This window comes from Mugil cephalus, chromosome 9, assembly GCF_022458985.1.
Source record: "Mugil cephalus isolate CIBA_MC_2020 chromosome 9, CIBA_Mcephalus_1.1, whole genome shotgun sequence".
Lineage (NCBI taxonomy): Eukaryota > Metazoa > Chordata > Actinopteri > Mugiliformes > Mugilidae > Mugil > Mugil cephalus.
Window position 1 is genome coordinate 23,259,165 of NC_061778.1, and position 111,303 is coordinate 23,370,467.

General features: G+C 42.3%; 1 protein-coding gene across 1 annotated transcript; it reads left to right on the top strand.

Moving 5' to 3' along the window:
* Positions 1 to 44,869: 44,869 nt before the first annotated feature.
* On the top strand, positions 44,870 to 110,950 carry clmpb (CXADR like membrane protein b). The gene is made up of 7 exons (XM_047593376.1): positions 44,870 to 45,474; positions 90,409 to 90,560; positions 97,077 to 97,281; positions 100,396 to 100,563; positions 101,966 to 102,088; positions 102,557 to 102,698; positions 105,106 to 110,950. Exons 1-7 carry the CDS (start codon positions 45,426 to 45,428, stop codon positions 105,440 to 105,442), a joined length of 1,176 nt encoding a protein of 391 aa, XP_047449332.1. The 5' UTR covers positions 44,870 to 45,425; the 3' UTR covers positions 105,443 to 110,950.
* The last annotated feature ends 353 nt before the right edge of the window (positions 110,951 to 111,303 follow it).

Sequence of the window (111,303 nt, forward strand, 5' to 3'; positions counted from 1 at the left end):
TTAGCTAGGGGAAAGAAAATGTTCTTTGAAAGCCGGTCAAATGCACTGTAGAGAAAGCAGTGCAGGGACAGGAGGCCTGGTGGGATATGCCAGAGAAGGAGAGAGACAGTGAGAGTTTGATAAAAAACAGAGTGAAAGAAAGAGGATGTTGGAGGGTGAAATAAAAAACGTGGAGGAGGGAGTCTGTTTTAAGTATACTGTATACTTAACTTGTGTCTTTCATAGTTGTAGTAGTGTAGTTGACTTAACTCTACCCCTCCCCCACAGATAATTTTCCTGACACGATTTCGCTTTACAATGTGTGCCTGACTCATCAGAACAATGAAACAATTTCAACATTCACCTTGTCAAATAATATTGGAAGTATGGAAACTTATTTAATAAGCAAATGTTTAAATTAGAAATGGTAGCATAGCACAGAACTGATTTAATGGTAGCAGAGTACCAACTTTCTTTTTTGTCAAATGAAGTGTTTACCTTGTCAGTGTTTCCCCCCATGACAGTACCAAGGCATCAACACTGCAGGTCAGTGGGATGGAGAGACTTCGAACACATGCTTCAGGCTGATGTCTGTCAAATCAATAACACCTCTGTGTGCGCTTCTGCCAAAAATGCTCCAATGACAGCATGAATGGCCTGTTGCAGACTGCGCAAGGAACTTTTCTAGGTGCAGTTTTGTCAACAGAGTGAATCTTAACCTTCAGGCCAGTGGGGTAAAATGTGGTACTCACTTATTATGTGTCCATCATCTTATGTGGCCTGCCTCAGCTGGCAGTGGTGAGGACAGGTCAGCAGTCTATCACAGGGCTGTAATATAATGTAATAACAACCACTAAATACAAGCAACCACCAGAAGAAAGACAGTGGTCGATTGCTTAAAGGGGTTAAAACAACTGATGTATAGGTTGGCGAGTTGCTGCTGCAGATGAATTCTCACCCGTGAAGAGACATGTCACAAGGACAAAAGTAGCACATGCTTGTTGCAGATGGGAGTTTATGTTACAAGTGCACCTTGTAATGTAATTCAAACAAACCCAGAAAATATATATGACTGACTAAATGTAACAAAACAACAATTGAGTATTCATTAATGTTCTGTAACCACTTGTCCTCCTGAGGGGTTGCAGGGCTGCTGGAGTCTATCCCAGCTGTCATCGGACAAGAGGCGGGGTACACCCCGGACAGGTCACCAGTCTATCACAGGGCTAACACAGAGAGACAGACAAGCATTCACACTCACACTCATACCTACGGCCAATTTAGAATCAGCAATAAACCTAACGAGCATACCTTTGGACGGTCAGAGGAAGCAGGAGTACCCAACATCAAACTCCACACAGAAAGGCCCCATTGGGCTGACCCAGAACCACTACACAACTGTGCCCTCTACAATTGATAATTAAAGTAGTAAAATATGGAATAGATCAACTATCGCCACCACAGCTCTGTCCACCTTCTGATGCAGAATATGTCAGCTGTTCTGCTTCCAAATGAAACTTGTGTTTATAGATATTTTTTTTATTTTGAAAATTGTTTCCACAGTCTGTAGCAGCCACGAGAATACAGCACATCACTCACAAAACAAACACATGTAACATATGCCATGCCATGCCATAACATCAAGACAACAACTCTATCACCATATGAATGCCACATACACACATATACAACTAACTTTACAGTCTCTTTAGTGATTTGTTCAGTTGTGTTACTTCATTCAGAATAAAACTTTTGCTGGATTTAACTTTTTTTGCCCCCAGTCTATTGGCCTGTAGCGGTGACCAGAAGGAAGCAGTACGAAATATGGGATATGGGATCTAGTGCAATGGTGTCGGCTCCGTGTGCAGTGGCTGTGCTATTGAGGTCTGAGAGGTTGGGGGTGGGGAGTGCAATGATTTTTAGCAGCTTTGTGAGTGATCTGAACGAGTCTGTTCTTGTTGGGGGCTGACAGCATGGTGATGAAGCAGGGAGGGCAGTAAAGGTGGTAAATGGTTTGCACCGCCTCATCTGCCAGCGTACGTCCTCCACAGAGAAGGGAGAGAAGGGTGTGCTGGATCAGGGAGGGGTGATATGATCTCCAGGAGTGACCTATGGGAGTTTACAGATAATATATATTTTTTGTAGTGTTCGCCTTCAATTTGGGAGGACCAGCAGAGAACCAAGGGTTGTAGTATTTCTTCCTACTATGAATAGAATAAGCTATTTTTTGTTTTTTTGTGTGTGTGTGCAAATTCAATGAAAACTGATTCAACCTTCACCCCATCAGAATTTCGCATAAGCTCAATTGAGATTCCTCAGCCAGTCGTAGATGTTGTGTAGACAAAGTGAGTAGAGTAATAAGAGGGAAGTTCATAAATGCCTAGTTTTTGGATTCACGTGTAAGCCTTGTTTCACTAAGAGCAATTAATGAAATCTTACTAGCTGAACAATAAATAAAATCAGGGTCACAATCTGAATGAGTAACATTTAAATTTCTGATAAGGTTAAAAATGTAATACCAGACTATTATCAACTGTAAACCTAGGATTTGTAATGAGACTGTTAGACAGGGATATAAGAAATTCTTCATCATTAAGTTGATTAAAAAGAAATATTGAGGCACAATTTTCACAGATCCATGATGTTCAAATACAAGTTAACATTTTAGGGAGAGGTGTACATTTTAAATTAAATTGTTACAATGACAGCAATAAAAACCTGAACCCACAAACTTTTGACTGTTTGGACATTTGTTTTCCTGATCCATGTAAGATTTAATGTCACAAATAAGAACCAGGTAAAATAGTCCCATTATTTGTACTCACTCTAGATTGAAGGGGAAATATTTTGTCATTCCTCGGATGTTTTAAAGGGGCGATAAATGATCAGCTTATCACATCCCAGATAAGCAATGTCTCCTTTTTTACTGGCTTCTTTCGTTGTTGGTAGCAGAGCCTTGCGTTTCTGTCTAACAGATTCTAAGAAGTCTTCAGCTGCTGCATTTCCAAATGCACAAAACCCAACCCACCAAACACTAGACGTCATTTGGACGTTAGTTTTTGGGCTAAATTTGGTCGGTCCGTCACAGTCTTGATTTAGTCCAGAAATAGTTGTTAAAAAACTGGGCTGCGTTCGGTCCGTGCAATTTTGTCCAAATTTAGTCCAAAAATAGTTGTTGAAAATTGGGTTGTGTTTAGCCCATCCAAAGTGGTACAAATTTGGTCCAAAAATTGTTGAAAATTCAGGTATGTGTAGTCCATCTGATTTGGAGAAGAAGAGGAAGAAGAAGAATGGGAATGGCCGGGAGTGAGAGTGATGGGTACAGGATTGCTGGTGGGCTGTTTCTCCCTTATGGAGTTCGTATACAATTTTCCAATTATGTGAAAGAAATTACCATAGTATTTGATGCCGTTCCATCACTGTAATGCTTTTTAGTGGGACCTGTGTCTCTCCTCAACCTAGTCGACTCACAAGTTGGAAAATTTGTTTCTCCGACATCCTCAAAATAATAATAGAAACAAACGTGTCCTACTTCCGAAAGGTATTGTCTCTATTCCACTTGTTATGAGCATATTGAAATTAATTTGTGAATGACATCAACTAGAGGAAAGTCAGGTTGATTCCCTATAAACACCTGTGAATAAGGTGAAGGAAGAGTCATTTAGAATTATTCACAAATATTACCCTACTAATACATAGGGAAATTTAAAAGAGACACAAACACAAACTGCACCTTTTGCACCTTTTTTTTGACATTGTTCACACACCAAAGAATTCTGGCAAGACTTCAAAGAAGACAAAGAAAAGAAGATAAACATTTTCTAAGAAATGTATGAATTATATTGGCTAAATTATGCATTTATAAATATCAATGAATATTACTGCGAATATTAAAATTCATTGAATCATGTGTCCGGTATCAAGCCTACATGTATGACGTTTGCAGGAAAAAATCCTGTGAAAATCATTTCTGTATTCAGAGTTATGATTGATTAAATGCGCTGACGCATCATTTCTCCTGTCAGACAGATTTGTGACCGGTCCAAGATGGCGGCCGTATTTCTTGCGCCTCAGCAGTCAATGCACTGTATACTCTTTATATGTCTATGTGCTTAAGTGTTGCCTATTCAGGTGCTAACATTTAGCAACTTCCTGCCTGTTCAGACCAAGTGCTCATAATTTGAATGCTAACTGACTACTTGAACTCCTTTTTTTTATGGTAGTTGCTGATCTTACCAGGCTATATGGTTGCACATCTAAAAGTTTTTACCATCTTTAATTTAACTTTAACTTAACTTAACTTTTATATATATTCAATTTGTGGGCCTTCAGACTTGAAGGAATATTTTTCATTTTGGTAGTTTTGTATGAGTTAGGGGTGTAGAGGGAAATGCACCGTAAATGCAAACATGGTATTTAATTAAAAATAGTAAATTGACTGAAATCAGTTTTTATCAAATTGCTGTTAACACTCGCTTTTAGTAAGTTACTTGTAATTTGTGGTTGAAAAATCTCACCAGCTCAGTCTACTTGAGCTGGATTCATTTAAAAAAAGTATAATTGTGCTTTTTTTCTGTGTTGGAATGTAGCTAAGTACATATACTTTTACTCTACTATTTCAGAGGGAAATATTGTACTTTTTACATCCCTACATATGTAATAATACATAGGCCTATGTGATATTATAATAATAATCAGTTGTATGCTACTTTTACTTTTAATATTTTAAGTATTTCCTTTTGTGCGTATATGTTTTTACTAGGACCTGTACTTGTATTGTAACAGAGTAGTTTCACGGATGTATTGTTTTACTCTTAAGTCATATTAATTGTTGCTACAGTGTTTAAAGCTCTATCTATCTTTGTTTTAGATATTCTAAGAAGAGAAGTGCACTGTACCATTACAAAGAGTCGGATTTTCCCTTTAAGGACGATGTTACTCTTGAGTTGCTGATGTTGTGCATGTTGCAATAAAGATTTTGGCAATCTACTAGTCGAGCGCGATGTACACGATGTATTGGGCACCCAGAGTGTCACAGGGGACTGGAGCCTGTCCAAGCAGTCATTGGGCTGCAGGGGTACACCATGGAAAGATCGCCAGTCTATCATGGGGCTAACACAAAAAGACAGCAGTGAAAATCTTCACAAAAAGGCAACCAGACCACTACTTCTACATACCAGTAATAATAGCTGGATATGAACTTCATTTTTGACTTTGTTCCCGACAGTTAATGATCACCTTAACATCCCACTCATAGTCATTATAGTAGTATCCAAAAATGACTACATTACAGTAGCACTATAACACTAATTACAGCAGGTGTGGTCTATTCGTGGGCTGCCTGGAAGCTGTAAATGCATCATACTGACAACACTGACAACAAAAGTAGTGTTGTTAGCGCTCATTCCGCCATTGGTCATTACTTTTGATAGATCTAAACTGGCAGTTGGGGAGTGGTCGCAGTCATTTGTATAAAATCTAAACAGAAAGCAATGCTGGTTCTTTACTGAAAGGATAAATTTCCATGTCCTTGCTGAGACGTAGATGTCTGTCTGCCAATGTATAATGATACAAACAAGAGCCACTTAGCTTATATTATTGTAAATACATCTGTAAAACCACTACCTGTCATGTTTACACTTTGGCTTTATTGCAGAAATTATTGTTAATTACTAAGCTGAAGAAGTGAAGGTGTTTTTTGTTTGTTTGACTGTTATGCTAAGCTAGCCATTTACAGTCTCCTCTTCTAAGTTTCATCAAAAACACAAATAAGTGCACATCTATATCACCATTCCACCAACCAAGAGGTGTATGTGTATATTATGTCATTTCTGCGTTTTAGCTTAGCGATAGCAACTGTAGGAAAGTTTGCTAACCTGCTACCTGCTAGGTAGCATTAGATATGTTGCCTTCAAGTGGTTTGCTGGTTTGGCCAAAAATGGCAAAAGTGAATGGTGAATCGGGATTTCGCCATATTCCTAAAGGTTTCATCCTTTTGACATTGGCATTTCCTTCATTAAGCTCATTTGCTCGCTAAACTGTATCAGTGCCTTCTGTAAACACCAACTGCCTAGCAAAAAACTCAAGACCCACGGTTCATGTCATCTTGAACTCCTCTCGTATTTTGTGAACACGACTTCACATGTCAAAACCACAAAGTTTGACCTTAAGGCATCATTAGTCACATTACACGCCATGTTGTCATTGGCTAGACGATGGGCTTACATGAACAGCTGAGCTTCTGCAGGGAGTGGTGTGTTTATTCGGCCAATACCAACAGTCTTTCTCAATTAGTGACACCACCTTTAAATATTACTCTACCACAGCCATTCAATGAACTAAATGCTAAAATGAAAAAACGTTTCATTCATCTCGCCTCTGGCAGAGGCCGTCTCCAAACCATCTGGCTTTTGAATCACTTCTGCTTCCGACAGTCGGGCTGCGCCGTGCTGCTGAGCGCTTCATCTGAGCTCTCACACCACGACTGATGGAAGTTATTCCACCAACTCCAGTAACAGATTTGCCTCTGTGGCTATACGAATTCCGTGTTTTTGTCCCCTCTTAAACACTAAACAGGCTGACATATTAATACTGTGGTGCCCCGGGATTCAGTGAACTGTGACTTTATAAGTACATGTAACATGTGCATGTGGCATCCTGTGTGTGCCTTTACCTGTACCATGTGTCATCTTCTGTCCTTACCAATTATTAATAACAAAGCAAAACCGATAGCGGATATGTAGAACCGATATTCAGTCTCGCAAGATAAGACCTTACAGGAGTTACAGCTCATTCGCAAAACACCTTTCAGTGTAAACGTGTACAAAGCAAAACTGTTCTTCTCAAATTTCAGAAATATCACTGCAAAAATCTGCAATGGAAACCCAGCTATTGACAAAAAAGTTTGTACCCTTAAGGCATTCCACTCTCTCCAGTACATCGAGCCTGTCCTTATGTCTGATAAACTTAACAACAATTGCCCATGATTTTCTTCCTTGGCCAGGTGGTTTGCCAGAGCGGTTAACTCACTCCAGCTCAGTGTGCTTGTGGTCAAGTTTCAAATTTTCTGATAAGATTTTTCTGAGCTCTTCTTTAGTGTCAGACCACTTCTCAAGGTCAGTCTCTTGGATTCCTTCAAAAATCAAGTTGTTACAGCAAGATTGATTCTCCAAGTAATCAACTTTACCAATTGTGTTGCTAAGGCTTAAACTGGCTGATTTGATGTCATCACTAAGCTCTTCTTATTGGATTGGCTGGTTGTCAGTGATTTTAGCTCATCCATATCAGTTTGGATCTATAGCAGACTTGATTTAATGTCACAAATCTCCTTTAAGATGCCATCTAGCCTTTTTCTGAAAGAGTCCATAAGCATTTGAACAAAATCTTTGTAGTTACCTTCCTGTCGTTGGAATAATTCCTTGTAGAAGAATTTCTGTTTTTCTAGAAGGTAACGAACCTGTACAGCAGTGATTAAGTTCTCATTACTTTTTCCAGGCAGGGTTAGGCCTCAGTATTTAGATTGTTCCAGTAGGTGAGAATCCAATGATTTATTGTCTAGGGGAGATATCACAGAGGATTGATTGCTGATTTTATTTGGATTATCCTAAATCCAAGCACTCAGAAAGCAATGGTGGCAGCCATTGACTGCCCCCTCAAGAAAAGATGTAGATGGATGGGTTCTCGCAGTCTCTTATGTTCTAACATTACAAAGAAAATAACATGAACTTTTCTCGTATTGTATGAATCACACCACCCTGCAAATTTACCGTCACACATGGTATGCTACATGTATCATAATCTGTCTGTGCTGGGCCATCAGACAGAAAAAAAGTAATCTGACCACATCCTGACTTCTATACTAGGAGTCCTTGTCATTTACCGTTAGCCAGGTTATCTGGTCAAATGGACTCGCTTAAATATATATTTATAATATTTAATATATAATATTTAAAAGCTTGCTAGGATTAAAATTGGGAGTATTTAGAAAGTAATAAATCCTAAAGAATTCTAGGAATCTCTAGTGTACAAAATTTGATTCATTTGAACCAATACATTTAACATGATGGATAAAATTTTACGTGACAACAAGTTGACACAAGCCCAGGATACTCTGTCAACCAAGTAGGTCTGCTGGTTCAGATGAATACTTTAGAAATAAAGTCATGCAAAGCAGCGCTTTAAAAGTTGTCGTTGTGAATAACTGCTAGGATGTGGTGAACCACTGAACCGTTGCCAGTGTTGTGTCCTCCCATACTGATATTCATTTTTGCTGACAGTCCCTTCCCAAAACCCCTTTATCTCCCATTCTCCTAGATATATTTTCGTAGCATGTCAAAGGAAGGTCTCTCTCGCCCTCCGTCAAGGGGGATTCAGTCTTCTAGACGCGGACACGCAAAGTTTTTAAGGTGTCACAAAAGTGCACTTCAATCGGCTGCCCCATTCAGAGTGACGATAAAGGAAGAGTTGAGCAGGAGGGAAGAAGGAAAACAATAACGCAGCATCATTCGACTCGAGTGAGCGACTGCCTCAACATGTTATTGAACTGCGCAAAGCTGACAAATAAAAAAGGAGACGAAAACACAGTATGTCAGTTCTTCAATTTCACGCAAGAGTGGCTTGCATCATTGCAGTGTATCCCTATAATAAAGAGCGTTTGCATTCTGAATAGTGATTACCACTCTTCCTTTAGCGCGCCGCACAGCTGCTCGTCAAGCTACGCCAAGGATTCTTCAAGAACAACGCCTGACCTCACTCCAGCCAAGTGAGGACACCCCGGTGTTGTGCTAAACATAAGTGTGAACGTTACTTTGCCCACGGCTCACTGGCAACATTTTACAGAGGCGTCAGCAGAAGCAGGTGTCTTTCTGTTTCACCTTTCTCTTTGTGCTTTCCGTATCGACTGGGACACCTGTCACATGAACAGCCCTCTGGGGTACTGCACCCCGGCGAGGAGAATAGAGGAAGGAGAAACGAGGAATTAGGCCGACAAGGACACCTGTCAAACTAGCGAGCAGGTTGCCTAACATGGCCCTGCGACTGTGAATGTGATCGATATCGGGCTGTAGCGTAGACAGACGTGCACGCACAAGCGCGCGTACATTCCCCGAGCCTCCGCCGCCCCCACTGCCTGATTACCCTAACTCACTTATTTACGTGTCCACTTATGCCAGCAAGAAAAATGTCCTGCATCAGCACAGTGCCACTGGGCCGTGTTTGCCATTAAGCTTTTGATTGCATTATGGGACATACGCATGATTGATGCAAGTGGGGAAAATGGTGATGCTGCGGAGAGAGGACAGTGCACCTCCGCAGATAAATCAATCCATTTGCAGACTGATCATTTTGATCATTACACAAATGACTTGCTCAAGGACTGTTGATAAAAAAAAAAATCTAGAGTGAAAACTAGATTAATAAACAGAGAAGGCGGAAAAAGCATAGACTGAAATTTAAACCACATCACATATCAGATCTTTTTTTTTTTAAATCTACTTTTGGTAGCTTCAGCATATCTCTAGTTAACGCAAATTAAAAAGATACTTTAATGTAGTTTTCATCTGTCTTCACACTTAGAGAAACATTTAGACCATTCATTCTGCACTCATTCCTGCTATATGCCTATAAAAACAAAAAGAATAGTCAATAAAACATAGATTAAGCATTAACTACTGCATATCTATTGCATTTGTTATGTTAATGTTAAAACACCTTTACAGTATATGGACTTTACAGACCTGTGTGCAGGTACATGGTTTGTTTCTGCTGATTTCAGCTAATATTTAGCTAAATGTTATATGCATGAAGCATGTTCACAGGGATGCCAACTTTTAGCTTGAGCTAGGAGTGAGATTTATAAAAGGTGGCCTGGATGGAGTTAGGTTAGATTAGATCACCTTCGACCTAATTTAATTTAAATTAATTCTTAATTTAATTTTAAAAAGCAGAGAAAGAAAGTTCACCTCTTGTCATACCGTGTAGGTTGATACTTCTGATAAATCTATGTGGATAAATCTAAATAGGTATTTGGATCACCCATGCGCACGATAACGATCACTTCTGCAAACATCCTGGTGGGAGACTGCGAGACTGAAAAATGTCCAAAATAAAAATACTTAAGTGACATAACATGAAAAATATGTTTGACTTTAGTAAACAGATCTGACTTTTTCTAATAGTAAAATAAAAATCTCCTGACAGCCGTGATGGAGCTCAGGACTCGATCTTGTGGCCGCACTGTAACAAATGACAAGCCCTTAAGCTTATAAACTCTGAATCTGTCTGTGACAGCTCAGGGGTCTGATGTGAAGAAAGTTTCACTATTTCCAACATTTGGTTGTCATATGCTGCTAGGTTCATTTATAATTAGAACTGTCAAAGTCCAGATTCATTTTACTGCAGGTGGGTCTCGTTAGTCTGTAGTTTTACAGACCGTTTTCATCGATTAAGTTCAGTTCCATTCACTTTTATTTATGTGTCAATAACAATACAAATTGTCTCAGAGCACTTTACAAAGTCCCAGATAAGCCCCAGGTAATGCATGAAGGCAATGGTGGCAAGGAAAATCCCCTTGGGACACACAGTAGTTACAGTAATAGCACAGATGTATGAGTAGTAATAGAAAAGAAATTAAAAAAGAAATTATAGGATGGTAGCTTGGTATGAGAGAGTAGTACAGCAATAAGGCATGTGAATTTTTTATTTATTTATTTATTTATTTTTTTAACTCTGGTGTCAGACGTGTGTCAGATAGGTTTTGTCTTACGACCAAAGTGCAGGACCAAACAAGATGAAGCCGGGTGCAAACAAAAGGTTTTAATCAACTGTGGATGGCAGGTCATCCAAAACTCAAAAATCATAGCAAGGAGATAAAAACATTAAAACTAGAACATGGAGACAAAAAAAAATTAAAAAAAAAAGCGTTGCATGGGTGATGGTAACATGGGGACAAAAACAACACGTCAGGGAACAAGGGAAAGGCAGGGCTATATATACATAAGATGGCCGAGGGATGGATGATGATACACAGGTGAAACAAATCAGAACAATCTCACAGGGAGAAACCAATGAGCAATCAAGAGGGCGACAGCATGAGGATGCAAAAAGTGGATGGCTTTGCATGTGTACCGTAACTGAAAGCAAGATGCTGCCTATTAGTACATCTAAAGAGCTAAATTAACATCTGAAGAGGAGATGCTTGCAGTCGCTTAGTTTGTGAACTGCAGCGTGAAGATGCATGTAATATTTCATTGCGTAAGTATGTCTTGGCATGCCTGTGGCCTGTTTGAGTGGTCTACACATGTTGTGTATAGTTTGTTATTATGTACTGTGGAATTTACCAAAAGAAGACAGGAAATGTTATGTTCAGGATCGTTTTGAGGGTGTTTAAGGTAAGAGGGAGATGCTTTCAATTAGAGCAGTGACCTATGCTGGAATGAAAGATGACAGTCTTCATCTAAAAATTATACAATGGTGCTTCAGGAAAGTGTTGTTATAAATCTAATCCATCTCCAAATAATCTCCTTGTAAATTCATTAATTCGTAGCCTAATCAACTCAGCCTGGATGCTGAGTCAGATCATTGTTCTATATTGTTATTGCCCAAGCTTGAACCTTTGGGCTGTGGGTCTGTGGATGATGACCATGACATATGACTAGTGGTATTGTCTCTCTCTGCATTTCTGTTTTTTAGACCTAACGTAGGGATTACTTCCATGTTACTTCTGATTAAGATCAGATATATGCCTGATGCTACGTTGTTCTTTCTTTCCTTTTCTTTTCTTGATAGCTCTGTCACATCCACTCATCGTTGCCATTTAACTCTCAGAGCTCCAGCTCTCTCTTGTGTAGAGCCCTGCTTCATTCTTACAGCTACAGCTAAATATTAGTCACAGTAGTCACTGCGTTTGGAGGGATTTGGTCACATCTAGAGTCAAGTTCAAAATACCATCCCTCGATCTCCCCCCTCTGCCACCCATTCTCCTTGTTCCTTTCCTGTCTTTCTAGTCTCTTTCTCCAGCTGGAGAGAAATGACAAGCTGATGTTCTGGAGGAAGGCAGACACGCTCCAGTGCACAGAGTTCGGTGTAATGAGTGACAACTGCATGCTAATCAGTCTGAGAAAATCAACAGTGAAAACTGAGAGCTGATCCGCGGGCCTAATGGAAACCACTGGTTCTAAAAGTGTCCATATAATGGGCCAGACACACAAACCTAGACACAGACCGACACAGCACAGTCCATAGTAAGTCAGAGGGGATAAAATTCAATGCTGCTGTCCGTTCCTGTGCCTCTCGTGTTGTAAAATTCTACAGATTTCTGTCACTGATACAACATGACTGTGTGTGACTCAGAGGAAAAGATGGACCTTTAAAATAGTAGAATATGTCTGTGCCAAGGCTCAAGGGAACTAGTGTGTCCATTAATAATTCATGGTCAGAAAATCTGCGAAAGGCAGGTTGTCAGTTTGCATTTATTTTTTTATTTTTTTTTATTCAGCGTGTGAAAATTCAAGATACCAAGATTGCTGCTGGGGAGGACAACTGCACACTTCTTTTGACTTGTACTCTTTTTCGCAACTTCCTCCATTATATATATATATATATATATTTTATTTATTTATTTTTTTTCCTGATGGACCATCTCACCAAGCAAACCTTCAGTTCCCCTAAGCGGAGCTGGTGGCAGACAAGGGTCATTAGTAACCGTCTGGACACTCTCCCCAAACAGCACGCACTGCGGGAAAACCACGCAATATGAGGCCACGCGCCCATCATATTGTATTTCCCGCTAGCTGATGATGGCTGGCACCTCTGTTGACAAGTGTAGACTCTGTGTCTCATAAGCCCCAGTCCTGACAAGATCCTAAAGATCCTGGACACGTTGTCTCCAAACCACCCCTTTGGTCATCCCTCAGAGGCTGGCAGTGGTAGAGGTGGAGAGATGAGGGGAGGGTACGCCTGTAAAGGGCGCCTTCTCTGTGCATTTTGATACATGCAGGACCAGTGTCTGCCGTAAATAACACAGAGAGCTTAGACAGAAGAATCTGGAAGGTCACAGTACTGGAATAAGGTATGGTTATATTTGGTCTCGGTCAGGTATTCGGCTGAAGGTCAGTGGTTTGAGGCAAATGTGGAATCCAATCCATTTTTGAACTCCTGGCTCTTAAACTGTAAACCGGCATGTGTTTATTTGTGGGACCATTCGATTTCAGACGACCATTTAATAAACCATGATCTGTAATGGTAGTAGTTCTCAAGTACATTTAACCTGTGACCACCGCTTTCAAGTTCCCACTTGTGTGGGTGCTAAAAGGCTAGAGTCTCCATTTTCCCTGAATGAGCAGTGTAAATGGGTAGCACAGTGGTTGAAGTGTGTTGTGTGAGTGGCTTTTCCCTGAGCTAAATTGAGACTGTAGGGGGAAACCACTGATCTTGTACTTATCCCCGCTGATGCCTCTAACTAAATGTAAAGGGGCAGAAATCCTATCAGAGAGAGGGATGTAGCGTAACAGTGTGCGATCTGTGTGCCCACCAGCCCCACATGAGTGTCTACTCCAATTATGATGTTCGCTGCAACTTGCTGTCCGGAGCGCGTTGCCCTGCTTGGGCTTTCGCTTGTTTGGTGCCATGAGGTAACTGGCTCAATTACAGCCCTCGCTGAGAAAGAAGGGTCTGGATGTAAACACGATTGCTGCACGGAAAGAAAGGAACGAATAGAAAGAACAGTTGGAAAAGTACAGCTATACTGGTGGTTGTTTTATCTGAAACTCGGCGTTCCCACATACAGGCACCATTTTAAATAGGACTCGTATTGACGATTTCACAGGGCATTTTTCAGAAAAACAACGATACAGTCAGTACCCGTCCAGGCAAAGCGGGCTAAGCTGTATGAAGCGAGCCTCTTCTGTGGGCACTTTGCATTTATTTATGTCGGAGCTCACTCACTCAACTTCCCACTTAATATCTTGCAAGTATCAGCAGTCTCATCTGCAGTCTCGCAACTTGGTGTGCACGTCCATTCTCACCTTACGCCCCCTCAGTTAGACATGAGTTGAATTATGCATGATCGGTCCACTTTGTTTTTTTAACAGGAAGGTCTCACATTTCATATGTTGCAAGGTTTTCACATAGACTCACCGCCAGCATTTAATGTGTACCAAGGCAAGTAAAAGGGCTTCTAAATCAAGGACATGTATTACAATGCATTACCATAATGTGCTCTGCAGCAGCCGTGAATCCCATTAATTTCTGTGATGGAATATAATGGAATGCAATAGCTACAAGTAAACCTGAACATCTGGACTCTGCCTGATACATGCATCAGTTTTATTTATGTACTTAATTATGTACTTAATGGTAATTTTTCTAAAATCAAAGGAACAGCAAAGGCTGAAATTATATCATTAAATTATAATAAAAGAATGAAGAAGAGTAAGAATTCACTGAGTCAGGCTAAGCAATGGAAAAATAAAAAAAAATTCATTCAAACAATATACAGTGAGACAGTGATGTAATTATTGATTGCACCATGCAGTATGTGAGATTTATGTCAGAAAGTGAAATACAGACGTGTTGTTTCCATCATTTCTTACTTGGGAGCATTTATAATCCACTACTTACTTGACCTACTATGTGATGCCTTCAAAGGAAAAGTCTTGTCATACGTCCAGAGCACACTACTGCATCCAGAGGCAACCGTCATGTAGGAAATCCACATGAAACAAGTAAATTACAGTACATTCGGCTGCCGTCCCACTTCACTTCTTCACATCTTTTGAATATTGTGATCACTACCCTCTTGAAGGCAGCATGCATAGGGCTGACTGGCTGGACTAGGTCATGGTTTCATGGCTTTAGTAAAGAAGCAAGAAAGCAAAAGAGAAATGTAGAGTAGACAGGGTTAACAATGTCACAAAGCTCAATGTAAAATTGTAATATCTGACTATCGTCACCCACTGAAATCCATTGATTTTCACTCAATAATTGTCATTCTGCTACTTACATTCTAAAAACTGAAGAGAGTATAACTTGCTTTTCAAACATATTCCACCAAAACCAACCGTCCTATTATTATCTTGTTTATATCTGTTTCCTGCAACTGAAGAAGTACAGAAAGTCACCTGGCTCGCTCAGACTCAACTGTCCATGTGATACAATGTAACATGCAGTACAATCAGAGCTAAACATTTACACAGAGTGGAACCCTCACTTTAGTGTAAACAGAAGATTTCCTGGCCTCCGGTCTGTACTAGTTCTGGATGAGTTTTTGGTTTCTGTCACATCACTTGCCTTGTAAAAGGATCCGAGTGGAAGAAAAGCGCAGGTCTTTAACCTGTCTGCCTTTCAGTTTCTATGTGTGTGTATTTATCTTATGAGTGTGAAGGAGAAAAATCACACTGAGTTGCTTGGAAAACACTCTCTTTCCTTATATAACTCAAAGGAAATGCTTCAGCCTTACAACAGATTCTTGACAGTTTCCATGCCTATAGGGCTTCCTTGTTCTCTGTCACTGCTTTCCCTGCCATTGGCCCAAACCAGCCCCTACTGTTCTGGACAGGACATTGCTCATCATCGTCACAAGCAAAGCAGTGACCAAAATAAATGGCCATACTTTCTTCTCCACAGGCCCATCTCTCAGGACGCCTCGCCAACAGATGTCCAGGGATTACCCCATCCCATTGGAAAGGCACGGGCTCAGTTTGTTTGCAAGTTTGCTTTACTTGAAAATGTCAAGTATTTTTAGACTAGACACTGAATGAGCTGGCGGCACACGACAAGATTCAAAGCGCCAGAGGTCTTTCATTCTGACTGCAGGTGATGCTTCATAACCATCCACCTTCTGTAGTATGGGACTGCTTGATCTTCTCTTCGGTCCTGTATAATGTTTGAATGGAGCTGTGTAATTTAGCAGTTAAGGCCATTTACTCACGCTGATTGTATAATATAGGACTTCACGCAGTTATTGCATGTGATACCGTATCATATCTAAAGTCTAAAGCTTTTTTGATGCAATAAAAAATGTGGCTCATTGTTCCATAAATGTAGCTCCTTGGTAACACATGGCTGCTGCATGTTTTGTAGCTACAGGCACAGACAGTAAACACTAAATATACAATTGCTGTATATGCTTTCTTTTTCTTTTTTTTCTTCACACATACAGTAGCTGAGTCAAAACACATGTGGATGCAGGAGGATCCGACAAGTGTAAACACCCGATAGGGACTGACAGTCTATACGACTAACGCATGAACCTGCAACACAGATTGAGAAATGTGCTGGAACAAGTCTGACACGGGGCAGCTCCAACTCTGCTGCCCACACCTTAGTGCCAGATACCACAGGACACCTTCAGAGCTCTCGGAGAGTTCATGCCTCGCTGGTCAGATCTGTTTTGGCGTCAAACGAAGGACAAACAGCATAACAGGAATGTTTTAGCTAACCAACCTGTGCAACTAATTCTTGTTGTGTTCAGCACCTTTATCATGTTCTACATGGTCAATGAAAAACCACTTAATTATCGACAACAATCTAAAATCAGCAAATTGTTGTCATAAAGGGTCAGTAATCATTTTCAGATTTTCAGGCTGGGGCATTCAAACCATGGTTGATTTGTATTAAATGTGCCGAGACAAGCTTCCCTCACAAGTACATCGCCCACCCACTACCTGGACTGGTCTCAAGAGACAGGCGTGGTCCACAGAGTCTAGTTGTTAAGATTTAGCAGAGATTTTTTTCCAGCCTTTTTGAAGAGCATGTTTCCACTGCTATCTGAGAGTTTTGTTCTTTTCATTTTTGATGACAGGTGTGGCACCTACCTTTTCTCTGAGCTCCTACCAGCTTGGACATTCTCATTTTATCACTTTCATCTTCACTGGGTTTCCATTGTCACAACTGTATGCCCGGACTGTATATTAATAGCTGAGTTAGTTATTTGATGTATAGAAACATCATGATGGCTACCAATTACCATGCCTGGTTGAGTAGGACAGTAAGAGTAGGAATAAATAAATAAATAAATATGTCTTTGAAACTGGGGGAGGTAGAGCAAAGCGCAGTATCAATTAAATGAAAATGCAAGTGAATCTGGCCAAAGTGTGTGCGGGTCACCGATAACACACCGATAACACATCTCCTCTTTCAGATCATATTGGGCAGACCATGAACTCACAAGATGGTGCTGCCCATATCCCTGGAATCATAGCGTCAGACCAATGTAAAGACTCATTGTCCATATTTATTTACAGCTTATGGTAAAAACTCAGATCCTGCTTTGGTCCTGGCACCCACTGGTGACGTTAACCCTTACATTTTACCTGCATCAGGTATCCATCTGATCCATATGTAACTGATCTGTTGATATGAAACATGTCAACAGCGAGTTGTTCGAACAATCATTGGAAGGAATGAACAAAGCCGGAAACTATTTTGTCAGTACTGTTGAAAAGTGACTCCATATTTCCTGGTCTACTCAGAATGACTTTGACCAAATATCACCTATCATCTAAGCACCCCTTGCAGCACATTTTCTTATTTATTTAATGACATTATTAACTAACGCTCCTGACCTGTACCTGCATCATTTTATGCACTGCTATGCTTTGACTGATTAGATCATTTCAAGAATGAGCAAGTTTCCCTTGTGTTCCTAATAAAGTGCTCGGTCAGTGCAGCTATTTTGTGTAGGTCATGATGTCTTTAATTATTTACATGGTGAAATTGTATTAGGTGTTGCCTCCGCTTCAGCCCCCTTCTCTCTCTGTATCTGTCTTAAAAGCTCTTCCGCCTGTCAATTATTGTATTCCCACAATGACTCCCTGCCATCTGGCTATCTGATGTATCGATGGAGATTAGCGCTGGAGACGCACGCATTAAGTCGTGGAGGAAAATTTAGTTAACCCTTTCCCGCAAGAGAATCCGTTTCCGTCAAGTTCCTCTGCAAACTATTTACGCTGTCTGCCTCCCACACATCTATTAACCTTTTGTTTCACTCAATTGAATTTGCAAATGATCCTCTTGTGAAGGAGAAACCCAGAGATAAATCCTCCACTGGCCTCAAGTAATTGTCTAATTGTCTATCAATGGAGATCTGGCGGTTTGAAGTGAGGCTTTGAAAGAGGTTGTATGAGTATTGTGATAATAAATGCTGCGCGCGCACACACACACACACACACACACACACACACACACTCGCACGTAATCACTCGTACTCTAAGGACTGCTGCTTCAGTAGAAAGAGAGACAAGCAGGCCAGCAGAGGGGTGACAGCATCCGATCCAAGGTGACCCTCTTAAATCTATCAGCTGCCTGCATGTGTGTGCAAGGCTGGGAAATACAACGGGCTGCAGAAGCTCAAGCATGCCCACTAAACGTGGTTCCATGAAGACGTAGCTCAGCGCCCAGTTGAATGAAAGCTGCCATAAAATGGTGATGTTTCAGTGCTTCAAGGCTCAAACTGCTGCTGCTACAATATACAGTAAACATTCAGTGTGACAATGCTCCTCAAGAGAGGAAACACCCGTTGTGATACAGGATATGGTGATAGGGATAGCTGTGCTTTATGTGTTGAAATTACAGTAAATCATTATTTATTTATTTTTGTTACATGAGACTTGTGTTGGAATATTTCCACATCTTACCATTCTTGCAGAGAGTACAATTAAAAGATTTGTGTATCTACAGTACAGCCTGCAGTTAGCTCGCCTGTCCCCTGTTAAGAAATAGTCTGGCACACAGCCCCTCCTAAAATTGCAATGTGTCTTATCCACTTTGTTTACTCCGCACCGATTAAACTAATGATAACGTACGATGGCGACTGAGCTTAAGAGGTGCTGATGAGCACATTTTCTGATTTTCTGATGAGCACAATCAATCAGGACGTGCTGGCTTTGCTGCAAGTGTGTTTTTTTTTTTTCCCACCGCAGAGTAAAGTTGTTTACCTGAAATGCTAATGAGGCTTCTGTTAGCTTTGTGATAAACACACTGAATTGCCTGTAACATTTTCACAATAAAAGCATCACACTATACATGTATACGGTATATTAACGCGACTGAAAAGTGAAACATCCAGTATTTAAGAGATAGGAGAAAAGCAAAACTTATTATCTGTAACGTTTTTCCCTCCTATCTTTCAAACTACAATCTAAATTAGAGGACTAGCTCTGGTCCTCTTAAGGTTTGTAAAAAGAAATAAGCATGTCCTTAAAAACAACAACAATTGACTGTAATGCTAATCTTGTAGCTGCATGTGAGGATTAAAAGCGCTCCAGTAATAATGTGCAGCCGGGGCTTTCCAGCCAGCCTCCCTTAATACAGTCGCAAAGACATATATTTACCTTCTTTACATGTAATTAAGGTGCTCGTCCACTGGGACTGTGAGACGAGCCTGCTCCCCCTCTGGTATGTAGCTAATTGAGATCACTTCTTGTACTTGAAAGGTCACAGGGTTCTCCTCCCCCATTACTACATCAGCACAGCTAAGAATCATCCCTCAAGTATCTGTGGTAACGTGCTGACAGAGGGACGGAGAATATATTCGGCGAACCGTAACACCGCTGGGTCACTTTCGCTCCTTCGTTGTCCTTGGATTGTTTTTGAGAGAGGGCTTCTGTAAACGGCTGCACTTCTTCTTTGTCGGCGCTTATCCATTTTTCCACACTTTAAAGCCAACTCCTCTCTCTGTTCCTCTCGCTCACTCTTACCCCCCTCTGGTAAGAGTGCTGGCTCTTTCCCCCAGTTGCTCTGAGCAAACTAATTACAATAACTACACCTGCGGGTTGGTTTGACACATTGGGTAATAGAGAGCAGCGATTAACTGCTGTGATTTGTTGCTCATTCCTCTGCTGTCATGTGATGCAATGGCATCATTGCTTCCCATGCTAGAAGTTAAAAGCTTCTATTGTGAGTTTATTTCTTTCTTTTTTCCCCAACATTATGAATACACAGTAACTGATTCTGTATTTGTTTTGTTTGTTGCCCCAGTTCTTAATGGAAATGTGCGATGTGCAAGACAAAATCAAATACAGAATAATGTTTCTAAATGTATGTCATTTATTATCATCAATAGACAGGCAGTTTATAAACCCTAAATCTTATGTAATGTGTGTCCCTAATGACACTGGCCAGTGGGCCCACTAATGTGCTCACTAATTGTATGCACTAAGTAAACAATACAGCTGAGGAATTAGCCCGAGGAGCGCATAAACAAAATGGATCTCTAAGCTTGTTAGCCCACCTCGGATCCTGAACTAATTACAAAAAGTTGCGCCTATTTTTATAAAATAGTCTCACCCGAACGCAATAGATCCCTGTGAGTGACACCTGCCTGCGAACAATGCATCACTCTGCATTTCCATTAAGGCAGAGAGTCTTCTGGGCAATTAAGTCTCTTTCATTTGTCCTTTAAAGTCAACGGAGAGAGGGGGAGGGGAAAGGAATCAATGTTGCTTTAATGTGGTTCCGCATCCGCACACAGGACAGTGAGTCTTAGGGGAGTGCAGCGTCGCTAGGGTTAGGACCAGTGAGGACATCTGGAAGAAATCAATATATAGTCAGTAATAATACTAGTATAAATTTATACAGTATTTCTACTCTACTGCAGTCTCTTGTTGAAAGTGTGCCCTTTTGGTTTATTGATTTTTAAAAAATAACATGCTCATCTTTCTATGTGAATTTCAGCTTTGGGATAAAGGAACAAAATGTTAAACCACCAAAAGGGAACACTGCAAGCACTGTTTTCCTCTGTCATGTTTCATTTTACTGCTCCAGTGATGGCAAAGAGATTTGATTTGGCTGTTCTATAGGCACTCAGGGGCCCTATTATATCTGCCAAGCTGGATGTGGAAAAGCTTTGTGGTAAAAGGTGCAGAAGAAAACTTCGCCTTGTAGGAAATGATGAAGGTGACTAACCCGTGAGTGAAGAGAGATAAGATGAGGAGAACCGGGAAGGTATGCTCTTACAGTTCAGCACACTTGACCTCGTGGCTTGTTAAGATCTAACAGCTAAAGTGAAAGCTCACTGTTAACCCTGTAGGTTCTCACCGGTTAGGAAGACCTCTGAGGATGTGGGCTACACGTTTGAAGGAACCAAATGGGCATTACATCAGCACACTTATTTAAATAGCCTCTGATGGCCAGTTTTAATAGAGGAAGAGACCCAGGGCATCGGAAAAGGTGAATACTGAATGTTTGGGGATCTTGTTTATGTTAGAGAGAAAATGTTTACTGCACACGTCTTTAGTTCCTGGAACAAACCCCACTAAGAGTGAGTCACTGGCAATGCGGGATGTTGAAGTGTCCTGAAATCAAGACTTAAATGTTTAGCTATGTAAGTCTATGGCCACACGCGTATTGAAGGGTTAAATTTTACTACATAAAAGAACAATGGAAAGAAATCCTCTCTATTCTTTGGACCAGAAAACATACTGACATGTTGTTCGAGGAGTACAGCGGGAGGGCACTTAACTAAATTGAAAAGATTTCCATCATCTCAGATTGAGCTTGACAGACTGAGCTTTGTTCAGCTTTTATTAGGTTCAGCTGAGAGTTAGCATGTTGCTATGTCAACAGGAATACTGCTGTGAAGATTTCCATGTAAATGTTGTAGATATTTTGCCGTACAATCGATAAACTAATATCGATTTGACATTATTTCACATGTGAACAATGCGCTAATATTAATTCATTTCCAATATTTATTTATACAGACAAGAGTCAACACTCTTCTGCAAATGTCCCAGTTTGAGCTAACTGGTTTATTTTTGAGCTTGGGCTTTTTTGTTATTATTTAATTCAGTTTTGGTCTTTAAGGCAATTTTTTTTTGCGGGTTTCCTGTTTCCCAATTTTACATTGAAAACATTCTTTCCCTGTGTCTTTGCACTGATTTTACTTTCTTTATCATTAGTGATTGTGTTCTCCACCCTCATTCCACTTGTGTCTTCTTAACACATCAGCGCATGTATACAGAGACCAGGTTCTGTGTACCTCAGTTAAACACTAATGATGATGATATTACAATTATTAGTGTATTTTGTATATTAATTTGTGATATCAATTTTTTCATAAGTGAGGACTTGAGGCTTTATGGAGGAATAATTTACAGCGGGCGGCTGGAGGAGCAGGAAGGAATTAGCCTGGTGTTGCTGTAGTCAGAATATGAGTCTGTTGACACAGCATTTAAATTGCATTATGGGTGTGTTTTCGCCAGGCTTTAATTCAATTTCAATTCAGATGAAAACATAAAAACATTTGCATGCAGTTGGATAGTCCTCCAACCAATCAGAGTCATTATGTTATGAAGAAATTCAACTTCACAGCGCTCATGGTGCGTTCGTAGCATTAGCTACAACTTGACACGTGACACCAAGTGTCAGATGTCAGCTTGTTGCTTCATATTCCATTAAAAATGTTGTATTGCTTGTAGCACTCTCACTGCCAGTGTGCACACACCTTCAGATTAAGTGTGTGACTAAGTCCATCTGTCCATCTGTCCATCACTGCATTAATGCCAGACAAATGATTTGATTAGCCCGGAAGATCTTAGATTAGATTAGATAGACTTGATTTATCCTGAGAGAAATGCAGTGTCCAGTAGCTTCATCACATAGAATAGAATAGAATAATAATGTATAATAATAATCATCATCATCATCATCATCATCATCATCATCATAATGAAACTCCGGTTGGTTCTTCACAGGAGGGAGGTGTTGTAGAGTTCCCGTTTATGGTCAAAGGCTGCAGTTGGGGCCTGGACCTCTGGAAATCCACTACCATCTATTTAGTTTTAGCTATATTGAGCTGAAGGTGGTTTACTTCGCACCATGAGACAAAGTTGTTCACCAGACTCTTGTACTGCAGTTCCTGCCCATCCCTGATACACCCCACAATTACAGTGTCATCTGAGAACGTCTACATATGACATGACTCTGTGTTGTAGTTGAAGTCTAAGGTGTACAGGGTTAATAGGACAGGGGGAGAACACAGTCCCCTGTGGAGCTCCAGTGCTGCCGATGATAGTTCCTGACGTGCAGTTCCCCAACCTGACATACTGAGGTCTCCCAGTGAGATAGTCCACTATCCAGGAAAAGCGATGTGAGTCCACTCCCATCTCTATTAGCTTGTCTCTCAGTAACACAGGTACGCAAACTACAGTGAGTTAAGAGGATGGCGATCTGGGGCCTGATGTGATGAACAGTAGTCCCTCCATGTTTCCCAACGGAGTGGTTCCAGACCAGCTTCCCACCATGAAATATTTGTGGGCAGGGAAGTCTTATGCAGATCTTGTATCTGTTGTTAAAGTTTGTCCTGAGTGTCAGAGGAGATTCGCCACAAAAGAGATACACAGGGTTGGTGTCAGTGTATTTCTGGATATTTGCAGTAATGGGAATTATTATGAGGTTTTCCAGCTGACACTTTCATTTGCAGACTAGTTTGTGAACCAGTTCAGGATTTCCATTCAAACTACAATTTTGGGTAAGCATGTGCTGTACGTAGATTGGTTAGTTATGGCACCGTGAGGAGCTTGCCACTCACATCAAACACAGAAAACCTGACACTCCCTTGGATGTTTCTGAAAGGCTGGCTGGGGACCTTGTGCTTTTTAGCTCCAGGATCTTTGAAGTGAAGTACAACAGCTAGTTACAGATTGGGCTAAGGCATCATGTCAGTGATTATTTCTGATTTGTGCCAAGTGCTATGGAATAGCCTACAGCCACAGTTTGTTGCCTTCCCATCCCAAGCACAGTGGGCGGACAAAGCATGAGATTCCTGGAGAATCTTTAACGGGTTTCTTGCCAGGACTTTAATACCATCTGTGTGTCCTTGTTCTCTTTTAATTTTGAATTACAATATTAGGAGTCTCCACAACAAGCAGTTTTCCTGATGTTTATCGGGAAGCTTGCAGTGCGTGCAGTTGATGCCACATGAAGTGGATCTAAGATATGTGCATTTTTAAACTGTTTTCCTGTGTGTTGCAACCAGTGCTGGAAGTGATTAGTCACTGACCTAATGTTGGGCAGTTACCTACTTTTCATCCAGAAAGCTTAACTTGACCAGTGCCCAAGGACATTAACTGCCCTGTTAAAATCTCCATCTGTCCTGTCCCATCTGTGTAGAAACAGAGATTTGCTCTCTGCTTGCTCACAGGTGAACTTGTCCACTGATCAAGGTGAGCAACCACTTGCACTAATGTATGATAATTTTTTCCTGCAGACTTTAAAGTGTAGTATTTCAAAGGAATTAAGTATCCTGTTTACATATTACTTGTGGATTGAGGGGCACAACATATGGCATTGCAATAAATAAATACATTCCGGAGTAGTCGACCAACACATGAGTCATTTTCACATTAGTTTTAAAATTATCAAAGAATCATATTTCCTTTGTCTTGTCATGTGAGCCATTACTTACTTACTTAGAAAACACAAAGCGCCATCAGCATTTTATTTTATGTTTTTAATATATGTCAGCAGCATGCCAAAGGGGAGACAATTCATCAAATATTCACCCTAAAGTCATACTTCCTCTGACTAAGCATTCTGACCTTTTTTAATTCAACTGACTAATCCAGGCATGCAGCTTTATTATTCAGCATTTTGTTTCTTTCAGCAGACCCAGTTAAAAGAAGACAAGGCTGTGCATGGAGAAACCATCTGGCCTTCAACTTAATGCGTCGATACATTATTGAAAGCATCTCAAACCAAGCATTGTCTTCCTCTTAAGCTACTGCCTTTTGTCCCATTACACAATCAACACTGAGCCGGTAAGCAGTCACATTCAAACCTGTCTTGTTTTTCCATGTTCGATGACAATCAGCAGAAGGCCTTGAGATTTAAATTGTAGAGGAAGTCTTGGCATAGCTGCATTTTTAAAATAAGTTATTTTTTTCTTTTTTTTTTAATTGTCTTAAGTGCACTTTGGATTGTGAGATCAAAGCGCAAGATGCATTTATGTCCATGTGAATTATCTTTTAAATTCCAAGTGAAAAATATCCCTGTTTGCCCTCCATTCTCTCTTCCTTTGTTGTCAGTTCTATTCCACTCGGCACACTCTGAGCTGTAATTGTGCCTGTTAGATAGGGAAAGTCTTAAGGAGTTCAACAAAGTTGCTGTCATGGTGTAAAAATGACTGACTCATTTACAGTGCATGCACTGTGGATTAAAGAGGAGCCTGGGACATGGCCTGCAGAGTCTTAACTCATAGCAGTAATCTTGCGTATATTGTGAACTACTTTCCACAAGAGCTAACAAAGACTGGCCCTCAGGGGGAATCATTTAAAACCTGTTATCCCAGATTTCTGTATTGCACTGAAGTCTTGCGTAGATTCTCAAGAGCAGGAGTAGTCAAAGTTGACCCAGATTGCGTAGAGAGATTTGGCCTACAATTTTCAGGAATCCAACCAGACCACCACTATTCCCACCCTTTAGAAAACCTTCCCCATAATCCCTATACCCAAAAGACCTCCACCCACAGAACTCAACCACTACCACCCTGTTGCCCCGACATCAATAATCATGAAAAGCTATGGGAAACTCCTCAGAAACAGATGGCAAAAAGTTTTCACCATTAACACTGGAGCTCTACAGGGATGTGTGCTGAGTTCTTTCCTTTACATTCTATACAACAATGACTGTATAAGCCCCTCACCCACCCCCACTTATCTCAAATATTGAGACGACACGGCCATCCTCGCAGTCCTTTCTGAATGGATTATCATAATACTGTCACACATTTCACCCAGTGATGCTCCGACAACCATCTTCACGTCAACATCATCAAAACCAAAGAACTATTGTCCAGCCCCCCGTCACCACAGCCACCCATCACTATGACAACCAGACAGTTGATTTAGTGGACAATTTCATATATCTCGGAATAACCCTGGACAACAAACTCAGCTTTGATCAGCACAGAAATCCAGAAAAGTAGTCAACAACGGCTGTCTGAAATCAGAAAACTGAAAGCACTCCACATTACCCCCCACCTACACTTACTCCTTTACAAGAGGATCATCCATCCAATCCTCCTACTGCTCCATCTGCATCTACACCATGCTTTCAGTCACCAACTGGACAAAATTAACATGTATCACACACCTTGCCTCCAAAATCATCAGTCTTCCCACACCCAACCTCACAGAACTGAACAAAAGACATTTAAGAAGATTTGCAGGCTCAGTAGAACAGGACAACACTAAGCCAACACCTCATCATAATACCATCAGGTCACAGATACGGGAAAGAGTTTAATACCTGCAGCCGTAGCCACCCTAAATAATAGACCCATGCGTACAGTCAAGCAGAAATAAATCTTCCTTCTGGGAGCAATAAAGTCTAAAATCTACAATTTATAATTATTACTCATACATGCCGAATACAGGCATCAATATAGATAGAGAATGTGCTTGTCAAATTCACCTAATCTTAAGAAAAATACCTTTGCTATGCAGCTGGATTCTCACATAATTCATGAGATCACAGGATCACATGTTGATAATCGATGTTGCCAAGCTGTTCCACAGAGGTGCAGACCAACTATCATTATCTGAAGAATGATGAGCGTCCATGGACGTACCTTTTATGCAAAAAATGTTATGTTCTTACAGCAATGACAAGAATCGTCCATCTACGTTCTAGCTACTGTATACGGCTAGCTGAAGCGGCAAATGGTTGCTCCCTCAGACAGTACATTGTTGGGGTTTCTTGTCCTGTGTCACATTCATTCGCTGAATTAGACTGTGACAAGAGCAAGGCAGATGGCTTGTCCAATCTCCTGTCAAGTATTTATTTATTTTTAAAGCACCTGCCGGAAAAACATGGGTCATTTTAGGTTGTTGCTTTGCAGCATGTTCGGACGTATTCGTCTTCTGCCACTGAAGAAAGCCACTTGCTCGGTTTGGTTCTCTGTCGCTATGTTCTTAGTCGCTGGTCAGCCAGAAGTAACAAATTTGCTCCATTAATGTTTATATAAAAAACTTTTTGAGTATACAGGGTTTCTGGAGCAAATGTAAAGCATTTCTCTGATGTATTACACCTAACGGTCTTAGAGTTTAAGATTTACATACAAGTATGATTTATTGGTTGAACTATTTATTGCACATTTATTAGATAACCAGGTCTGGTGTGGTCCGCCTGTGACTCGTGAAAGTGGAGTCAGCTTGTCAGGAAGTGAAGTTTTAAGCCCTGTGGAGGACCGTCCTGGAGCCTCATGGCACCTCCGCAAAATGGAGCTTTATTTTTAGCAGGTGAACAACAGGAAGAGGAAAAGGAGGCCAATTCTACCTGGCAAGATATGTAGGAATGATGACATCGGCTCAGTGGAGTGTAAACTGAGCACGGAGAGGTTGGGACACTTTGATAGGTTGAACATTGCTGGGGGAGAGAGGGGGTGAATAGGGAGGTGAAGGGAAGAAAACCGACGGCGGAGCAGTGACAGAGGTCCCCTAGCTTAGGGCTGAGGTCAAAAAATTCCGGTGACGGTCAGCCACAGGACTGATGTGTAGGATTCCCAGACTCATCTGGCAATGAGAGAACGAAGTGTTCAATATGTGCAGTTATGCATACAGCTTCTCCAGTCTGACTCATAACCTCAGTCTAAAGACGTATTCTGGAGGAGGCATTTGTTTTCCTTTTAAATACCGAACACAGCCCTCTTTTAAACTGTTGGGAGACATGGTTTAATAAACATAGCAACAGACACTAAAACCTAGAGGAAATGGCAAGAGATTTAGCATATTTCAGGTTTCCCGTCATGTTTGAATTTATAATCAGCGTATGACCTTTTATTGTCTGTGTCCATTTCCATACTGTAACACAAGATACATATCAGAATAACATCAGAATATTACAATCAGAATGCAGAAGGAATAAAAATAAACACATTGCAATTTGAGTATGATCATCCAGCATACTCAGTGAGCCAAGCCTCGGAGTCTGAAATCAGTAGCCTGACTCAATTCTTATCAGATTATGAGTCTTGTAACACACCACAGAGATTTGATTAGGAGTGTGTTTGAACCGATACAGACAAAAAATAGTCGTCCCACCAATCACAGTCACTTTGCTGTAATTAAATTAAACTCACACGATTTGATTGGCATATTTTAGAAAATAAAAAATTCTGTTGTTGAATATTTTAACATTATATGTCACACCTTTTTTAATTTTGTGACAAACGTTTTTTTTTTTTTTTTGCCTTTGACCTCTTCAGGACACAAAGCTGTTGATCTGTCATACACACTGTACTGTACTGTAGTGTACTTCGCTGACAGCTCTCGGAATGGGCTCGTGACCAGTATACTGAAATCTCAAACTTGGCTCAGTGTGTGACTGGCAGTGCTGCACGCTGGAGATACTGCTCATCTCACTGACTGCTGCTTTTCAGCGATTCGTTCAGGTACCAGACACCAGTGAATTCAATGCTCGTCTCACGACAGGCTGCAGATACTGTGCCTGCAGGGCCTGCCGAGGCAGCCTTTTGTTTTGTTGTTTTGAGCATTGGCGTAGTGTGTGTGTGAAAAGACTTGAACTGCCAGCTAGTGGGTTAGTATTCAACTTCACGGAAAATACTGTACATATATGCTCTCAGGAAACTGTACACAGATTTTTATTTGTCATCCGAGATATCATAATATCATAATGCTTTGAACAGTGGAGGAGAATTGTATCCTGGCTTTGAATTGTTTGAAGATTGTCAGAGTGAGAATGAAAAAAATTCCATTAGACATTTTCCATTCCATTAGACACTGCATGCACTGTTGTATATGATAACAGAAGACAGGCATCATCTTAACCTACATCTCAGCTTGTTGTGTTGCCTCTGAACCACCTGTAAACTGAACAAACCTCTGACAGAACCACTCCTACACACCTACCTCTTGAAGCACTGCCAGCACTTTAAATGCAAATAACACATCACACCGAAACTGTGCAGAAGCCTGTTTAGGTGGCATTTTTGTACATAAGATTAGTGAATAATTTAATGGCAAATCCAATCTGCGAGTCACAGAGGTGGCGTGCGTATGTATTAACGTGGCTTACAAGGCAGCGCTGCAGGGGAAGGCCTTCTCTTCTTTTCATTACAGAGGGCAGATTGGGAAATGGATCAGGCTCTGCATTCATTAGAGTGCACGCAGTGGCGTGATTACAGCGCATAGACTTCCAATTCCTCACCTGTCGGGATTTCCTCACAGGGAAGTATTTATCAAGGGGAAAATTAATGTTTCCACTCATAAACACCTTTGACTTCGGGCCTGCTCCACGTATGACAACCATTAGCGGTTAAATGGCATTAGGTGCCATTAAAAGAAATGGAGGGGAGGTAATCAGTGGCCGCCCAGAGCTATCGCCTCCACTGATGTGTCTGAAATATGCATAAGGAGAAAAATAAAAAAGGGTTCAGGCTCTAATTAAGAGAAAATGCCCGCAGTAAGATGTCACGGGAAAAAGGCTAGATGGTAAAACCTAAAGAGATGGTCAAAGGTCAAGGTAGAAACACAACAAATGTGGGTGCTGTGTGGACTAAGACCACTCCAAAGATACGCGAGCCGACTTCAGATGCAACAATATAGGATAAACAGATTGATATATACTTTATTATTTCCAAACTATCTATAACGATAGAAAAAACTGTACACACAATATTCGTAAGAAAAAAATGATTGAATATTCAAAATGAATTCAAATTAATTACACTAACCCACAAAAATAAAAACAAAGATCACTTGTGAGTCAGAGCGCACAATGTAATTATCAACACACGTCTGATATTTCCACAATTCGTCCCATTCACTGTATTTTCCCCATTTCAAAACATTATCAATAACTAATGCTGGTGGTATCCAAGAGTGAGACTGAAATGCTAATGATTTGACTCCCATGCCACCGCTGGTTTCTGGTCTTCCACACAGTTATTTTTTAGGCAAATTTGGGTCACGACTCACTCACAAGGTGTTATTTTTAAACATCAGCCCCTTTAGTCAGTGTCTGAGCCACAATAAATTCCAGCACGCTTAATTTGCATTTTTAAAAAGGACAGCTTGGAGAACCGTTGTACTCTGTTGGTCATGGTCCTGTGTCTGCGCTGCCAGTTGCTTTGAGAGCCTGGACTGAAAGGAGATGCTGTGTCTGGCTTTGGTGGGATCTATTGTGATGTGAAATGAGACAGATCGTGCTTGAAGGAACTGCGTTTCAACATTGTCACTCCGGCGTGCCGAAGTGGAAGTGGCTTCCTCGGATGCTTGCGTAGTGCTGTGCGTCACACAGACGGGCTTTAATTAGTTTCTAGGTTCTGTGTTACAATCCTCAGTGTCTATATTTGGACTTTGAAAGGCTTACTTCTCATATTTGTTCCGGAGTTTAACTTCGCCATTAGTGTTTGGCTCTGGTGACTGACCACATTTTGGCATCGGGGGTAAATTACTTCAAGGCCGTATTATGTGTGGGTGTCGTTGATGGCTTTTCCACTTGACCCCTTTTCCATTACAGAATTTGACAGAGATAGTATTTAATATTCTCCGTCTATTCTGGGCCTTTCAAAAATCCAATTAGACTCCTGAATTTGCTGGATTATGACACGACCATTTGGGATTTAAAAAGCGTCTGTTCAGTCTTTGTAGAGGAATTATCGTTGATATTTCAGGGGGAGAAAAATTTAATTGCCTCTCTATTTGCATGTGAACACGTACAAATATAAGAAAATAAAAAACTTCAGCCGTGATCTGATGTGAACTTTTATTGTACAACTTTTGTGTTTATTTAATAAGGTCTTGGATTTAAGATATGATAATCTTCAGGGTTTTTTATAAGTTTGCTGCAAATAAAGGCCACCGTTCCCCAAAGGAATTTTGTTTATTTATATTAATATGGCCTCAGAATGATCTTACAGTAACTGACTGAGAAAACTCATTATGTAGCACACTTAATTATGCGGTTTGTTTCACACCAGCATGCTCATGGTAACATACACACATTAATGTCATTCTGCTCTGTAAATGTTCCATCTTGCTCCAAGGAAGTGCCTTCAGATATTTTCATGGAGGCACTGGAAGGGAAAAGTGTGACCCACATGTTGTTATTAGCATCCCTGTTGCACCGCGCATCCAATTTACACCTTCCGATGTTTTATTTTGAAAACACTGTCGCTTTTGCATTGCCGAGGCAAATGGTAAATTAGAATATCTCATATCGCAGACGACTGGGTGAGTTTGTTTTCCGATGCCTCTGAATTCAGCTCCTGTACTTGAGTGACCCCCCCCCCCCCCACCCCCACCCCACCCTTCAAGTGGTGAAAGAGCCCGAGCAGCAGCTCCGTGCTTTATGAGCACAGGATGTCTCATTGCTTTCTCTTCCTGTCACATTTTGGGTAATTTGTTTGCTGCGTCACACAAATGCCACTCTGAGTTCGAGGAGCATCCATCAGGTTTGGCCAGGGGGAAAAAAAGTGTGCTCCTTCAAGCACAACTCTCATGTTCTTATATTCCCGCCCCTTGCGTGGTGCGCCAGGGGAAAACACACATTGTGTATTCACCGATCACAAACGGCAAGTGACAGAGGATATTCCGCCACACTGGCCAAAAATGTAAAAATCTGTGGGAATGAGTTATGGCATGCACAGTGCCAAGGTAGTAAATTGGTCCAGGTCCGCCTGGCTTATCTAAACTAATGTGAGCGTTTAATGAATTTAAAAGGCCTATTTAGCGTTGCACTATTGTGGAGGAAAGCATCAATCATTTGTTCTGACTGTTCTTGTCGTCTCTGGTCTACTTGACCACGCTGCTGTTGCTTTAGTGTTACCTTGAATTAGAGCCACTGAATTGGACGTCCACGCGGTTTAATGATGCGAGGATCTGATGCTCTTAGAGCTTTCTCCTAAGTGCGCTCCAGGATGTGCAAGCCCAATGACGGCCGAGGTGAATCCTCATCGTGTAATACGGTATTGTCTGGAAATGATTCTTGTTTTCTGCGGACACGCAAGTGATCTATCACCATGCCATCTTTGTCTTACAATTCGTCTCCGTGTACTCCTTTCTCTCTCTGTTTGAGCTCATTAAACAGGGCTAAGGGACTGCATGGAGTGAGGAGAATGTCCTGAGGAGGAAGCTTGTCTTCCAAAAGCATTACCGTAACTGAGTGCATCTATCCTCCGGGCATACTGATCTGCCTCTCCCCCTTCTGTTTGCAGTGGCCCTGAGCCGTGTGTGTATATTTGCTATTATTAGGAGGAGAACTGCTGCAAGGTATTGAAAAATGTCAGGGAGGGCAGCTATTTTTAACAGCTGGTTCTTGGCCTTGATCCTTCTTTTCCCGCCCTCCCCTATTTCTTTTTTTTTTTTTTTTAAATATATATATATATATATTTTTTTTTTTTTTTTTGACCGTGCAGTGTGGTCTCTCGCACCTCTCTGAATCGTACCATGTGCTCGCTTGGCATCAGCGCACCGCCCCCATGCCAGGTCGACTTCCACACCAACGTGCTGATAAATCACAAGGTGTCATGCTCCTGCACCTCTTTCATTTCCCACATGAAAACGGATGAATAGGCGCGGAGAAAAAAAAAAAAGGAAAGTACAACACTACTGTAAGGGCATCATAGATTTATATAGGTGCTATATTTAGAAAACGTGTCTCTCGTCTTTTAATTTGACTCAGCCAGAAGCAAATTAATGAAGCGCACAGCCGGGCGTTTAAATAGTTTCTCGCTGGAGCCGTGTAAAAAATCCATTCATACAGTCGGCGATACACACTAGTCCTCCCTGACATTGCGGCGCTAATGCAGGCAGGAGAACTCCTCCTCTTCCACAGTGCAAGCACCCCAAGCTGAGGGTAGCAACAACAGAAGCACTCCCCACTCCCTCTCCCTCTTTCTCTCTCATCCTCTCCGCTTGCCTCTTTTCTCCTCCAACATTTGTCGGCTCAGTTCTCTGTATCAGTGCCTTCTCTCCCTCCTAAAACTCCTAAACACTCTTGTTTCACTTCTCTTGTTTTCCTTTGACCCCTAAATGTCCCTTTCCGTCTCGCCAAAAGAGAAGAGCCGATGGAGAAATAAAACAACAATTCCACCCCTTTCCCCGGTTCAGCTGCTTGCCTCAGAATGTTATCAACCAATTTAACAATCATCGGAGAAGATAATGCCTTGATCATATTGTTTCTGGGGGCATGTTTGAAAGGAGACAAAGACGCGAGAGTGACATGACTCTGTGATTATATCACCGTCTAAAAATATCCCATTTATGAGCCGTCATTTGAGACCAAGGTGGAAGCATTCTACCTATTCATCTGTGGAAAGTAACATGATTTAACTGTTCTGCATCCAGGGAGCTATTTTTGGAGCTGAATGGGAGAGGTATAATTATGGAAGCCATATGGTGTTTTGTTATCTGTATTTTGATGCCATTGTAGAGGTCATTCCACCGCCGATAATAATGCTGAAGTTAACGCCGTTGTCAAGGCTACCATACACAGAAACACATTTTCTTATTCCATTTTTAAAAGCCTTATCTGCAGCCTTACATCGGCTTTACTCATGGCCCGATTCATTCCCACTTCACTTTGTCTCATTATCAGCTCAATACCAGCTTTAAACACGCCGTAGCCTGTGCTCCTTTAAGCGGCGGTTGGATAAAAGCAGGCAGCCCGTGGAGTCGTCCTTGGACATCACAACTGCGGTGGATGTCCTCACCCATAGAGGCTGAGCAAGAGAACTGGAGACTTAAGGTTATGGGAAGACTGTAGATGGAAAACGAGTGAAGAAGTGATAGAAGGAGAAGACGAGGAGGCTGCTCAGCTGGCATCCACCCAACAAATTCATTTTGTGGGGCCACAAATCAGTCAACGCTATGTGAGTCAGAATACGCAACTTGTGTTCGCAATGGAGCGGCAGTGAGCGCTCGCAGTGTTGGAGCCTGATCAAAGTGGATTGCGGTGCAAGTTAACACACCCACTGAAGTGGCCCTGGAAAGGATTTTGCCTTTATTAATTTACTTAAGTTCCTTGTTTAACTGATTTAATGAATACTTGTGTAAGAAGCATTAAATACAGTGGTGTTATCCACCTACAGCGTAGCAGCTGACCCCGCATGGTGCCGACCAGCGCAGTCATGCATAAATGGCAACTATCCCCACAGGGCATGTTGTGTACAAAAAAATACCTAGTTTAACCTTATCTTGCTGGTGTACATTCACTTAAACTGACTTTCATCATTTTACATAGCAATAGGAACATTAAGCCTGGCACTTCCCATACACTGCTTAGATTATTAGTGAACATTATTCATTTTAAACAGATTAAGATTTTACATATTCTCATATGCAGGTGAAATCACATTAGTTTATTAGATCACTTTGTGTCTTTATTAGGTATACCTCTACAATAGATTTTTTCCCCATATCTCTATAAGCCATAACTCTCAGTACAGTAATGAGCTAGGTGATATTTAGTGGGTGGCCCTCCTGACTAAGGCAAAGCGACAGCTGCATGCTAGGTTGTAATTTGTTTCTTATAAAACCCCAGTTCGGTGTCCAAGCTCATTACGTGTGAGAACGTGTCACAAGCTGTATTTCACTGGTAACAGGAACAGCAGTTTCAAGCACACGAATACCTCCACTCTCAAGGGCTGATGCAAGATAGCATCATATCTCTGCTAAGCCACATTACACCAAACAGCTTTTTAAGCATCTGACACAGGACGCCTACCATTTTTCCTGTGCAATGAATGTGCGTACGTTTTGTGGAAGACGATTTAATTTAGTTTATGAATTGTTTCTCGCGTAGGAGCTATTTGTCCTTCAGGTTCCATGTGAACGTCTCCCAAAGTGATTTCTTAGTAAAATGTTTAGGCAAATATCAATGAAGAATGTGGACGTGGTGACTGTCAAATGGAACACTTTTTTAAGGAGCGGCTGCACTTTTTGTGATTGGAACAGTAAACATCGGACCACACAAATGTAATTCATGTCTAAAAAACATGTTTATTGTCCACCAAGAACCACTATTAATAGATGCATCAGAAGATGTCAGATGTTAGGTGAATTTTAATTAGTCAGTATTACAAAATGTGACGACTAGTCTTAGCTCCCTCCATGCTGCCATTGACATTTCCGGTGAGTGCACATCTTGCTGGGTTTTCAATGAAATGACACTTCGTTGTCAAAATGTGCTCACTACACAGTGCATAATGCACCACATGGAGGTCTGCTAACCGAATACACAATTTGAGATGCAGTCGTGGTTGAGCCTGCTGTGTCCTTCAGGTATGTGGTCTTGAATTTTTTCTGTGGTATTTTTTTGGTCTCAATTGCATGTTTTTGATTAGTTCTCATATTCAAATTGTGCCAAACCCAGCGGCTGATGCTATTGCTAATCTAATTACTTTCGTTTTTAGCAATACCCCACTTGAAGTCTGTGTTTTGAAAGTTGTCAGGCTTATCTTTCGATGATGATGGAAACTGAAGCTTAAGAATTACAGTTCATTGGGAAAATCAAGGTGATCTCAGAGTCATCCTTAAAACATTTGAGACCCTTCTTATTGTATAATCTATAGCATGATTTGATTTCCAAACAGACTACTACACAAGTTAGCTAAATCCATGACTTATCATGTGTTCAGGTTGACTTCCTAAAGTAATTAGGACAATTTGTATCAATATTTACTACAGAGAGCAATTATAAATTATTATATCATTCAAATATATCTCAAATGTCAAATTTTACCTCGTTATATTGCTATGGCAAAGTAAAATCCATGTTCTAATGTAGGCATGTTTATGAGGAGTGAATTGGAATAAATGAAAATAGCTCACAGCCTGGCTATTCTTGTAACAGGAGGTCACTGCAATCTCTTTAGGTTTAGCTGCAAGGCATCCCAGAGGATTCCTGAACTTGCAGCTGCATTTGATTGTGTTTCTTCTGTCTGAGTCTCCGGAGCGTTGCAACAATCCAAGCGTGATAGTTTCCACAGTATGTGCCACTTTACCTGATTCAAACGTGATTGACATATGAGGCCAGGAGAGCCTCCATTATCATATTCATTACCTGTGTTATTGGAAACCACACGTGCAGCGCTGAACTTGCCACCTCATATGCAAGAAAGCCTTCCCAGGAGGGAAACGGTTACGCCTGCCTCTTTTCTCCAGCTAATGTTAGTCTTATATGGAACCAGTCTCATCATGGCTTGTCCTATCCGAACTGTGACTGCATGCGCACAGGGGGAGACCCCATCACAACAAATAAGAAAGTCCATGAATAAACTTGTCCGTGAGGGAGAAGGCAGAGAATCAAGATTGACGTCAGAGTAACACTTCTAAGGCCTTAAACTGGAGTTATTTGGTTGGCCGGAAAAAAAGCCTGAGTGTTTGAGCTGTGGTTGTGCTTTCATCAGAAAGAAGAAGAAGAAGTGATCTTTTCTTTTCTAACTCTGGTGATAAATGAAACCTGCACCCAGCCTGAAAGGTCAGGATTGAGATGGAGACTTGTGTACGCAGCCAGAAAGGTGATAAATTGAAACAGTGATAACCAGGAACAAACTTTTTGTCGGTATAGTCAGCTGCTCTGTTGTTGATAATCTGTTGCTGTAACACCACCATCCATCTATATAAGTACATTTGATGGGAGTTGGAAGACATTGTTAATTATTCAAACAGTGCAATGGTCATGAAAGGAAGAACTGCAAAAGCAGACCTCTCTTTACCTTCTCTCTTATTTGTCTTCATGTTGTTTTTCACTATTTATTATTTGTGATCATGTGACCTTCCTTCTTATGTGTGTAAAGGGGGAATTAATTTTTCATCTCTTAACTGTAAGAGCTGAAATCATTCCAAACCTAGCACCAGTTTACACAGCCAACGATTGGACAGATCAATGTATTGATTTGTGTGTAAATCTTCACCTGCAGATAGTCCTAAAATCCCCTCACCATGATTAGCTGCTTCATCCTGCGAATGCTAAATAACAAATACAGCACACAAGTCCACATTGCTCAGTAAGGGTATCGGTGCTTTGTTCTGAACTTTTCATTTCTTGTCTTTTGTGCTTGGTAGTACTTGTCAAAGAAATCACCTCGCTTCATTGGTCTCTGCATCAGTCACGCCTTGGACCATAGTTGCTCTGGAAAATTGACTGGGTTCTAGAATAGGCCTCGGCTCGGGGCATGGAATTGTCTGTGACCAATACCTTTTTTTTTCCTTTAAGAAAATCATCTGTGTTTTTTCCTCCCCAATGCTGGCTTTATTCAGGAAGCCCCTAAAGCATGTACAAAATATAATCCTACATCATTTTTTTTTATGTCAACTCCCCCCCAAAAAAAGACAAATCATGCAGCTCATTTTACCCTACGGCTCTATGTGTCTCTGCTTTATTTATTTATTTACACAAGACTGGAATTGCTACAAGAGTTCTGTTACCGTCAAATTGTAGAACTAAGTAGCCAAAAGCACAAAATCATGCCTGTGTATTTGTACAATGTAGCTGTAACAGCAGATCATAGTGAGCCAGTCACTCTATTTCACTGACCACTGTCAAATTAAATAGAAGGAAAACAAATCACCAAATGTAGTTTTACAGTTAATACTTCTGTTAATCTAATTTCTCAGTTACATTTAACATTGATACCTGCACTTAAACATACATTAGCAGTTGCCTAATTAAATATCCATCGGATATAGAGCATCATTATCATTCATTTGGAGTCAAATGAATGATAATGATGCTCTATATCTGATGGATGCTTTTGACAGATGAAAGAATATTCACTCTCTTTTTAGCTCTGTTTTGGTCCCCACCTCTTACAAATGATTGACAAAGGCCACTTTAAGCACTGCTTTTATAAAGGGATTTTTAAGTGTTGTGTTTATTTACATAAATGACTAGTACACCATGGGAATAATATTTTGTGACATTAAGCCTCTTTCCATACAGTATCTGCGCTCATCTATGAATTCATGGCCTTAGCTAAGTGATGAATTGTTCGGCACAAATAATTTTTACAAAAATGCAACCACACATTTTGACCTTGCAGATTGTGCTGGGTGAGACGACATAAGGGGATAGAGAAACAATCTTCTGTCATTCAACAGACAAATGGAAGTGGTTTGTTCCAAGGACCCTTGACATCACAACAGAAGCCTTCACCTTTTAACAGACACAATATGTTTGCCTGGTTGCCCTTCACTGTTACAAGTGCCTTGTATACAACTGTGCTTCAGTTATTGTTGAGTGCAGATTTAGATGGGTCCACTTGCTATGAAAGACCGAAGGTAATTCCTGAATGTTCCCTGTGGCGTTTCTTTCAAATTGTTTATCAGGAGCTTGGTCATTCCCTAGAGTGATGAATAGAGACATGCTGAAGATTGATGGCCTCCAGCTACACCCACTCTCGACATACAGTATGATGCAAAGCGTCTGCTGATTTACGCTGGCTCTTCACCACCGCATGGCTCACATCACTCACTCCCCAATGACCAGGACGGAGACCGCTTCATCAACGAGAGGGCAGCCGCGGTAATGGTTGCGATCGGGACTGGACAAGGGTGGGAAGGCACACAGGATCTTCTAAATCAGGCAAATCAAACAAACATCACTTCACCTGCTCCCCTCCCTCTACCGCTTATGCCTCAATCAAGCCTGGTTTATTTGCTAAAAGAAAATGGGCTTGTGAGTTCTCCGTGCTGTGTCAATAAACCTGAAGAGGCAAAGCGATCGACGGCAAAGAAGGCATTCAATTTCCATTTAAATCCGGGGCTAATCAACCAATTTGCTTCACTGACTGTGGTATCCTAAGCTTTTGACAAAGGCTCCACGAATGTTCTGGTAATGAGAGTAAAGACTGCTTTCATAAGTCAGAGAAGCTGGTTTTGGTCAACTAAAAAATAGAAATTTCAATTTATGTTTAAGTTTCATTTAGTTTTTATGAGTAAATGAAGGCAATAATGCACCGATGAGTAGCTTGTTTAAAATAATTTATTATTTTAACATAAATGTGACTGATTAAGGCACTATGCTCTCAGATGACATGGCATGTTGACTGTTGTGGTGTGATGTGCGTTCGTGCCCTTGCTGTAATGAAAATCCATGTCTAAATAGCAGCAACAACCTCCTCTAATTAAAAATTCAGTTGATTTTTTTCTTTTTGGATGATTTCTAGAGACAGGCAGGGCACAGCCTTTCCCAGCATCTGCTGGTGTGGAAAATGCCAGTGTTGAGGGAAACAACTTGTAATATGGCATGCAATATTGTGGAAATTATAATCAAACATGATTGATCTGTTTATCGTGAACTGGAGCGGGCGACAATTTCCGACATTTCCCAAAGTCAGAGTCATGCCGTTTGAAATCAACAACCATCAGTCTTGTTTCATTCTTCCAAATGACACCATCACGCGTGTTTGGTTCGTTCAGCCATTTACTCTAGTTTGGGTTGATGAATTCATCCATCCACCCGTTCATTCAATCATTCCCATCCAGCTCATTCGTTTACCACACGCTAACAAATGTGTTTTGGTGGATGAGTCCATTCATCCACTCATTCATTCAATCATTCCCATTCAACTCATTCATTTACCGCAGACTAACCGATGTAGAATAGAACTGGGTATGTTGTTGGGCTCCTTGATGCGATTCCGTTGTCTGCCTTGCCTTTAATTAGAGCACGATAACATGTTTTTAAACCCCATCCTTCCCTGCCTCGCGTTCCCTGCGAAAGGCTCATAAATAAATTGAGGCGGAACATCCACTTTTGAACTCGCTGGGCCTTGCAGTACAAGGAGACAAGCATTCGCAGGAAAGTGGAACAGAAAATGACAGGAAGTGGCCTAAAAGGGGAATTTGCTCCTTCCTTTTTCACATTGTATATCCGATCTGCAGTTATGGCAGGGTGAGAGAGGCATGATTAATATAAAAGAGAATAATCATGAAGATTTCTGGTGGAAGAACTTAATTTATTCTCCAGATCATCCAACTTCCTACCATAGAAAAGTTGTACATCATGCATATGAGATCTGTAAATAACATGGTACTGCAGTTACCAATAACTGGCTTGATGTATGTTTAAAGAGAGGCTAACAAGACCTAATTTGTCATTCTGAAATTTGAAAGCTCCTCCCCCAGGTTTGGTTTGATGGGGCTGGTGTGAACACAGCGAGGCCGGTCAGAGACGGTTATCTCATTCAAACAGCAGCAGAACAGCAACAAATACCAGTGTCCACTCTAGGTGCTGAGGCTTCATTTCCATTCGATAATTTAATGTTATCCAGATTTCTTGGAAAATCAAGATCAATTACAAAACTGCTTGCATGCGTGTAGTGTTGAGATTGTGTCAGAACTTTGTCTCGTTGACCAAACCAACGTTAAAAGCGATCATTGCATCATATCCATAGATCGCACAAAATATAGGTGCAGAGGCATCCCAAGACGATTGGCCACGATTGGAGTACATTTATCTTATTAGCTTAATAACACACAGGCATTTTGTTCCTGCGTCGGGGAGGGAGAGAGCTTTGCTGACCCATAAACAAACATTCAATTTGGATCAATAAGCCAAGTGGCCAATGCTGCCTTGAGATGTTCCCCATGAATCTCAGAGAGCTACCCTCTCCCTCATTAAATTATAAAGGATCTGTGAGCCGTGAAACACTAAGGGCAAAGCATCACCGTGGTCGCTAAAAATAGGGCTGCCTAAACAAAGAGTTTTTTTCCTTGTTACTCAAGAATCCTTTTAACTATCCACTTCATTCATTCCCTGAGGTGAAGAGACAGGGAAGGTGGCCGTAGCCTGATATTCCGACGTGGGTGTCGTCCATGCATCAACAAAACACTATCAAGTCCTTGCCATGCCATGCTGAGGGAGATACAGATGTTCTGGCGGAAGGGAACACTCGGTGAAGCACTCCGTCTCCGCCGAAATGCATCTTGTTGCTCCGATTTAAATTGCAAATCCACTTAAAGTACATAAGTCAAGAGTGCTCGCAGCTAAAATGCAAGCCATGTTGGGTCTGGAAGTTTTTTAAAAAATCATGGACGTTGCACTTAGGAGTATTACATTTTTATGTGCTAAAAAAGACAAAGAGGAGGGAGAGCTCCACAACGGGGGCGGCACACTCATGAAAGCATATTTATTCTGAAATAATATCATCTTTTCTGCTAATTATCTGCTTAATTTCACAACTGGTCGTATGTTTCCAAAGCAGTGAAAGATGAGTGTGTGCAGATTGCTGTGCTCTTGGTGATGTGAAACTAATCAGGGAGAAAGAGCAGTTTCCACACTAGTGACTTTTCAAGGCCCTGTGGTATAAATATCAACCATCTGTGAGGCCATCTGCATTGGGGTGCTATATCATACGCCAAGGCCAAGCCACCAAACACAGACAGGTTGCCTTCCATGACACTATCTACTGCATGCAGGACAAGTAAGCTAACGTACAAACACCACTATCAACAGTGGATCTGCCCTCATACCTCATGTAGTATTGTCATCTGATTATACATAAGTGAGGTCATCTTTTAAAGGACCTCACTGCTCTATAATGCACTGGGCAGCTGCATATTGTAGTTGCTTCTAGATGTCATATTTCTTCAGAAAAGTCAGCTTTAGGGGGAAATTTGCTATGAGTATCATTTTTTTTTAAACACAATTTCACTGCATTTAGTGAGACATTAATTGTCCACTTTTCTTCTGTGACATAGAGCATGCCTTCTGTACACAGTACAGCATGTCAGTTATGGTTTGTGCCTGCACGGCATATTCATTTCATCACAAGTTGTGAAATATTCACGGGGTAACTTTTCCTGTTATTTTTGTGACACAGACTTGTGACTTGTACGAAGTTGCTGTGACAGCAGGCGGAAAGAACGACATAAGGCCACATCGGGAGGCTGTGGCTCCAGTCACGTACAGGGCTTTTATCCATACGCAACACTTATTCATTCTTACTCACTGTTTTTTTTTTCGAGTGATGGGTCTAGCATTGTGTAATGCGTAGGCATCAACAACCATTGGTCACATGCAAGGGAGAGGGGTAGGATGGGAATAATTTGCTGTTGCTGATGGTGTTCCCTTAATGGTATATTGCTATTTGATTGTATATTGAGCTTCATTCAATAAACAAATCTTTACAAAAATAAAATAAAATAAAATAAATAAAAATAAAAAGGCTTAGTTTTGGTTCAAAAATCAAGACACATCACTGAGTTTAGGGAACTAAACATAGGCAGGGCTTCGATATTGGAAACACTAGGTTTCAACATTAAAAACAGCTAGTGAAGCAGGGAATAGAAACAAAAGGGTTGTGTTTTTTTTTTAAAGACGAGCCAGACTGATGAACGCACAAATATAAATGGCTCACACCAGTTGAGGCTATGTGCATGGGTTACGGTGTTACTATGTCCCACAGTAACGTAAATGAGACTTTAGGAATCAAAACTGGTTTAGCTCCGGCAACACAACATTAGTCTAAGGCAATAACAGTACTTGGTTAAATATAGGCATCAGAAATGCATGATTAGTTTTTGGAAATGATCATGTTCTGTGGTTCTGTTCTGTGTCATGAAAACAATGGACAATTTGTTTTCATGACACAAATCAAATAAGTTTACTTTTTCCAGAAATCCCATAAGGCCGTGCTGTTTTGCTTAGGTTACACTAAGACTGTTGTCTGTGTGGGACAAATGTGTCTATCAAAGCCATACATCATACTTCCACAGCTGATATTGCGACAGCTTTTAGTATGTTTTTTTTTTTCTTTTGTACTTCTCTGTCCCGTGTTGACGCTGAGGGGAGCTGACCTTTTTATTCTGCTCAAAATGCGAAGAAAAAGAGAACTGCTGTAAACGAAATACCACACAAGACAGAAAACATCACTTAACCATGTCTTATCTGTCTCTCGCAAACATCTGGAATTGTGTTGTTTATTTGTTACACCTAGTGAGTCTCATCCGCCGTTTTCTGTGTGCATGTGCTTCTTCGTGTCTGTGTGGCAAAACAGAGGAAAACAAAGGGAATGTGTGTGCAAGTCTACTTGCGCATGTGAGACATAGTTTCAAGCTATCTAGTTATTGGAACGGAAAGGAATGGAAGGAGGCTGGTGCTGAAGAGCAGGCCACTTGAGGGGGAAAGGGAGAGCGAGGGAGCAGAGGGGGCCACGGGCGAGTGGAAATCCTTTTGTTATTTCTGTTGATTGTTGAGACACAGAAGAGGGGGATTAATTTGACTCAAGGTCTGAGAGTGGATGGCAGCGCTCCTTATTTTAATTTCTGTTTACCTAACATAGACCACGTCATTCTTGTACGATGCCTCACCCGAAGCCAATGGAGGGGTGAATGTGGGGTGGTAGCTTTGAAAAGATTCATAAAATAATCCTGCTAAGGAGCGGGTGGACAAATAAACAAATAAAAAGTGGGAAGCAAACACAAGTATGGCTTGTGGTTCAAAGCGGATGCTTATATGGCATTTGATCATGATCGTGTGTCATCAGAGTGTGGAAAAATGTATGTTTGTCAATTAGCTGGACTCACTGAATCCTTAAATAAAGCAGGCTGCATTTCTAATCTAATTACTAAGAAAAACATGTGGAAATTATGATTATATTACATACTGTGGTCTCTGTGACTGTCACAATTCAGAACAAAGGGCACAGCTTAATTTCATCATCATCATGAATACAGAGCAGTTTCTTGCTCCTGCACAGCCGCATTGTTTGAAAACATGACTGTTTTGCACAAGACGAATTGAAATCCCCATTTAAAGAATGGTCCCATATTATATTGCAGTCCTCATACCTTTTTTTGGTATGCATAGTGTTTATTATGTTGAATTTATTAACAGACACCAATGAGGTGTGCAGGAGAAAACACACGCTAAAAGGGTGTTAATCAGTTTAGATGTTGTGGAATAAATCATGCAGTAGACGGCCACACCCATACTCCACATTCATATGTTCCCTTCCATCGCATTTGTCAGTGATGAGAAACGGCTCATCATGGAGTCAGTCACTGGAGAACAAACTTTTTCCAACTTTAAAACGCTTTGTCATCTGAGGAGAAAAAAAAACTGCGACACAAGAACGCCATGAAATGCCATAGAGATATCTGGAGCAAACATATCTAATATTTAATGTTTAATAAGGAACCTAATTATTATGTTAATTCTGTAGACCACACAGTAAGAATAAGGTATGTGAGCTGTAATATAAAGTGCCCGATCTACTCTTTTAACTCTAATTACACAGTAAGAAAAAAAGGCTTGTAGACACCATTTCCTTAAGTCACGGTTGTGTTTCACAGCCCTGCACCCTCGAGGTACTTGCAAAAATATTCATGCCATAATTTAGCTCTCATTTCCTCCAAAAGGTTCTTTTTCTTTTGCTCCATTTGTCTCTTTAATGGAACCTAACGCTCAGGTAGGGTCAGCCTACTTGAGGCCATGGCCTACCAGAGCTGCCCACTATTATTACTGTTATTAACCCGTAACCTGTATTGTAAAGTGATATATAATGCCTAGTTGTTTGGCTTATAGAATCCTATAATGATCTTAAAATAATAATGAAAATCATCAGAAATGATGAGCCATTAGACTCATATTTATCATATTAGATGACATATGACAAAGAACAGCAACATATTGACATTTGCAACTAATAAATATGTGAATCCATTAATGAGTTGCTCTGCGTTATGAATCGACTAATCCTTGCAGCACTGAATTATAAAAACAATGCAAACAAATCATTTATAATGTACTACAGCAGCACTGATGACATGCAGCACTCCTGAACATTATACATTATACATTCTACTGTATACTTAAATTGACTCACTATTAAATCCATAAGCAGTTAAATCTTTTATAGGACTGTGTTTATTAGCTCATATTTTTTTCTTTAAGGGCAACTTTAAATACATTCATGACAAAGAAATGCTGCCTCTTACGTGTTGCAGCATAGCAAGAGGCAACAAGCCATTTAGTGTGTGTTGCAGGATGTTCGGGCTGTGTAAGAGAACTTCAGACTCTAGAGGTCTCCATCCTTCAGCATCCCCTCATCCTCCACCTATTCGCCCTCCTCCTCCGCCGCCTCCTCCTCCTCCTCCTCCTCTCTGGCATTTTGTGCAGCGGAGGAGGAAAGGAGGAGAGACTGCTGAGGAGGAGACAGAGGGGACCCTGAGACGACACGTCCCACGCCAGAGCCAGACAGCCAGGGAACTTTGATTTGACGCCAAGTATGAAATGATGAAAATTACGATGAAGACAAAGAGCCACGTTTCTTGCCCATCTTCTTCTTCTATTTGGGAGGCTTAGAGATGTCGGGCGTGTGCAACATATGATGCCCTTGGACTCGTGCGTTCAATGAAGATTTATTTATCTCCGATTTCGCTCCTCGATTCGCTGATGATGCCGCTGCGTTGTGCCTGCGCTTAGGTCAGCCGAATGAATTTGAAGGTGGTCTGAGCGCATTGTTTCCAGCTCCGTTGCATATGGGATTTCCAGCCGTGATGTCTGCAATATTCCGCTCTTTGTTTCTGGGTAAGTCACTTTGCATTTCTTTAAAAGACAACGAGTTCATCTAAGGCGCATCGGAGCGTGGTCCCCTGACGGTTCGCAATGTGGATGCGGACACTGCTGTCCGTCTGTATGTTCTCAGTTGTCCGTATTTACACCTTCTTAACTGCACATCTTACAGCCTCTATCTAGAATGATGTCAGCATCTATTTATTTTTTATTTTACCCCCCCCCCCCCCCACCGTATAGTAACCCCTGACACTTTATAATGCGCATATATTACGAGGTGGCTATTTATATTTACGCGCCTATGAAATATGGAATAGTCAACATTTATTTCCGAACCACGCTGACTGCTCGACTTGAGGAAGCTCTCAAAGTGGAGCAGATTAAAGGGGATAAAAGTTCACCTGACCCCTCCCTTTAAATCTGCTATCCAGATGTATCGACACACGTTCGTTTTCTGCAAAGGACCAGATTTCAAATCGTGTGGCACAGTGGTAAGAACATTCCTGGATGTTCGGTTCAGTTTCAGTTGGTCTTACTATCAATTTGAGAATATCTGAATTTGCTCGAATGCTCTTGGTTTGAAATGGAACTTAAAAAGGTTCACTGAAAGCGTCTGTTTTATATGGATAGAATGGGGCCGTTTAGAGTAGAGAATTAAACGCCTCCTTTGTCTTAACAGCATTTTATTTTATTCCTGCTGCTACCTACTGTATATACTCACAGTAACACTGCTCCTATGTTTTTCTTACTGTTGCTATTTTTACAGCAATACAATGTAGAGGGCCTGAAGGGGCTTCCAGGTTCAGAGCTAAATGAGGAATGTTTAATTCCACTGTGACTGCACTGACTGGAAGTTACTGTAGCACTGTGAGACAGTGTGTAAAAATGACTTCCAGTAAGTGGTTTTATTCTCCCCACCGCTGTCTCTTCACCTGCAGTGAAACACATCGTGGGGGAAAAAAACTCCCCTTCCTGCTGGGAGGAACTGGGCTTAAAGCAGTGTTTTTCAAAAAGATTTTTTTTTTTTCACATCTGAAATGTCTTTGAATGAGGGGCTTAGCATGAAACAGTTTGGACCCATCTGCACTAAAGTATGAGTGATTCAGGGTGGCCGTATGAGGAATGTACTCTGGTCTGAGTCCAAAAGTCATGCTCTAGTATATACTGGCGGTACTGCAGTCTGGAGAGGAATGAAAACACCTCTGCATATGTCTTTAATTTTGAACTCTATTAGCTCTGATGTACAACTGATGTTATTTGCTCATGCTTGATGTGGCTCGTGTGGCAGGCTTGTAAATGCCCAAAGAGTTTATTATCTTCAGCTCCAATTATTCAGTTATATTGTGGTGATCTGTCTGTGGGGGTACCCTGCCCCTTTCCCAGTGCATTCTGGGAAGGGCTCTAATCCCCGGTGGCCCTGAATGAGATACACAGAAAACTGGAGGTTGGATATATCATGTGGGGTTTATGCTGGTAGGACTGTGAGTCCACAGTGTGTGCTCAGTGGTGATGGTCACTGATCCTCAGTTTAACTGAAGAAGCTGACTCTGCAATGTGCACTGAATGCAGACAATTTTTGGCTCAGGTCTTCATCCCTGTTGTGACAGATAATGATGTATTTTGAGGTCAACGTGTAAATTATCTCAATACTAGTTCCTTAGCAATGATAATGGCGTTGATGCTGTTGATGATGATGGAAACCTTTTCTCTCAAGGCGTGCTGAAAACACTACACATTCAGTCACACACAGAAATGTGTTCCCAAATAATGCTGGCACGTTTTTCTTAAAATAACCAAATGATTCTGCCCAGAGTATTAAATTACTTGTTGTTGCCATGGTGAAGCTTTTTACCCTTCCCTGTTCCATGTTACAAGATATTACTATGTAAAACAATTCATGCAGCTGAAAATGATGAGACTGGACTGCATGTCCAAAACAGATGCAACCTGGGTCACATGTCTCTCATGCGAGAACAAAATATCCACCAGTCAGAAAAAACAGCGAAAGAGCCTGACCAAGGAGATATATGTAGCTTTTCAAGCTAGGCCGCTCTGCTGTGCCAGGCTGAAGGACATTTCCCCAAAGTTATAGGCTGTATTAATTCAAGATCAACACCGAGGCCAAGTAAAGAGAGGAAGTGGCTGTTTTCTTCTAAAAGGATCAATAGTCATTAATAGAGGCTCATTTTCTTTTTTTATTTCCTCGCAAGTCCTGTTACATTCTTAAATGAATTTCTGTTGGAGATGTAATATCCACTGTTCACATTACAGATAAGTAGCACAATTAATTGCCACAGAGAGCTCGGAAGCTCCCTTTGGTAACTCTGCTGATACGAAGTGAGAAGCAGAACAAGGTCAAATAAAGTAACTCGGCACCAGCATGGTGCAGCTGGAGATTCAGCCAGGTAGAGGAGACCAGTGATTGATTGCCTGTCTGTTCCCTTGCCAGGATTAAATGATTGTGAATGAGGAATTTGAAGATGACTGTCAAAGAAGTAATAACACAATGTAAGTCACTTGACAGAAATGTAATTGGAAAGTATGAGCAGCTTTTATATGAGATCCAAACCTCTGCACCCTCACTTGGCGGAGTCTGATGTTCATTTGAGCATCAGTCTATAGGAAAATTACAGTGTGAGTGATCCTAGCTACTCAGCAGGGTCTTAACATAAGTGCACGTGCTGATGGGTTTGGATATTAACAGTGCGTGTGTTTAACAGCGAGAAGACGGCAGCGGCTATGCACGCCTGCTAGTGTTAGATGTAGATAAAGAGAGCGGTGGCTCCAAACAGAAATTCTGTCCCCATTCTATATTTAGCATGTCTGCCGGGGTAGGCAGAGGATCTCTGAAATGTGAAGATGACAGGAGCCTCCTGAGCCAGAGGTTATGAAGTGACATCTTGATGTGTTTGCGCCTGAATCACACTCCCACACACACCCAGCCAAAGACGTCTGACATTCCTACAATCCCAGAGACATTTCGATATTTGGCGTCTAGTTACCATACATTAGGGCTCGGTTTTGATCTCCTTTTGCCTCACATTATTCTTCGGCGTTATCATTTGGCTCGCCCCAGTGCATGTAGCATGCAGCTGTGAAAATATTTGGTTTTGAACTGTGTGTGATGAATTTGGCAGCTCTCCTTTGGGGGATTTGAAGTTGCATGATATTGTCAGTTAGGTATGTTGGGTATGGAGTGTTAACCTTTATCTCACAATGTAAAAGCATAATGCATGAATGGACTTGAAGTCATGCTTTAATTTTCAAGTGCAATTCATTTTAGCAAGATGCAGACAACACACTACGCTCAACTCTTTGTTAAATACATTGTAGGAGCATTGCAAATCATCACAAGGCTCAATATCCAGCAGATATCGCATTCATGCTGCAGGACACAACACACAGTATGGCTGCAGCTGCTGAGGAAAAAATAACAAACATCAGTGAAATTGTCTCCCATCCATCTACAATGTCAGTTAGTTCAAATGCAAAGTGTAAACACATGCCCATCAAGAAAGGATTGTATTACTTAGTGCAAAAGTGGCCAATCTGAATGGCTCAGCAAGGGCAGAGCCCTCTGGAATGCAAAACCTCCACGGAGGGTGACTGAAGAGCCCTGTAGATGAGTCCAGCCGTCCTCAAAACAATTGACCCATATCATTAACAAACACTGATTTGCCTTCCAAGCACTTTCCGCCTGATGCGTATGGCCTTTGAATGACACGGTGCTTCCCTGAATAACAAGCCGTCCTCTCTTTGTACCTGAGGGATTCTTCATGTTTCATTGATTGTGGTGCTTTTAGTGAGAAGGTCTTTCTATTCTGTTGCAGCAAGCTGAATGCCATGCTTTGAATGAGAGTGTTTGTAGGTGAAGGTGTTCCTGCTTTGTACAGTAAGTGCTCTTATTCCTACAAGTAGACAGTCGAGGCAGTTCGTAATTTCATTGCGGCTAAAGACATGTGAGGGGAAAATAAAGGTTACACTGGTTGAAGCAGCGTGGTAAATCCTGAATCCACTGACTGTTTCCGCACTATTTTGTTTATTTGACCGTTTCTTTGTCCTTCTCCCAGGAATGTTTTTGCCGCACCCACAGTTTTCGGTGTATCAAGACCTTATTCTGTATGGACCTTTTGTCACTTGCGTCTTGTAAAACATAAGACACATGCCCGGACAGAGCTGGGCTTGTGTAGTGTTTCTGACCTGTAAACCCTCCCCCTTTCATCCTTCACTGGGAAAATTGCTGCCAGATTATTTTGAAACGTATGAACAGGAACTGCCTATTTCACTTTACTGCTAATCTTTGACAGATGTTCTGGGGAGGCTCACATTCACATTAACTGGAACCACATGCGCAGTCTACGCATGACATTACACCACCGCACCAGTATGCTGCACTGTACAGATTGGTTATAAAACAAAGATTCAGACATCTTGTGCAGATAAACCATGCTTTATTTTATATAACACATTGTCAGTAGGATCATTTTCATAGTTAGAAACTCCACTCCACCTGATAGGAAGGTCACACTGAGGGGGAAGATGTTTTAAAGGAATCTCTAATGTTTGCAGTCAGTCAAGCCATGTGAAGTAAATGCTTTCTTCCTATATTAAGTTCCAAGAATTTTCCTAATTAAATCGTGGTCTTCAACAATCAGTAGGTTAACTGATTACTTAACTGGCAGAAAAGTAATGCAGGCAATTGAATTGAATAATAATACCAAAGAAGTGCGGATGTAAACACAGAGTTGATGTAGTTTAAAGGAAGCTAACATCCTTTTATTTGTCAACTCCAAGTACTTGGTTAAGGTTTAGGGAAACAATATGGTCTTGGTTAAAATTGAAAAGCACAATTGGCACATAAAGCTAAGCGGCAACTCCTGGGGCTGAAAAACGAAGCCAGCGAGGAAGTGCCAAAAAACTGCAGTTCCTCAAGTGCTAGAGGCTTGCTTCACAAATGAATCAATCCCCAAAGATCTCCATGTTAGAAAGCCAACTTTAGAACAGAAATATCCAGGTTTACTGCTACTATTTCCCCCATTTTATGTTGAGGGTGAATTTTCTGCATCAAAACCACTCTTCAGGAATCCTGATGGACTGTTTGTCCATCTTTCCATGCAGTACGTACTTAATGTATGACATGCACCCTGTCAAATATATTAACCTTCAACCAAAAGCTCAGCCTGCAATCCTCAGTATTACACGGTGTACACCTAAACTCCATCTTAGCTATCTTCCTATGAAATCCATGAAGTAAATAAATGGGCAACTTTCACTCTTAAAAAGATGATCCATTGCAAGGTTCATTTCCACAAAGTGTGTAGCACAATACAAATTCACGTTATATACACAGAATTCATAAGAGACAGAGTTCAAAGCTGGAATTCCAATTGTTCCTGCCTCTAAAATCAATGTGTGAATATGTTTCCATTTCATCTAAGTTCAATGTCTTCAGATGTGACTGTTGGCCAGACAGAACAGACTAGACAAAATGTCACCTAGGGCTTTGGGAAAATGGGAATTGATGAAAAATAATCAATTGTTTGCTCCAGGAGGAAAATAATTGCCTGCAGGGGCCATCGCATCCATTCTGATCATTTTCACTGTACTGAGGGATAATTCTGATCCAGTGCCTTATTAGACGACCATCAGACACCATTGACAACGGCACCGTTCATCTCCCAGCATAACCCTTCACCTCCTCACATGATCCCACGGCCTGCGGCCCTGCAGGCAGCTGACCTAAGCAGATGGATGCAGCTAACAGTGTCATTAAGAAAGTACTTACCATTGCATTGTGGTATTGACAATGTGAATTTTATATGACCATATTCCAGTAGTTCCTCTCCATTATGGATGGTAAACAATAAATGAAACAGCAAGAACCTAGCTCTTCTTGTCCAATGATAAATATGAATGTTTTCCTTTATATTGCTACTGTCTTATAGTCAATGGCTTAGATCTACAGTATGTGCACTACCTCTGATTTAACTACACTTAATTCTGTGGAAAATATATTTGCTTGTATTGCAACTCAACCTGTCACATCACTGCTAACCATGTCTTGCATATTCTGTCATATATATGCAACTATATATATATATTAAAAATTAAATATAAATGAATGAAGACAACATGGGTAAAATCAAGACAGCAGATTTATCATATCAGCTACTGTGAAACAATAATAGGTAGTAGCCCTTTTTAACTTCGGGTAGTCGAAATGTCAGCGTTCACTGAGCCGACCTCTAGCTGTCTGTAATCTATCCCGTCACGGCTGTTTGCTCCAAAGAGAGGATTTCTGCCTTATTTGCCATTGTGAGTAACTGTGAAAGTCAATGGAGCAAGTGCAATTACAGCTTTCTGTTTCCCTAGAAAAATGTGAAGCCATTTTCTGCTTGTGAGCATAAATATTTTAATCGAGGTCTGTGATTGTATAATTCGGGCAGATCAAAGAGCAAACAAAACTGAGATAAACGCTGATGCTGTCTGCGAGGTGGAGCAACAAATCACCTCCCGTTGATACACCCCTCCGAAGGTCTGTCTTGATATCAATTCTTTTCGGCTACTGATGTTGCTCACCAATCGAACCCTCTACAGCCGCAAGTGCTAGATTTGATCAAAATGCATGTGTTTTGCAAAAAAAAATACCATTTAAAATGATTTGTTTATCAGGGGGCGGGGGTTGAGATGCTATCATCGCTGAGCTCCCAGCCCTGTTGTGGTGCTTTCAAGTGCTTTCTGCCTTAGTGAAAAGTGGCAGCGTAGAATAAAGCTGGCATGCTTGTCTTCTCTAAGCAGAACATGCTTTTGATCTGCGCTCTCTGTCTCTGAAAAAAGGTATATCTTGTTTTGCATGCAGCTGTGCGATCCTACCAAGCAGAAAAATAAACAGCTAAAAACGTATAATCTCCTATTGCCCCAGTGTCTTTCACCTTCGAGGAGGTTAGCATAGCTTCAATCAATGACACAAGAAAGGAAAAGTGCAATATTGATACAACATTTACAGCCAATTAGCTGCTCTGGGGTGATATTGTTTGCGTTAGAGTCGAGGTCAAGCATGTGCGTCTCGCCAAATAGTTCCCCTGGAATCCTGTTAACATGACGGAGGTTGACCGAGCCTGCTGATTTCATGTAATCTGTTTACCCCGAAGGCTGGACTCCTATCAGACAGCAAAGTGTTTCCATTGCTGAACGGGTCTTTCGCTTGGCTCACATTTTCAGTGAATGACAGAGTGTCAAAACCCCAGTAAACTGTCTGCCAATAATTGATCATGTCTTACCAGTTGCTTAGCACTTTAAATGCTCTTGGGCTGCACCTGTCAGATTTCGGCCTGTGTGTTGCCTCATCTCACACTGTGATTATTGATTATCATGTCCAGATTTCAGCGTGGACATTTAAACAGCATAGCGCTGCTGAGATGACAATCAGCAAGAGAATACAGCTCACAGCTGGACTATGACACCAGGTGCCTTCCCCATAAATCTATGTTAAAGCAAAGGTTTTTTCTTTGGTGCAGACTGAAAGGATTCTGAAACACACGTGTATTTATTCCAGCATGGTACCACCGCACAAAAGATTGCTATTTCTTCTCCTCTACATGGGATTCAGTTGTAATCCAATCCGAGGAATTGACTGCAGGTGAATGAAAGCAACTTGCACTGCACCAAACAATGGAAGCAAGTTTTTGCCCCCCTCTCTCCTGTCCTGCTTTTCCAATTGAGAGTGGACTGAATGAACAGGAGGAAATGTTCCACGTCGCTCTATTTAGGCGCCTGCTGTTCCTTTCAATTTGAAGCAGTCTATTAGCCCAGCAAGCAGGACACTCCATTAGGTGTTTTGAACCCGCACGCTCCGCTGTCTCACTCCATTTCCTCTTTTGCTTGCCAGTCTTCCCTAAAGCGTTAGTGGCTTTAATCAGCAGAGGCCCTCCTGCCCTTCAGACATTTATCTTCAGCCGCTTTTGGTCGTCACTGAGCAGCCGGGGAAGGCCAAGAGATGAATGGTGTTTGGAAGAGAGGGAATTCGGTGGTCATTGATTAGAATGCTCCAAGACAAAGTGGTTACCTGCACAAGACCTGTGCACCATCTGGAGAATCCCTTCCAGTGTTAGTGCATGGAGTCAGGACTCTGCCATCTGTCCAGTTTAGATCTATACTCAGTTTTATGTTGGTTGGGGAAAAACAGTTGACCGTGCAGTAAGCTTAAATAGTCACCGTAATGTATTTATGGACTGCAACAAAACTTTGGAAACAACCTTTAAAGCCCTGTAAGATATGCAATTCTGCTGATGAATTCTTTATAGGGATAAAATCCTTCGTCATCACAACCCTACCTTGTGTAATTGCCATTCAGGAGGAACTGTAAAATGCACTAATTTAGGTCCAGTATTGGGTTGCCAGGGCTGTTCTCTTGCAGTGGATGTTGCGTGATGGATGGTTTAATTATCCAACCACAATGCCAGCCATTTGGTCCTTCATAGCACAGCGAAAACATTGTAAACCGAATATCATTGATCAATTGCTAAGCTGTCCACAAATTAAGTATGTGCTGCGGCTGATTGCGCTACACCACTCCTCCTCTGTGTTTGACATTAAAGAGCGCGGAGCCGTTTTATCAAGCCGAAAGGTTGAGAGTTTTGCGTTTTTTTTATTTTCCAAAGGAGATGAAGTTGCTTATTCAGGCCTTCAGGATTGTCAGAGTACAGTATATTGTCTGTGCTGAAAAAGCTCTTTCTCCCCCCACCCCACCTCCCTTCCAAGCAGAACAGATGGCACCACCGCCGTTTTTTCCAACTCGTTAGACTTGACTTGTTGATGAAATGGAGCCTTTACACTATACTGCCCATGCAGATGTGCTGTACATTTTTAATGTATCCTCTATTGTAAACTGCCCTGCAGTAAGGAAAGAAAAATCCATACCCTGAAGGATCTACAGTATAATGTTACATCTACAAGGTTCCATATAGTTTTATACTTTTTTTTTTTTTTTTTTCAAAACAAGACTCCTTATGTCCCTGACTAGGAAGGCGATGATGGCTTCTTACACAGACAATATATTGAACATGGAGGGTAATTGTCCTTGTTACTGCCGGATAAATACTGCAGCTGTATACAAGGAGTTTTCATGTGGTTGTATTTTTAGTACAGTAACCTAGAGTCTGTTAATCGATGCCAACAATCTTCCAATCACAACTCGCAGCTCATTCGGTGAAAAAATCTCACATTTGTGCCATTTGCTTGAACACTCCTCAGCAGCTCCAATAGACTGATGACCTGTCCAGGGTGTACCCCGCCTCTCGCCCATTGACAGCTGGGATGGACTCCAGCAACCTCGCGACCCTCCAGAGGACAAGTGGTTACAGAAAACGAATGGCTGAATAAGTTCTGTTTAATGCACGTCTGTTTAGCCTGGCCCATCACCCAGTTTGTCAGGCCCAACTTACTGAGTACCCCATCTCTTGTCAAGAAACAGACAGGGGCTTAGGACTCCACTCACGATGCCTGTCATGGTTTGGCATTGTTGTCCAGATTGTCACAGCTTGTATAAAATTGTCTTTTTGTGGCTGCTGGAATTGCCAAGTTCTCCTGTGTGTGGACATTGCAGCAGCGAGCAACTGCACTCCAAGTTTGACGCCTCCCTCAACATTATTTAGCACACAGCTTTTCTTTTTCTTTTTTTGGACCTCACATTTTCTCCCAGCAGCAGACATAATTTTTATTTTGTGTGTCTTTCTTCAAGAGGGAAATGGAGAGTGTTAGCATTTGGCTTGATTTGCTGTCTGGGGTCCAAAGAAGCTGCGGAGGAGGAAATAGCAGAGTTTGCAAATTCGAGTTCTTAAAATAATTAAAGTTGGCATGATGACTGTGCCTTCTCGACGAGTCCAAGCTTAAAAAAAAGAACGAGGCAGCTTTGGGAGTTACCATACAGCAACAGTGAACTGTGTTGTACTCTGAAAATAGGCATAATGAAGGTCAGCATATGCAGGGTGCACGTAATATAAAATCAGACACATAAGTCTGTGAAGCGAAGCTTTTCATCACTAACCAGTCATAATCCAGAACAAACATTGTTTTTCCATTTAGAAGTGGGAGATGCTGTTTACTCTATTAACCTTTCCTCTCGGTTACACTCTTGACATTGAACAATGTGAAAGAAGCCGACTCTTTGCTGGCCCTTTGCTAATGAGGCAATTAAGTCCATCCTGCCTTGGTTGAGCATGGGGCCGAGAGAGCGAAGCAAGTCATCTGCTGTGTCAGCAAACACCAAGCATCTTAGCCGCTCTGCAGTCAGAATACATAACAAGCCCTCCTTTGTTGTAGTGGTCTCCCGGCCCTTGTGGTTCTCCCTTGTCAGTGTGACCCGTAGCACAGCTGGAGATCACAGGCAGCATCAGGCCATGTTGATCCAAGTGCACTGGATTGCAGCAAATGGAAATGGAAGAAAAACTCTGATGTTTGTGCTCTGCTTGTAAGCGGTTGGGAAGTCATGGTGGGAAGCAACACCACATATTATGTTGGGATAACACGAGGCGTACATAGAGCGTGGAATAGTAGTGGATTATTGATCTGATTCTCTTTCAAATTGAAACTAGGGGCTGATATTAATTTGTTAGCTCTTTGGAATACACATCTTAGAAATGTTACAAAAACGAAGTTATATATCCAACACATTCTGAGCAACTTTTTACAAAAAATGGATGTCGTAAGTTTCTGTTAAAGATTAAAAAAAAGAGCTGTTTGACAGACAGAAGCCCTTGTCAAGAATGGCATACACTGTGGAGGTTTACTTTAGAGTACAGTGGAGAGAAGTTTGGATAGTAGGGTGGGGGTGGGGTCCTCGTCTTGAATACTTATAACTAAAGGAGCCGGTCCATGCTATGCGTGGCTAAAAGAAAGACATAAATGTGAATATACAACCGTGTGAAAGCGCACACAATTAAGAGACTGTCAATGACTGATCCACATCTGATTTTATCCTCAGGACCCTTCTCTGACCCATGTTTGAGGGATACTGCGGAATTTCAATTGCTTCAAGAGCTTTCCACGATAACATTGATGGCTTGAAAATGTGCTGATAGTCAGCATCCACCCTTGTTACCTGTTTAAATGAGTTTGATAGCAATTAGCATGTTTCTTCCCTCTTAGCCCAGTGACTGTCTGCTGTGAGCGGCTGCTGTGTCATACAAAAGGGGCCAGCATTAGGGCCTAAGTTAATGTGTTTAAGGGATGCACAATTCTAACGAGCGATAACCGAAGGCTTACGGCTGCTCAGAAGGGATTAGGAGCCGTAGTTGTCTGTCTTAAAGCTCAGGCTTAACCATCATACAATTTTTTTTTTTTTTTCCCTTCTCCATCTTTCCTCGCCGGTAATGAGTCGGCAGTGTTTCCTGACACAAGGCATGAAAAAGAACATCTTGTTCAGTAGGGAATAAAGATGGCTGCTCATTAGCTCTGGAAAGGTGTGCCGAACCAGAAAGAGGAGATGTCTGGGCAGATTTTCTTGAAATCAATGCTTGTCCTCTGAAGATGCCACAATGTATTGTACATATTTACAGCATGCAGTGTTAACTCCAAAAGCGCTCTGTGAGCACCCTGGCTCCTTCCAGCATCAGATTTCAGCCATCTTGTGCAGGTTCTTCTGTCCACTTTAACATATCTGCCTTTGACCAGATCAATATGGAGAGATTATCTCTGCATGGTGTAAGCTGCCACTGAAGTAGCAGGGCTGGACGATGACAGAGGTGACGGTTTTGGGTTACAGGGCACTAAAAGATGCAGAGCGGCAAGGACGCCGGAAAAACTGCACAGTTAGCAAGGGCCCGCAGTGGCAACTGACCACATGGCTAAAATAACTGCTGGCTAAAATGACTGACACTGGATGGACAAGACAGGTTACGTGGTCGTTCTGCAAAATATGCACTGCACGTGTCGCTTAAGTGTTCCTCAATCAGGCTCCTTCACACACACACTTGCATTATCCTTAAATAGATATCTTCACATGAACATGCAGAATCATGTAATGCAGGTAAACACTTCATAAGGAGGGGGGAGGAAGAGGTGGTACCCTTAAATACCCTGTCAGCAAGCAAGGCTGTGCCAAACAAATACCTTTAACAGGTAAGTGAGTCTTAGCTGTCTGGTTGATGTCACTGTCACTCAACTCCACTCGCATCTTAGGTTGCTCGTCAGACCGTCGACAATTCCCTGAGAACTAAACAGGAAATCCTGGCCTAGATATCTGTCAGCCCGTAACACTGGCCATTCACCCCAGAGGCCAAATCATCAGATGAGAATCAATGATTGACATATCTGGAATATAGCTTTTGTATAGTATTCCCATCCAATATTCAGCTGACAGTGAAACACTCTTATTTTATTTAGCATGCAAAGCAATGCTACAAGATCAGGACAGATGATAGGACTACAGTCAGTCCTTTATCTCCAGCTAACAGCCCTCTCCAGAAAAAAAAAAATTAATAGGCCGTGGTGCAGTTTTTTCTGAAGCGGTGTCAATAGTCTTGTCACCCGTCCCTGTGAAGTCCTTGCGAGGCAGATCCAGAGACCTTTTCATTGACATCTAAGTTAGCGCCAGTTCGTCGTCTGGAAACTGTACTACACCGGGTCTTTGGGGAAATCATAATGCAACTGCGTCAGCTCATTTTTGATTATTAATGAAAGTTATTGCATGGAAGCGCCGAGCCGCTCTCCTCGCGACCTAGTTAGAGCACCGCCCACTCTGGCGTCTCCTTCACTTCCCTCCTTCACGCCTCCTCTCAGCCCGCTGCATATATAATCACAATCCCACAGCCGGTCCCATGGAAGTGAGGGTGGAGGTTGTTCCGTAGGAAGGGGATGAACAGATATTTAACCTGACCCGTCCGGTGGGTGGACATTTTGATGTATACTTGCACACATTAACGTTCGAATGCATTAGCATGACCGGAGAAGCATAGGTTTTGAAAGCCCTCCTTATTTTACTTACTGATTTTTGTTTAACATCACCTGTAATTGAGCTTAAGTAATCCCACCCTCATTGTTTATCATGTTTGTCACAGTGTGTCGCATTACACATCACTGGAAGCAACAAATAGATGTTTCTGCAGACTTTTCTTCACTGCCACTGGTTGCGTACATGGCATTGAAACATAACACAAGTATGAATGATGTTTCACTAGCCTGACCAGCATGGTCATTAATCCTAATATTTAGTCTGTAGCCACCATCCACTCCCAGCCGTGGCTTGACTACAAGTAATCATAGACGTATACCCCTGTGTATTGGGCGGCAGGAAAAACACTACAAGCGCAGAGGCTTAGTCCATCAATCTAAAAGGCCAGACATTTTTTTTCTCCAACTCCACGCTGGACAATTTTTACATGGTGCCCTCCCCCAGCCTGAGGGAGTATGTTTATGAGCCCTTTCTCTTACTGTCCCGTCTCCTCCCAATACTTGCTCCCTCGTATGAGACCAGGGTTCTGAACAAAGTGGGCTTTCCACCGCGGTGGTGATGGATGGCCACTCAGCTATACGCGACTTGCTCACCAGAGGCCGGCCATATTTCACCTTCCCTGCCCGTGCGGACCTGGATCTGCATGAGGGCCGTCAGGGAAGCTGTTTTTCTGTGTGCTCAGCAGGGCCGAGCAGGAGTATTTGATTAGATGTAATGGAATTACAGTAATCTGATTCCAAAAAAGATGACATCTGTAATCTGTTGGAGTTACTGTAAATATGCGGTAATCAGATCACAGATGCTTGTGATGCCTCAGAGTTATTGCATAGCTCAGTACAACAGTGGCATCTAAATTGTGGAATTTCTTCATGTACTGCAGAATTGTAGATTAAAATGAACCCTATTAAGTGAGTGCTCTTGCGGGAGCGTGACATACTGTAAATGAACTATTCTAGCAGCATTAGTGGTTACAATTTTCTGCAGGTAATCAGCACTTTAAGTAATTGCTTGAAAATGTAATCCTCCTAACCCTCATAACCGGTGCTGCAGTGAATGGTGGGCTGGTTGGTGGAATGCGTGGGGGGGGGGAGGGGGTTGGATGAATGGATATGTTGAGGTGCAGGTTGACCCGTGGGCTTTATTGGAGGCTACTGCTCGGTCATAGAGGGAATAAATGCTGCAGGGGAGCCCTGCGTGGCAGCGCACTGCTGCTTTTGGGTCATAGTCACGAAGGGAGAGAGGAGAGAGAGTAGCTGTCATTGATCCTGTGGCATTAGCCTGGGCTGCAGTCATAATGAGGCTGGTTCTGTGTGTGCAAAGTGTGAGAGCGCATGTATTTGTGTAACCAATAACTCCTGTAAGTATCTGCATCTGGAGTGTTTATGTCCTGGTGATTAATTAGAACTCATGTGGACACACATAAATCACCCGGAGCCCGTGTTTGCGTATGTGTGTATCCCCAGATGGCCTTGTGTGAGCGTATTTGTAGTCCCTGCCTGTGTATTTTATTCATGCAGACGTGTGCTTCCGAACACACGCGTGTGCACCCTGAGATGCCTTTGAGTGAACACATTGCAGGGTATGCATTGTCATCAAGTGAGTATACTACGTCTGTGTATTTCCCTGACTTTGAGCCCCTGTTTGTGTTTGTGTGCGAGATTGTGTGTACACAGTGATGAAGCAGGAGAGGCTGCTTGGCGACTCATCCATCATTTTCCCTCCTGGCCCGCGGTGCCCTCAGAGGAACGCTGCGCTGTCACGGTGACATTGGGCTCATTTTGGAATAGAAAAATGGTGCATCCCCCCCAGCGTTGCTGCCGCCGCACGTCGCCACCCCCCCTCCAGCCAGCCGGCTTAGATGGTGCAGTAACCATCGCTCTAAAGGTCTAAGACTCGCTCCCTTGATGTCCAGTTTACACGCCGTATCCACAGGGACAGATTACTAATCAGAGCAAGTGCTCAACTGAAGGGCCCTCATACGTCCACGGCTGCTTAGTGAATGTGCTGTATGTGGCCTTTTACCTCCTCTGGCCCTTCCACATCCACGCCCAGCTGGATAACCTTGGACAGGGTGCAGGAGGGGGAGTTAATGTGGGAGAGAAGGGGAAAGATGAGACCACTTTATGAGCCCCAGTTCTCCCTGGCCTGCGTTTCTCCCTCGTTGCTAATGTACATCGTGAGTCAGCATGAGCAACTGCAGTATAGCCGCCCAATCAATCTGTTTACACTCTGAAGGGGCCTGAGCCGCTGCCTCTGTGTTCATGTGTCCTCCGCCCTCTCTTCACAGAATTCCTCACGCAGGACAGCACCTGCACACGCTGCACAAAGTCTACGTCACTGCTCAGAGCGATGGGTGTCGTGCTCAAGGAGATGCGATGGGCGGGGAATGTAGATGAGGGAGTAAGGGGGGAAAGGTGCAGCAGTTAGATTGAAAACAGCTGTTAAGATCTCTCCACAGTGTTGTAAATGCAATATACAGAGCTGCTTTCTGTTTGGTACGGGCATGTATGAATACTTTTGTAAGGTTGTGTTCGTTGCATGTGCCTATGTGTGTCATGCTTCTTACTCCAGCTATTTTAAATGCACATCAGGATAACTTGTGAACAACTTGTGCTATAGGCAAACATGCAGTGTGATTCACATTTGTGCACACGGAGAGAAGATAGACACAACAAAACACAAACACATAAAAGCACACACACGGCTCACCTACCATCTCCCTTTATGTAACTGCATTCACCGCATTTTAATGTCATTCCTCCCAAAACGCCATCTTGTTGTCGGAGGAGGGGATGTGACAGGGAGAGATAAAAAAAAATAAAAAAAAATGCAAGAGAGGTATAAAGGCAAAAGAAGGGAGAGGGGACCGAGAGAGAGACGAATACGAGGAGGGAAAACAGGAGTTGGGGAGCTGCCGCATGTTTGCTCCCCCTGCCATCCTGCTGTGTGCCGCCACTTTGGGTGCACACACACACCGATACATTAGGATAGATCCGCACCCAGGCGCTCGCAGCTTCTTCTCAATAGGGCTCCTTCCACGGATAACTCACTCTCCAGCTTGGCAATGGCAACAGTGACATAAATCCTGATCCCAACAACAACAACAGCGATGGACAGCCTCGTCCTTCACTGCACTTCACGTCAGCACATTCTCTCCTGTCTGTCTGCGCTCCAAACCTGGCCTTTTATTTTAAAAAAGGATCAGTTTCCAGAGCATCCCAGTAAGACGCGCCGGGTCGACGGGTGATTGATCACCCCGTCCTGTCACCGGAGATCAATTGCCATATTGAAGATCTTGTTTCTGCCATTTGCATTTAGCAGCACGCCTGGGGACTTCATATTCCCACCTGACCTCACCTTTTCCCATAAGTCAGGCCGAAGGTCAATGCCTGTGATTAATTTGCATGACCTTGTTGACTGTAATGTCCTACCAAACCTCTGTGCGGGCACACGCCTGTATTGTCTTTCATACAGCACTGAGAATAACTTCCTTCCTGTGCGGGGATCAATAACGTGGTATGGTATTGTAAGAAATATTACGCTATTTCCCTTGCAATAATAGCAGGATTTGTGGCGAATATATGCTAGCCAGCCTAAAATCAATAGCCTTAATGTAAATATAAACCTTTCTCTTCCTGCTTCAGCGTGTTTATGTACATTTCTATACACGAGGAGCAGATCTCCGTCTGAGAAAGCTACACCGACAGCATTTCACTGTGCGGGGTTATAAATATCACTCACAATATTCCTTTGAATATCGCAGCGCAGGATTGTGATGCATTGCTCCACGGCCTCTTATCAAAGCCTCTCACCATGAAGGAATAGCATATTTCAATCATTCTGTCATGGGAGAACTATAATCTTTTTTTCTTCTGCATGGCATATGTCCTTCCACTTCTAACTAATCCTTATTATGCCTCAGAAGCGAAGGTCATTGTCAAAGCCGAGGGGTGATTAAGTTAATCCACTTGTTTTCTGAATCCGATTTACCTCATTTTCCAAACTAGGGGAACAATGTTCCGGCACAAAGACATCAAGATGATAGTGTGGCATGCATTAAGGAGGAGGGCCCCTACACTGGAGAGGCTTCTGCTATCAGTCTACATCATCTGCATCCCACTCTGCTTCCTAGTTCTATCAGCAGATTTCTAATGAGTGCATTCAAAGCTATCTCTGGCATACGCAGAGCGGGAGGGAAAGTGAGAGGAGAGCACACGCGTTAAAAGCGTCATGATCCCTCTTATTCTTGAATCAATCTATGCCACTGCAGCATAAGCCACTAGCAAAAGCAAAGCACAGTGCCCTGGTGAGCAGGAGTCCCCCCGTGCTGCGGCCAGCAAGCCTCACTGAGTTACGCAGTGCAGTGGCATAGAGTTGACTTCATTAGCGGGTCCCTCCCTTCAAGGGGATGGGTTATTTAGCACTGCATCGTGCAGGGACAGATGCTCCACAGATATTAGGCTATAGAGATTTCTGCGAGTACAAATAGGTGCGCATAAATGAAGGGAAGTGTGTGTGTGTGTGTGTGTGTTTCGGGGGCAAAGCTGTTGTTATTCCCTACACTCAGGAAACCAGGCGAAAACGATAATGAATCTTGAGCTAAGTATATTTGAAATCAGTGGAGGCAAATAAAGTGATTAAGATGCAGCCATGTGTCAGAGAGTGGATATGCGTTTATTTGCGATGTGTGACTGTTTTAGCTCAACATGTGAGCTCGCATACAGGAAGGCAAAGACCCATGCATGCACTTTTTTGCACATGCCCCCTAATGTGCTGCATGCTGCGTGCGCGAACGTTCATCTGTAACATTATGAGTATTTGTATATAGATCTGTAAGTACGCGTGCCTTTCGGTACATTAGCGCAACCATTAGCTTCTCCCCGTCCGAAGTGAGCGCTCCGTTCTGACCCATCGTTTCCTGGCATGAGCACTGTTATTAGCAGAAGAGGGAAAGAGAAACAGAGCGAGACACGACGTTCGTGTTCGTGGAATCACAGGCTTAATCTGACACTCAGACATTTTCAACTACTTCCTACATAATTTTTACGGCAGCGGGTGTGAGGGCTTTTATTGTACTGTCTTGTCTCCTAATGCACAGTATTCATATGGACAGATCAGCAGTGCATATTTAAAGGCAGTTCCCAATGAGCGGAAACTCCAGAAGTTCTTAAGTATGTCTTCTTGTATGCTGTTGGATTAGAAATTAGTTGGCTTCTATGATTTCTTCTTTAAAGGAGACCTATTAGACTCATTTTCAGCTCAATTCTTTGACTCCACTAGAGTCACGCACGGCCTGAAAAAAAAAATAGTTTACAGTTCTGTCTGTCCTCCCTTCTCTCTTATTTGCAGGCTTTTTGGAAGCCTTTGCTTTTAGCCAACAATCAGCAGTTGTCATAAAAAGATCAATAACATCATTGTGGGAAACCAAACTGTACACATTTTTTTTTTCTGTTCCTTACTGGAAATGTCAACTCCATCTGTACATGTTCAAGCCAGAATCAGATCCAGGACAAAAAGTAATGTTTACAGCAGCCTGAAGCTTGGGCTTTTGCAAACAGTAACACACTTAGATCTTTGATCATTTAATACGAATATCTGACATTGCAACAACTCACACTTGGCAAAAAACAATACAGGAGCAATGTGGCACATTGCCTATAGACACAACTTACACATATACATTAAATATAAGGAAAAGGAAATACATAACCCCTTTTACACACATTAAAAGACTACTGCACACTGACTTAATGTTAATTAATTATTGTATTATTATTTGTCATTTTACCAGTTATACCAGACCTAATTAAGTATTCAATTGTTTGGTCCATAAAAGGTTACGAAATTGCAATTGTGGAAGTGTCAGGTTTTCCCCCAACAAAAGTGCAGACCCCAAAATATATTTACTATTTCCTAAAAGACTAAAACATATAATGCATATTTAAGAGGATAAAGGAGCTGGCATTAAGGAAGCTCAACCTTAGGGAGCTTGTGAAAGTACAATTAACAAACCGATTAGCAATTGATTTTCTATTGACTGACTAATTGATTTAGCGCATGTGCTTGTTCTCACCATACACACAAATGTGCACCATGTTGCAAAAAAAAAAAAAAAAAAAAAACCTAACTCAAAACAACTGCCTTGTAAATCAATACAGTGTTGATGTAAAAGGAGATGTGTTTCATTTTTGTGCCATATGCCAGCACACGGAAAGTTAAAACACTAGCCAAGCCATGAATCTGAATGACTCAACCTACGTGTGATGAATTGAATGACGCATTTAAAAGCTGCATTAATGGCAGTGTGTCATTGTCATTTGAATACCTAATTGTAACATTTCAGTCCAACTGAACCTGCGCCATTGTCTGAAATTTGTCAAGCCCGGGGGAAGAGAGATGAGGAGGTGGAAAGGAGAGGGGGGAGGGGGAACTAAAAAACTAAACGGCGAGTTAAAAGGAAGAGCGAGGCTCAAGTCAAGATGTGCAGATGTTTAAAGATCTTAAAGCAGGTCCTGTTGTGAAGCTCTCAGTCAGTCATAATAAACAGACCTAATGCACAATTAAAAACACCTGGAGTCCTCCACATCTTATTAAGCAAAGCCTACAAGCGTCGCTTTGTTTTTGTTGCGTGTGTTCTTCGTCTCCCTGTCAGTCTGTCATTTTCACAGCTCTGCAAATTAAGGTATTACCGAGCACGAACGCCACTTCTCCCTTAGCCAGAGCTTATTATTTTTTGGTGATGGGTGCCCCGCATTTTGAATTACATTACATTACATTATTTTTTAATTGGCCCTGCATCCTCAGAACCTTCCCTACATAAACACCCACATTTGAATCATACTGTCCTTGTCCATCTGCATCAGTGTCTCCCTCCCACATTGGACTTTGTATTACGGTTACATAACAAAAGAAAAGTGCTTGGTCGGTTTAAGGTGAAGAAATATGTGATTATTCATGAAGGGAAATGAGAAATCGGACATCAGTATCACAAGTGTCGATCAGCGAAATCCTTTCTCAAAGCCATGAAACAATGGCGAATAATTCTAGTCTCTAAAAGTGATTATGAATGAACGAGTCAGAGTTTAAAAATAATGTCTGAGCTACTTCGGGGGTTTTGGGATCCAGCCTTTAATAGATTCACTTTGGATGAACAACTGGGCAGAAACTAGATACTGTCCCCATTTATTTAAATCTGCCTCTAGTCTCTTGGCTTTGTGCTGTATTATGCATCAGGTTGTAGGAAGTGTGTTTAACTTGAATCTATCGCAGGAAAGGCCAGAAGCTTAGCGCAAAGGCTCACGTATAAAAAAGATGCTTTCATCTTCTCTGTTGTTCCCCAGCTCTTATCCACGGCCATGTTTGTGCTCGCTATAAGGTTTCTAGTTTTTAATGCACTGTTGCTGGCTGCCGGAGGTAAGGCAAACCCAAAACAACAAACCTCCACTTTTCCCTGTTGCTTTCTTCTCCGTTGCTCGCCACCCAGGGTCTCTCTCTGCATGTCTGCTTCATTTGGCAGAGCGAGTCTCCTAAACAAACCCTTCGAACCCTGGCTGACTTTGGCTCGTTTGGACAAGCGAGCACGGGGAATAATCAATCCTAAAACGCAGGAGTCGCACCAATCTAAATATTTTATCACCTCTGATTCAGGAATGACGCAGGAAAAGAGGAAACTTTAGCAGAGTGCTTTCTCCAAAAGTCCCATGATGGCAGCCGCCATGATTAAGACTGAAATTAATTATTATGGAGCATTTCATTAGAGAGAAAATAAATAAATAAATAAAAAGACGTTGCTAGGGGCAGCTTAATCTCAGCACATTTTCTTGCTTTATTGTTTTCTGGGTGAGTGTTTGTGATGATGAAGCAGTGTTGGTAGTGGCCAGTGTGGGAGCTAGTTCTTATCGCTCTGGTTCTCACGGCTCTTGCCAGATGGAGCTCTTGGTGGCGATTTCTAAGCTGCGGCACGGTGAAGTAGGACGTACGACGCACTAATGACAGGGTGCCTTAATGGTTTTAAGTGTTAAACCTTGTCTCCTCACACATCCTTATGGGCTATTAGAGTTTATGTTAATTAGCTTGTTTAACAGTGTGGCTGACCTCTCTTAGTCTGCCTTATGTGTGCTTCCTTGAATCCTGCTGCCTACAAATGATCACAGGTACTTTAATCAGTGACGACTACTGGTTTTGGTTTTTAAAAAGCGCCATTAACTAATACAGTCCAAATACCTTGCCATTTGTTGGGGTTATGCCGGGTTTTATTAACTCTTTCCCTTTGCGTATGTTAAAGTGCATCTGTGCGGGTCTGTGGCCATCCTGCTAAATCATTGTCTACTTTGAGACTCTGCCTGTCCCTACAAATTATCTCTTGTCTCACCCTGGGAGCTGAAGCGCAATGATCCATTTGAGCAAGAGAACCACCTCCCCCATTACTCTCAAACTGAGCTCGGCACCCCTCGTGCTGCCGTGCCATGGCGTGAAAAGAGCGGGCCAGAACTCGTTCGCGTGGAGGAAGAGGTTTTTAAGCACATTAACCACAGCTAAATGGATGAATCTGGTCAATCTGAGCAGTCAGGATGCCATTTGCAGAAGCTTGGTTTACAAAAGGCCCTGCACGCATCGGAAAAATTAGGCGTGGCTTACAAATAGACAATGACAGAAAAGCCTAAGACTCAGATTTAGTAAGCGAAAGGCAATTTTTACTCACAGAGAGAGTCATCGAAAACAAGCCTTGGAGGCTAACAGAGTAGGGCTGTTCTCTGAGGAAAAGCAAGGAGACAAGGAGGGTTTACAGCTCAAGCTGTATGCATTCATTCTTTCACCCTGTACTACTCTTTATCCTGAATTTTTCATAATCTAATTTTACATTAAGCAAACTGATCATTTGGCTTAATGTCATTTTTTCCACCAAAGAACTGAAACAGCCGTGATCAAACAATTGTGACACCAGCGTCGCTAGTTGAAGCCCTGACAGAGCAGCAGAGAACTCACATAAGGCCCTAGAGGTGCAACAGATCAGACTTAGCATATCTGAGCTAGCTTCCACTTGCCTCTGTGAAAGCTACCGAAGCTGACATCTCTGCTCCACATCATCTACACAGTTGCTAATTTGCTAATCACAGTAAAGCTGCTAACAATGCAAGAGGAAATGAAAATCTCTTGGTAATAGCAAGTGCAGATCCTCTGGCATGCAATCAACAGTTTTTTTTTTTAATTTTGTTTTGTTTTTTATCCCCCACCAGCACTATTTTCCCATCAGTGTTAATCGCTCCCCGTTGGTTTATTCTTTTTCTGCTTTGCGTAGGTAATCTGCTGAGCTATGGGGCTGAATTAGCAATTCTGATTGACTGAAGCTCCGACATATTAAATTTCGGTACGCTAATGCTAATTTAAACAAGTTGCAATTCTTTTAAACAGTTCATTTCATAAGTGAGCGGACAGGGCTCAGCTCATCACTCAACTAGAATGTAAACATGTAGCAAAGAAGACGAAGAACCTCAGGAAGGCTTGTGTAAGCTGGATTCATTCACTAAATGAGAGGCTATGGTGCCTGGAGGTATTTAGTTTCTCAGTCTTTGTTAGGCCAGAATGGATTTACTGGGTTGGGTATCAAATGTCTGTGGACATGTGGGGAAAATAGCGGAAATGGTTTTTGCAACATGCTGAAAAATGCAGGGAAAAGTTTGGCCCACTCCAGGCGTCTCCCTCCTTGATTAAGAATTGTTTAAGCTTGTGTGTACCTTAGTCTTACTCCCAGGCCTGTTTGTCCGCATTGTCTTTCATCATCCTTCATCCTAACTCATCAGACTTTGCCACGATATCATTGTTCTCCATTTCTTTCTTTTCTTTCTACTGTTTGCCTTCCTTACTATTTATTTCCAAATAATGTAATAAATGAAACAGCCTCATTGAATGTCTTTCACTCTGTAAAAAATCAAGTGGATAAACAAATACTCTAAGATGTACACTATTTTGCTTCATGGATATGGCATCTCCGAGGTACAATAAAGTTTATATATTTGAATTCAAGGAGTATAAAGAGGCAAGCTAATCAAGGTAATTAGCATTCACTGGCTTAACTGCATCCCTTCTCACTTCTTGCTAGATTGCCATCCGCTAAACCTTTGCAATCATCCCAGCTGAGGTTCCTACATAATCCTGATTGTCTTCCGTCCTAAAGTGCAGAATCAACTGTATTACAGGTAGTGTGAGGTTCAGTATTTGGCTTGCCAGCGATTGATCCACTGGTGGAGATAGATTGATTAAACCCCTGTGTCTGCTGCACATTTATCTAGCAAATATCGTCTCTGGGTTGTTATTCTTCTGGGTCCCGTTTTTATTTAATTCCCGGTTTATGGTGCAGCATTTTGCCAACTTGTCACTATTGCGCTGAAGAGGTCAACCAGAGGGCTTGATCGCTGACCTTCCAGGTCTGCTCTGCCAGGCTCTGACCGCCCCCACCTCCCACCACAGTGATGAAGGATGACCTGTTAGCGTCACAGGGAGCACCCATGCGTCCCTGAAGCTGATTAAAACGCAGGTTGATGGGCGTTATTTACAGCACGGCCCTTGTGCGTGTGTGTTCTGTTGATGTGTGCATGCGTCTCAAAGACTCTCCTGGCCTCATAGCCTCCCCCATCATCCTCTAACCAGGCGATGGATCATGTGAGGGAATTGTGTGTGTGCATGTAGGGGGGTGGGGGGTGCAGTGTCATTTCTCTCTGCTGGATGTGTCACCTCTTTAGCCTTGGTGAATAGCTAGTTGAAGGTTGAAACCAGCTGACATACACTGAGACCATGATATGCCAGAATGTGCCACGTTTGTGTGGTTGTATTGTTCGTCTGGGCCTATTAAAATGTGTTTGTACCTGCACTTAAGGTGTGTTTGTACGTGCACGCGCGGCCACGTGGGACATTACAAGACATTGCAGCTGATGGCTTGTCACTGATAGAGGCCCCGACATGAAGCGAAGGTCACTGTACTCTCTGGGTTTCATCTGGCCCCCTCATACGAGTACCGCTGTAGCTGTCAGCTAATGAGACACTGAAAGCGAGCAGGGGAAACAGAGGAAAGATAAAAGAGCTGAGAGTGAAAAAGAGAGACGGAGTTGGTGTGTTAATAAGATGGCAGAGAGGTGAAAAACGGGTGAAAAAGTATAGGCATAAAAAAGAGACTTAAACAACAGAAACTAGAAAAATATAAATTGGACAAAACAAAGTGTGCAAAAGAAATGAGAATGAGCTCAGAAGGGGGAAAAACAGGGGAGAAGGAAATACACCACAGCAGAAAAAAAAGGGACATCAGAGTGAGTCGTGAGCTGAGTTGAGAGGAAAACAGAAGGAAGGAGGGGCAATAGCAATGAAAGGCTTGAAGAAAATTAAACACAAATCTGAGGAAGCCATAAGACACAGTTCAGCACAGGGGAACAGTGTGGGAGTGGCCTCCTGCAGTCTGCCATGCACCACACCCTCCTGCTAAAAGCATCCCCCTTCACGTCCCTTATTGTCTTTCCGTCTGTAACTCTGTGCCTTTCTGTTACGCTCCCTTTTTGACTTCCCCTACTTTGTTACTTCCCATTGCTTTAGAGAGCCTTGAAGCCACCATACTCAGGGATGATGGATTGGGTCGTGGGTGCATGGAAGTGGTGGGGGTTGCGGTGCACTGCAGTGTCGCATGACTGATGGGAACATGCGTTATTTTCCAGGAGGGCTCGGCCAGCATGGGGCAGAATGTAGTATGCAGTCGACATACGCTAAAAAGGCCTTAAGCATAAAACAAGGGCCACATTTCTTAATGGTCATTCTCTTACGCTCGATCAAGACCTGCAATTCTTATGAGGGCGCATTAGCTGCAGAAGAAGATTTCTCAAAAAAAAAAAAAATCCTGAATAAGAAAGAAACCTAACCTATTCCACCTCCACAGATTTCAGAGCAATTTGCCCGTAAAAGGCTGTTTGTCTAAGACTCTATTCACTGAGTCATCACCACCATGGGACGTCATCCCACACCCACTAGCCTCACCGCCATACATCATACATATGTATTACTTTGGCTACCGCCTACCCTGATCTCTCTGCGTTTTGTTTTTCCTTCCTCCGGGTGAGCACACAAGGTGGAGTCATTTCCAAAATGGCCATAAACATCCACCCAGCTGTTCCAGCAGTGCGTCCAAGTTGCGTCATGATCTTTTATCTAAAAACCAATATTCTGGACTGTGAATTTCCTGCGACTTGGTTCTTTAAAAAAAAAAGCCCTTAAATGTCGCTTCCATTACACTGCGCCTGTCGTGCTGTGCATATGTACCGTGGCTTCGGCCTGGCTCATTCATTTATAATGAGTTGGTTATGACTCCCTTGAGTCATGATGGAGACTAGAGTCTTACTGCTCAGTCAACCAGAACCTCCTGTTGGAGCAGGAAGGCAGGGACATGCCACCATACAGTGTTTGTAACACAAGAGAGAAGAAGTGGCACTGCGATATTAGCATCTAGTGCGTAAGTGGTCTAAAAATTGCCGTTCTATTTAACACACAGCAGCTGGTTATAATTGTAAATGTATCATTGCAGAGCAGAGAGGCATAAAAGGCTAAACTCAAGCTGTGGTGTTGTCTCATGTGTTTATTCGAACTGAAGCTTTATATAAACCATCAGAGTGCCTTTAACAAACCTCAACTCGAAAAAGTCATGTGTGTACAAGGTACAAAGTTCTTTATAGGTCATCTTTTCCTTCAGCATACCTATATATTGCTTTCCATTTATAAGATCATTATAATGGTGAACCTTTATATTTCTTCCATCATAATCGTCATTAAGATGATCATAAATTCACAACAAATGTAAGGGATGAGATAAAACTGATGAATCCTCAACTTCCACAGTGGTAATGATCAGGACAATGGAATTTTCTGAAATTATATTGTCAAATATATTAAATCATATACCCTAAATGCATACAAGCAAGTTATCCGTGTGTATTGATGACTTATGTTCCTTTAAAATGATCACTCTATCAAAGGATGTTAATTCAAGATCATAATTTTTTTGGAATATTTCACTTAGAGTCAGATGAAAAAAAAAATAAAAAAATAAAAATAGTTTAATTGGGAGAATGTATTTGGCAAGAATAAAGACTCCAGCTTCTGTGCGTTCTTAAAATTAAAAGCAGATGAGCCAAGTCCATGCGACCACCTCAGCCTAATAAGCTGCCGGTCTTTCGCATGCCGCCAAAGTGGCTCACACCCACTAAGACACGGACTTTACGAGGCCTCTGAAGCCTGTGGAATCTGGCAACAAGATTTTAGCTGCAGATCCTTTAAGTCTTTTTAAGTTTGGAGTGGGAGCCCTCACAGATCAGGTCAGCCTGAGCTCATCCAGTGACACCAGTTCATGGATTGTCCCTCTTTGGAACACTAATGATGAGGTTCTTACTATTACTGAACAGGATCGTCCCACAAGCCCCTCAACTCCACGTCTTTCAGAATCCTTTGCCAAAATCACATGCATCCAAAAAGCTGAAGTACCAATTCAACCCCACCATAGAATGCTGCTGTTGTTTTGAGAACATTTGCTTCTTTGGTGAGTGGCCATAAAGTCACAACGGAAGGAAGTCATATGTAATAGGGAAGATAATAGTCACAAAATAAGCCGTAATAACAGCATAAATCACAGAGGCAAAGCCTAGATATGATCTGCTGGTGTTAGATATGTGGTTCTCTGCGTAGTCGGGGCTGGATAAAGGTCAGCAGTCCTAAACCAGTGGTTTTAGCCTGGTGAAGTCTTCATCTTGCAGAAACTGTGCATTGTTGTGTCTTTACATATATGCCACTTTTACTGCAGTAGAAGGAACTTGTTTCCGTCGCCTGCTATTTAAAAATCTGGAAATATATCCTTCAGCTAATGTTGACATGATGATTCACACTTTCCATGACCAAGAAGGTGGATCTGGGTCATCTATTTATATTATATTATCTCTATGGGCAACTGGAATTTTTCTCATCAAGTCTGAAGGTTTAGTTTATCAAGGTAATGAAGTATACACCTTTTTTGGTTTGGTTCTTTCTGATGCATTTTACACTTTTAAGAACCAACAAGTTTGGGGATCACATGATTTTCAACCTGTATAAAAGCCATCATTAAATTAGACTGAGCCAAATTCTATTTTGCCACTACCTGTTTTCAAACAGCCTTGAACTGAACATTTGGTAAATGTGTTAAATTGTTGGACTAAAATGAATTTTCCGTGCAGTGGGTTGCCCTGCGGTTCATCCAGTTCACTTTTTATCCAAAACGAGCGCTGACCGCTTTTATGTTACACGTCAGCAAATGGTATTCTGTGAAAGTGTTGGTTTCATAGGTATAATAAAGCCAGGACTAAGTGTGTCCATCTTGTTGCGATGCTACACGCTGCAGTGACAGTCCAGCCATCTTGACTCTCTTCAGATCTCACAGGACTCTCTCAGGTGTCTGGGAACAGACGCTTTGTGAGGAAAATGGTCTGTTGCCAAATGACTAAAACCTAAACACAGTGAGAGCACACTTCATCCCCTCTGTCTCCTGCTGTTTGTTCCTCTATTCTTTCATCTCTCACTGCCTCGCTCTCTGCCCCCCCCCATCACTTTCTCATTCCTTCCCGTGTACCTTTCCCTCCTTCACCTCCATTCCTCCTCCTTCGTCTTATCCATTTTCAGTGTGCTCTGCTTTTTATCTGCATTTTTTTTCTTCCATCCTCCCTTCCTCTCCCGCTGTGAACTAGTTTGGGCTGCAAAGAACACAGAGCCCGAGGACAGGATGTCAGGAAGTCAGCTCCCATGAAAGGCAATGGGTCGCCGCCATGCCTGTATAAGGCCAGATGACTGGCCAGTGTCGTGTGAGTAAGTGTGAGTGTGCGTACATTTATGTGTGTTTCAGTAAATATTCTTATCGCTGTGCGCGCTCTACTTGTGTGTGCACGTGACTTGTTTTTATATTTGACCAAAGATGATGGTTCCGGTAGCGAGTAGGCTCACTTGAAAGCATGTCATGTCCGCATGTGTTTGTGTGTCCATGTGTCTTCGTGTGACTTAAACCCGGCAGCAGGCTGACGTGTGCCGCGCAGCCACAGGGACCGAAAGGGTTCTGCTCCCTCTCAGCTAATCCAAACAAAGCTTGGCCTGAGCCAGAATGAGGAATGTCTGCACTGTTGGCCACAGACATGAAGGGTCAGCAAGGATGAGTGTGTGTTTGTGTGAAAGGCAGGGAGATGGACAGGGATCAGGTTTGTATGTTTTCCTTGCGTTTCCCTTCATTTGTGGGAGCGTGCGTGTGCTCGTGTGCGTGACCGCCTTTTGCTTTTCAGCGGTTTCGTATTCTCGCTGTGAACTGTGTTAGCGTTCAGGGGCCTTCTATTCTTATCCCCAGACTTACCTGATTGCCATTTATAGTCACGGAGAGATGAAACTCTTGCTTGGACATACTGACCAGGATAACCAAAAGGAGATTTGTTAAAATCCACATGCACACACAAAACCAAAAGAAGCAAATGCACCATAGCAGTAATTCTTTTCCTCTCTATATTTTTATGCCTTTTTTTTCTCTGCATGTTTATCTCAGTTTAAGTGTTTCCTCTGAGACACTTGGTTCTGTATACAAAAACAATTCATTTTATTTCCTGAAGTTCTTTTTTCCTTACCCATTCCAGTAACGTTTGCACAACACATTCCCATTTGGCTCTTACCTCAGATTCCTGTTGCATTTCAAAACCACTGACAGTGGGACCGCGGTTTCCTCAGGGTGACTGGTGAAATACAGACAACGTTTGGAAACTTGACTGTTTGCCCGAGCCAGAGGGATCATTAGGGGATTGTCAGTGACAGGGCTATTGCATGTCATGTGTTTTCCATTTCAGCTAAAGGGACACAATGAGCACACGCAGGTTTGCGTTCACGCCTTCAACGAATAGTATAGAAACTGCGGAGTCACACTGAGCTTGAGCGCAACAAAACAAAGATTGTAATGTTTGCCTGGCTGTATAAATGTGACTCAGTCCCCTGAAACACACTGGAAAAATCCAGAATTGAGCACTGTAGGAACTCATTTGGTTTTGAGGCTACTGTGAGGCCACCAGTCTGGGACAAGGGTGACAACCATCACGCACACTCCAGCGTCGCTTTGGTAAAATCGAAAAAGATGATTTAGAAAGAGATACAGCGTTAGATGTCAGACTGTGATGTGATACTGGTTGCTGTGGGTCTCATCGGATGATTTTGTAATGTAATTTTACTACTGTATTTGTGTGTATGTGTGTGTGAAAGAGACAGAGTGGAAATGTGTGTGTCTGATTAGCCTCCATGTGTCCCAGGAGCCCATTGGCCCTGGACTTTAGCAGCTGTGACTGGTTTGACCTTTGACCTCTGCATATTTTACTCCCAGGCTAAATCCCAGGGTAGTGCATTTGCTTCGACGGACTGATATGTTTTTTTCTTGACTGCATTACCAATGAAGCGCACAGTGATGTACAGTATACTCCGTTTCGCCCCGCATGTTGTTATTACACCACTTGAGTGCTGAGGGGCCCGTTACAAAACGAAAACTTTGCAGCTCAGCAGTGACCCCTCGTTTATTTGAGGCGATGATGATAATCATTTTTTGGCATCAAAAACTTTTACAATCTGTGCACATTCTTTACGCTCCAGCAGGACTGTGTACAATTTCCGGGCAGTAATGAAACAATGCAGCAGCAGAGCAGTCCATTAACAATGGAGACCGGCCCATTTGCAGTGGCACATGTTCAGACACTTTAACTGTTTGGCACAGGGTCTGGTGTGCTGTACCATAGCTGTTTCCCAAAACTGGAATTAGTTTGAATACAATGAAGCCATAGAGACATTATGTCCTTCCCCTAGCTCCCAGACACACTGCCATTTCACAAGCAGGCCAATTAAAAGCCAGTGACATTCAGGTGTTGGAGACAGAGTGACATTAAAGCTAATTCCTGCTAAAACCCAGTGACATTACAGCAACAGTCGGACAACTATGGCGCGGGCTGTTCATCTTTAATGTGCAGGATGATTTCTTTAGTGAAGAATTCAATACTGTGTAGGGAAATTGCCAGTGGGAGCCCTATATCAATGAGCAGCCTTTCAAATGTCATTAGGCGTCTTTCTCTTTTAGCCGTTTAAATGACCTACAGTCTGTATACAGTACAGGGTATCTTTAAGAGGGGGGGGGCTCCTTCTAGCCATGACCAGAATGTAAATTGCCTGTCACTACTGAGGACATTAACATGTTGGGTGCATTTGTGATTCATCTGTTTAACACTTTAATGCATACTGAACATACAGCAGACCTGCATGCTGCATAAAGGCAGCTGTGCATTGTTCCTGTAGTAACGAGGATGCATTAGCTAGTCTCCCCCACCCATTTTCCTGTTCTATTCTAACTCGCATGCAGATGTTATCCCCACCCCTCCTACCTTGCATTAGTGAGACATAGGAGCAAGTAATAAAGGACACCTCAAGGATGAAGGACACTGGGGCTTGAAGGTCGAACCGCAGAGTCACTAGCACATTGCTTAGGGCAGCATTACTCTCTCAAGTGTGCGTGACCTTGTGTGTTCATGAACTGCCAGGTATGCACAATCTTAGCGGTGTGTATGTGAGTGCACGTGCCACGTTTGTGTGTACGCACTCTGCGTCTTGAGTATATAGGAAGAGAAGAGGACATGTGCATTTGGTCCGAAAGTCCTCGCCCCGGGCTGAACTGCTCTGCTCATTAAACCTTACAGGAGCAGGCTTCTTCCTCATCACTCGTGCACAGTGAGCCTTAATCAGCATACAGTGGAGGCCGCTCTCAGCTGCGCTCTCACACCAAATGAACGTCTGCATTAACAAGTCCAGCGGATCCCAGAGGAACTCGCTCATATGTATATATAATCATGGAGGCACTGGCTACGTGGTGCAGATGTGCGTGCGCGCAGCCTCGCAGTGGGGACGGATCTCAGGTGGAACAAAGTCCTCTGTCTCTCTGACTAACCTCCTCTCCCATCCCTCCTATTAGCCTGGCTTCTCATGCAGAGCCACAAGTGTCACATCGCATCATTGGGAGGCACCACTAATAGAAATATTAATATGGCAAAGATGAGACAGAAAAGCTTTTTTCATGTTTTTTTTCCCCTCAGCAAACAGATTAGTATCTAATCCACCAAGGAGATAAAATGTTCCTGATTGGCTACATTGTAAATAAACACATGTCTGCTGCAAATGGATCCATGCTGCAGGAAGAAATTTTGATCAATCATTTGGTCTTAAAATCGTACTTTCTTTTAGATAATTGAATTCTGAACTGTTTTCCAATGCCCTTCCATGCATCTTGACATTAAAATGCAATCAGATACAATTGTTCCTAAGTTCTAAGAAAACATGTTCCACCACAAATGTATCGTGATTCTAAACAAACTTCTTCGCGCTGCACAACAAACATCAAATGCTACTTAACACACTCTTTGTTCAAGCCAGGGTCTGTTTAGAGCTTCAAGTGAGTGTTGCAGTTCCAACCGGACTCCAGCAGCTTCTTCTCTGGGATTTCTCTTCAAATTAGATATTATTTTTTTCTGCGTCATCACCTCCATAGCGGGTTTACACAAACCCTGATACCTCTTCTCATAGAATTAGCACTTCGGAATGTACCAAGCCAGCATGTGGCACGTAGGAGAACAGCCGAGATGTCTGAACAGTTTCTTCTTGTGAACTCAGGAGAGGACTTTGTCATCGTCCTGGCATCGGTCCAGCCATGCATGGCGCAGGCATTATGTACTCTCGGCTGAACAGACAGCGCATGGGGGCAAAAAGTGTGCTTTTATGGCAATAACTGCGTTCTTTATTAGGCCTGATGTACAGCAAGGCTGAGAGATAAGAGAAAAGTAAGATAGATGATGATGGGTGACGCGGCGGTGGATTTGTTGGTGATGGTAACTCTCCCTTTAGGCTGCCAGGCTCCTCCATTTCCCATGTGAGAGCAGATGCAGAGGGACGGGGGGAGACGCCTGTGTAGTGTAACTCAGCACAGATGAAGGGATGTTGTGTGGCCAGTGGCACATTGTCTCCTCTGGCGCAGGGAATCACACACAGTTGGGAAAGATTTCTTTTTAAACACTCGACCTCAGACACTCCCAAGTTAACCAGAGGTGTTTGCTCTTTTCAATTGTATGTAATCTTCCAAGAACATTCTGTGCAAATCTTTAACACCGTCAATTGGGTTTTGATGTCCATGACTGCTGCGACCGTTTGCGTCCCAGGGACGAGCTGCATTTGAGCAGTTCAGTCATTTACCAAAAAGGAGAAGTCTTTTAGAACTTTACCATCCAGACCTTCTTTTTCCACCGTGGCCAGAAGTGAAAACCTGTCGCTTTCGGTCTGTAACAAAAATAGAAGCAGGTTGAGAACACATCAGAATGTTTGTAAGTTGCTTGGCATTGAGCAGACAGGCAGATGGGACCTGTTATTTAAACCTGGCTTGCTGAATCACTCCTCAAGATAATTATAGTGATGTCAACTCAGCGGATTCAGGTGCTGCTACTGTTGCCGAGGTATTCTCCTGTCATAAACATATTGTTTGCTAACCAGCTTATTGTCCCCATCCTGATATATGCAACACACTGACAACACAAGCAAACTCCCGGTAAAGGAAAAAAAATACATGTTAACATTTTGGACACTGGCATGTAATTTGTCAGCACAAGACGGTTTTAAATAATCACACAGTTTTTTTTTTTTATTTTTTGTTTATAATTATTATTATTTATTTGTGGCATTGGTGAAAATCGAAGAGAAAGTGTGGGTTGAAAGAATTGCCACCCTGACTGGACATTCTCAGCAGTGCACCCCATAAACCTGTCACTGGTCGGAGTCCGTTTTTAACCTTCGCGTGGGATCCAAAATGCCAAAGAGCCGAACGTCTTTCATTAATCTCAAGACAAAAGCTCCTCGCATCAGCGGAACCTGCTGACTGCCGGCAAAGTGAGAATCATATCCCAAACTTTTATAGAAAAAAAAAAAAAAAATCAATCGGGGCTGCTCCCACTTTGTTAAAGCACACTCTTGCGCAGTTTTCCTCCTGCACCGTGTTCTTTGTTTAATTAGGATGGAAATACTGCCTAAGGGCTGATGCGTAAGGCGCAAAGCACTTAGCATGTCTGGCCCTAACTAAGATCCTACATTCTGGTTCCTAAAATAAATCCATTTATTTCTCCCTCCTGGGTATGCCTTCTTATGCCTAAAAGGAGTGTGATGTTGATTATAGCGTTAGCGGCCGCACTCAGTCGACTACCCCAGATTAAGCTGTGTGGCCAAATTTCAATGAAAGGACTGCAGGACATAAATTTACATAATGCACGCATGGAGAAAGAGGAGGGGCCAGAAAGAGTCTGCGATGGAGCGACTGCGATTTCCACGCAGTAAAAAAAAAAAAATTACATATAGTCCACTTACCCCATCCCACAAAATATCCTCCCCCGCATCCATATTCCGTCATATCTTAAATTACTACCTCAACTCAATGACATATCCTCAGATACACCTCATACACATTCATCCTAATGTTTAATTCACTTGAATGTTGAGCACAGGGCATGTTTTCCTTTCTCCCCGCTCCCTCTTGCTCCGTCTCCCCATGGCGATGTCACGGGGGATTAAGTCACAGAAGCCAAGGGACTTGTTTATGATTCATCTGGAGGGAGGCTGCAGCCGGTAGTAGTGCCCACAGGGCAGGCAGCTAGCAGGATATTTCCCCCGCTCCCCCCACTGTGCTGTATGCCAACAGGACACCGAACACTGAAAAGCTAACGGCGCTTGTGGGGATGACGTGGAAGGAGAATTCTTGTATACTGCGTCATGGTTTTGAAACCATATATGCGTATTTTTGTGGGAGGTAAAGCAAGGAGGAATAGTTGTTTGTGAATTCTTCAGGTTGTATAATCATTTTTTTTTTTTTTGCACCAGTACATAATGATGTAGGTTGAGATGAAAAAGTGCTCAGCGTATTTCTAGACAGAGGGTTCCAGCTTCCACTGTTAGGCATCTCTACAAATATTCTATAATTCAGTTTGTGAGAAGAAGAAGAAGAAGAGAGGATCCGTCAGTGAAGGAGAGATTATGTAAATTGCTTTATGACAATACTGCATATTGCTCTATTCTTTTCCGTAAACTAACTCCAACTTTTCTTCACGTTTCCATTTATTTTTCATTTTTATTTGTTTGTTCATTTTTAGCATCCCAGTGCAGCTAAACGAGAAAGCACCACTGTAATGTGCTCCCCTTACTCACAGCAGGCAGTTAAACCTTCTCCAATCCACTCTCAACTAATTGCGTGCCAGCTTTTTAACAATCGGTAGGAGTTGATTAACATTTTTAATGGGTGCGTGTGTGTATTGTGGTGAGGCTTGCATTTTAATAAGACGACTCACAGTAGGTACAGCGACCACAACCAACACTAAAGGTTAGTTTGAAGCACATGTTCGGCCATAAAACAAGCCAATCTCAGGATAGACTTTTTCTATTGTCCCACTATTACTAGTCTCCTTTGTTTGTCGTGAAAGGTAGTTTGTTATTAGTGACAGACTACAGTAGAATAGTGTTATTCAACATCAATGCACTGATGTCAAAGGAGCTAACATATTACCACCGTTCAGTGGGACTCACTGTCTTCTTTTAATTGCTCTTTTAATTAACTTGTGTCTAGCCTTCGTCTTGTCAGAGGATGCCCGAGCATGCCATTTAGCACAAGTTAATGAGATTAACCTCTCGTTGACCAAGCAAATGTAGATTAAACATTATGACCAAATGAAATGAGCTGGGCTTTATTTACTCATGTGTACAGGCAGGCGGCAGGCAGGCGAGCCACAGCTCTTTCAGCGGTAACATAGCTAAAATGTCAGGGGGATAGAAGGGAGCGTGTTTGGCATCGGGTCGCGAGTGCGGCCGACCAGCTGCACGGGGAGGCAGGAGAAGGCAAACAGCAGGAAACTCTCCCGCTCTGCCCCGCCATCTCAGGAGAGGCGGCCGCAGACGGCCGGCGAAAACAGGCTGGTAACCAGTCAGTCACACTCGCACATGTGTTAAGTTCCGCGCACCGGAACAGACGCTCACGTACAGCAGCCAGACTCCATTCCACTCTGTTGCATTCGCTCGCTCCGCCCATTTCCTCAGAAAGAATGCAAATGACACCGTCTCCCTGCATCTATGCCACACATACACAATAACATGGCCTTAGTGGGTGTTAAGGCGCGCTGACAGGGTGAGCACGCTAACACGTATAGACAGGAGGAAATAACACGTGACGTGTTTGGCTGCTTTTTTTTCTTTCTTCTTTCCAAATCAATTCTTGTCCAAAGTTTGCACCACTGCTCCATGTCTGAGGACACAAACATGAGCATTATGTCTCTTGATAATACAGTCTTATCTTGTAAGCAAGAGTCTAAAGTAAAATAAGCCTTTACGGCACCACAACACTCTTATATTCTCAAAGGTTCACTATTTAATCTAAGAGGGTTTCTTGGCACCATAAAGTGTCCCAATACTTTTCAGAATCTAAAAGCGTAGTTTAATGTTTCTCTAATTCAAAATTGGATTTCTAATTTTGAGGCCTAGTAACGGTGATAAAATGTGTCTGTGTAGCATCAGGGCTTTCTCTGTATCTTGTAATCCACATTTTGCATCTACAGTAACTTCTGTATGACGCCAATAGCCCTCGCTCCACAATTCGTGCAGTTTGCCCTCATTTCCTTTGGCACGTCAGTTAACACATGCCGATGGCCTACTTTACACATCCCCTGTAACAGCCACTGTACCCTACAAAACGCACAATTTTTCTATTTTTTTTTTTTTTAAGGCAGAATCAAATGCAATCAAAATTTAAAAGCTTGAAGGGATGTATTTTATCTGCGATCAAATGTGAGAACTCTCTGTGCTTTCTCAAGGAAACCTCTGCTGAGATACTGTGAGCCAGTTCCGGAGACTTTAGTTCTGACCTTCGCCCCGTTTCCTCCTAGCCCATGGTGTCACTGCAAGTAAATGTCCTTCTCCGAGCCAGAATAAGCTGCCTCGGCCCAGCTAGTGCTGCACCTCGTTTTAATCAGGCTTTGGGGAGTGAAATATGGCCTCAGCGAGCACGCTGTACCCAAGCTCCATTCATCTGGTTTCAATCTTCTCTCCGCCCTCGGATGTGGCCGCGTGGGCATTCCTTTCCTAGACGAGGGGGTGGGATTGTGGGAAGAAGCGGCGCTGAGCAGCACAAAGGCCAACCGTATTTGTTTGGAGAAGTGTGCCTGTGTATGTGTGTGTGTGGTGTGTGTGTGTGTGTGTGTGTGTGTGTGTGTGTGTGTGTGTGTGTGTGTGTGTGTGTGTGTGTGTTTAGCTTGCAACATGCAGACAGAGACTTACACAAACTTAGTATTGAAATAACCTACCATTGCTTTAATATAGGGAAGTTTTTCAAGTAGGATACATCTAAACCATCGTGAACTCCTTTCTTGTCACAATCATGATAAACCATATACCATATATTATTGTAATTAAATACAGCCTACTGGCACATACGGTGCTTTCTGCGAGTTTGTTCCATTGCACATAGAAATGTATTGTAGATGTATATTATGCATGTGTGTGTGCGCCTAGCAGGTGATAAGGTTAGTGTCCTGCAGGAATGGGCTTAGCTAATCATAAGGACAGATGGTAGGTTGGTCCATTAGCTCTCCTAAATGAGCCTAAGTGAGGCCTTTCCTGGAAGCCTTGCTGCCTTTGTTGACCTCCCTGGTCATCATACAGCCACCACTCTGGCCATCATGAGGCCACCACACCAGTCAACACCTTTCAGTATACAGCTGCAACAACAGACGTGACATCTGCCCACCTCTGGGGAAATGGCAGCCATCAACGTGTCCTTCCCAGTCAAGGGCCTAGATGGATAGCTTACCTCTTTGTCCTTTGCAGCAGCAGCTGCTGTGGTGGTGGCTGCAGCAATATCAGCCTGTCGTTTGCGTGTAAGGCTTTGTTATTTTCTGCTTAACCGAACAAGTAAAATTATGTGTCAGATGCATACCATAGGACTGGCGGCAACGTTAATATACTGTATTAGTGACGCAGGGCGCTAGCGCTGGGCGGATGGAGAGAGCGGGTTAGCGCCCTGTCTGTTTTCAATTAGCCGATGAAATGTACAACATGGGAGCTGCTGTGTTCAGTTCATATTGTGTTGTCGATCCAGCGAAGTAAATTAGCGTGTTTGTGGAGGGAGGCTTTGCCGTGGAACCCCAGGTGAACTTAGACTTCGGAGTGTCACAAATAATCAGACAAATATTTGCAGTGACCTAAATAATGGAAGTAAATCTGTGTGTGCAGAGAGACGAGGATGAGCAGGAAAGGAATAAGAGAGGAGTTCAGAATCCACACACACCCAACTATGAGCTCTCAAATGCACTGCTTAACTGTCTGAATTGGAAGTATCTTAATTTCCTTTTAAGTAAAATGTTAGTGCTGTTCCAAATATAGCACTAGCCCTAGGATTTTTCTTGTTCTCCTTGTTTGTCACGTGCCACCTAACCATATAGCCCGCTGTGGCATTTATTGTCTTCCCACAAGTTGTTAAATGCTTCTTTGAAACACCACTGGGGTATTGAATTGCATTTAATAAAAGCCAGGGGTGCAGTATTTTATAGTGCATGAGGTAGATAGTATGTGAAGTTTTCATCGGCATCACACTATTGTGAAGCATCCATCATCGGGGCGACCCCGATGCTTCCCACTTCCTGTGACCATACACCTAGTCAGCTCTATTTTCAACCTAATGGACATAAAAAATTGCAGATTGCAGCAAAATGGACTTGGCAGCACAAAGGCTTATTAAGTATTGATCCGCTGAGGTCAGTGCCCATGTCCAGCCACTTCAACAATGTGAGAGGAGTTCATTCACATGCTTGCCAGCTACAAATTGAGATTAGACCACATAAATAACTGGGGATATGGAGGAACAGTTTGCGCAAAAGGGAACCGCACCCACAGATACCTGATGATGCCAGGAGAAGCTACAGGATAAATCGGTTGTTTACACACACACTGTGGGCTTTATGCCTGTGTATATCATAGCTTGCCCATCTGTCTAAATTCCAGCAGTGCTTAGCTGATATGATATCATACCATACCACTGCGCAACATGAAGGCCTTAAGTTGATCAGCAAGCCCACAAACCTTTCTCATCCTGTGTTTTAATGAATTACTGGCACTGCGACATCTTGACAGACGCAAGTTGCTCATGCTGTAGTGACAGGACTGAAACTGGAGGTCTCTGTTGGGAATATTTTTCACTCTTACTCTAAAGCTCTATCCTAACGGAAAATACCTAAAGCACCCTAATGCCACTCAGATCAAGAAATCAGCTCAGCCCTGGTAAAAATGTTTGTCAAATGAGAGGAAATAAGAAAAAAAAGGCTTGTGTACGGGAACAGAGAGAAAGTTTCGTTTTGTTTGTGAGGAGAAATCAAATCTGATTTCTGTCAGAGCAAATGCAATTTGTCTAAACGGATTTGGAGTTGTTTTCTTTTGATATCCCGTACTGCCGACTTGCCGCTCCGAAACCAACCAATTGTTTTCTCCTTAATCTTAGGCACATGCTAGTGAAAATGAGTTTCAGCAAAATGTCCTTGGCAACAGCGGAATTCAAAACAAAAAGGAAACGTGTCACTTAGATTGAGGATTTTTTTTTTGTGTGTGTGAATTCCCTCATATCACTAGCCTAATAGCATAATTGCCTAAGTTGTTTTTTTGAATTACTGTTACAATATCAATAAAGATACCAATGTGCTTCCTACAAATTATGTTTTTGTTGTTTTCCGAAAACGTTCAAATATGACTTAGGCAATTAGGCTATTAGGCTAACGATATGTAAAAAGACTCACTCTCCTCTGTCCTCCATTAAATGTGTTTTCTCAGTGGGGGACAGTAGGTTTATTCCAGGCTGTGAACATGTGCTGCAGGGAGGACGTGCCCTTTACACACACACACAGCATCAGTCACCTTGGTGATAAGTTTCTGCAAGACGTTAACTCCCTCTCTTCTTTGCTGCATGCCTTTCTATAATCTCCGATGTGGAGACGCTCATGCAGAACAAAGTGAATATCTAAACACAGGCTGGTCTGTTTAGGCTTTTCCAGATGTTGGGAGGATCTGTTTGTTGCACAGAGAGGTCAATGTCCAAGCCCCATTAAAGTGAAGCATGTTATCTGGTGTAAAACAGACTATTTGACATTTGGACCTTGCTCAATCTGAGCACATTTAAGGGGAGGAAAACATCTTGTATGGTGTTTTGTGTAGCTCGATGTATGCCTCTAAATGGTGTAACGCCACGCACATTACTGGAGATTTTTTTCTAAGTCAGCCTGAAGTCTATAAGATTCATTGCTGTAATTAACATTTTAAATGGGGACTATCCTTACCAAAAATGATGAATGGGTTTTTAATTTTTAAACTTCCAGCCAATGACAGCCAATGTTTCCTTTGTCCATGAGACTGGAGTTTGTCTAACTCTTCAGTGTGTCACTCTTTCCACTCGGTCACGTGTTAGCTTACAAAAGCCACAAAAGTCAGATGGCTTGCAGAAATGTGCAGTGCCTGGGTGTTCTTTTTCCCTTCAAATACACAATACGTGTACAGTATGTGTGTGCTTTTGGAGCACTTGTAAAGGGACCAAACCAAAATTGTGCAAGTTGACAGGCTTCTTCTGTCACGCATAATACCGAAGACGTTGATACTTCACAGCAAAGTGTAGCCCTTGATGAAAGACTTATGTCCTTTGGACAGTTTCAGGCTAAACCCAGAAGATTTATGGAGCGGCGTTAGCGTCTCTGGACATCTCCGCCCGTGAGTATGGGTGATGCCACCAGATGCAGCACTGATAACATGTGTCCAGCACTGTAAGCAGGTTTCACTGACTCTCTCGGCCTCTGGGGAAATGGTGTAATTAGCTTTTTCTCCCATCTCCTCCGTACTCCGTCCTCCTTCCTTATTTTGCTGAGGGAAAATGCAGAATACTTAGGGGGAATTAAAAGTGCTTGCCGTGAAACTAATTTCAGATCTATTTTGGAGATCTGTCAGCGGGGTGGTGTTGCTATCACTCGACATGACAGCAATGACAAGCCCATGAAAGGGATGCTAATGAAGGCAATAAAAGCAACTAAGGTGAGCATTTACCACAAGGGCTTGCATTATTCAGTCATCATTGGTATTTCATCTTTCTTTTCCTCCCACATTGGTCGCCTTTTACTTTTTCCATTCGCCTTCCCTGTCCAGGTTAAAGGGGATTATTGTGTAAATGATTACTTCTTTTCCTCTTCAAATGCACTCATTACTGCTCTAGCTGGTTTTAGATATTAGTCATCACAGATGAACATGAACAAAATAGCTCTCACTTTTGGAAGTTTTCTTCTCAAGATTCAGTTTAAATGAACAACACCCTGATATTAAAATAGGGCATCATATTAAGATGTACAAAAGTGGATGTTTAGACTATTTTTGTACCTTTTATATTTAGGAGTTGTTTGTAAGCTATTGCTAATTAACAGTTGGATCTTGTTTGCTCTTTGCACTGTCCTTATTAATGATTCCATGTACCTCATTCTGAAGTGTTACTGACAAAAGCTCCAAGTCAGCAGAAGGTAACATCGGCCGCTGTGTGTGAGGCAAGAAGGATTATGGGGTTTTATCCCTTCAAAGAACCAGCCTCCAGTTGAAGAAAAAACAACCCCTTTGATTCCCACAGAAGCAATATATTCATGAGATGGACCTTGAAACTACAAGAAGACCGTACTGTAGTGTGCCATATGCAAAACATGTGTCTTAATGGGGCATGATAAGTTGCTACATGTTAAAGAGACTAACCCCTTAAGAAATGGTAATTAAAAAGCGAGCTCTGACTGGATGAATAAAGGTCTCTCGCGTGGTGCTTGCGTGGAGGCATTTTTTGCATACTCTGAGTTTGTTGTAGCAACTGGAGGCATCCTCTTGTTTGCTGAAACATCTGAGGACTTTTTTTTTTCAATGTTCCTCAATCCTCGAAGATATCTGCAAAAGGGAAAGGGGAGGATGTGACCTATCTGTAAATCTGGGCCACACTGCCATGCCTGTGTGAGTGTTGGAAGGCCCAGTTTTTAGTATTTTGTTGATGCCTCATGTCCTATGCTGTTCTCAGCATGCCATGAAGTCAGATAAAAAGTTTCCCAGTGACAGCAAAGACAATGAATGTATAGTATTTGCATTTGCCATTGATTTGGCCAAAACAGGACCTGTTATTGACAGAGGATAAACAGCTCTGGAGCTGGCACAGACTAGCAAGGCTGGGAAATGATTGTTACTTTTGCCTGCTGCAGTGAGGCTGTAAACGTCACTCAAATGGGACTTGAGTCTGTATGTCTCACACAGCTGTGTACTGTGCACTCAAGAACTGATTTACAGTCAGCAGAAGATAGTCCCTTGCATCTCTATTAGGCGGACGGGTAGCAGTGGTTGCGGGATTGAGATAGAGGATATGTTCGCATAAAGCATACACCATGCACACCAGCGGTTATTTATGCATCCACATGTGTTCTTTATAGGCAGAGCTGCCTGAATGCACACAGCAGGAAATCGTCAGAAGAAATTAAATGCTGTTACCGGCAATCGTTTTTTTCTCCCTTTTGTGCATCTGCTAACCTGTGTCTAAAACCATCTTTGTGGTGGCATAATCCTTCCTCCACGCCAGTGACTTACCGTAAGTGCTCAAAAAAAATGCATTGCACCATTCCTCCAGTCCTCCCTCAACCTCATTTTTCCCTGTCCTTTCACTCATCCCCTGCTCTTTCTGATCTGCTGTGTGTGAGCACCAGAGGTCATAAGCTTTGGACGTGGCAAAGGCCCCGGCCAGACCGATATGCTGACTGAGGGGATATAGGGCTTGACTTTGGGCAGCGCAAAAGATCCAGGCCTGTCTTGTTTGTCTGTCTGTCCGTCTCACTGGCTACACTATAATGAGATTGCAGGGCTCTGTAAGGCGGATTTACTGGAGCACAACTCCCCCTAGGGCCTTTTCATAGAAATTGGTTCCTCCATATTTCACCCTAGCCTCTCACTCTCTCTCTTTGTCAAATGTGTCTATCCGTCTCTCTCTCACATTCTCTCTCTTCCTAAACCTCTGCTGTTAGCGCCCACTTTCTTTTGTTAATTATGATGTGCTTCTTCCATTCTTCTTTCTTTCATTCTGTGGGTGAAGATTGAACCTAGCCACAAATGAAATCATGAATCAGAGCCAAATGGAGCTGGGGAGGGTTTGGGCGAAGAAGACACAATGCAAGAGAAAAAGGGATGAAGGATATCGCCAGGGATATGTCACCGGCTTCTGTGAGTCCTCTCCACATTTATCGCTCCCTTAGTGAGGCCGTGTTTATTTAGATGGCCTTTCCCCAGGTCCGTGTGGAATTTCAGAAAGAAACGTGAAAGACACGCCCTTGTGACCGGATCTGTTATCTGAACAGAAACTAATGTGGTTCACAGTTTTTATTGTCAAACCGGAAAGCCAAGAACATAAACCCAAACCAAATCCAAACAGGATTTCCATGCTATGTGTGCAAAGCTGCCACAGAGATGAATTCTGTTGTGTCTCATAGTCGATGTTGACACAAATGATGGGGTCTTGCAGTCCAAATGTCCCAGCTGTGCACACGGTGAATGAGGCCAATCCAAATGTGAGCTCAAACTCACATCAAGGCAAGCTTATTTTGGAAGCACTGTGTCATCCATTCCATAGCACAAAAGCCTCTCTGCATGACTGAAAGGAAAGTGTGGAGCAGTGACTGTGTCAAAAACAACAAAAACCTTTGACTTTTTATAGGTTCAGGTAAAAAAATAAATACTGTTTTCGTTGTTTTTTTCCCATGTGAAATTCATCAACTTCTTTCTTACTCAAGACCTCATTGTTGAGCAATGCAGCGCATTTTTGATACCAAGAGTGCCAAAGCTAGTAAAGCAACCTCTGCCATTCTTTGAAGGCCACTTTAATGTCAGCTAGTTGAAAGTCAAGTACTTTATGTGGGAAAAGATTGCAGTTGTCTGCTTTCTCGGTCACCGTATCTGTATTTCTGGTAAAATCTTCCATTTACAGAGCCTAGAGCTGAAGCAGTGGGCAGTTAAGGATGAGGTGGAAGGTGAGAAAGGAAGCAGGGAGCTCTTATCGGGCTGCTGATGAGTCTGGAGCACTGATTGCACAGGCTAGCCTGAGGTGCTGAGGGGAGTAAGTGGGCGCAGATCTCCCAGCAGACTCCTATACCACCATCAAGCATTACCTCGCACCCTTGGGCCCACCCAGCCGTGCACTCACATACAGTCTGAACGCTGTCCCACTTGTATGTTCTTTATTCTGTCGCAAAGCCTGCTCTCTTTTTCTCTCCCACTTGCTCCTGACATCCAAACCAATATTGGTGGGGAGCCCACAAGATGAATGACCCTGCAAATGCTACATTAAAAAGTCATAAACGGGGATACCTTCAGGGTGTAGGAGCTCCTCTGTGCAGAGAGGTGGACCTTATTTTTCTGCTGACTAATGATTTGAAATGAGCAGGTGGGCCAACTGAGCAGAAGGACCTCAGCAATTCGTCCTGTCATTCCTGGGCTGCCAAAGGGACACAGAAACACTCAGCCCACAGCTAACTGCTCTCCCTGTCTCTCTATTCAACTTTTGAATGCCAATTGGAAACTTTAGATTTAACTGACAGCAAGTAGCCCAGAGCTTGGGTTGATTTTGGAGAAACATAGAGACTGAGCTGAAACCAAAACTTTAATAAAAGGGGGAATCTACCTGATGATGTGATTTGTATGGGTGGAGTGCTTTGGGGAACCGTGGTTTCAGTGGATCAGCATTGACTCACTGACATTTTCATTGGCCCAAAGATCACTTATGGGAACAGGGCGTTGGCTCCCATGAGGGTGGACCAGCGAACACGTCGACAGTCTCCCACTGAGTGCTGATGCATTCATGTGTCCTCCTGTGGAACATCTGACAGCATGAGGCATTTTTTCAGTCGAAGACAACACCTGTCAATATTCATCATTCATATGGGTGCTGGTCGCATGACAATGAAAAGCAGTACTAATATTTACACAGCACCTCAAATGCTCACCTGCCAGGCTGGATACGTTTTATTTTAAGTGCTCAAGGTCCCCTGAAAGGCATGTACTTAAGTTAAATGTTGTAGAGCCCAAAAATATATGTCGCAAGTGTGAGCTTAGTGGAGCTGCAGCGCTCTGTTTCTACCAAATGGATGTAGTCGAATATCTCACCGGTGCACCGCCCCCTCCAGACACACACAATCTAAACACTCACACCATCCACGGTTTCAGCTTCCAGCAACCCCCCTCGTGACGCCTCCGGCTAATTCCACTCAAGCCTGCCGGGCTGTCCTGCATCCTCCAATAAATTAGCCTCGCTGCTCCCCCACTGAGACACAGGCCCTGACAGTCTGGCCAGTGCCCAAAGTCACTCTCTTGTGCAGACTCCTAATTACAGCTACTTTTTATTGCAACCCATCTCGACTTAGCAGGCTGTGGGAGTTTTCAGAATGTGTGTTATTGTAATTACAGTAGTTGTGGATATTGCAAAAGATGTGCAGCCGTAAGGTCAACGGGAAAGTGGCCACGGAAAGTTTGAGGAATTTAAGCGACTCAAAAAACTGCTGCTGTGAATGAGAATAAGAATGCTATATTCTATGTTAAAAGATTGTTATACTTTCCCCTGAACTCTCTAGCCAACATTTACTCCTATAAACACAATCCCCATCTTGTCTCTTTTGGGATTTTGGCCCGTATCCCCCCGCCTCCCTCTTCCTCTATTGGTTTTGCTTCCTATCCTCGGCATCTGTTTCTTGCCTCAAGCTTAGATTGAGCTAGTGCCCCCTTACATCGTGTCTCTAGCTCTCTCTCACCGCTTAATTCCCTCTCCCCACCTCTCTCTTCCTCTCCTTCAGTTCTCTTCAGCCTGCTGTCAGCGGGGGCCCAGACGGAGATGAAGAAGGTCGTTGGGGACAATGCCACCTTACCATGCCACCACCAGTTACCATCGTCAGGCTCCCTCGACATCGAGTGGCTACTGCAGAAACCAAATTCCAAACAGAGAGTGGTAAGATCAGATTCACTTTACTTCCCACTGGATCACAGTTCATCATCATATAAACACATGAAGAGATGAAAATGTTTCTAGCCTTTGTATGTCATCAAGACTTGGATAAAAACACTAAACTTCCTTATTTAAATTATAATCGGAAAATTTTTTCTAAAACACAGACCTCTGCCTGTTGCCATATTTTATATCTACCTTACATATATCATTTCCTTGACTTTCTTTCCACTCTCACACACACAAACTTTTTTTAATCTATTCTCCATCTTTCCTCCATTTGGGTCATGCTGATTGATTTCCAACAGGAGCCATAATAGTTGCACATTAACTTAATACCCGAAGTTACTGTGGCACTTCAAGTTTTAGTGGCATTCACACAGGAACACTCCACTGTTCTCTCCTTTTTTATCCTTAACCTTGGACCGTCTCCTTTCAACTTTTTCAAATGCACGAGGCATAAACACCAAGACAACTAGACGTGAAAAACCTAATTATCCTAATTACGTTTTCATCGCTTTCAAACTCGCGAGCGGTTGTTAGCTGGGCAGCGTATGTAATGAGCACTGTAGCCTGAAGAGCAGGAACGCTGCTAGAAACCGCTAACCCAAGCTAATGTTGGCTAGCAGACAGACCTGCATTGCTGCGGTGTTTCTCCTTAACACAACCTCAGCAAAGACTGCAGAGTCTCTAGATACTTCAGCGTGCATTAGTTCACCAACAGCCAGCTGCTGTGGTAGGATTAAAAACCGTGTCTGCACAGAAGGTGTAGCATGTGCAGCCCGTTAGCAGCAGCAGCTTTGGTGGTCCCTTTGTGGAGCGTGCACCATCCACAGACACAGAACGGTGCAACTGTAGCCACGGGTTGAAAATGCAGTAAAATATAGTTGAAATACTGCAGTTTATAGAGGGATGGCATGATTAAAACCCATGTTTAGACTGGTTAAAATAGAACTGCATGAGTTCTGTCAGACACACATGACTTACGACAAAAAAACCCACACATATATATATATATATATGACTTAACTCCTTTCACATATATGACCTAACAAACACGCCCCTTTGGCACTCATGCGGGGCCTCTGCGGGCAGTTGCACAGCACTATGGGCGCTGCTACTGTCATGACACGTGGGGCATGTGTAGGAACATTTACGGGGTTCTCCATAGTATCTTCCCCACAATATACCCACACTTTGGACCCTGGTTAGTTTGGTCTTGCTTTTGACTTGCAGTGTCCCACAAGTTTCCTGTTAATGCATGTGCCGAAAAAGTGCACTTGTTGGAAGTAACAAAGAGTCATATGTCTGGAATTACAGAACTCATTTATTTATTTAGTGCCTTATACAGCAAAAAGATCATGTCCACACAATATATATGAAAAACAGTACAAATTGAGAACATGGATTGAATAATGAACTAAACTAGTGACACAATGATCCTGGAATCTCAACTGGATTATTAACTTGCTGATCCCTTTGCTCCCTTCCCCATCTTGTATATGCCTAAAAATGTTCATGAATTTTGTGTGGAATATCAGGAATCTGTTCCTAAGTCTATTGTATTATAAATAAAAGAAAATATATGGCTTAAATAGTTTACAAAAAAGAGAGAGTTACAGTTCATGTTTTACAATTTATAGTAAGTTTTTGGTTTTCAGAAATGCGGTGAGGCATCCTTTTAATTCCACATAGATGATTTATATCACACACACTGCTGTGTCTGCAAAATGGCACTAATGAAATCAATAGATGATAGCTGACTCATCGTGTCTTGCAGCCTCCAGCAGCAGCAGCGGCAGCAGCAGCAGCACGACTCCGTCCTGAAGTCTGTCAGTGGCCCCAACTTGGTTTTGTGTCTCACAGCCTCTGATGACATTTTGCTATTGTTTCATTGGTTTTGAATCATTGCCTCTCTTCACCCAAAGTGAATGTAGTATCTGATACCAGACAGAGCGTAAAATCTCACCAGCACGGAAGGAAAAGGTTTCTCTTTGGGAGCCATGCGCTCGTGCACTGTTGTGTTGGCAGGTGCAGAGAAGTGTAACACCATGTGAAAGCAAAGAATATCAGAGTGTGGAGAGGAAACAGAGGGTCTAGGAAAGAAAGAATGGGGAAAACAAGTGTCTCACGCTTTGATGATTCGGGAGGGGCGGGGGCACATTGCGATGAATATTTAACGGGAAGATAACATTGAAGGCACCATTAATTAAAATCAAACGTCTGAAATTTTGATTAGGAACGAGACTTTGCCTGTAGCGGAATGAATAAATCATTCTTTTGTTGAGCTGGAAGGACGTGTTGAGAAGGAAAGAGCATCTTGTCAACATTTAGCCTCTGTTACCAAATGTACAGGCTACATGTGGTAAGAACACAGACGGGCAAAGGGCACAAAATCCAACTAGATTAACCTAGACAATTAGCAAATATTGTCCTTCATGGCTTTCACGTAGTTATGCAAAATGTGTTACCATAGTAACAGCTGTGGCACAGGCCTCCCTGTCACCAAGGAAATGCATTGTCCAAAAAAGCTGAAATTATTAACTTAAATTATCATCCTTTCTTGGAAAATGACAACAGCAGCGGTGCCATGTTAGTCAGGGCTCGCTGTATGCCATTGATGTTGAGTGCAGTTCTGTCCTTCCAGCACTCAATTTTATTATCAAAACAATTGTTATGCACTGCGCTGATAAATATTCATAAAAAGCAGAGAGCAATTATTTTGTTCTCGCCTCTCTGTATTTTAGCCGCATTTCCTCTAATAGTGGTTGGTATTGAATTAAGAGCTGGGGCTCATATAATAGTCAGGGCGTGGTTTACACCAACAAATAATGGCCACCTTCAAATACAGGCTGGGTGCAATTATAGATGTAGTGACACACAGGTGCCACAGATGGCAGTAGCTACATTTGAAGTCACATGAACCCAAATTGTCAACGAAACACTGTCAACAACAAAAAGATTTAGCCGCACACTTCAAGAAGAAGGTTTTGAAATATTTAGAGCAAAATACAGGAGGCTGTGAAATGCTTTAATATTGACCCCCGAAGAATAAGTTGTTCTGTCACCGGGGCTCTCTCTGGTAGCAAGGCTATAGACCTCTTCATGTCCTACGTCACCGTGATGTCAGGAAGTTAGCTGGAGGCAAAACGGAGGGAAGCTTAAGGCGAACACTGTCACTTTCAACCATGAAAATATCGTCTTGCTGTATTTTTGGCTGCTAAAACCGAAAAATCAAAAACACTGACTTGAAGCTTTATCACATACCAGCCATACCAACTTTGGTTTGGCTTTGGCCATTAAAAGAAAGGACTGTGAGACAATCAACAATGTGCACATTTCATATCAGATAAGATTAATATGTAATCAGTTTCAGCCTGGAAAATGTTATAGTTTCAATTGTGGCTGAAATTTTAAGTTAATTTAATCCTTATTTAGCCTTGTTTCAATGGTGTCAAAGCAGAAGTTGCATTTACTACGTTACCCTCCACAGTGTTTCCACCTACGTCTTGTAATATCTTTGTTGGAGAGACTTCACTTGATAAAGACAGACCAGACTTTGTCACCTCTGTGTCCTCCTTTTGGTCAAATCATCCATCCAGTGAGAGAGAATGTGCAAATATATCGGTACTTACTGTTATGAAACAAAGGGAATAAGAAATAAACACTCCCCACTAATAAAAGCCTGCCTCCAATAATGGCCGTTTATTCTCTGTAGTTTTTCCAACAGTAATTGTGTATTTTCATCTTTGAACTTAAAATGTACTTGTAAACTAAATTGCTAAACATAATTTGTGTCATTCGTGGCACAGTTCCAGTGGGATTAAACAACTTCAAAACTAACTTAGCTGTCACTGTTATTTGTGATGTAAAAAATATATGAGAACCTGATACTGATGCCATGTGAGTACAAGCAGACTTCAGGTGCTGTTATTTTATCCAGACAAGGCAGGATGCATAAATTTCTCCATACAGTATTTTCAACTTTTATTAAATACACAAACCACCTCATTTTGAATGCAAACTGCTTTATGTTAACACCCTGTGGTCATTCCACTAAACGCATCTTAAGCTTCTCGCGCTCACCGATGCATTCACATATCAGGCTCACAAGCCTGTGTGCAGAACACACCCAGACATAACCCGAAGCATAAACAGACATGTGGCGCAGTCTACGCTCACGTACCTGTGAGGAATACGTTCCCAGAGTTCATGAAGTCAGCGGAAGTGTGCCCATAGGCAGATACTTTCAAAACATGCCCAACTTTGTTTAGGTGCCAAGCTGCGTCGCTTTGTGCCTGTAGCTTTGGCACAGTAATGTATGTCTGTTTGCATTCACGGCGCATAACGTGTTTGCTCAGAAGCTAGTTGGTGTTTGTAATCCTTGGAATAAGTGTGTGAAAATGGCCAGTCGTCACCTGTGAACACAGCAGGTGCCCCTGTTTCGTGGGCGCTGATGCACTGTGGCACCGGCATTTAGCAGTCCCCATCTGCAGGCTCTCACTTGCCCTGAGTAATAGGCCACTGTGACAGCTGTGTTTGTTTGTGTTTGTGTATGCGTTCGGACTGAGGAGAGAGAGATAGAGAGAGAGCCAAACACGCACAAGCGAGAGAAGACAGAAATAAGTAAAGACACAAACAGGAAGAGAAGAGAAAATGAACCCTTTCCAGTACAGGTTTACAGATATACTAGTCTACGGCCAAATTTTGAATCATCTTGTTTATTCTTTTGAAGGCCCAGTCTTTGCAAACGTCACTGAAGGCTAGGCTGAAAATAAAATGGGAAAGAAAACAGTTGAATTACTATGTGAATTTAAATCTGTATTACAGACAGTTTTTTTCTTGTTTCCCCTTATTGGTATACATTTCAGCTGCTATACTATAAAGAACAATGACAAAAAGCATCTGGTTTCTTATAGGTTACACCCACAGATGTTCCTTTTTAAACCCACCAGTCCTTTAGAATTGAAAAAGCTTCTTGGATGAGTGGTGAAACATCTTCAAGAAAACTGTACAAGTCCATTTGCCTTTCTTTAACATTTTGGATAATGACAAAAACAACAACATACAACAGATACAATATACACTATAGGTATATTTTTTAAATTATGTTTTTAACTACTAACTTTTGTATGTATGATGCTCCTACACAATCATATTACATATATGCATACCCATGCAAAATACGCATGTATATTTAATGTTAATGTTTGCTAATGTATCAACGGTGCTGCAACTGTATAATTAATTCATTTATATCAGTTATTAAAATAGATCCCTCATATGGTATCCTGGTATAAAAGCCCGACCCATTACCAGGTTTATTAATACGAGTTATGTATCAATTGATCACCTTCCATATTTCTGTGGATTTAGACTTACAACCGTAAGAGTGAAGGAGGTGTAACATATATTTTCTTAAATGCACTGGCTAGCTGTTATGAACACTGAACAGAGACATCCTTGTCATGACACTGCCCAGGTAGGGACACCTTGAATGCTAATATATGAATACACAGTTACTGGTACGGAGGAAGTTTTACGAACTGTCATAAATATAGAAAGTGATGACAATTTATGCCATGCTGCAGACGTGGAGTCGTTTCAGAGATACCAGGGTTACATCATGATCAAACAAAAATCAACAAAATCTAACATATAGTTCTGCAAGACGTAAAAACAAACAAAAATAAAATTTTATTTATTCATAGTCTGGCACTATATTTTACCATGTACTTGGGTGTTGGGTGTGTGAGTCATTTGTTCAGTCCTGCGGCCTGTTATTTTGTACTAACATCGCATCAGTTCCACTGCGAGTACTTTAATCCTTTATCTCATCACTACAATAGATTTTATTTTTTATTTTTTGGGCAATTTGACAGCTCTGCTTGTGGGAAGGACCGTAAGGAGATAACAGCACTCGCTGATAATCAACTAAATGAACACTGGCAGGATACCGGCGTTCCAGCAGTTGTGCTCATTTGTAAAATATTATTTCCCAAGTGTTAATTAAAAAGTGAGCGTTAACAATGTCACCCATGGGTGCTGGTATTTCCGCTTCCCTCGAAACGGCACATCCAGTGAGGGAACAAGACGGATATGCCTTAGCTGTGTATGCATCATCATTAGAGTTATGTAAATTTTAATTTTAATGGCAGTCTACCCCTCAAATATATCATGGGTATTACTGCAGGGAGAAAGAGAAATTAAGTTAACCAAACGTGCAGTTTAGTGACATGAAACTCTTATTTTGGGGGATTGGATTGCATTAATTAGATCACATAAGTAGCAGTCAAAATGTAAGCACCATGTTCAAGAAGAAATGGACAAATTGATGTATGGGAAGGGAAAAGCAAGTTAAGTGGCAGAGGGAAAACTGGGATTTAATATAGTTTCGGTACAAGACATTATGAGCTTGTCACGTTACACGAGTTCATATTTAGAATTTGGGAACGCAGACGCCTGCTAACCATCCTGCTGAGCAACAATGCTAAAATAAATCTTCTTTTCCCTGTCTAGATTATTACTTTCTTCGGAGGCCAGGTGTACACCAATGAGGCGACAGGCAGCGAGGCCAGTCGCCTGTCCTTTGCCGGGGAGTACCTGGGCGGAGACGCCTCCCTGCTGATCAGTGACCTGCTGCTGACCGACTCTGGGGAGTACTCCTGTAAAGTCAAGACTGGGGGAAAGTACCACTGGAGCCAGGTCAACCTCATCGTGCTGGGTGAGTGTTTTTGCACACGTTGCAATACGGGCACTCTCAGGTTGTAAACCCACAAAAAGCCATCAGGTTATGAAGAAACACATTTATACATGGCAAAGACTGCGCACACTTTGTCACACACACACAGACCTAATCACTGGATCATTAGCCTGGCACATTTCCTCCCGTCATGCTGACTGATCTAATGATTCAATTCGATTCAGACAGTGTGATTTGATTTTGCTCGTGCTGTTTGGGTTCGTTCGGATTGGTTTGTTGATGAGGTGAGACCAGAAACATGCAACAGGGTTTGGAAGAACACAGAACTGATTGATTGAGTTAGGGACTGAGCTGCATGGAGGAATATGAAGTTAAATACATTTCTGTCCTCTGTGAGATATTCAAGAAAATAGATAACAGGCTTGTATTAGTTGAGAATGACATTGAAAAAACACAGGCATCAATCTAACTCCAGATAACCTACCTGGAAATATTATTTGTTTAAGCCAGACGTAGATCCCGCAACTACAGAAAAGCCCGAACAAACACATGGTGCAATTTATCCCTATCCTTTTCTCTTTGTTTATGTTTTAACTCATTTGCCAAAATATCCAGATGCTTCTAAATGCCCAGCTTTACAATGAGCTCAGTGGCAAAACGTCTCTCGCTTGTGTATCACAAAGCGGCTAAACATCTTTGAAGGACAGACGGCAGAAAGGGGAGCGTCTACACCACAGAAGGCAGCCACTAAGTCCGGCGGGAGGAGCGAGATCGCTCTCAATGTCAGAGAAGCTGGCGATTTATTAAAACATCATGGGAGATTAGTTGAACCCGCGGTTATTGGTTTTCTAATGGAACAGTCTGTTAATCCTCTCGCTCTCACTCTCCCCTCTCTTCCATAAAGACATTTCAGTGAGTTAGTGCCTCGATTTTTACAAATTGCCCTCAGCTTTGCGGTGACACTTTCGATTCCGAGAGAGACGAACATTTGCATTTTTCTGTGGCTCCCCGTGCTAAGATAATAGCTTGGCAGCCAAGCTGGTAGCTGGCATGGCATGAGACAGTCTGAGAGTGTATGTGTGTGTGCCAGAGTTTGTGCGCGGCTCTCGTGGTTGTGTATGTGTTTATGTGGACGCTTGCACTTTCACGGCTGGATGCTGGCGCTCTTCTCATTACGTAGTGTGGATGTGAATGTGCAGAATTTTTGAGTTAGCGTGTGTATTTTGTATTTGTATGTATTGCCAAATATAGGCACATTTGTGCTTACGTGCTGAGGTTGTGGACTTCTTGCTGCAGTTAGGCCCAACTGACCCTGACAGAGCTGGAGAGAGGCGCAGCGCTCCCCGCTCAGCTGCTCTCATCATACTATTTATTTAGAATAAAGTGTCGTTGTGGGAGGAGGATGTGGAGAAAAGGATGCAAACAAAGTGAGGACTGTACATGAGCTGTCTGACTTTACGTTGCGGCTCTATGCGCGTTAGCACTTCAGATGCACATGCACTGCTGGACTTTGCTGACTAGCAGCAAAAAACCTGAATGCACAGAAGTTAACACGGCTAATACAACAGCGTGACAAAAATACAATATGGGTGTTTAAATTTAGTTCACCACTGATCTAAAAATATGCCGCTCGGGAGAGTGCAGACGGTGTGCTATTTTTCTGCTTTCATAGCGCGGCTGCGTCTTTCTGCTTGTATCTCAACAAAGCAGCTGCACAGGGCTCAGCAGGCTGCAGCTATACTGTACTACGCCTACAGCTATTGGACTATGACCAAAACCTTTGACCTGTGGAGAACATATTAGCACAGGCATTCACAGCCAGCTTTGGGGTCACATTGATCCATTCCCTGTGGGACTGTTTTTTTTTTTTTTTTTTTATATATATATCTGTACATGTCACCAGCTATATCCCTCATTAACAACTGCAAATAACTCATATAGATTTGAAATAAAAACATTACCATTTCAACTTCATGGAGCCTAACAAGCCAGTTATTATTGTAATTATTATTATCTGTAGTTTATATGATTAATTTTTGTTTTATGTTTTATTTCATTCTGAGGTTATATACACTGATACTGGACTGTTTCACTTGGCTTCACATTATAGGATGATTCATACTTCAGTGAATTGTCCTGTTAAAGAGAAAATCTATCATTCAGCTGTAATTTTATCATCAGCCGTCTATTATTAAAACGGTTGTATTCATGAAGTGTAGAATATTGACTTGAGCTTTGAACTGTATAATAGTAATGATTAGATTATCCACAAATTCTAAAAATAAACACATATTATTTTGCAAGATATTTCTAATTTTCTTATTTAGATTATCACATTTACTGTATATTTCAAAAAAAAAATACTAGATATATATAAGAATCATGTACGATATAAGACTTCATTTGCAGTGAAAAATTTCCAGAAAGCCTGCTTTGATGTTCTCACAGATGTATTACATTTGTGTGAGTTCTGTCATGATGAAAAGCATAAAAGGTATTTCATGTGTTGCACATCTGAATATTGGTTTGAGCTTTAAGACATTATTTTATTACAGCAATTCAAACAGTGAAGCAACTAGAGAAATCTTGCTTTGATGTTCAGATGTTGGGTCCTGTATGTTTGGTTCATTGATTGACAGTTTGAGCCTGGAAACCTGCCCAAACGTCCTCCACCCACACACAACTTCCAGTTGGTTCTGGAGTCACTCCGTTGAGAACTGTTCGTTGTTCGCAACGAAATGGCTCTGACTGGTTGAAGGACTGCCTAATTGCGTGCAGAGGTATTGTTTTCTCTGCAGCGGTTGAAACCCCATAATGAAATCCCAGCGGCATGTTATCAGACTCAAATTCTGATTGGAACTGAGTGTGTCTATGTGAGGCAACAGCAATTTAAGATCCACAAATAAGAAATGAAACTATACGTTTGTTAATGCTTACATTTGCATCTACATGATTACATTTTTTTTCTATTTTTACTGTACTCTCTTTTAAACCTCACTTTGCATGTGTGTTTTTTTATGACACAATGTTAAAGGGCGACATCTAAATGCTCTAAACGGATGTGTTCTGCCATGGTAAAGGCAAAGCCGTCGTGTTTGGTGCACATCTGAGTTCATCTGTTTCTGATTCTTACAGTCAAGCCTTCCAAGCCGAGGTGCTGGATGGATGGCAAACTCCTGGAGGGCAGCGATGTCAAGCTGAGCTGTAAATCAAGCGATGGTTCAGACCCCATTAGCTACAAGTGGGAGCGAGTGCTGGACAAAGGCAAGAGTCTGGGCAAGCTGCCAAACCTGGCACTGATAGGTAAGAAAAATAATTGGCACTGCACTGACATGCTGATTCACCATTCAAGCCCTCTGCAGAGGAATGCTACGAAGATTCATTTTCATATTAGCGATTTTTTATAGGTCGCATTTGTCCAGGTGAGTGTTTTGCTGAGCGCATCGCCTTCCCTCCACCTCCCCGCATATGCGCATTCCTACGTCTGCAATCGGCGACTTCTGAATCAGCCAAGCCCGGCTGCAGTCTCCGTCTACTGCCGATCCTTGAGCTGCTTCACTGGAGTAATTAACAGTTACAACGCTTTGCTCAAGGGCACTTAGATGGGCTCAGTTTGTCCCAGTTAATCCCCTGATTCTGCATGCTTCCATTATCTTTAGGCTGCTGCCACTCGCTCCAAATGTGAGCAATAAGCCAAGGACCACATAACGGGTACTGCATGTTTTTTTTTTTTTCTTCCTAGGAAATCAAACAGGCCACAGCCTTGTGATTCCTAGCTGTATTCTGTCGGGATGAGTTATATAAACACTGAGTCTGACACCGTGGTCTGATGAATATGTCTGTGACACTGAAATGTCAGCCTGGCTCAAGTGAATAATACCTGCACGCATGAAGTCTCCGACTGGCTTTTAAGTGGAGAAAATCTGATGTTATACACATAACTGCTGGCAGCTCGGTTAGTTAGTTTTCAGTAACAAAAAACACAAACAACAACAACAAAAAAAACTTTGGCTCTGTAGCAGCTAGTAGCCCTGAGGCACACTTCACTCACATGCTGTGGATTCTGGCAATCCCTCTTGGATCATAACCAGACTTATGTGACTTTAAACGGAAACAGAGACAGTTTGTAGCAGGAAAAGCTAACAGCAGGGACAATTCATTCCACTGTATATTATAGGAAACACCCCGGGGGTACCAACCTCTCTGTCTCAGTTTTTCCTCTTGTGTTTTCGGAGGCACGTGTCCAGACCGAAACCTTCAAATTAATGACACCCACCAAACAACACCTGTTCACTCTAATTAGTTTTCATTGGATGATAACACACGGCGTCAGCGGCTGTTATTTATGGGGCTGGTGAAAGGTAATATCACATGGTTGTCATTGGTGGGGATGACTAAATGTCCCATGGGGCCGCGCGGCTCCTTCGCTCCATCAGACACGCTCCTGCCACTCTCTTCAAGTCGTCCTGAGTGTGATGGGCCTCCCTCTAAAATAAACACTCCATCAACGTCTGTCTCTTTCTCCCGTTTCGTTCTCTCTTCGTCTCGCTCTCTCTCTTTTTTCGTCAGAACATATATTTCAATTGTCCCGTGATTATAAGTGACGTTTGGCGTCATAAATGTGAAGGAATGCATGAACAGCGTGCTGCAGACGGTCATGCAAAAATCGGCAGTTTTAAGGACTCGTTTCTTTTTTACTCCCCAGATCTGAAGAACCCGGAGATTGTGACCCTGAGGAATCTCACCATGGACAGCACAGGTGTCTACAGGTGCACAGCGAGCAATGACGTCGGGGAGGAGAACTGCACCATTGAGGTCACAATGCAGCGTGAGTTTTGGGTGGAGCAGAGGGGGGTGACTTGACCCGGCGGCTTTCACCCCAGCACCAAGCTGCCACGCTGATTGATGGTTATTGTTTCAAACTGCAGCTGGAAATACATTTATTCCCCTCCCTGTCATTCCATCTACCTCCCTCTCCACCAGTGCTTCAATGTTAGACTGCACTAAACTTAAACTGGTGGCTACTGGTCATCACCCCTGCTCCAGCAGTCATGTTTCACTGTCACGCTAATACATTTCCGGAAAGGCCCAGGACGGTCAGGGTCACATGTGGAAAAAACAACGCATCCAGCAGCTTAGCAGAAACAGATTTCTAGCCCCTGTTTTAGATCGAATGTAGGCTCTGTGGCACAAATGCGGATTAGTATTTGTGATTTTTGAAGCTAAAACCTATGAATAATGTGTGACAGTAAGTGACTCTATCTCTCATCATCGCCTCCTCCTCTCTCATTCACAGATGTGAGGGATGTCGGGAAGGTAGCTGGTGCGGTGGTGGGAATATCCCTCGGCGTCCTCATTGTCATATTGATCATCTGGCTGGTCTTCCGGAAGAAAGAGAAAAAGAAGTACGAGGAGGAGGAGACACCCAATGAGATCAGGTTTATTCATCATCTTTTCTTCTATGGGTGTTGAGAATTTGTCACCACGGTAAATGTGGCGCGCTGAAAAACCGCGGGTGCAGGTCTGCTCTGTGTGCATGTTTCATGTGTTTTTATCTGAGATTCAGTTCATCGTTTATTCTGTTAGTGTTCAAATGGATGCTGCCCTGTCAGATTAGCCACAGCTTACATTTTCAGATGGATAAAGCCTCTGTGACATCACCCATAGATTCCCCACTGAGAGGTTTTGAAACTAAGTGGTGTCTCTGTGTTGGCGAGCGGATGACACCTGCAGACAGCTAGTGACCTGCGACTGCACCCACCTGTCAGTTAAAGCAGTTATACCCGTAATTATGCATGACTTTAAGGCTTAATACAATTTAAATGGGAATGTTACGTAAAACAAATCCCCCCCGTACAGTCAGAGACCAAAATAGTTTTCGTAAGAGGCTGTAGACATGTTTATTTCAGCTTTAAAGTTCAACATTTTGACGTCTATAGGGACTGACAATATGCTAGATATATGGGACCAACGCTTTACAATCAGTCTCAAAGGTACTGCATTTTTTTTTTTTTTTGAAAATACTTATTTTTATCATCCCTGAAAGTTGATGCTTTGATTAAACATTTACTGCCCGATAGGATTTAATCCTGTGGTTTCATATGTCCCTGTGGTTTACTCCAAACTGCTGCTAGCCACCACTAGATTCACCCTAGCTCTAACTGCTATACCTCTATATTATACTTATAAAATATAATGCTATAATAGTCTAACTCAGCGCCTTGGAGTCAGGTCAGCACCTTTAAATCTCTTTAATTAAGTAAGATCTCAAACTGATGGAGGATCAGATGTCATAATTAGGATTAATGCATTTATTCGATTCCATTTTATTGGGAGAGAAGTGGGTTGGGGAGAGAGGAACACACAGCAGTGAACTATACATTAGTAGTAGTAGTACAGAACTGCAAGACCAGAATAGGGAAGAAATTATATATATATATATATATATATATAGAAGACAAGAGCTCAGCCAGACAAAAGAAAGTACCAGCATAACTAAGGTATGGTTCAGTCCAGTCCTAACTATAAGCTTGATCAAAAAAGAAAGTCTTAAGCCTGGGCTTAAAAGTAGAGACTGTGTCTGCCTCTCGAACCCAAACTGGGAGCTTTATTGTAAGGTAAATAATATGTCATATATGTACACATATATATTACTCTGTTGTTTGTGTCATCTTAACCACGGCAGCTTTACAGTGCATCCACTTTAGCTGCAGTTCCCCTCAACACAAGCTCGGCTTGGCAGGTTGATGCTGAGCATTGATGTCAGCCGAGTGTTAACCTGTGTACGTTACCGCTTGAGCACGCAGTTCACTCGAATCCGTTCTTAACTTCAGCTGATCAAGTTAAATGCTAACTGACGCATCAACAGCCCATTTATGCCTGTGTGTGGCTTGGTGTCTACCTGTCTGCATGTGTCCAAAAAACGAAAACAACTACAAGGTCAACTGTTCATCGATTCCCTCTTTGTATTTTATTTAGTGTGTGTGTTTGTCTGCGTGTGTGTAGCACAGAGCTTTTAATTTCTTTACACTTTATCACTCCACTTCTAAATGCATATTTCTTCTTTGAATCTGTGTATTGTTTTCCTTTCTTTGTGGCATACTGTATATGCATATTTATTGTTGTAACAATGAATAATGCAACGTGGTTGGGGGACAGCTTAGAGTAAATAATGTAGGCATGATAAAGTGTTTTTTCTACCAGACCACCAGCTACCGACTCACATCTCTGGGGTCTAGATTTAGAAGCAACCGCTGCTGTTTAAAAATTTGATTCTTTTCTTGCCAAAGTTAAGGGGAATCTTTTGTCCCTAAAAAGATGCGGTGTAGACAGCAGTGCCCAGATGAGAGGTTTCTATTTCTGACCCTCTGTAATTCCGGTCCAAGTAACAATTACCACACACTTTACCTCAGTTTTTAAGTGATTAATACTGTGGTCAGACATTCTCTTTAAAGCTGCTTTTTGCCGTAAAGTTTCTGTTCTTCCGTGCTCTTGTCCCGTCATTGAAAACAGAGGCTAAAATTATAAAGGAAAGTTTTCATTGTGTTCTTGGCAAAAACTTTTTTCCCCTCAACAATTGTATCTGGGGAACTGGTGATTTCAGCAGATTTCATTATTCTATGCAAATGTGATTCACAAAACTCCAGGGCTGGGGGGTATCTCATGAATTACATGAAGCCCCCCACACAACGCTAGTCCCATGTGTCTAGTCCTGGGAGTAGTGTTAAGGAATGCCACTGTTTTGCGGTTCATTGTGTGTGTCCTCCTCTCTATTTTTAGAGGTGCAATTTAAACTAAATGGACCCTTGTAATCCTTGTTTGCTCTCCGTGTGCTTCTGACCACAGGGAGGATGCGGAAGCTCCCAAGGCCAAGCTTGTGAAGCCCAACTCCTTGTCCTCATCCCGCTCCGGCAGCTCACGCTCCGGTGCCTCCTCCACCCAGTCCATGGTGCACAACAGCGCCCAGCGTGGGCACCGCCCTCGTCCACCTGCTGTGGCGGCTCTCAAGGAAAACGGACAGCCTCCGGGCTTCCCCCAGTCCCCTCCAGCCTACACTACAGTAGTGCCCCCCAAGACCCCCGAGCCCCCTGCCACTCCCAAATTCAACTCCAGGAACATGTCCGGGCCTACACCCCCGACCCTCATGGTCCCTGCCCAGACCAAGGCCTTTCAGACTGTGTAGGACTGAAAGCCAACACCTTCTTGTAGCCATGTGAAACTCCCATCCCTGCCCAAGCCCCCATGTCCCTTCCCAAAGACTAAGACTCTTCCATAAACAAAGAAATGCAACTAGTAAAAAGGATGTAATTAAAAGAATCAATACTATAAGTCCAAAAGTACTTTTAATGAATGCTTAAAAAGGGAAAATAAGACATGCTTGCCCCCTACTGAATTACATAAAACAACAGAACTAAAGAAACAGCAGAGACCTGAGATGCAACACTGTTTGTGTCTCGTGGCTGAAGGCAGAACTTGTTTTCTGAGTTCCTTCTTTGGGAGGCGAAGAGAAGTACCATGTGCAGTGAGGTGGAAGAAGCCCCCCCTAGTAGAGCTTTTATTTATTTATCAAATCAAAGGGTTAGGACAGCAGCAGAGAAAGGGAGTGAAAAAAGGGAAGCGCTATAGGCTGGATCATGAAGTAAGTCCAAACGCTGAGCCAGGTACCAGTGGAGTCACACAGCTGTGGATTGGACAAGAGGAGTAAAAGCAGGATGGACACGAGGAAGAAGAAAGTTCAAGAGTTTATGACAGCAACTGATTTTATTTTATTCCTCTCTTGAAGAACATGGCCGTTGGGTGATTCTCTGACTCCCGTCACCCTGCACCTCCGACCAGCTGCTTCCCAAGCACCTGCTCTGAAACCACGAATCCCTCTGCCTCCCAAGGGCCCGGGACAGTCGTGCCTAGCCATGTGGACAGACACAGCGCGGCGGCATGTGCATCATCTGCCTCAGTGCTCTCTGTCTTTCTTTCTCTCACGAGGAACCCACAAGAAACCGCAGAATGACTCAGCTGGCTCACAAACAGCTCATCTGCTTTACCAATCAGCAGGGGAAACTTCAGGTACACGGATGTAGCATTGACAGTGGAGTCAAATCAATGGAGTTGTCAGCCCCCCCTCCCACATCTTGTCTACATCTATAGACATCCTTTTCTGGTACTGAATATCCTCTCTGAATAATGAAGTAGTATTTATTAGACCTATAGCTATACTTTAAATATAGGGGATAAGCATCTATTAGACCAGCTGGACTTGTTTTTTTCTTTTCTTTGTCTGTTCTCCTGTGTCTTTTGTCTCTGAACAGGTTGTAAAAGGGTGACAGACAGCCATGTGTCCATTCATCCATATTAAGAAGTGCCACCAATCCCTAGGATGGGGTTATGACTATTGCTTTTTTTTAAAACTCTTTCTTTACCTGCGACATTTCTGAACTGAAACCAAAATCTGTCACCATGAATGTGTGATGTACAAAGATGGTGGATCCCATTATTTTCGGCCTCCTACAAGATACTGAATCAATACTCGAGCTAAGGCACAAAGGATTGACCTTGACGTTCAGTTTTACAAACGCTACATCTGAATGAGGGGAGTAGGATTCTAGGGGCTTCAGCTGTATAGGGTGTGTATGGTGTCATTGTCAGTACTCTCCCCGGATCCACAACAGTGGCGTGGCACTTGATTGCTGTCTCGCTGAATCACCGGATCCTGCTTGGTTGCCGGGCGAGCCGTGCCAGTCTATCTGCCAGTTCCCGTTTTTGTCATGTTCTCTGACGGACCCGGTGACAGAATCCAGTTTGATTGAAAGTAGCTGAAAAAAAAGGGCAAGTAGCCTATCTAGTGTGCCTTTGCAATTCCCTCTTCCCTTTGATGGTTTCTTTCTTTGTCCTTATCTTCAGCACACCAGTGGTTAAGTCTGTGGTGAACACCCAGCTTTGAGGGCCATCAGCAGCAAATACTGAGAGATACAACTTCAAAATCTTGGCCCTAGTAGTGACAGCCTAGGGAGCACCAAGCAGAGAGAAATATCCACGGTGAGAAAGCAATCCCATGCCACGGGACAATGTACTGTACATTCTGTAATCAGTCTTGTTTTATATTGTACATACAGATAGATATACGCACATGATGTCATTTAATTTAATAAATAAGGGTATGTGAGGGGAGATTTACCCCTTACAAACGAGTCAAATGGGAAACCCAAAGTGAATTTGAACCATGTGTTTTTTATACACATGCCGTCACGTTTGACATTTCTATCTTTCAACCTTGTGTGAAACAAACGTTATTATATGTGATGCAAGGTCCAAGTGTAGAATAAAAATCATCTTGTTTGGTCAAAAGGAAAACACCATCGTAGCTACTGGCTGGATTCTCATAAACTGTATGCATTTTATTGCTCCCTGAGACAATAATGGTTAGTAATCCTTGAGCACCACTATTGAAAATCTGGCTACACATGTGTAGTATGTGTGCAAGTATGTGTAAGTACTTGTGCATAAGGTAAAAAAAAAAACTAATGTTTTTATTTGAATGACTGCATGACCTTTACTCTCAGGATAAACTTTACTGTTTAAGCTCCTCTTCTGGTTTGAAGATAAGTAAATTAATTGCTTGGTGTAGTCAGACTCAATTCTTATCAGATTATGAGCCTGGTAACATGTCAGTTGGGTTTCATTGTGGGGCGGGAAAAAAAAGACCTATAATCAACCAGAATCATATAGCCACACACAAAGCGTATGACTATGCCACTGTTACTCTTTCGTCCATCACCACATAAAACCAACCCAAATCATTTCATTGCCCATAGCAGATCTTTGCCATAATTGGTTCCCAACTGTGTAACTCTGTGTTTTTCCATCCATAAAATTTTTGTTTCCATCCACAAAACTTGGGAAGGTCAAGTTGCCTTCCAGGCTAGTAAATTATTAGTACAGTCAAACATATTCAACTTTTATTGTACTTATTGTGGACCATATTCACACATCGACCATTTTTCTTCTGATTTCCCACTAATGGGGTGAAGCTCAAGGCTGCTATCAAATAAATTGGTCTGAAAAATGTTTGTTTTTTGGTAGGACCTTAGAACTTCATAGCATTTCAGCTAGCCAGCTAGCTATCTGCAAATTTGCAGTGTTTCCAGAGTGACCGTGGGTTCATAATCTATCCAAATTCAGTTGCTATATCCCACGGGAAATAGGTGGTAAACACAACACGTTTTTGAATATTTCGTCATCCTTGCATTGGCTTTGCTTGTTGCCATTCAAACCATGGAAAATGGCCGCCATGTGAATATGAGCCATTAGCAGGTCTGGTTTCACCTAGAAAATTCCACACAGAGTGAAATCTTTCTTGTAAAATGAAGTAATTCAGTATGAAACATAAACAAAACCAGCATTTGTTTGAAAAGCATGTGTATTGATTTCACACATGGGATTCCACACATGACTTAACAGTAAGGGAATTTGTTTGGGGGGGTGGGCAGGGATGCCTTTTATATTCAACTAGAAACAACCGTTCATATTTGACCAGGGAAGCTACTGTGCGTGCGTGTGCCTGTGTGTGCGTGCTTGCGTGCATGCATGCATGCTTGTGAATGTGTGTGAGTGCGTATGTGTGGGTGTGTGCATGTCAATTCAGTATTAGCCCTCGGGGCCACACCCACACATTCTCATGTTAGCCATTCACTGAGTGAGAAGGATCCAGTCAGGTCAAAGTTACCTCTGTCTAAATTGATATGACTGCAGACTGGCAGTGTTTATTTTGGTTTTCACTCACTTATATGTCTATTGAACTTGGCTTCACAGACATGTTTTTGCTTGTGGGGGTGGCGTCTCGAGACAAAGCACGTCCGTAGTTCATAACCATCATCATCTCTGGAGGACACATGTACGCTCTCTCCCTGCTCTTGTTGTCTCCTAACGCAAAATGCACTCCGCCCTGGTTGTAATGATGGCACACGCACACAATACGAACTGGTAAAAGTTGTATATAAACTCACCTAAACGGGTGCCACATGTGGGTGCACACACAACCACCGGCGTGTGATTCACATACTTTCACGGTTGCACCCGCCCTCACAGACACACACAGTTTGCACAACCAAAACCCCGAGCAGCATTCCTTGTTATTTCTGCTCCTTCAGAATCAGTTTGATGGATCGAATGTCTAGAGGTATTACGACTGACTGATGGATCCAGGATACTAAATGCGGCACAGAAAGGGACACTGCATCACCCAGGGGACATCTGCACACAAACACACACACACACACACACACACACACACACACACACACACACACACACAGATGTACAAAGACAGCAACAAAATGCACACACTTGCATACAGACACAGAAAGACAGACACTGCTATGCATCTTAACAATCTGGATAGTAAATGCCTAAAGACTTTTTTTCATGGGAGCCTGCGAGGGTAGCACTCGGAATGAGGGGAAGTATAACAGGATTGATACTGAGCCAGGGCTGTAGGCTCTTGCCATTGAAATTCCCTCCACCGCAGATGAAAGTAGCAGTTGAGGTGGAGGGTGGGATGCAAGTCTTCCAGCTGTTTAATTCCTCCAAGCTTTTTGATTTGCTTTCCGGCGTCTGCAAATCTCAGGTGGAAGATTCCCCGGTTTATGAGCCCTCTGCGTTGCATCTCTCCTCTCACATGTGCAGCTTTGTGGCCCGAAAAACTTGTGCTCTTTCCAACAGATGAATTTTAAAGGCGCTTTTTTTCACTTCACAAGAGTGGAGGAGGAAAGTCGTAACACACCTCAGAGTGTCAGCAGCACACCCAGTATCGTCCTTTAAAACAGTATCCATTGGCATTATGTATTTATTGTCTTATTATCCACACTCAAAGGTGCAGTAAAATCATTAATGGTTATCCTGCGTTATATGATAGGAGTATGAATCTCATGTAGCCACAATGTTTTACGTTCTATTAAGCAGTTTTATTTCCGATTAAAGCTGTTGAGCAGGGCAAAGTGATGCTCAGACTTTGCGGTTCAGCTTCGTATGTCAGAAAAAGGGAATGTGATGTATAACTGCTTTTAAGCGAGGAGGTGGATGGGGCTAAATTCAACCTCATGGAAGAAAGGGAGGTGGAAAGAAAGCAAAGGTACCTGCATGTCATAGGAGATTGAGCAGATGAACGGGAATGCTTTGCTTTGATGTAACATAAACTGTAATCGGCTAAAAGTTTAATAAATAAAACAATTAAAAAAAAAAAAGAAAATCAAAAATTGTAAATATATTCACAGAAAAATTTTATGATGCTTTATTTTTGTCTTCTTTGTTTGGAATATTTCATCCATGTACTTTTGCACTTTTTTGTGTGCTATGCTCATCACCGGCCTGCGTGGGATCTGCGTGGTTGGCTGTTTTCCCCCTGACTGCATTGTTTCTGTGTCAGGGGGGAGACGCGCTCAGCACGGCGTTAACTAAAGGGAAATGTAAGACACTTCTTTTTTTTTGTTTGTTTGTTTTCTTTACTCTCATCCATTCTTTCTGACGTGGCTTCTTTTTGATTTTGTAAAACAGTTATCTGTTTTGTTTTGTTTTTGGTTTGTTCGTTTGATGAAAACAATCCATGTAAATATCACAAGTAAAAAAAAAATGTATATTTTTACGACCTCTGAGTTATTACTCTTTCATTTGCAAATAAAATATTCAATGACAACTTAAATGATCTTGTTGCATCCTTATTTGGATTTGAGGGTGGTAGATAGTTTAGCTTCAGATATTTGTCTCATTTGTGGTTTTATTGTTACCGTATTTGTTCTAATAGTGGTCCGTATTCAATTAATAGCCGGGTCTCTTATTAAGGCTGGGGGCGTGGTTTATACAAATACAGGCCGGCCATTTGACCAATTATAGATGGCAGTACAAACACTGTCAAAACAACACGAGCTTTAGCAGCCTGGTACAAAGAAGACTATTTAACTGAACTTCAAGAAGAAGGCCTTGAACTATGCAGAACAAAATACAGGAGAGGAAACGCTTTAATATTGACCCGCGAAGAATAAGTTGTTTCCTCTG

What these genes read in the sequence shown, in the direction of transcription:
- clmpb (XM_047593376.1), top strand. Translation starts at nt 45,426, where the DNA reads ATGGGATTTCCAGCCGTGATGTCTGCAATATTCCGCTCTTTGTTTCTG. An exon ending in GGTCAACCTCATCGTGCTGG is followed by an intron (nt 97,282 to 100,395) that starts GTGAGTGTTTTT and finishes TGATTCTTACAG; the next exon opens with TCAAGCCTTCCAAGCCGAGG. An exon ending in CATTGAGGTCACAATGCAGC is followed by an intron (nt 102,089 to 102,556) that starts GTGAGTTTTGGG and finishes TCTCATTCACAG; the next exon opens with ATGTGAGGGATGTCGGGAAG.